Below are 121,223 nucleotides of genomic sequence, written 5' to 3' on the forward strand. Positions count from 1 at the left end.
CTGGAAGAAGCAAAGACTTCAGTCCAGAAGTTGACTAATGAAGGCATTTATATTGAATTCTTAAGTGAAGAAGACAAGAAGTGTTTAAGACAACTGAAAAAGTACACAGACTTGATTCTTTAAAATCTATAACAGCGACTTCTAGATTCTTCTCACCCTCTACGTAGGCTTTACAGATCTCTGTCCTATAAAACACCAACAGTTGAGTGGAGTGAGGCACTACCAGCAATAGGGCTGTGATGTGATTAGGACAGAATAGAGAATTTGAACACAGAGTGGAATATCATACAACGAATGAATGAAGATTTGACTTCAACTTCTTTTTTGTCATCACTAGTGGCTCGACCCGATCTTTGTGTTATGTTTCCTGGGATGAAAGAAGTAAGAATTAATCTCTTGCTACTCCCAGTCACAACAGCTACAGTTGAGCGTTCTTTTTCATCATTGAATAGAATTTTGTCTTCTGAAAGAAGTCGCTTTCTGCCTGATCATGTGAATGAACTCATGAACTAATGAGCATATCAACTGAAAGAATGGAAGTACTGGACACACGAGAAGCCACCAAAGATGAACGCATTGCATTCAAGAAGTTCATTAACAGGGTTGTGCAAAATTATAACAAGAAACCAAGAGGGATGTAGACGTAGTGCTTCATAGAAGGCTTGAGTAGCCAACTTTAATTTGTGTGAGGATTTTAAAACATGAGTTAAATCTAATAAAATGGTCATGAAACATTTTTCAGTTTTTACTATGTGCCATATAGCACACCTTCACCCTCACAGTCTCACCCCTCATCGGCCCTGACACCCCCCCTGTAAATTCGAACACCCCCCCCCCCATTTCAATTCCTGGGGAAGCCACTGGGAGCTGTAGAAAGCTTTCATCACAGACACTGCTATGTGAAAGCTAGGTGTCAGTGAGGAATCCAGGAACACTCATAAACAGACCTAATCTCCTCTCTAAACAGACATGATCTTTTCAATCTCTGAAAGTTTTTATGGGGAGTCTAATCATTTTTGGTCATCTGTCTCTGGACTCTTATTTCTGCTATATGAGAGCAGAACTGTATTCCATATGAGGATGCATCCTTTGTTTATGCAATGCACTATAATATTTTCAGTAGTATTTTCTAGCCTATTTGAACAACCTAAATAATTTTGAGTCATCTTCAAATTGGACACCTGCTCATCCCCTTTTCTAAATAACTCATAAATATATTAAACAATACTAACACTTGCATATTAACCCCATTGGTAACCTTTTTCCATGTTGAAAATTGACCATTTATTCTGTAAAAAGCAGACTAACACGGCTACCCCTCTGATACTTGACGACCATTTATTCTGACTGTTTTCTATCTTAATCAATATATCTTAATTGATTTCTATTGGCTTCAGAGAGGCTGGATGTCCATGTTCGATTCCAGTAATCTCTTGAACCTTGCTTCCTTTTTGTTTTGGGGTATGCATACTGTGACAAAGTTCCTCCTCTGTCTTGGTGGGTTCTGCGCTTTCTGGCAGATCTGCTCACCTCAGAGATTCACAACAGCCCTCAGTTTGGCCACTTTTGCCAGTGGTTCAAACCTGCCGTTCACTCAGTTAACCACATCACTGTCCAGCATGGGGAAAAGGAGGAGAACTGTCCCTGCAGTCTCTGCTGACCCACCTCATGGGTGGGGGGACAGGCCAGAAACCTTCGCCTCTGGTGGGACCCACAGTCCAGGTCAACTCCTCTTGTATCCAATATGGTGTTAGGGGGGGATGAGGGGAATCCAGGCCCGCCCTCTACTCCAGGTTCCAGGCCAGGACCCTGTGGATTGCAGCTGTCTACAGTGTCTCCTGTAACAGCTGCATTACAATTCCCTGGGCTACTTCCCCATGGCTTGCTCCAAACTCCTTCTTTATCCTCACCACAGGACCTTCCTCCTGATGTCTGATAACACTTGTACTTCTCAGTCCTCCAGCAGTACACCTTCTCACACTCAGCTTCTTGCTCCCAGCTCCTCACACACACCTCACTAACTGAAGTGAGGTCCTTTTAAAACCAGGTGCCCTGATTAACCTGCCTGTCCTAATTGATTCTAGCAGCTTCTTAATTGGCTCCAGGTGTCCTAATTAGCCTGCCTGCCATAACTGGTTAAAGCAACTTCCTGATTGTTCTGGAACAGCCCATTATCTTACTCAGGGAAAAGGGACCTGCTTATTCTGGGGCTAATATATCTACCTTCTATGGTTTCCAGGTCCTGTGGATCCTCCCCTTAGGCTGGGGGGAGGTCCTTTAGCAGTGGGCAGGCTTCCGCCCGCCCACTTCCTGGATCCCAATAGGATCACTCTCCTGTAGCCATCTGGCCAGATCCTGTCACAATACCTTTTGTCACTCAGTTATGATTAGAGTTCAGAATGAAATTTTTGAAACTTTTTCACTGGAAAAATGAGATTCAGGTTGACTGAAATGTTTTGCAAATTCATGTTGATTTTAGTGAATTGTTTCAGTTGAAACAAAAAAAGAAAAACAAAAAACTGTGGAACTGTGTGATAAATTCTTTCTCTCTTGAATAGACATTGGACCAGAAAGGAAGAGTGAGAATTACGGTACTAAATAGCCCAGGGTTTGGGGCACTCATCTGGAAGAGGGACACCCAGGTTCCAGTCCCTGGTCCAATGAATATTTATTTATTTATGCAAAATGAAACAGCTTCAACAGGAGAGATCAAAGGTATATCTAGATGGCAGCTGGGAACATGTTTCCCAGCAGGAGTAGAGAGAGAGGGCTTGTCTACACTACCAAGTTTTGTTGACAAAACTTATGTCAACACCCAAAAGTCGACAAAACAAAAATCGCCAAAGGGTGTTCACACTTGTTCCCTCTGTCGACAGATCATGTCCACATTGGGGACACCATCATCGACAGGGTGAGCAATGCACCGTGAGTATGTATCTCACAGTGTAGAGTTGTGGGAAGAAAGAGCTGATTGCTGCACATCTTGGGATTCTCTCCGAATTCTCCCACAGCCCCATCAGCTTCCGAGAGCAGCATCATGAGTAGCTCTGTGAGCAGGGCCGGCTCCAGGCACCAGCACAGCAAGCAGGTGCTTGGAGCGGCCAACGGAAAGGGGCGGCACGTCCGGCTCTTTGGCGGCAATTCGGCAGTGGGTCCCTCAGTCCCTCTCAGAGGGAAGGACCTGCTGCCGAATTGCTGCCGAAGAATGAAGCGGCGACGGTAGAAGTGCCAATCGCGGCTTTTTTTTTTTTTCCCCTGCTGCTTGGGGCGGCAAAAACGCTGGAGCTGGCCCTGTCTGTGAGCTCTCCATGCTGAGGAATAGCAAAGCAGCACAGCAGTCTGTCCTCCACCTGCAGCAGCAGTCTGCTTGCTGTTGTGTTCCTAGTGCGGGGCAGAACAGGAACATTCCAATGATTTGCTCTTTGTTTGTTCCCCACATGGAGAAGCACACAGACACTTCCTGAATCTTTGAAAAGGGAGGAGCGCATGCCTGCAGGGCAGCAGTGATGAAAACACTGAGCAGAGCAATGAGGGCAGGCATTGTGGGATACTGGTGGAAGCCAGTTCTGTGGACAAAACAATCAGCAGTGTCTACACTGGCTCTTTGTCAGCAATAATGGGAGGGGAAAAAACAAAAATCTCTTGTAGGGATGGAAGTTTTTTGTCGCCAAAACTGATTGTTTTTCACGACAAAAATCCCATTATAGAGTGTACGCTCTTGCTGTTTTGTCACCAAAAGTCAGTTTTTGGCGACAAAACTTGCTAGTGTAGACAAGGCCAGAGACATGATAGCTCTGCTCAAGCTAACATGCTAAAAATAGCAGTTTGGCCCTGGCCTCCCAAGGTCAAATGGGTTTGTACTCAGATGAGTAGCTTGAGCCACCATGGCCACAGAGCTACTTTTAGCATGTGTCTGGGAAGCACACTCCCAGTTGCAATGTAGACGTATGCTGAGCAGGGCCGGCTCCAGGTACCAGCTTGGCAAGCTGGTGCTTGGGGCAGCCACTCCGGACAGGGGCGGCAGGTCCAGCTATTCAGCGGCAATTCAGCGGACGGTCCCTCACTCCCACTAGGAGCGAAGGACCTTCCGCCGAATTGCCGCCGCAGATCGTGATCGCGGCTTTTTTTTTTTTTTTTTTGTGGCTGCTTGGGGCGGCCAAATCCCTGGAGCCAGCCCTGATGCTGAGAGACATTGCCCCAGAATAGCCAATAGTCTGGTGCATAGGGCACTCGCCTGGGGGCTGGGAAAGACCTAGATTCAAGTATCTGCTCCACAGCAAGTATTCACACGTGTGTTTTACACATGCCAGATAAGCATCCTAACCACTGGGCTACTGGTTGTAAGGAGCCACAACTTCCTCCTTCAATTTATTAATCTAGCCCTTCATTTCCTTTGCTTTTGTTACTAATGGTTAAAAATGCCCAAAATGAAAACATTTAGTTTCAGGTCAAACAAAACATTTTGTTCAACTCAAACCTTTTTTTTTTTATATTTCAGAACTGCCAGCAAACTGAAAAATCATTTATTTGCACAGCTCTACTTATGTGTGCTTAAATATAGCCTCCAACATGTTAAGTGTAAGGATTTTAGCATGTTTTTGCTTTTGATTTTAGGGCTTTTTTGACTAGCATCCTTTATTCTTCCTTTTTCCCTTTTTATCAAGATCAGCCTTTCTAAATTTTAGTGTCCAGTGCTTATTTTGGTTCTGGTCCTTCTCCCAAGGATGTTGAACTTCATTATACTGAGTCACTATTACTTGGTACCAACACTATAGTTACTTCTTTAGCCGACTCTTGTGTTTTACTTAGCACTAAATCAAGAACCGTCTCCCTCTTTGTGTGATGTAGAACCAGCTGTTCCAAGAAGCCATCATCTAAATTATTGAGAAACTGCCTTTCTAAACTTTGTCTCAAATTGACACTTTGCCAGATTATGCATGCGTAAATGAAGTTACATATTACTACTCTTTTTATTAGACAATAGTTGCTTCTCTGATCTTCCTTGACATTGGGTACTCAGTGTCCCTTTCCCGATCAGGAGGTTAATAGTAAAATTCTTCTAAAATATTTGTACTCATATAACTTGATATGAATCCATTCTGATTATCTCTATAGCCATCTCTCCGCAGACTTTTTATCTCACTAGATTCCATGGAATCCTTTAAGCATAGCACTACTCTCACATCTCTGTGATCTGGTCTGTATAATTTATAAGCCAGGTACCCAACTGATTTTTTCCCCCCATTCCTACGTGTTTCAGAAATGCTTCTTATGTCACGTTTCTCTTCCACTGCTTTCTAGTTTGCCTGGTTTTGCTTTCAGTCTTCTTGCACCGGTTTATCAACATCGACAATTTTGCGGCCAGGTTCTCTTTTTTTCATTCTGATCCCTTTGTGCTGCTGAAGGCACAAAAGTGATGAAATCTGACCTACTGAGAGTTTTGCAGGTACTCAGCGTAGAGGCTGCATCGCTGGCCTAAAGCGGGCATAGCTTCAATGCCACCTTTCTTCCCTGTCCTGGCTCCAGTTTAGGGGAAATGCAAGGACACAAAGGGGCAGGGACAGAGCACTGCTGTGCTCTAGCTATTCTCAGTCGCACAGGCTGTTCTAAACTGTCCTGTGGCATGGGCCAAAGAATCCAGGAGCTGTAAATGACCTCTGTGCCAAGCAGTTCTGAGCCAAGATTCTGGCCCTTTATTTTTGGCTTGCGCTTACTTTTATTTAACTCCTTTTCTTTAACTGTGGCACCGGCACCCTTTTACTCTTCAGGAATGTAGATCTTTGATCTCAATCTGTCCCTCCTCCCATCGTATTCAGTACTGGGTACAGAATTTTGTTACATCACTACATTTCGAGCAGATTTCTTTGCTTGACTTTAAGCAATCCTCAGCAACTCTTGGCTTTCTGCCAGTGAATAGTTTGGAGAATTCTCCAAACTCTTGCCAATTTTCTGTACCAGTAGTCTGTGTTTCCTGTGTGGCTAAAGTGGAGGTCACCCCTTTGATAAAAGCTATCCCTTCTCCAGAAAGTTCTGCAGTGCCTAAAAAATATCTTTCTCTTTACCCCCCATGCTTTGAATCCCTGAAGCTTCTATTTGGCCTTGTATGTGGAACTTCAGAGAAAGCTATCACAGAGGCCCTGGACCTAAAGCTTTTTTTAGTTACCTCAATTTAGCTTTCATGACCAGTGTAGCAGGGTGGTTACCTGCTCCTGCCCTGTGGGGCTTGAAACAGCCGAGGAGAGGGCTGTGGCTGCGGCAAGAAGCCTGGACTGATTGGGGAAAGTAGGCTCAATTGTGGACATGCCCCAATCAGGCCCAGCTGGCCCCTATAAAAGTAGGGTTACCATATTTAGTGCCTCCGAAAGGAGAACACTTTAAAGGGGCCCCAGCCCCGCCCCCAGCCCCGCCCCCGCGCCCGCCCCAACCCCGCCCCCTCCCCAAAGTCTCCGCCCCCTCCCCTGCTTCCCGCGAACATTTGAGTCGCCGGAAGCCTGAAGCAGGTAAGGGGGGTTGTGGGGGGGGGGGGAGGAGGCGCGGCCCACCCCCGGCACCGCAGGTCCCCAGCCCGTCCCCCGAGCCCCCGGCCCGGCCCGGCACCGCCGGCCGAGCCCCCGACCCGGCACCCAGTCCCCGGCCGGGCCCGGCACCGGGCCCCCCCGAGCACCGCCGGCCGAGCACCCGGCCCAGCACCCGGCCCGGCACCCGGCCCGGCACCCGGCCACCCCGAGCACCGCCGGCACCCGACCCGGCACCCGACCCGCCGGCCGAGCCCCCCGGTCCGGCCCGGCACCCGGCCCCCCCCGAGCACCGCCGGCCGAGCCCCCGGCCCAGCACCCGGCCCGGCACCCGAGCCGCCGGCCGAGCCCCCCGGCCCGGCCCCGGGTCCCCCCGAGCACCGCCGGCCGAGCCCCCGGCCCGGCCCGGCACTGCCGGCCAGGCCCCCCGAGCCCCCGGCCCGGCCCCGGGCCCCCCCGAGCACCGCCGGCCGAGCCCCCAGCCCAGCACTGCCAGCCAGGCCCCCCGAGCCCCCGGCCCCGCACCGGGCCCCCCCGAGCACCGCCGGCCGAGCCCCCGGCCCGGCTCGGCACCCGAGCCCCCGGCCCGGCACCCGGCCCCCCCGAGCACCGCCGGCCGAGCCCCCGGCCCAGCACCCGGCCCGGCTCCCGAGCCGCCGGCCGAGCGGCCCGGCCCGGCCCCGGGCCCCCCCGAGCACCGCCGGCCGAGCCCCCGGCCCGGCACTGCCGGCCAGGCCCCCCGAGCCCCCGCCCCGGGCCCCCCCGAGCACCGCTGGCCGAGCCCCCGGTACGGCACTGCCGGCCAGGCCCCCCGAGCCCCCGGCCCGGGACCGGGCCCCCCCCGAGCACTGCCGGCCGAGCTCCCGAGCCCCCGGCCCGGCACCCGCGCCGCCGACCGCATGTCCTATTTTCCCGGACATGTCCGGCTTTTTGGGATTTCCCCCCGGACGGGGATTTGGAGCCCAAAAAGCCGGACATGTCCGGGAAAATCCGGACGTATGGTAACCCTAATAAAAGGCTGGGAGCCAGGGCCTAATAAGTCTGTTTGTAGTCTCCCTCTGCTTGTAGTGGGAGAAGGGCCTGGCTGCAGGGAGCTAAGCAAGACACCTAGATTGGGAGCAGGGCTGGGGAAGGGCCAGGGGAACTGGGAGCTCCGGCCTGGAAAGCCCCAGGCTGCAGGCCTGACTACAGGCCGAATAGGTGCAGGGTTGCAACAGGGCAGCCCATGGGTAGGCAAAGGCAGCAGGTCCAAACCCCTTTGCCTGTGATGAGTGGCTTATGCTGCAGTCTGCCTCAGTGAACAGGGGCTAGATGGAGACTGGGCAGTAGCCAAGACTGAGGTGAAGTGGGGATAGTGGGTGGGGGTTCCCCTGGGTGGGGGAGACCTAGAACTGTGGGGGTACTGCCAGGGGGCAGCACCCAGTTGAAGGGGCACCGGGGTCCTGGGAGGGACATGGGGGGGCCAGCAGTAGCTGCGAGACACCGGCCTGAAGAGGAGGTTCCGGAGGCTGGATGCCAATTCCCGAGGACAACCAGCAGCAGGCAGTACTGGGTGAGTCTGCGCATGCTTATGATCAGTCTTTTGCCTTTCTATATCATTAGTATCGTGGCCACAGGCTCCTCCCACCTCTGACTAGAAGTTTGTCTAGATGTATCATGTGATACCTGTATACCTGAGAGTTAAGTCACTTAATGGTTTTCATGGTCACCACATACATAGCTATCAAGATTCTAATGACTGAATTTCCTGTCACCACAGCTTCTCTACATCTCACAACTATATCCCTTCTGGAATGACCACCTTCATATACAACTGGTCCAAACGCTCTTGTAGGGTTACCATATTTCAGCAAGAAAAAAAGAGGACGGGAGGAGCCCCGCCCTAGCCCCTCCCACTTCCCGCCCCCCCAGAACCCCCAACCCTCCCCCCGTTCCTTGTCCCCTGACTGCCCCCTCCTGGGACCCCTGCCCCTAACTGCCCCCCAGGACTCCACTCCCTATCTAAGCCTCCCTGCCTCTTGTCCCCTGACTGCCCCAACCCTTATCCACACCCCCACCCCCAGACAGACCCCTGGGACTCCCACGCCCCATCCAACCACTCCCCACCCCCTGACAGCCCCCCCCAGAACTCCCAACCCATCTAAACCCCTCTGCTCCCTGTCCCCTGACTGCTCCGATCCCTCTCCCCACTCCTGCCCCCTGACAGCTCCCCCCCAGAACTCCCAGCCCCCTACCCCCCTGCTCCTTGTCCCCTGACTGCCCCCTCCTGGGACCCCTGCTCCTAACTGCCCTCCAGAACCCCACCCCCTACCTAAGACTCCCTGTTCCTTGTCCCCTAACTGCCCCCTCCTAAGACCCCCCCCCAACTGCCCACCAGGACCCTACCCCCTACCTGTACCCTGACTGCCCAAAACTTTCTCCACTCCCCCCAAAAAGCCCCCCCCGTTTCTTGACTGCCCCCTACAGAACCTCCCTGCCCCTTCTCCTGCCCCCCCTTACCCTGCTGCTCAGAACAGGGTGTTGGGCTCTGTGCAGCCGAGCCGGACACGTGGCTGAGCTCCCCAGCACAACAAAACCCGGTCTGGCCCTGCACAACAAAACCCGGTCTGGCCCTGCACAGTGCTGCTGGACTGGGCTGCAAGGGAGCTGTCGGCTCAGAATGCAGGGCGGATCCGGCTCCTCTACAGCTGCTCCTGAGTCCAGCCCGGGACTTCCCTGCAGCCCTCCCAGCCGCTCGCTCTGCTAATCCCGGACATTGTGAGTGCTTTACAAATTCCCCCCGGACGCTATTTTTAGCACACAAAAGGAGGACATGTCCGGGTAAATCCGGACGAATGGTAACCCTAGCTCTTGTGCTTACTCTTAGTGCTTAACTCTGTTTGTCAGGTCTCTGAGCTCTAAAGATTCTATCATTTCTTCATTACTCCACAACTTCTTGTTCTAATGTTGTTCCACTATACCCCCATCTGCTGGTCACACAAAGATAGCAAATAAAGAATAAATACCAACTAGATAAAAGTGGGTTGGTAGGAATTAAAAAAAAAAATGGAATAACTAGCTGTCTGATTATCAGATGTCGTCTTTGATGGATCAAATGATCTGATTAAAAAAACCCTGAAGCTTTAAAAATATCTATTTTTGTACACTCACAGTAACACACAATCTGTACTGCCCTTATCTCTTATAGATAACCTCTCTTACAACTTCTGGGAAAAAATAACTCCAACAGTCAATGATTCTGTTTTATAATAAATAGTTAACTAAAAATCTACCACCTTAGTTTTCCTTATAAGTATTTTTGTTTATTTTATGGGCTAGATTCTCCATGCTCTGCTCCAGCACAGTAGTCAGAACTGTTAACTTTGAATTTTTGACTGGAAAGCACATTTCACAATGTCCAGATCTTGAGTACCAACTAATAGATTTCAGAGTGGTAGCTGTATTAGTCTGTATCAGCAAAAAAAAATGAGGAGTACTTGTGGCACCTTAGAGCCTAACACATTTATTTGAGCATAAGCTTTCATGGGCTAAAACCCACTTCATCGGATGCATGCAGTGGAAAATTCAGTAGGAAGAGAGAGATATATAGATATACACAGAGGACATGGAAAAATGGGTGTTGCTTTTAGCTCAAATAAATTTCTTAGTCTCTAAGGTGCGACAAGTACTCCTCATTCTTTTTGCCAATTAATAGAGTTGTTCTTCTGAGTCTTACCATGGGAAAACCTAAAGCAAGTGCATTTTAGTAATTATTCTTTTGAAATGAAAAATACTGGTTGACACTTCGAGACTTTTAATGGCAACATTAGTCACTGCTTCTACCAGCACTACAAGTCATTATGGGGACCAATTGGAAAGATTCAGGAAATTCATTGGGAATTAAAAAGGATAATAGTTGAAAACCCTAAAGCTAATTGACTACCATGCAGATTGGAATTGAAGATGTCCCTGCACATGAATTCCCACATGCACAACCTTTATTTTCACAAGGAAATAAGAAATGCATTGTTTTCCCTTTTATAAATCAGGCTTGCACATGCAGTTTTCAACTTGTATTTTTCTGCCCTCTAGTGACAAACCAAAAATATTTTTAGAAAAAATCCATAGACACTTTAAAGATGTCACTGTATTTTCTGAGGCCATCTCAAGCCAATAACTTTACTTACTAATATGCTACAGTGTGTATTAGTTGCTATTTTATAATTTGTGATGTAACTAATAACACTGGTCTACAATTTTTGAGAAGTCGTCTGCTTCAGAGATAAAATGTTCTATTTATTATGTATTTTGATGTGCTGAATTCAAATATGACAATTAAAACAATTGATTGGCTACTGTTTCTAAGATATTTAAGTTTTTACATTTTATGTCTATGGATATTGTGTAGATAGTAGAGTTTTAATCATAAATTGTAAACCTAGGTCTTTTCATGTGTTTATGGTTGCTTTACATGATAATATTTCACCTGTCCTGTTTATGTAACACTTTAAAAATCAGCAAAAGGGTTATATAAATAAAATTTATTATGAAATAAAAGGCAAAAACCTATTATGTACATAGTTTAGTCCTATTCACTGTCTACTCGGCGCTTCTTGGCTTGTCTCTTGTATTGTCACTGTCCAGCAACAGTCTGCAAGCATTGATGGGCTCCATTTGCCCTGATAGCGTTTCTCCATTGTTGCAATGTCCTGGTGAAATCGCTCGCCGTGCTCGTCGCTCACTGCTCTGCAGTTCAGTGGAAAAAAATCTAGATGAGTGCAAAAAATGTATCTTTAGTGACATGTTGCAACGAAGGCTTTTGTATACCTTGAGCAGGTTTTCCACCAACAACCTGTAGTTGTCTGCCTTGTTGTTTCCGAGAAAATGTATTGCCACTAACTGGAAGGCTTTCCATGCTGTCTTTTCCTTGCCACGCAGTGCATGGTCAAATGCATCATCTCGAAGAAGTTCACAAATCTGAGGACCAACAAAGACACCTTCCTTTATCTTAGCTTCACTTAACCTTGGAAATGTTCCACGGAGGTCCTTGAAAGCTGCTTGTGTTTTGTCAATGGCCTTGACAAAGGTCTTCATCAGACCCAGCTTGATGTGTAAGGGTGGTAACAAAATCTTCCTTGATTCAACAAGTGGTGGATGCTGAACACTTTTCCTCCCAGGCTCCAATGACTGTCGGAGTGGCCAATCTAGTGGGAATCTCTTGCACGACTATCCCATTCGGAGAGAAAACAGCAGTACTTTGTGTATCCAGTCTGCAGACCAAGCAAGAGAGCAACAAATCGCCACAAAGCTGCCACTGATGTTGGTCCTAGTTTATGCACCTCAAAAGTTGTTTCATGTTGTCATAGGTTTCCTTCATATGGACTGCATGACCAACTGGAATTGATGGCAAAACATTGCCATAAGGCAGTAAAACAGCTTTGAGACTCGTCTTCGATGAATCAATGAACAATCTCCACTCATCTGGATCGTGAACGATGTTGAGGGCTGCCATCACACCATCAATGTTGCAGGCTACAAGATCACCTTCCATGAAGAAGAATGGGACAAGATCCTTTTGATGGTCACGGAACATGGAAACCCTAACATCACCTGCCAGGAGATTCCACTGCTGTAGTCTGGAGCCCAACAGCTCTGCCTTACTCTTGGATAGTTCCAAATCCCTGACAAGGTCATTCAGTTCACCTTGTGTTATGAGGTGTGGTTCAGAGGAGGAGACTGGGAGAAAATGTGGGTCCTGTGACATTGATGGTTCAGGACCAGAAGTTTCATCCTCTTCCTCTTCCTCGTCTGACTCAAGTGAGAATGATTCTGGTGCATCAGGAACTGGCAGCCCTTCTCTGTGGGGTACCGGCTTATAGCTGATGGAATGTTTGGATAATGCACAGTCCACTTTTTTCTTCTTTGAGACACCTTTCCCAACTGGAGGCACCATGCAGAAGTAACAATTGCTGGTATGATCTGTTGGCTCTCTCCAAATCATTGGCACTGCAAAAGGCATAGATTTCCTTTTCCTGCTCAACCACTGGCGAAGATTTGTTGCACAAGTGTCGCAGCATATGTGTGGGGCCCACCTCTTGTCCTGATCTCCAATTTTGCAACCAAAATAAAGGTGATAGGCTTTCTCAACCATAGTGGTTATACTGCGCTTTTGTGATGCAAAAGTCACTTAACTTCTGCTATGTTTGTGGTGATCTGCACTGTTCACACAAGTACGAGGCATCTCTGCTCACTTTGGCTAAACAGAAATGTGTCCCTTTGCAAAATCAAACACTGACAAATAAGAAAGTACGACACTGTATGATTTCTAGAGCTGATGTAGGGCAATTTGTTCAGCAGAGTGATGTAAGCTTCGTTATGCTTGCATCATCCATGACTTCTAGGAATAACATGATGCAATTCATATCCTGTATGATGCAATACCAGCTTCAGATTGCATCATTCATTGTTTTGCCTAAAAAGCAAGTGCTGTCCAAACCCAGTCATAGATTTATTCACAGATCCAGTCAAAGATGTGTTTTAGTCATTTCTGGTTTAAATTGAGAGATCTTCCCTGTATAACTCACTTATCCTCTGCTATTCCCAAGTCAACGGTCATATATACTGACCCAATAGCATATCTTGAAAACTAGAGCCAATCAACAATTTTAAGCATCATTTTCGTTCTCAGTGACCCAGAATTAGTAAAGTTTGACTACATTTATTTCAGAATCATTTTGGCTGTAGAGCAGTGTAAATGGTGACCAGAAATGTGGCTCTATTTTTTTTCTGAATTTCAGCTGGCGTACAATATACTGGGGAAAACTACTGAACTTTAACGGTGACCTTCACATAAAATGTACTAATAAATAAACTGGAGGTATTCTGATGTGGTATAATGCCCCCAACAGCAAGATTAAGGGAGTGATCCACTTTCAACTCTCACTGACCTCCGAGGGAGCTGAGGATGTTCAGCACCTTGCCAGAATGCTTAGCACTTTGAAGAATCAACCTCTTAGCATAAAAGAATGTTAACCTTCTCCCTCCCCCCCCTCCAGTTCAGGCCCTGCAAGTCCAGAGTCCTGTGAGCCATAGGTCAGTTCCATGCTCTAGCTGCCACAGAGCCCTCCTGGAACATGGAGCCTGACAAAGTGGTTTTTGTTTAGTATAATGATGTGTTTTTTATTTTAGATCCTCAAAGGCATAATGAATTTTAAAGCCATACCAGATTTCTAATTTATTTCATTAATGTTTCAGAATCCCTTTGGTCAGGAAAAGAAATAAAGTGCAGTATAAACTGTATGCTTCTAAGAAATGTGTCTCTGGTTTTAAATGTCATCTTATGGCTTTGTGGAGGAGATAAATATCCCACTGAAGTCTCTCTCTCTCTCTCTCTCTCTCCTTCAGTGGGAGCTGCTGGGTGCTTCGCACTTTTAAAAATCAGGCCACGTGGGTGCCTAAATTAAAGGGGGCTCTTAGCTGCCCTATTCAGCGTTTCTCAAATGCAGCCACCAGGGGCTTTTCTTGTGGCCACAGCCTCCTGGGTGGTGATTGGAGGGGGGGGGGAAACAGTGGCCCCTCCCCTGGGATCACCAGCAGGGGTTGGTCCCTGCCCCCTTCTGGAGCCACAAACACTGTAGGAGCAGGTGACCAGTGTGAGTTCCCCACCTTCCTGGTGCTGGAACTAGCGGTGCTGTCGCACCCCTTGGCTTGAAGTGGTTTCCATTATATCCAGGGTTTAAAGTTTGGTTCAATGGCTCTCAGTACCCTCACTATACAAATTGTTCCAGCACCCCTGGGCTTGGGCTATGGGCTTCTGCCCTGGGGTGGTGGGCAGCAGGCTCTAGCCATGAGGCGGCAGGCTCCGTCTCCCAGCCGCTGGGCTTCGGGCTCTGGGCTCACCCCCCCATCCCACATTGTCCCTGGCCCCTGCTGCCTCCCCCAGCCGTGCAGCAGGACTCCAGGCTACAGCCCTAGACTCACCCCACCTGCATCGCCCTGACCCGCGCTGCCTCCTCCACCCCCCCATCCAGTCACCCATTGCCCCTGGCCCTCCCGCTGCCATACCAACCTCCACATCCAGGGTTTGTTCCCCAGCTTGCTGGGGATGAGTGAGTCTGCTGTGAAAAGTGATATTAACAAATATCACTTTTCATACCCTGTTTCCCCGAAAATAAGACAGTGTCTTATATTAATTTTTGCTCCCAAAGATGCGCTAGGTCTTATTTTCAGGGGATGTCTTATTTTTCAGAAATGAAAAATGCCTTATTATCGGTGGATGCCTTATTATTGGGGAGGTCTTATTATCGGGGGGATGCCTTATATTACAACGAGAGGCAAAACTGTAAGTAGGCCTTATTTTCGGAGGATGTCTTATTTTCGGGGAAACAGGGTAGTAGCAGACTTACTAGCTAGCAAGTCTTTAGAAACATAAGGGTTTTTTTTTTTTTATTCTGTTTAGGTCCAGTAAAGAATAGACAATTGTACATTATTTTTACTAGTGAGTCTGCGCAAAAAAACCCTATATAAATAAATTACAATGATTTGGACATGTATATGTGCATATTCATTTGTTTTTCCTAAAGTTAAGTGCTTTAGGAAAGCCTGTCAGAGTGGTAACCTGCAAGAGTTAGTGACCCACCATCTAACTAACAAAAATTTTTTGTGAGACTGCCTACCTCATAAGTAAGACTGCAACAAACTTTCTATTTAAGAGCCACCTTCATAAAACGCTGTGAAATCCACATGCCTGTGAAGATTGCCATGGAAACTGGCATATAATATATGATGTAAAATCAGGGTAATTTGACAAAAGATAGGTCCTCAAAAAACAGACCTGATTTTTAAAATTACTCTTCTGATGCTTTTTTGCCCACAAATTCCAGGAGACTGGGGACTGCAGACTGTGCATGTGAAAATCTGGCCTGAAGCTCCTGTTAAAATTTCAACAAAGGTCAGAGCTTGGTTTAATAAAGCTTATTCTTCAGGAAAGCAAAGCCTCATTCTGAAGGTGGGAATATGAGCAGCTCGCAGTTGTTTAGAAAGAGCTCAGTGAGTGATAGACTGGTGGACTGACCTGCCCACAGAGGGCTTGTCACTAATGCACATGAGCTATTCAAGGGTAAACCATGAAGGCACTTTAGTTTTACCAAGCTATAAACTCCAAGCAAGCAGTGAAGACAAGTCTAGACTCAGTTGCTGCCTTAGGCCTTGGCTACACTTGCAAGTTAGAGCGCATTAAATCAGCCCCAGCCGCCCTAACTCCTGAGGTGTCCACACTGGCAAGGCACTTAGAGTGCCTGGACTCTATAGCTGGAGCACTCCTGGTAATCCACCTCCAGGAGAAGCAAAGATCTTGCTGTGCCCTGGCTGAAATGCCGGGGTGTCAGTGTGGATGACGTGTCGCATTACTGTGCTATGATTGGCCTCTGGAAATGTCCCATAATCCCCTGAAGTCAAGTGGCCACTCTGGTCATTGTTTTGAACTTGGCTGCAGGCACGTGGATATCCCCTTTCAAAGCCCAGTTTCTGACAGCCACCATTCTTATCTGCTCCGAGACAAAGCAAACCATTACTGGGGAATGCTCCTGCTACAGAGGCGTGTGTGTGTGTGTGTGTGTGTGTGGCGGGGGGAGCAAGGCTTCCCCCTGCTGCTGTCTGAACTTACAAGACAGCATGCTGACACTCTGCCCCCCAAAATACACTCTCTCCCCCCACATACACACAACACCCTCTCTTTCACACTCCACTTCCTCCCTCTCCCCATTTGAAAAGCATGCTGCAGCCACTTGCACACTGGGATAGCTACCACAATGCACTGCTCTCTGTGGCCACACCACTGCACTTGCAGCTGACAGTGTGAACACAGGGCAGCGCTTTCCCTGCTGCGGTCTATAAAGGGCTGGTTTAACTCCCAGCGCTCTACATCTGCAAGTGTAGCCATGCCCTTAGAGCAGGGGTTCTCAAACTGGGGGTTGGGACCCCTGAGGGGATCATGAGGTTAGGTGGGGGGTCGCAAGCTGTCAGCCTCAACCTCAAACCCTGCTTTGCCTGCAGCATTTATAATGGTGTTAAATAGATTAAAAAATGTTTTTAATTTAGAAGGGGGGCGGGGTCATACTCAGAGGCTTGCTATGTGAAAGCGGACACCAGTACAAAAGTTTGAGAATCACCACCTTAGAGAGAGAGAGAGATGGTAGTATACAAGCCTCTGAGTTTGACTTCACTTCTTACCTAACTTCACACACACACCCAGCTCTCTCTGATTAAAGGGCCATTTTGCCAAGTGATTTAAAAATCAGTTTGTATTGTGATTACTTTTATGCATATGGTCTCTTTGGACCTACCAGAAAACTATGGGCAGCATCCACTTAAAAAAAAATTATATATATATATGTGGGCTGCCCTTGACCTCATCTAACATCTGCCTTGGTGCTCTGTGTACAGAATCACTAAGGGCCCTGTGAGATTTAAAAGGAAAGATGATGTAGTGATTTTAGGTAGTAAACTGTAACTAGAATCCTGACCCCCACTTTACTCATCTCAGGGCTTCTACACAACCACTTCTGTCACTCAGGGGTGTGAATAAGCCACCCCCCCAAGTGAGGTAAGTTACAGTGACCTAAGTATAGTGTGGACGGTGGGGGAGAGCTTTGCCCGGAAACATAGCTACCCTCCTCTCCTGGAGATGGCTTTATTATGCCAACAGGCGCGCTCCAGGCTGCCTTAGGGCATGCAACCCCTGATCCCCACCCTGGGCTGGGGGAAGCTCCAGTCTGCCTTGGAGCAGCAGGTACCCGGCCGCATGGCACCACGGGCAGACTGCCGGCCCTTGGCCTTAGCCACGACACCGGTGGCGGGTCTACACGTCACGACAACCCGGCCGGGCTGGTGCTGCGGGCCCCACAGGGGCCATCGCTATATCGTCGGAAGCAAAGGCCCCCACCACCTGCCCGGAGACGCCGCTGCACTAGTGCGCCGGGACGGGTCCCTCGCCTCACCACTGGGCTCTCACACTGAATCGGCCCCGCCCCCTGCCTATCTCACGGCCGACTCCGAGTCTCTACGCAGTGCGCGCGCGCAAACAGCAGTACTCATGCACTGTGTTCAGTCTCGTGGCGGCTGTCCTTTCTGCGCACGCTCTATGTGACGCACACCCAGCCCCTCCCCCAAGGCGGACGCACGCGCAGCGTGTCTGGCTCCGGGCGCTGGAGCTGTGGGGGGAGGGAGTCTGGCCAGGGCTGCCCCGTGCTCGCTTCCTCCTGTAGCGAGGCGTGTCGGGAGTCGGGGCTATGGCGGGGGGCGGCCGGTGACAGACACCCGAACCGCCGCTGCTGCTGCTGGGAAGGGGAGCGCCATGGCCGGGCGGCGGGGCGCGGGCGGAGCGGCCCCCTTGGCGGAGGCGCCGGGCTGCGGGCCCGCGGCGGAGCCGGCCCGGGAGCTGTTCGAGGCCTGCAGGAACGGGGACGTGGAGCGGGTTAAGCGGCTGGTGCGGTCCGAGAACGTGAACGGCAGGGACACGGCGGGCAGGAAGTCCAGCCCCCTGCACTTCGCCGCAGGTACCGGGCGCACGTCTGCTCTGGCGGGGCCGGCGCCTCCCGCCCGGGCCTGTGTGGGAGCGAGCCCGCTCCCGGCTGTGCCACGCACCTGGCCCGAGTCCGGCTTGCGCCTGGGTGCCTGGGGACTGCCCAAAGCGCGCACCCCGGAGCCTGGCCCTGTCGGACCCCCGTGATTGCTACTTGTGGCGGGGCTCCACTAGCTGCCAGCGTTGGGGCGCCTGGCTCTGCACAGCGTATCTCCACAAGAGGGGCTGTGTCTGTGCTTCAGTGACGGGCGTGGGGGTTTTGCCCTCCCCCGTTCAATTGTACATACGCCAACTTGGCGATCCGCCCAGCTTGCTGGGCGCCAAACACCCAATTGGTGACGGTGAGAGTTAGTCCCATAGAGGTTGGGACCTGCCCAGTTGAACGGAAGACGGTGGCCGCTGACTGGGTGGTATGGTCTCCTCGCTAAGGTGCTGGATTAGGACTCATGCGATCTGAGTTCAGGTCTTGGCTGCGTTTCCCAAACTTCCTGTTTGACAAGTCCTTTGAATCTGTGTTGGTTCCCCTCATGTAAAACTGGAGTACTAATGCTTTCTGCTCTACAGAAATGTTAGGAGATACTTAATGTACTAAAAAATACAGGAGTACTTGTGGCACCTTAGAGACTAACAAATTTATTTGAGCATAAGCTCAGATGCATAGAATGGAACATATAGTAAGAAGATATATATATATATATATATATATATATACACACACAGAGAACATGAAAAGGTGGAAGTTGCCATACCAACTCTAAGAGGCTAATTAATTAATATGAGCTATTATCAGCAGGAGGAAAAAAAACTTTTGTAGTAATAATCAAGATGGCCCATTCCAGACAGTTTGACAAGAAAGTGTGAGGATACTTAACATGGGGAAATTTGTGGATACTAAAATAGCAGCCGTGTTAGTCTGTATCTAGACTGACAGTTAAGAGAAGAATTAGCTTATCTCCTGTTGATTTTAAAACTGCCCTATATTAGTAGAATTTCTTACATTGTCTGACTGGTCCCTTTTGTAAGTCCCAAACTTTATGCACTTTTTTTGTTTGTTGTCACTTGTAAATGAACATCGCTTGGATTCAGTTCTTTTGGATGCCTAAATAACATGACATTGCACAGTAGGCACTGCAACTGGTCAGGAGATTGTGTTCTATTGCTTCAGGCACAGACCTGGCTGTAGCTGTCCAAACACTTATGTGAATGCTTTAGGCTTGCCTATTGCAACTCTTTTCTAGGGGTAAATGATACAAAATCAGCAGCCCATTATTTGCCAAACATAGGTCATTATGAACATGTAGCCTTGCTGCTCCACTCTGCTCAGGTTCCTCATTGAATAGAGTCCTGCTGAGTGTGTGTCTTCTCATATTAAAAGGCCTTCATGGGTTTGGCCCTGTTTACCTGAAAGCCTCTTGCGGGATAGCTGTGTTCCACTGAAACTGAAATAGTTTACCATTAAAGGTAAACCATTAAACACATGAGACAATTTTAATAGACTACGGAACTCCTAATGCTTTCAAAACCTAAGTACCAAACTCATTTCTTTCAATAAGATCTTTATACACAGCACACCTACAGTTGATTCATAAACTCAAATTCCTTTGTTAGCCAGTCAAGCTATTTCTACTACAGACTTGGGAGATAGAATATAATATATTTTTGATTACTGAAGGGACACTCACCAAATAGTCCATATAAATATCTATATATATATACACACACACACACAGGTTTCTCTTAAGATCGTATAAAAAAAATTAAGTGCCTAGATAAGAATAACCCTGCTTAGTTTTGTCCAGTGGAACTTTCAAGACTCTGAATAACCTTAAAAAAATAAATCACATCCTTATTAAATTCGCAATAGAAACAGATAGGTGGTATATGCCACTAGGTAGCAGAGATATCGGGATGGTTCCATATTCCTCCCTTTGGTTCCTGAAAAGAGGATTACAAGGCAGTTACTGATGTCTTCCCTCCCAAGACCGCAGGATCTCTCTGGTAGAGAGACTACCTGTTAGTCTCTCTTGAGAAGATATACTTATAGCCTTCCATTGGATGGAACTTTTCCACTGTGAACCTAACTGTAGTAAATGAAAAAGAGTGATGTGATTGGTAGCAAAGTCATGTTTTGGGGTTTTTTTGTACCATTATTCAGGGTGTGAATAATAAGGGATGCTCTCTCTGTCTTCTGTCTCTGGAGGATTACCAAATTACTGAAGATAGACGTAACCTACCAGGAAGTGGTAACAAAGGCTCTGCTGTAGTTTCACGCAGTAGAACCTCTGTTAATGAGGCTGGGTGTGCACACCTTTGTATTAATGCATGTGCTAAGCAACCTTTTTTGTTTGGTTTAGTTCAGTTCTGGAGAAGTGTACTTATTCTGTAGGTTTTTGCTTCGCAACAGAGATGCCACAATTCCAGGGAACTTGTGTTCCTTTTTTCTTTGTATTGTCACTCTGACTTAGACTTTAAAAAATGCAGCCTGTTAGACAAGGTCGTCTTCTCTTCCATTCCTTAAATAAAGAATTTCCATTCTTCCTCCTGGTCTAAAAGACTTACTTTAGAGTTGACTTTACTAACTGAAAAGGGTTGAGAGAACAGGCTGTTCTCATGCATGTGCTGCTCTTTGGAAACAATGAATCTGGGGATCTTGGTGAAGATTAATCTTGATGTTTCTTAACTCCATTGCACATGAGATGAACCTACGGCAGTTAAGTTGTATTGAAGCTTAAGTCAAGAGTGTCACTGTCTGCACAACAAAGTAGGCATGTAATCAAGTCCAATTAGCAAAAGTTAGGGGCATGTGTAAGGCTATGTCTGTGCTATAGAAGCACAGTTAAGGCTGTAGTGTAGAGACTCATTAAGTTGATGAAAGGATTTTTCTGTCACTGTAGTTAATCCACTTGTCTAAGAGGAGGTGGTGTGTCTCAGGGGTGTGAATTTTTCTCTCCCCTGAGCGATGTTCCAACGTCAACCTAAGTTCGAGGTGTAGACCGGGCCTAGGACGATCTATACAGGCAGGCAGCCCTTTTTGTCATAGATTCATAGATTCTAGGACTGGAAGGGACCTCGAGAGGTCATTGAGTCCAGTCCCCTGCCCACATGGCAGGACCAAATACTGTCTAGACCATCCCTGATAGACATTTATCTAACCTACTCTTAAATATCTCCAGAGATGGAGCATGACAACCAGAAAATGCCACTGATTCAAGGGATTTGTAGTAGCCAGAATGCCCTTCAAAACATTCAAGTTTTGTTTTTGTTTTTTTAAACAGAAGACATGAGGAACAGATGTATTTAGTTTGTAAACTCTTTGGAGCAGGGATTGTGTCTCTGTGTTTTTACAGCAGCTAGTACAGTGGGGTCCTGGTCTGTGACTACAGCTCCTAGTTATTTGTATTACTTTATTGCCTACCAGGGAAATTAACCCATTGCCAAGAGAGGACACAGGAGCCTCTCCTAGTGATTATACATAATTACTGTTAGAATTGATGAGAGGCAAGAGAATAGGGATATAAATCAGTTTCAAATCCCGAGGAAAGTCCAGGAAGTCAGTCATTTAAAAGTCTAAATAAGACCTATCACAGAAGTAGACAGAGGAAGATCCTCAGCTTTTCAGTAGCTGTACAATTGCTTGAATAAATATATAGCTGTGTACCCCTCCTAGGCAGCAGAAAGATGTACTTAATCTGGTATAAAGGCTCTATTTAGTTGTAAATCAGCATGCTTTAATGCAGTGGTTCTCAAAACTTTATACTGTTGTCCCCTTTCGCATAGCAAGCCCCTGAGTGCAACCCCCACCCCTTATAAATTAAACACTTTAAAATATATTTAACACCATTATAAATGCTGGCGGTAAAGTGGGATTTGGGGTAGAGGCTGACAGCTCGCAACCCCCATCCCCATGTAATTACTTTGTGACCCCTTCAGGGGTCCTGACCCCCAGTTTGAGAACCCCTACTTTAATGGTTATATCAACCAATGAGAATGCACCTCTCTTTAGAAAATAAAGGAAGTACAAATGGGAAAGTTGATTTAATTTGAGGTTTTCCACTTGATTTAAATCCTCATTTAAAAATCAATCTACTCTGCTCATTAGGGTTTTTTGCTTCTGGAGAAACAAAAACTTGCACCTTTTCTTTAGAGATAAAGGTGGTTCTGAAGTGCCCCAAGGACCTTTATAGGCATCAATCACATCCTGTAAGGTTTAGTTCTAAGAGTAGGATATGCATGAGCAAGTGCCCTAAATCATCCTAGCTTCTTGAAAAGAGAGAGCTGTCAAAACTTAATATAAATGGTCAAGATTTGCAGTGCTGGTGCATTTTCAATTAGAGAAATACTTAAGATGTAGCCAGCATTGGACTAACAACATTACAAAACTGCTTTATATAAATTTAGGCTTGTGTTAGTGCAATATGACATTAAACCAGGCTTGCATAATTGTCACTTGCCAGCCTATGCATAATTTGCTTGTCCACTCTATGGTGGACAAATATTGATATTTTACTTTAAAATATTACTTGCTCTACATGAGAAGGCAAGTAGAATTTTGCAGTGCTTTGTTAAAATTGGCTACCTTTTTTGCTTTCCAGTAACTAATTGGAATGTAAAACCTTACCCAAGTGTTTATTTAAAAATCTGTTCACACTTCACTTTTGATCAGATATATATAATTGTATTAGGGGTCACTGAATATAGAAGTGGTGAACTTCCTCAAATTGTAGCTGTGTGAAGTCACTATGATAAATTACTTTATAGGCTATTAGCCCCCAGTGTACAATTTCAGAATTAAACTACACTTATAAGTGGGGGACATTCAGATTGTTTTGAGCCAATGAATGGGGAGACAGTGAAAACTTTAAATTGGTAAGAAATCTACTTGCCTTCAATCAGGATCTTCCTTATGTAATGTTGACCTTTACAGGCTGCTACTCTGAGACTTGAATGTGTCGTCTGTCGTTCTCCTCCCCCTTTCTCTCCCCTCCCCCCCCCCCCAAGATGGTAAGATATAAAAGCTTGTGGTTGGTTCTTTTTCCCTGCTCTTAAAAAGGACTGACTAGAGAAATGAGACATTGGCTCTTCAAGAGACCTATTTTCTATATCTTTAAAAACAAAAACCAACCCAAAACCCAAGTTTTTGCTGCAGCAAAATTTGATCAGTGAATTAGAATACAGAACCCAGTTTGCTTCCAAACCAAGGAAGTGTAAGTACAAGTATATGTTAAAAATAGGCTAAGCGCCAGCATATTCATAACTAATTTTTCTATTTGTTTAATGTTTATACACAATTTAGTTTTCAACATTTTTTCCTATGAAACTTAAATATAGGTACTCTACTATAAAAATCTAGCCTCTATCCAACATACATATTTTTGAGGTCTTAAGTTTCCATATAGAAAATTCATCCTTCCGTTATCACTATTTTTAACATAGTTGCGTATCCCATATTGCAGTGTGGCCATCTGTTTCACCCCCCACACACACACTAGTGGCTGGACTAAAAGGACATTTTTGCTTCACAGCCTTTAAGCTAGCTGGATCTTTTAACTCAGGAAATAGAGGGGCTCATGGTTTTAGATTCAGAGATCCCAGGTTTAAATCCTGCTACTGATGACATGCTCAGAGGCATTGCAGTAACTTGGAAGCTCATAAGAATTTTCATACCAAATCAGAGCAATAGTCCATGTACTCTGGTATCATATTTCTTCCTAATTCCAGGCAGTTAAGTCTTGACTAAACACAAGTTGTATTTTATTAACTACACTGGTATAGTGAAAAGTGGTCCAACATGCTGCCCCCCTGTACAGGAAGAGAAATAAACTACTGTTATAAGATGCTGTTATACTGGAATAACTGCATCCAGGCTGGGAGTTTACCTGATCATAACTATTCAGTTAAAAAAATACCCCTAACCAAAATAGGTTATACCACTATAAAAGCTATGTGTAGAGCCTGCTTTAATGGTTGGCTTATGCTCTTAAGGATTGGCAAGCCAGTCAGCTGACCACCTGTTATTTGACCACAGTCAAACATGGTCAGATATTTCAGCAGGAATGCTCTAATGTAGGCAGCAGCCTGGGCCTATCTTTTTGATTGCATCATAGTGCCATCTGTTAGCAAGCCTACTTAAATATCTTGATCGTTCATTTTATTACATGCTAATTGTTGGGGAATGAGGTGAACTAATGGAAAGATGAGCATCTTGATTATCTGGAATCTTGAAGAAAAACATTGTATGAAGATCTTTATTTGTATACTAAGGCAGTGGAGTACATGGTGGTTTGCAAAGCACATTAAACAAGACAAAAGACATGGTCCCTGCCCCAAATGTCTTACAATCTAAATTTACTAGACAAACATACAGAAGTTAACTCAAAGGAGTGGAGGAGGAATAGGATTGTTCAGTTATTAAACCTCCTCCCCCAACACAAGGAGCAAAAAGGCACAGTCCCCTTGAGCTCAGCAAGTTTCAGCGCTGTGAAGTGCCAGTGTAGATAGTGCGCCAGCTGTGAGAATACTGAATACAGTCCACTTATAAAAGCTCAAATATACAAAATCACACACACACAAAATCAAGTGATCATTCCCACCTATAATGCTGCCTACCTTTTTGAGGCATACTTCCTGGGCCAAGACTTTTCTGATGATTAATTTGATTCATCTCGTGACCTCATCGTGGTGGTTGCAAATTTCAAAGGATATATAAACAGTTTGGCTGGAGGTACCAAATTATAAAGCAAGAAGTATCCAGTTTAGTCCTAAAACAATGTGGAATACAATCGCAGCAGTTGAATCAAATAGCTTATCATCATAGTGGAAAGGGTTGTGTCCTTCTTGCACTCTAGCTACAGTGGCAGAAATTCTTTTAGTACTTGTGTACTACAACATGTGTGGAATAAAATTGATAGGTTTAAGAAGTAATCCTTTTAAAAACCAGAAATAGACTCAAGGCCTCCACTGGGAAGCTAGTGAGCATGTATCACAGTTTAAGATTAGAGAAGAAAATAGCAGATGAAGAGTTCACTTAGTATTTATCAGACAAAGAAGGCAATACTGCTGTGTTTGACATATAGCTGAAGCAGATGATGAAAGCAATCTGATTTTTTTTGAACTTCATTTGATTGTGTTTTTGCATTTTTTCTGAGTTAAAATAACTCAGTAAAGTAACTTTTTTTGTAATTAGGCATAAGTATGCATCTAAGGTGGTCATCAACCCAGAGATAGTGATCGACTGGTCAATCCTGGAGCCTCTACCAGTCGATCGCAATCTCTGGAAACTAAGTCTGGTGGTGCATCAGGTCTAAAAAAGGCTCCCTGCCTGCTCTGGCCCTGTGCCGCTCCTGGAAGTGGACAGCACGCCGCTGACGTCTTGGGGGAGGAGGGGCAGAGGTCTCGGTGCGCTGCTCCTGCCTAAGCACCGCCTCCGCAGCGCCCATTGGCCGGGAGCGGAGAATGCGGCCAATGGGAGCTGCGGAGGCGGTGCTTGCAGAGGGGGGCAGCATGCGCGCCACGTGCCTCGCCTCTCCCCGGGGGCTGCAAGGGCATGCTGGCCGCTTCCAGGAGTGGCGTGGCAGGGAATCTGCCTTAGCCCCGCTGTCCAAGGTAAGTGCTGCCCAGCAGGAGCCTGCACCTAGCACCCCAAACCCCCTCCTGCACCCTAACCCCCTGCCCCAGCCTGGTGAAAGTGAGTGAGGGTGGGGGAGAGCGAGCAACAGCAGGAGGGGGGAATGGAGTGAGCAGGGCAGGGCAGATCCTAGGTTGCACTTAAATTCAGAAAGTGATCTTGTGCATAAAAAGATCTGATACCACTGATCTAAGTCTATGCTTACTGGAGATCATACATTTTTATTCTTTTTTCTTACTGTTGTTACTGTTCCATTAAATTAGTGCTTTCAAATATATGACCATTTTTTTTACATCATTTGGTAGTGTTTGGCTGGTCAATTGACTAGTTGCTTCTTGACCAGTCAAAGGCCCAGCCCTAATGAAGTATATATTCTTTATATATTTCTGATTATCTCTGGGGACTATGAATGTTCTTATTTTTCATTGGCCAAGTGAAGCAAGGTCTAATATGCAGCTCCATAACGTGTGTGTAAATTGAAATACCAGAAAAGCATGAATCACTGGAAAATCAGGGCACCCAGACTGTCTGGTGCTGCACGCAGAGGAAATCATTTTGCTGCCTCCTGATGCTGCTTGCACCTCTCAGAGGTAGCAGCTTAACTAACTTGCTGCATGGAGATCATGGTCTTTAGCCTGGGCTCTATCAAAAATGAGAGCCTTCGAGAGGGTTTTTGGGGGTGGGGGAAGCAGGGACTGGAGTGTGAGAGTCCACACTATGGGGCTTGTAATGATATAGTTGTAGTTGTGTGTGTAGACAAGCTCTTAGTGACTTGCCCAAGCTTGCAGAGGAAGTCTGTAGCAGAGCAGAGAATTGAACCTAGTTTTCCTGAGTGCCATGGGCACCTTAGGCACGCAACCATCTTTCCTCCCTAAGCTTGTCAATGTACTGCACTAATGTTACCTGATATTTTCAGGTTACAACGGTTTATCCTAGCATTTCTAACCAAGACAGCTGTAGTTACACTATATACTTAGGTATAGTATCAGTATACTCTTTAGCATTACATGTAGGGTTTTTAATACATTGGTTTCAATAAAAGTATTGCTGTAGCAGAGAACTCAGTTGTAGTTTCTTCTATAGTAGTTTCCCTCTTTAATTGTCTTGTTTTTCTAATTTTAATCTTGGCCTGATTCTTTTAATGCCTAGTGGTTTATACAGAGTCATCTTTTTGTTTTAGGTTTTGGTCGGAAGGAAGTAGTTGAATATTTGCTTCAGAGTGGTGCCAATGTCCATGCACGAGATGATGGTGGCCTCATTCCTCTTCATAATGCCTGCTCTTTCGGTCACGCTGAAGTTGTCAATCTTCTTTTGCGCCATGGTGCAGATCCTAATGCTCGGGATAATTGGAACTATACTCCTCTTCATGAAGCTGCCATTAAGGGCAAGATTGATGTCTGCATAGGTAACTTTCAGATTTCCCCCTCAACTGACTTCTGTGTGAATTAAAACCATGCGAAGCCCAATTCTTCATTTTTTTTTTTAATCAAGCTCTGCCCATCACTAAATTCTAGTTTGTCAGGTGCACACTCACAAAAATGAAAAATTTACTGTGAGCTGAAACTTGACATATAAAAATCTGTTGACACATACCTATAAGTTACAGAAATGCAAAAATCCCCCTGCTACCTTATATGGTTCTCTCTTAGGTGGAGAGAACTACATGGTGGGGGAGGGGAAAAGTAGTTATGTGAATTCGATTTATTTTATAAGTAGTATTTTGACCACTAAGTGGTCTTTCTCTCTTCCCACATTCTGTCTATCCTGCCCTGCTGCTGCGCCTCATAACACGTGGAAGCAACAGAAACTTCTTTAACATAATGACTTAGTTCTGGTCTTTTGTGCCCTGTACCCCCTCTAAATTAGTCAGAGGCATCAATCAGTCTTCACCCAAACCAACAGATTAAATTGAATTTGTGTTTTAACTAGGCAGTTATGAGAGCTATGAAGAGTATTAAACAGTTAGTAAAGTGGTCAAGTAGTGAAATATGTGTCTGAGCCCTTATCTTCCAGTTGTCTTGTCCAATTTGCCAGAGGCGGTTTTGATAAGTTTACCTTGGCATAAGAGCATGTCTGACACGTCAGGGATATTAGTTATGACATAGGTGGCCTCAACATATGTAAAGTTTGGGCAAGGGAGTCAAGAGAGTCCCCAACTGGGCCATTGTGTTGATGGGTCTTGGTGGGATGACAAGCCATATTTCAAAAGCCTAGTTTCTATCAGTGTTGTTTCACATAAAAGATTTTGCTACTTTATAGTACTGCTGCAGCATGGTGCTGAACCAGCCATCCGTAATACAGATGGACGGACAGCTTTGGATTTAGCAGACCCATCTGCAAAAGCAGTGCTGACTGGTAAGTGGTGTTTTTTTAATCTGTAACTGATAGATTATGGGTACCATTGCTCCTATTCCAAAAGTAATATGCTGTTCTGGATTTTTCTTAAATATTAGTTTAATTTCTGTTTGTGGCCAGACCCCAAGTATAAATGACAGAACCTATCAGAATTTCAAGAGCACAAAGTGCTAATTATTTTAAAGAGGGGAAATAGCTGGAGACTCAGTGTTCTTTAAATACTGAAAGAAGAGAATAAGCAGAAAACTTTAGATTATAAAAACTTTTATCCATGGATTGTATGTTTTTGATAGGTAAGGAAATAATTTTCTTTTCACTTTCAGGTGATTACAAGAAGGATGAACTCTTAGAAAGTGCCAGGTATGTATTAAATGTAGAAAACAATTTGCACATGGTAATATTTTCAAAATAACCCACTTTTTAATAACACATACAAATTAACTTTAAGATTGCTTTCTGAGTACGTACTAGGCCTTGGACAGTCATTTTTGGGTGAAATTAATAAAACAATTATGGCACCCTTACCTCAGGGCCTTGTCCTAATGGAGTCCCAGCAGCTAGCTCAGGGCTCCTTCTCACTCTCCCCAGCTTCTGACAGCACTGCCCTGTCCAGGGTTCTGTCACTCCATCAACCACCACACTCCTACAGCTCCGGAAAGGAACTAAACGCCCTCTGCCCCTAGAGCTGTTTTCATAGTTAGGCTGCTGGGCCCTGATTGGCTGTGTCCCACACAGCCACTCTAGGTAGCTTGGAGGAGCCTCCAGCAGGGGGCCTCAGAGGGTCTGGTATACCCCCTCATAGGTTCTGCTTAAAGTGAAGATCCATAGGGTTCTTTGTTAGGCAGTGTTGATGAAAACAGCCAATTAATGTTAGACAAGATGTGATGCACAGTAACTACTGGCTTGTAATATGTCAATGTTCATATTGTATCATTTGAAATCCTTTGTAGAAGTTGTTTTTAGTAGATTTGAAACATTCCAAATAGCTGTTTTGTTGTTTCTGTTATTTGTGCAGCACTGTAAATACTGAAAGCAACTAAAGTTGTTTTTATATGCAGTATCAGTTGGCCAAAATGTGTTTAAACCATCTTTTTTTCCTAGGGGTGGTAATGAAGAAAAGATGATGGCTCTTCTTACACCATTAAATGTCAACTGTCATGCAAGTGATGGCAGAAAGGTATTTTAGCTCAAAGCCTAGACATTTTGTTTTGAAATGTTAACATTTATATTTAAAACTGCCATTTGAATCAGATTTTTGGTATGTCATATTCAACTTGTACTTAAAAAATTGTATGTGAAGACAGAATGTACCTATGTGGCAACTGTCAGATATGTTTTCTTCGTTGCTTAAAAAGAAATATATCCACTACTTTTTGCATTTATCATCTGCATCAAAGAGTAATGGCAGAACAACTTTCTTATGTTGTCTGACCTTTTTTGCAGCTGTGCTGATGTCATACTTACAACAAAGGCCTTCCTTCTTTGATCCTAATAATTGCCAAGTGAGTTGAAGAGTTGTATCCACGCTCTTCTTTTGCACCACCAAAACTTGGCACTGGCTCTGACATTACCTCTTCTTACAGTAGAGTTAACGCTACATTTACAGGGCCTGGACTTATTTCTGGCAGGGTAAGGGTATCTTGGCTAAAAGTGCCAAAATTCCCATCCAAAATTTTTTGAAATTTCTTCAGTTTGAGCCCATAGCTTTCCTGAAGGTTCAAGTCACTATCTATGGCCCTGTCTTATTAGATATTTGCATGGGCTCATTCCCTTAAGTTTCTAGGTTTTCCCCAAGCCAGTGTCTTACATGTTACATCCTGCAGTTGGATATCTGAAGCTCTCCAAAACTTTTAAGTGTCTGAGCATCAGTGCTACTACTTCTCCCTCCTTGTGGAGTATAAATCTGGTCCAACTGTGCAAACCCCTCAAGTTGATGAACCTATCCACTTCCTGAATGAAGAAGATAAAGATCTCTGTGCAAATCCTGTTGCTTCAGGCCTTTTGCTGGGTACTCCTCTCTAAAAACTCTCATGCCTATTGACTGGACAGCTCATAGAGCAGTCGTCTGCCTTGGGAGTTCAGGTGGAGGATAAGGTGAAGTTTTTCTGTTTGTTCTGCATGTAATCACACTCTTCTCTCCAGCAGTTAGTCGTCACTGTGGCTTATTTCTAAACTTAACTTCTTACTTGGTAAAGAGAACTGTTCATAATCTGGCAATATACTGGTAACAGCCAAGTCACAGTTGGAGCCTCAGGGGGAGGGCTTTGGCATATCTATGGAAGGACTAAACTGGGAGGAAGTGGGAGCTGGCTGCAGAGCCCAAAAATCTGTCACAGTGGTTGTCGTTTGCTTGAATGTATTAGTGGTAAGTAAAACCTTGCAATGTGTATTGATGGTAACTAGATGACAGAAAAAAAAAAGTGAGCAGGTAAGGAAAAAATGTCCTTTGCACAAATACTTATTAAATAACTCTTAAAACATTCTCTCTCTACTGATACAAATATTTTGAGGACTTAGATAACTTTATTAGTTGTATTCCTTTCACATTTCACAATGCTTGATTAGTTAATAATTGAACTTATAATTTTGGTGCATTCTAAATTCATTCTATCTTTCCAGTCAACTCCATTACACTTAGCAGCTGGGTATAACCGGGTTAAGATTGTGCAGCTGTTACTACAGCATGGAGCTGATGTACATGCCAAGGATAAAGGGTGAGTTTTTTTTCACTTGTGTTTAGAATGTATCAATAATGCACTTTTACATGTAATAAAGAATTCTAATGTTAAAAAAAAACTTGACCTGGATCAAATGCCAGAAAACTCAAAGTTGAAGCAGATGTACCATCTCTAACTTTATAACTGTGACCTTCTAATTTTTGGTCACAACCTTATGAGAAACCTGCAAAGCAATAAAACTAATACCAAATCATCCATAAAACATATTCATTCTAAGAGGTGAACTGCCAACTTGTATATCTCCAAAAGACTTTAAAAGGCTTACATTTTAAAAAAATGCTTTCATACTATACCTATCAAAATTCAGTACACATCTGTGGTTGGTTCAGCTTTCATTTTCCTTTGAAGACCCCCTTTCACTTTAAAAATAGTTTTCTGATTGGATTCCCATGATTTCTCATTTTTAAAAGGCTATACTCAAAAGAATAAACATCATTTTTGTTTCCCAGATACTGAATTTGGATAATGTATTACTCCTGAGGGCATTGTGCACCAAAAAATAAAAATTTCTACACACAATATTTTAAAATTCTGCAAGTTTTATTTGTCAATAAATAAATGCAGAGGCTTCAGCATGGCAGTGGGAAGCACAGGCCACTGTGAGGCTGCACCCAATCCTGACAAAGCACAAGGCCTGGGCCTGCCCCAGAAATACCCTAGGGCCATGCCCCTCTGCGCCAGGCGCACCAGGTGTGCGGCAGGTCGGCTCAACCAGGGAGGATTCAAATGTCGGGGAATCCAGGTGTGGGGTCAGAGGATTCTGTGTGGGACAATCTGGGTGCAAGCAGTGTGGGAGGGTCTAGGTCAAGGGTCTCAAACGCAAATAACCATGAGGGCCACATTACTGACTCCCCCCCCCCGCTGCCCTCGGCCCCGCCCCCATTCCAACCCCTTCCCCGAAATCCCCACCCCAACTCTGCCCCCTCCCTGCCCCCAGGGGGTGCAGGAGGGGTGTGGGCTGTGGCGGGGGCCCAGGGCAGGAAGTTGGGATGTGGGGTGCAGGAGGAGTGAGGGGTACAGCAGGGGGTCAGGATGCAGGAGGGGTGCAGAGTACGGCAAGGGGGTCGGGGTGCAGGACGGGTGCGGCATGGGGCTCGGCAGTGGGTTGGGGTGCAGGAGGCGTGTGGGGTGAGGCTGGGGGCTCGGCAGGGGGTCGGGGTACAGGGTGCGGCTGGGGGCTCAGGGCAGGGGGTCGGTGCAGGGTGAGGCAGGGGGTCGGGGTGCAGGAGGGGTGCGGCATGGGGCTCAGGGCAGGGGGTTCGGCTGCAGGAGGGGTTCGGGGGGCAGGATCTGGCCCGGAGCATACCGGGGGCCGGGCAGGTTCCCTCCCTGTCTGCCTGCCTGCCTGGTCTGCCCTGCCCCCACGCCGCTCCAGGAAGAGGCTGGAACGTGGGGAAGGGGGGCAGAGGGGCTGTGTGGTGCTTCAGGCACCGCCCCCAGCAGCTCCCATTGGCTGCGGTTCCCCGTTCCCGGCCAATGGGAGCTGCTGGGGGCGGTGCCTGAAGCAACACACAGCCCCTCTGCTCCCCACGTTCCAGCAGCTTCCCGGAGCGGCGTGGGGGCAGGGCAGGCAGGCAGGGAGCCTGCCCTGCCCCCCGGTGCAGGTCCGGCCGGAGCCGCTCTAGGTAAACACTGGGGGAAGGTGGGGAGGCTGCGAGGGGCTTGCGGGCCGCAGAAAATAGCCCCGCGGGCCACGTGTTTGAGACCCCTGGTCTAGGTGGTGGTGGTGGGGGATCTGGATACACAGGGAGGAGCGGTGGGTTCCAGGTGCAAGGGAAATGGGACTCTGCAGGGGCTTCCAGGTGAAGGTTGTTGGGGTTCAGTGGAGGGGTCTGGATGTGGGAATCTCAGCAACGGGGATCTGGGTGCTGGTAGAGTGGGGCTTGGTGGGGTGGGGGTCTGGGTGCAGCTAGATGTTGGTCAGTAGCGTGGGGGGGTCTGGATGTGGGGGCTTAGCATAGTACAGAGGTTGGGACATCAGGGTGGGAATTTGAGTGCAGAGAGCTCAGTGGGGGGTAGTCTGGGTGCAGGAATGGGGGTCTGGAGGCAGGGGGTCTGGCTGCAGGGGGCTCCAGATGCAGGGGTTGAGGTTCAGTGGGGTTGGGGTTCAGATATGGAGGGCTAGGGGAGTTCATGGATGTACCAGGTAAGGCGTGGCAGGGGTATCTGGGTATGGGAGGTCCGGATGCATAGGAGTTGGGTGGATGGGGGAGCAGCTCCCTGTATAGTGACCCTTCCCTGCACAGCTTCCTGCAGCTGGGGGAGGTTTCTGGGGGTGGGTCTGATACAGACCCAGCCACTCCTTGCAGGGCAAGAGGAAGTCCTGTCCTCTCCTGCCTCCAGCCCAGCCAGGACTAGCAGCTGAACCTCAGCCCTGCAGTGATTTACCTTGCTGCCAGGTGCTCCGGGTGCCTGAAACGTTGTACCTGTGCTGCTAGGGAGTGGTGCGTGACTGCTCTTGCAGCTTCCCCTTGCTTCTCTGTCAGAAAGTCATTTTTCTGCAGGGAAGCAAAGAAATCTGCGGGGACCATGAATTCTGCTCACACGCAGTGGCACAAAATTCCCACGGGAGTAATGTATTTCTAAGCATTCACTTAGCATATAAGGGACTTTTGCTAAGTATAGAATTGCTAATTGAAACATGGTAAGTTCATACAAATTTACAGAAAATATTTAATCTCTAGAAACCTTTTTTTAAAATTGTGACTAAATAGGCTGAAATTATAGAAAATAGAATCTTAAGTCTTTATTCCCAACATATCACTTCAGGGTGCATAGAACAGCTGCCTGATCAAAGGGTTGCAAGGCCCTTGTAAACTTGAAACCTTTGTCAGTCCTCCCTTGCTACCCTTGCAATGAGATTGAGTCTCCCTGGCTGTCTAAATTACACTAGCCAGCCACCAGAACAGCTCAGGATCAGGAGGGAGCAGAGGTGGTTTAAACACCTTAGTTTTCCCTCCCTGTGGAGGTGAGGTCTGTGCTGTGTTCTTAGGTGTATAGTACAGGATCTTGCTCAGTGATATTAACACTAAACCAATCAGACTTCTTTAGAATGCTAAAGAGATTGTGCAACAAAACTTTTTAGGGATAAAGGAAAGATTACTGTCTTCTTTGAAATAACTTCTCCCAATACAGTGCTTTCCACTTAGTGTAAGTACTGTTTAATTTAATAAAATCTCTGGAACCAAGTCACTTACAACAAATACAATGCAATTTCCATGTGATTATGGAATTCATTGTGCAATTTATTGTGATTATGTTAAGTAGACATTGATTTCAATAACTTTGGAGGTTATTTTCTCATATCTGTTTTCCCCATCTCTTTTCAGTGGGATAGCTGTTTTTTTTTAATTTTTAGAATTGTTTGAATGCTACATATTTTTATTTGTAATTTACTGAGTTTATATACTTCTAATCCAAGCATATATAATCATGTTCTTCCCCCCCCCCCCCACCTGCTTAGAGATTTGGTGCCACTTCACAATGCCTGTTCCTATGGTCATTATGAAGTAACAGAACTTCTAGTAAAGGTTGGTATTTAATTTCATTCCTCTTTCAAACTGGGTGAGATTCTTCTATTGTGAATTTTTCCTGGTTTTTGAGTGTCACTTATCTTTTTGTATTTAAAATCGTTTTTAAAAAAAAGACAGTAAGGTTTGATATGTCAATTTGATATATGTACACTAACTTCACTCTCCCGCCCAGAATAAGTTAGAAGCATGACCTGTAAAGCAGCTTATAAAAATGCACTGTCACTTTAAAACGAACTGTTCGTGTCAAGATGAAGTTGCAGTGGAAGTCAGCAATTAGCTAGGTAAATACCTTTCACTTTCAAGTTACGGAGGTGTCATGATGGTTTGTAAGATTAGTGTAGGGCTAGGATTATTAGGGTTTTAAAATATTGTAGAAATACCAACCCAGTAGTTCTAGCACTCTAGATGTAAACAGAGATTTAGCAAAGCTTTTTAAAAAATTGTCATCTAAAGAGATGATTTGTAAGCCTTGTTCCAGCCCTGTACAAATTAAGGCACCAATCCTGCAACTGTTTGCATGCAGGCACAACAGTGCATATCTGTGGAGTCCCATTAAAGCCGCTGGGGCTCTGCATTGACACAGTGTGCATACAAAAATTTGCAGAATTGGGTCTTGAAAAGAGTGAAGTTCATCCGTCTCAGACACAAGTATTACTAATAAATTAAATGACACTGTCAGTTCACTTGCAAAAATATTTAACTTAATGTAAATATTTATTTTTTATAATAGTCTCTGAGTCTTGAAAATATTCCCTCGGAGCCTAAAACTAGATTTGTTAAAGTAACTATCAATCAGACAGACATAAAGGGAAGAAAAAAGAAAAATTGCGTAGGAAAAAAGATTAACCGTAACTACTTGTGTATATATATTCTGTATATACTCCAGACATAACGTTTAAACAATTAGCAATCTTTACAAATTTTATTGTATCTAGAGAATATAAAAATTTAGTGAACTGAAATGTTGAGAGATGGCTCTATATCTGCAACAGTTCTGACATTTTGAACTTTTTTCCTAACTTCAGCCACTGATTAGTTTGCAGGGTTATTAAAAACATCCTTTTGGTCTCCATTTCAGTGGTGCAGAGTTGGGGCCTAACTACAGAATCCTTACTACCCCTTGTGTATTATCTGCTTGCATGGAAATTTTATTCTTACAAACACTCTTTCCCTCCCTGCCGTCCTCTTTTGTACCCCATATTGAATGTTTGTTGGCACTTCCAGTTTCTTCAGTAAAATGAGAGAAGAATGTCCTAGAAGTGCTGGCAAGACACTTCTGCACGTGCATACACAAACCCTCTCTCTTCCAGGAGAAAGCAGAGCATGAAGGGTCCATGAAAAAATTCAAGTTGTAGTTGAAATTGCAAATATTTAATTAATGTTGAATCCCTGAAAAAGTCATCAGTCTCATGTGGAAATGAACAGTAGCACCTTCACTCTGACCCTGTGTCATTGCACACAAACCACTCCCCCCCACCTCCCTCAAACTAGGAGATAAATGTATTTACTTTCATTGCATCAGTGACTCAAAATATCAGGGGTGGCATGGTAGTTACCAGAGGTGTTTTTTACCAGTAAAATTGTGGTTGTATCCAGCCTAGGAAAAACTAATTAATTCCAATTTAAGGCATTTTCTGTTTTAAAAACTGCTTCATAATTGCACTTAGATTTAGCTATATATTCAAGTTGTGGTTAATAAGGTAGGGTTGTACAAATGAAAAGTAAAATTGCAGTAGGTGTAATGTAATTATAATACTGAACATCGGAATGCCTGCATTTTAGTTTGGTATTTTCTCAAGGAAGCTATACATGTCATGATTCATATTTCAGTTTTCAGTGTTATATAAACATTAAAAACATTTGATTATATGAAACGACAGTAATGCAGAGTTGTAGGCTTGAAGCATTAAGCAATCAGAAACATGCAGAATTGCAGACTACCAATCCAGGTCCATTTGACCATGCTGCATTGTGTATCAGAAGACCAACTTTGATGTAGTGGATAGATGGAGCCTATTCCTCAATTTTGAATGGATGTATCCAAAGTTTGAAAAGATTTGTTCTGTGCTTGCTGAAACTTGCTGGACACTGATGCAAGTATTTTTCTCAGTTTAAGATAGTATTTACCAGTGCCCTGTCCTACACCATAGGAAATAGTCAGCGTTGCCAAAACTTGAAGTGGTTTAACTGAATTATCTTACTCTTGTTGTTAGGCTTATTGTCTGCTGCTAAATTGTAAACTGAAACATTGAAACTGCATTCAGTAGTTTAAAATACACTTAAGCAGGTGTGCACTGTGTTTACATTATAGAAAACCGTTCTTGCCTTCTTTAAGAACGTAACTAGACCACTAGGAAAAGATAGGTTTCCACACCTTTTCCGGAATACACCATTTTGTATATCAAATGTGGTGTTGTATTGTGAGACTTAACATGGATGCTCATATCTGGGTGTACAAACCTTTTAAGAACCAAACCAATACTTAGGGTCATACCAGATGGTGGTAATAATGCTTACATAATACAATAGAACCTCAAAGTTACAAGCACCAGAGTTATGAACTGACCAGTCAACCACATACCTCATTTGGAACTGAAACTACGCAGTCAGGCAGCAGCAGAGACTAAAAAAAAAAGCAAATACTTTTTGCTGCAGTACTGTGTTAAATGTAAACTAAAAATAATAAAGGGAAAGCAGCATTTTTCTTCAGAGTAAAGTTTCAAAGCTGTATGAAGTCAATGTTCAATTGTAAACTTTTGAAAGAACAACCATAACGTTTTATTCAAAGTTACAAACATTTCAGAGTTACAAACAACCTCCATTCTCAAGGCGTTCGTAACTGAGGTTCTACTGTATGTACATGTAAAAAACCAGAAATTTCAAAAATTCCTTGACTTCACAGGCAAGCAATATAAAGAGGATTTTTGAAGTGTTTTTTATGAAAAATTACATTGAAATGTCTCTATCTTAGACACAGATGTTATGGTTCTGTGCAGGGCCGGCTTTAGCAAGAGCGGGGCCCGATTCCTGGGGGCGGGGCTTGCTGCAAGCCCTGCCCCCAGGAGCCGAGCCGCGCCGCAGGGGGGCCGGGGGGGAGCCGCCGGGGGGGCCCCGAGCCGCGCCGCCGGGGGGGCCCCGAGCCGCGGGGACCGGGCCGGAGCCGGGCCACGGGGGCCGTGCTGGGGCCTGCGGGAACGGGCCGCGCCTCCCCGGAGCCCTTCTTCCGCCCCCACCCCAGCTTACCTTGTGCTGCCGGCCGGCCCGCCCCTGCTGCTTAGTCTCAGACTTCCCGCGAATCTCTGATTCGCGGGAAGCAGGGGAGGGGGCGGGTCATGCAGGGCAGGGGAGGAGGGGGAAGTGGGCGGGGTGAACAGCTGCAGCGCGGGGCCCTCTTGGCGCAGGGCCCAATTCAGCCAAATCGGCTGAATCGGCCTAAAGCCGGCCCTGGTTCTGTGGAAGGCACAGGTCTGGCATCAGACTTAAGGCTTAGTGGATGACTAAAAATGCATTTGCATGTTTAAGATTTTTAGGTTTAACCTTAACTTAGGTTTAACCTTAACTTGGCATTACAGGATTTTTTAATACAATATTTTAAATATTTTTCCCCTTAAATAACTGATAACTATTTAAAACCTTAATTTAGCTTAGATTTTTAACTGGAGATGTTTTTTATAGTTTAAAATTGCAGGTAAGTATAAAAGTATGTACAGAATTACTTTAAATTTTTAGAAGAAAAATATGTAACTCAAGTAGATACAAAATACAGACTATTTTGTCCTGGGCATACAGACACAACTGTGTTTCTAATCCCAAACTACTACATTTTGATGATTTGTAGGGGAAAGAATCTGCAACTCATTTTGAAATATATGTATTTTAAAACTAGTTAAAAGTTTAAACTATTAAATAAGAATTTTCTTGCTGCGTTAGCAGATTTATGTTGGTTGACAATTTGTGACAAAAAGTGCTTCTCAGCATTTGAAGGCAAGTGACAGGATGAGGATTAGTGTTGCAATAAACTTTTTGTTAGTATTTTGTTATGTAACAAAAAATGTTAATTTTTAAAAAATGTGACTCTTAGAGTAAATAGAAGTTGCCTTGAAGCAACTGAGTTTATAAACATTTTTTTGTGTTCACAGACTGATTTATCATTTTGTCAAAAACTGTCAACTTCCTCTTGGGAAATGGTAGCTCTTACTTAGGCTAAAGAACCATTCAGTTATGTAGAGACTAATGATGGAAGGATGATAATATAGTTGTGATAATAGTGAGAGGAAGGATGATCCAGTGGTTAGAGAGCTAGCCTAGAGTTTGGGAGACTTAGGCGCAATTCCCTGCTCCGACACTGGCTTTCTTTGTGACCTTGGGCACATCACTTAGGGCTTGTCTACACTTAAAATGCTACAGCAGCACAGTTGCGCCGCTGCAGCACTTCAGTGTAGACCAGGGGTCAGCAGCCTTCGGCATGCGGCCCATCAGGGTAATCTACTGGCAGGCCACGAAATGTGTTTAGGTTGACCATCTGCAGGCACGGCCCCCACAGCTCCTAGTGGCCACGGTTTGCCATTCCCAGCCACTGGGAGCTGCAGGGGGCCATGCCTGCTGTCAGTCAACCTAAACACATCTCGCAGCCCGCCAGCGAATTATTCTAATGGGGCGCGTGCCGAAGTTTGCCGACACCTGGTATAGATGCTAACTGGAGAGGTTCTGTTGTCATAGGTAATTCACCTCCCCAAGAGTTGAAATTCTTCAGTCGACTGGGACTTAGGTCATCCTAACTGTGCCACTCAGGTTTGGATTTTTCACACCTCTGAGTGATGTCATTGTGCTGACTTAATTTTCTAGAGTAGACTAGGCCTTTAGTTTCTTTGTATCTCACTTCCCTATCTATAAAATGGGGATTGTAATAGTGCCCTACCTCACAGGTGTGTTGTAAGGATAAATTCATTACAGATTATGAGGCACTCTGATGGTATGGTAATGGGGGCTGTATAAGGATTTACAATCGATATTTCTGGAAAAATATCTTGGAAACTGCATGCATATATATACTTATATATTTATCTTGCTGTTTGCTTTGTTGCAATTAATAATTGCAATTTTTCTCTAATAGTCTGCTTTGTTTTTGTAACTTTCCCAGCATGGAGCATGTGTGAATGCTATGGATCTGTGGCAGTTCACTCCTCTGCATGAAGCAGCTTCTAAGAACAGGGTGGAAGTGTGTTCTCTCTTGTTAAGTTATGGTGCTGATCCAACGCTGTTGAACTGTCACAATAAAAGCACCATTGATTTAGCCCCAACACCTCAATTAAAAGAACGATTGGCATGTGAGTATAAAGTGAATGTGAAACTGAATAGGATAGTTGGCATTTCATAGCTCATCTCCAGTTGATCAGTTGTTTTTCTTTGTAATATGTGCCTTAAGTTTCATAAACAGTATCACACTGATATCAAGTTTGGGAGAAAGTGTTTACATTTTGCAAACAATTGTGTAATGCCTACCTGAAAATATTATCCTAAAACATGAAAATAGTTTCAAATATATACAACTAACAGGCCCTTTTGAACCTAGATTTAAAAACAGATTTTAGTTACTCTTCAACAGTCTTGTGGCTGTAATGGCTTGTGTAGATTTTTCTTTCCTGGAATCCTGTTTTCTTCCTGCTGCTTCCCCACTTCTCCCTATGATCTTTCCAAAAACTTATTCACAGTAACACCATTTTTCTCTTCAGCAAAGATCATTTGAACAAAAACAACAACAACAACAAAACAGCATAATTACTTAGAACTCTGAATACGTTTGTTCTGAAGATGAAATGCTACCGCTTTCTCTCAACTTCTAAAGTGGAGAATTGAGACATGAGTTCTGTCTGGCATAGCTAAGGAATCCTCATGCTCAGCCTATTCATGGACAAAGTAGTAATTTTCTGGAGTATATAGAGTGCTGGGTTACATCCATATAATGAGCCCGTTTACAGTAAATTACTAGAAATGGCTTTCTAAGGTCTCTCCCATGCACTGAAAGGAGCATTTCCCTACTAGAAGCAAACAATCCCTTTAATACTTTCCAGACCTATAAAGAATATAATCTTTCTTTTCCAGATGAATTCAAAGGTCACTCCCTGCTACAGGCGGCACGAGAATCAGATGTAGCTCGCCTCAAAAAATATCTTTCTTTGGAAACAGTGAATTTCAAGCATCCTCAAACTCATGAAACAGCATTGGTAATATTTCAGATGTATTAGTGATTTAAGATGTGTGGTGGCTAAACTAAATATGTTCGGCAATGCTTTAAAACAAATTCCAATTTCTGAGAGCCTGACTTTGATAAAGACTGGCAAGTCAACTCTAGTGTATAAGAAATTATTAAGTTAACACATCTAGAGTATCCTTTGTAATTTAAACTTTTCACATTCCTGTCAAGTCTTGCAGGATAGTTCGCTGCTACCATATCAGCGAAAGGTTGTACCCAATTTGTCTATTTTCTCTAGGTCGTGTCTACCACTGTTTGTCATCTTTCTCAATCCACTGAATACTTGAGTTTCTAAGTTTTCTTCTACATATATTAGCTTACATTTTTTTCAGGTTGAACCACACTTACTGTCTGCTCCTATTTCTAATCTCTTCTAATGGCTTTTGTCGTTCTATCCTTGTAGGTGGTTTTTCACTTTTCAATGTAATTTCATATGCATGTTTCATCAGTGAATTGAAAGAATAAAGATAAGCTCAGTCTAATGCCAACTGCTGCAGCACTGCAGTAGGCAGCTTTCTCTCTGCCTCTATTCCTGACACAGCCATTTATCCTAATTTTTTTTTTTTTTTTTTTTGGCTTAGAATCCAGCCAGTTTTCAATCCATATGAAAAGTGTTTGGCGCCTTCATCTAGAAATTTTAGTAATTGTTAAAATAAGTCAGACTTGTGTGGCTTGATCATTACAAACTCATGCTTGATTCCCACTCTCTTGCTTTTGATTACTTTATTCTGATAGTTATTATATGTTGAGGAAGAGAGAGGGGAAATGGCAAACAAAGTAAAAGGAAAGAGAGATGAGGAAAGAGAACAGAAAATGCTATTGTGTAATATCCTTTATGTGGCCCATGGTAAAAAATTCACGGCCATGAAAAATGCATCATGGACCATGAAATCTAGCCTTTTGTGTGCTTTTACCCTATACTATACAGATTTCACGGGGAAGACGAACGTTTCTCAAAGGGGTCCTGACCTAAAAAGGGGTTGTGGGGGGCGTGTCACAAGGTTATTTTGGGGAGGTCGTGGTATTGCCACCCTTACTTCTGCACTGCCTTTAGAGCTGGGTGGCCAGAGGGCGGCGGCTGTTGGCTTGGCACCCAGCTCTGAAGGTAGCGCCCCGCCAGCAGCAGCGCAGAAGTAAGGCTGGCAATACCATACGATGCCACCTTACTTCTGCACTGCTGCTTTCAGAGATGGGCAGCCAGAGAGTGTGGCTGCTGACCGAGGGCCTAGCTCTGCAGGCAGCAGCTTAGACGTAAGGGTTGCAATATGGTACCATGCCATCCTTACTTCTGCACTGCTGCTGGCAATGGCTCCCGGCCAGCAGTCATCGCTCTCTGGCCACCCAGCTCTGAAGGCAGCACTGCTGCCAGCAGAAGTAAGGGTAGCAGTAACTCAAACCCCCTACAATAACCTTGTGACCCACCTCACAACTCCTTTTTGGGCCAGGACCCTTACAAGTACAACATCATGAAATTTCAGATATAAATATCTGAAATCAAGAAATTCACGATTTTTAAAATCATATGACCATGAAATTTGAAATTTAGTAGGGCCCCAAGCATGACCTAGTTACAGTTCCTGAAAAGCGTTTTTGCCAGAAATACTGGATTACATGGTCCAGATGCAATCAATGTAACTCCCTTGCCTTTTTCTTGTTCAAGGGATGAATTTAGTCTAGTAAAACCATTCGAATATTAAGAGCCTGAAACTAGATTTTCTAATATATTTATATAAATAATAATTAAATAAATTTTGTTGCTAGCTATTTGAGTGATTTTATAAGTTCAACCTCCAAACCTAAAACTGCTGTTACTATACTGATTCTCAAGTCAAAGAAATAAAATGGGTAAAATCCTGGCTCGATTGAAGTCAATGGCAAAACTCTCATTGACTTCACTGGGGCCAGGATTTCATCCAATATGTACAAATTATTGATCCATCTCTGTAATTAACATAGACTTCAAGATTCTCAAAGTCCTAGGTACTGTTATACCAAATTTTGTCCGCCTCAGTTAAGTGGGCTATACTAAGAATCTTCTCTCATACACTAATATTAGAGTTTTTAGTTTGTTTTTCTTTGGCTTGGTATCAACCTTGGTATCCTTTTTATGGGTTATCAATCAAACATAGAAACATAGCTCTTCGATAGTTATAGACCCCATACCTCAACCCTGGTTGGTAGTTGTAATTTTCTATTCTGGAACTGTTAAGATGGAGACAGACCAGCTTGTGGTTAATTGTTGGGGTGTAGAAGTACAGGGGGTCTAAAGGTAAGATGTAAGGTGAGAAGTCCAGAAATCTTTTTTGTATTCCCTCTGGTCCAGATGCCCATGTGACATTAAGCAAGTCACTTAATCACTGTCTGCCTATTTCCTCATCTGTAAAATGGAGATATTTGTTTTACCATGAATATTGAGACTAAGGCCCAGATATTTAGACATTGCTGCACTCAGCATTGCAGCACCTAAGTCTCATGTTCAAAAGGGATTTAGTCACTTAGGAGCTAAAATCTCTTTGGCCGTCAATGGGTTTTTGGCTCCTAAATCTCTTTTGAAGATGAGACCTAGGCTCCTAGATCAGTTAGGTGTGGCAACTCTGAGCACAGCAACACCTGAATACCTTTAAAAATCTGGGCCAGATTCCTTGTTTTAAAGCACTTCGAGATCAGTTTCATTTAAGTGCTCATATACCTTTCATGTATTTATGTGCCATTTCTAGAAGCTATGCCTCTAGTTATTAATATATTAATTATTAAATCCCTCAGGAGTAGGATACTATGTAAGCTTAAAAGTACTGAAGTCTGCTCTCTGGTTGAAGTAATCAGTAGGACTGTTTTCCAAGCTAATCTAAGCATAAAAGGACAATCGTATAATAATAATTGTTCTATTATTGCAGCAACATCCCCAATGGACAGTGACAGTCTTCTTCAGCTATTTAGTTGGACAGAACTCATTTCATTGTAATAGGATATTGTTACAGGATAATGTCTTCCACTTTAAAAGTGTTTCTCCCGAACTCATGTATCAACAACAGTAGATTTGCAGTATCACATGTTTTCCACTGGTGAGAGAGGACTCTACCCTTAAGACATTTTCTCCTCTCAAATGTATCTTCTTGTTACCAGTTTGTCTAACTGCAGTTGTATTAAGCTAACAGAGGAATATAGAACATGTTATCTACCTGTTTTTTAATTTACTGGTTCTGTGTTCATTAATTTCCCCAACATTATTATATTATACTGGAAGTCAGAATAGATAGCCCCTTCTGGCCTTAGAATCTACAACTTAGTGTTAGAAATTTAGTTAAATGCTGTGTTGGAAAATCATGGTACAAACCCACATGTAGGTCGCATTGAAATTAATAGTACTCTGCATGGGTCTGTTCTAGCAGTTCCTGACACAGGATCTTGCTTTAGTTTGCTGTTCATTAGCAACTAATAAAATGCTGTATATAACAAGAGCATTATTAATGCTGCAATTTTGAAATATTTAGCACTGTGCTGCTGCATCTCCTTATCCCAAGAGAAAGCAAGTCTGTGAATTACTTCTGAGAAAAGGAGCCAACATCAATGAAAAGACAAAAGAGTGAGTGCTACTGATGGATGCTATTGATTGTTCAGGATAATTTTATAGCATACAACTTAATTGTAATATTTATTTTTTAATAAAGCTTCTTGACACCTCTCCATGTGGCATCAGAAAAAGCGCATAATGATGTCGTTGAAGTTGTTGTGAAGCATGAAGCTAAGGTATGACTTACTTCCTGTATTTCTTTGGCTAGAATTATCTATAAGATGTAACATTGTAGCACAAAGTTGACAGACTGCAGTTGTAAATTCAGTATTGTGCATAGAATTAGTTTTTGTAAGTATACATGTTTACATATGCAAGACAGAGATGATACACACACTTGTATAGAATTATGTATATAGACTTCATACATTTGTAAAGTTTTAAGACACAAAACCCTGTAGTTTGACTAATTACTACTACTTTCACTAAGTATGGAAAAAAGATGTATTTGGTGCTTAATTATAAGCAATAGAATTGTGAAGGTGTTTTACAAAAACACAAAGAGAGGAGGTGGCAAATAAACTAGTTAGAAGAATAGTATGTAAGAGATCTGGGGCTTAAATTCAGAAAGATAAAATGGAGAAAAATTTAAATGGTGTCACTGGCAATAAAATTAAGATCATGTCAAGATGTTGCACAGCTGCACTGCATTTTGGTCAAGTTTTCACATAGAAAGTATGGAAATAGGGTGTGCCACTTACTGTAATCACATTGAACAAGACAGCTAAAATAAAGACTTAGGATTCTGATTTTTGGAACTTGATTACAGGCTGACTGCTGTAGGACTTCTGACATGGCTATTGAGAGAAGCAGAGAAGAATAGAAAGCTACTTGTTATAGGATTGAGTTACTGAATTTCTTAATTAGTTATTAGAAAAATTCAGAGATTCTCAAATCAGAATAGCCAATATTAGCTGATGTAGACAAAGTTGTTCTGTACATCTTATTTAGTAGTTAAACAGTGACAGAATCGTAGAAGATTAGAGTTGGAAGAGATCTCAGGAGGTCATCCAGTCCAACCCCCTGCTCAAAGCAGGACCAACCCAACTAAATCATCTCACCTAGGGTTTTGTCAAGCTAGGCCTTAAAAATCTCTTAAGGATGGAGATTCCACCACCTCCCTTGGTAAGCCATTCCAGTGCTTCACCACCCTCCTAGTGAAATAGTTTTTCCTAATATCCAACCTAGATCTCCCCCACTGCAACTTGAGACCATTGCTCCTTGTTCCATTATCTCCCACCACTGAGAACAGCCTAGGTCCATCCTCTTTGGAATCCCCCTTCAGGTAGTTGAAGGCTGCTATTAAATTCCCCCCCCCCCCTTCTCTTCTGCAGACTAAATAAGTCCAGTTCTTCTTCGAGAGATGTCCCTGTGGGTGCTCCACTACAGGTGTTGGTGCATCCCTGCGCCTTCGCCCGGAGATTTTTGCAGCAGTACTCATAGCGGCCACGCATGCTCAGAATCTGCCCCCCCGCTGTGACTCTAGGGTAATAGAACGCATGCGTGGCCGGTCTCCTCAGTTCCTTCTCAACCGTCCCCGGCCTGAGACGGAGCTTAGCAGACTCATTAGAGAATCCTTCACTATTGCCTTAATTATCCTTTAGAAACCACTTTTTTCTGTCAGTTTTCTCTGTTAAAATAGTTACTTACCCAGTTTATCTTAAAAAAAAAAAAAAAAAAAAAAAAAAAAAAAAATTTCCTGTCAGCCGCGGCTATGCCGGGCTCCACCGGTTTCAAGCGCTGTGCTATTTGTAAGGAAGCTATCCCGTCATCGGACGGGCACTCAAAGTGTATAAAATATTTGGGGGAAGCTCACATTCCCCAAAAATGTGCCCACTGCTGTAAACTCAGCTCCAGGGCACGGAAAGACAGGGAGCTTAAACTCAAACTGCTCCTGCTTCAAAAATCTATCGGGTCAGTTTCAGACCCAGGCATTGAAGCCGGCTCCGCTACCCGACACAGCCCCCCCCCCCCCTCAAAAAAGCTCAAGAAGTCTACGAAAAAGGGGCACCTTTCCTCACCGAGCAAGACTATGAGGCATAAAGTTTCTCCAGGCAGATCAACGATCTCTCTGCCTGTGATTCCTCGCCTCAGCAATTTTCACGATCCAGGCTCCTCTGGCACAGCGCAAAAGCCGCCTGAGGCTTCAGCGCCGCCGAGAAGCTCCGGTGCCGAGGCATCAGGCTTCCAGTTGCCTGCCTCAGGGACGGCACCGTTCGGCACCGTTCGGCACCGCGAATGAGACGGTGCCGACATTCTACAGCACGCCTCACCTGAGGCAGCCCGACATTTCTCGCCCGGCACCGACCGCGGCACCGACGCCTGCGGGGCATTCTGACACACAGATCACAGCCAGAAGCCCCGATCGCAGGAATGCTCTTGTGCAGCAGCCTCTGTCGGCTCAGCTTTCATCTCCCGCAGGAGCTGCTTTCACTCATTTTACCCAGACAGCTGATCTGCTAGTATCACCTACCTTGCAGTCTCCGCTCATGAATGCATATTCTGTTTCGATGCCTGAGTCAGGATCTGAGCAGTTTTCCTCCAGTGAGGAGGAAGCAGATCCACAGGGAGTTTTTTCCCCATATCATGACTCCCAGCCCCGGACCCAGAGCAATAAGGGCTATGGAAATATTACCTCATCCCACTCTCAGGACCCTGCCCCTTGGGGGATGAACCCCTGGATGGCACCACCTATGCCCTACCCGCAACCATGGCAATACTGGACACCATGGACATCATACCCTCGGGAACACATGCCCCGTGGCCATTCGACCAGGCGCAACACTGATCCAGTGCCGTCTCCTAATGCATATGCTAGTGACACGAGACGCCTGGCAACACAGCCACGTTCCCAGGATAAACCTAGCCCTTCTCCTGGTCCAACAGATCCGGAGTTAGCACCGGAGGAAGCATTACTTCCCCTTCCTCCCACTCCCTCTGATGAATATACAAAATTCCAGGACCTCTTTAAGAGAGTTGCTAGTGACCTGAACATTAACTTGGAAGTGGTTCCCGAACAACAGCATGAGCTAACGAACATCCTACAGCCCCCTTCTTCCTCCAGAGTGGCACTTCCAATTAACGCAGCCCTTTTAGAACCCGCTAAGTCCATCTGGCAGACTCCAGCGACAAGCCTACCTACCTGCAAGCAAGCGGACAAGAAGTATTTTATTTCTCCAAAGGACTCTGAATTCCTTTTTACCCACCCAGCACCAAACTCATTGGTAGTGGACGCTGCGAACCAGAGGGCCAGACAACAGTATTCTCGTTCTGCCCCACCTAACAAGGATAGCAAACGACTGGACCTGTTTGGTCGCAAGGTCTATGCATCCTCCACCCTCCAATTTCGCATAGCTAATTATACTGCAGTCCTGGCAAAATACGACCATAAAAACTATAATAAGTTAATGGACTTTATTGATGACATTCCAGAACAAAGAAAACAACAGTTCAGAGCTATAGTTTCTGAGGGCCAAGCCATTTCACGCACCGCTCTCCAAGCAGCCCTCGATGTAGCCAACACAGCGGCAAGATCTACCGCTACAGCGATAGTCATGCGACGGGGCTCATGGCTCTCCTCTTCCTTTTTTCCTCGCGAAGTTCAGAACACAATTGAAGATCTTCCCTTTGACGGTGACAAACTCTTTGCTGCTAACACGAATGAAGTGCTTCATTCAATGAAAGACTCCAGAACAACCCTCCGGTCTTTAGGTCTCCAGACACCTACGGCAAGAAGACTACAATATCGATACCAACCATACCACCGGCCACGTTATCCCGCATTTACACAACCTTCCCATAGACCGCAGGAACAGCAACAGCCGCAACGTCCACGACCAAGATTCCAGCGACGTCGCCCAAACTCTACAGGGGCGCCTCAACCCCCACCAGCTAATAGGCAGATTTGAAAACTTGGTCGAGGGTTTAGAAAGCAATGCCCTCACTTCAGCCGGCACACCAATCTTTGGACACCGCCTACGACCTTTTTTCCAACAATGGAGGAAGATTACCTCCGACAAGTGGGTCTTAGAGGTAGTTACAATTGGATACGTCATCCCCTTCCTCTCCTTACCTCCCACCCACCCACCCTCCCCGTCCCTCTTCAGGGACCCTTCTCACGAGCAGCTACTCCTCCAAGAGGTGCAACATCTCCTTCATCTGGGAGCAGTAGAAATCGTGCCAGAGCGACACAGAGGGAAGGGTTTTTACTCCCATTATTTCTTAACGGAGAAGAAAAATGGGGGATGGCGACCAATCCTCGATCTCAGGCGGCTCAACAGATTCATCAAAAAGCAAAAGTTCAAGATGGTGACCCTCAATACCATAATCCCAGCGCTGGAGCAGGGCGACTGGTTTTCTGCCCTCGACCTACAAGATGCCTATTTCCACGTCACTATACATCCGGCCCACAGACGTTTCCTCCGATTTACCCTTGGTTCCACACATTTCCAATACAGGGTACTCCCCTTCGGACTATCTACAGCCCCCCGTGCTTTTTCCAAACTTCTAGCTGTAGTCACTGCTCACCTCAGGAGACAAGGGGTAATAATATTTCCGTACCTCGACGATTGCCTCCTCAAAGCTTCAACATTCGACGAGGCGCTCCGGTTCACACGACTCACAGTCGAGTGCTTTTTTTCTCTCGGCCTACAAATAAACAAAGACAAATCCACATTACGCCCCACCCAGCACCTTCAGTTCATAGGCGCAGACCTCGACTCTCAGACCGGGCTAGCATCGCTCCCACCCGATCGCTACAATTCCATAAAACAACTGACCACAACTATTCGCAACAGCCCTCAGGTAACTGCCCGAGACTGCCTGCAACTACTAGGTCACATGGCCTCGTGCACTTTTGTCGTCCAGAATGCACGCCTACACATGAGGTGCTTCCAAGCGTGGCTGGCAACGGTTTACAAACCGAATATGCATTCTTTAAACAAGACTCTCTCCCTGCCTACTCCAGTCAAAGACTCGCTACGTTGGTGGACTGTCCACTCCAACCTTTGTTCTGGAGTCCCGTTTCTTCAACAGGCTCCATCACGCATTCTGACCACCGATGCATCTATGACAGGGTGGGGTGCACATATGTCTCATCACACAGTACAGGGACTATGGTCACCAACCGAGACCTCCCTGCACATAAATGTACTAGAACTTCGAGCCATTCGCAACGCGTGCCGTCACTTCCTGCCACTAATCAAACATCATCACGTACGCATAATGACGGACAACATTGCTTGCATGTTTTACGTAAACAGGCAGGGCGGAGCTCGTTCCCATTCGCTGTGCACAGAGGCTATGAAGCTCTGGAATTGGTGCATTGTGAACAACATCCGGGTATCAGCTGCTTATCTTCCCGGAATCATGAACACCACAGCGGACGAACTGAGCAGACGCTTCCCATGGGACCACGAGTGGGAGATAGACGAGAAAACCATTCACAACGTATTCAGCATATGGGGTTACCCAACAATAGACCTCTTTGCAACTGCAAAGAACAAGAAATGTCTCAATTTCTGCTCCAGAGCAGGACTGGGCAAACATTCCCTGGGGGACGCATTCATGATCTCATGGCACCGAAACCTATTCTATGCGTTTCCCCCGATACCAGTTCTCAACAGGGTTCTGATAAAAATACGAACGGATCGAGCCAAGGTGATCCTCATTGCCCCATCGTGGCCCAGACAACCATGGTTTCCCTTCCTCACCAGAATGTCAATCCAACCACCAATCTCCCTGCCGCTTATTCCGAACCTTCTATCTCAGCAGCACGGTCGTTTTCTCCACCCCAACCTGTCCATGCTTCACCTCAAGGCCTGGTTCCTACGTGGTTCTCCCAACGCGAATTAGATTGCTCCGAACAAGTTCAGGAGGTGCTCCTACATAGCAGAACGCAAGCTACTCGCAAGACCTATCTTCAAAAGTGGAAACGATTCACACATTGGTGTTCTGCCAAACATCTTTCTCCTACCTCGGTACCTCTTCCGTTTATATTGGACTATCTCTTAGGCCGGATCGCTTAAGGCCCTTCTTTCAGCTCCATCAGGGTCCATTTAGCTGCTATTACGACTTTCCACGACAAAATTGATGATACGTCTGTCTTTGCTCACGCTACTACGAAGCGTTTCCTCAAGGGCCTACAAACCTTATATCCAGACATTAAACAACCGGCCACCCCCTGGGACCTTCATCTGGTACTGTCTGCCCTAACTCAGCAACCCTTCGAACCCCTAGCCACGTGATCCCTTTTACACCTCTCCATGAAAACGGCGTTTCTAGTGGCAATTACTTCTGCCAGACGGGCAGGAGAAATAGCAGCTCTCATAGCTCATCCACCATATACGATATTTTTTAAAGACAAGGTTACCCTCAGATTGCATCCCAAATTTCTTCCAAAGGCTCACTCATCATTCCATATTAATGAACCCATACACCTCCCGACTTTTTTCCCGAAACCACATGCAAACTCCTTTGAAGCCTCAATGCATACACTAGATGTTCGCAGAGCCTTGTCATTCTATTTGGATAGAACCAAACCCTTTAGAACCTCCTCTAGACTTTTTGTCTCTGTTGCAGAGCGCTCCAAGGGCATGCCTATTTCTACCCAGAGACTCTCGAACTGGATCTCCCAGTGTATCCGACTGTGCTATCAGATGAAAGGGGTTGCACCTCCAGATGGCATTAGAACACACTCCACTAGATCTCTGGCTGCCTCCATCGCGTTCTTACGCAAAGTCCCCTTGGCTGACATTTGTAAAGCAGCCACCTGGTCATCTGACCATACTTTTGTTAAACACTATGCCCTTATTCAAGGCCCTTTATCTGACATACGCTTGGGCAGGGCGGTACTCTCGACGGCGTTCCTACCAGATCCGAAGTCCCTACCTCCTTAAGATACACTGCTTTTAAGTCACCTGTAGTGGAGCACCCACAGGGACATCTCTCGAAGAAGAAGAGGAGGTTACTCACCCTGTGCAGTAACTGACGTTCTTCGAGATGAGTGTCCCTGTGGGTGCTCCACTACCCACCCTCCTCCCCTCTACTTCGGAGTTGGGGGGCCTCCGTGGTAGAGAAGGAACTGAGGAGACCGGCCACGCATGCGTTCTATTACCCTAGAGTCACAGCGGGGGGGCAGATTCTGAGCATGCGTGGCCGCTATGAGTACTGCTGCAAAAATCTCCGGGCGAAGGCGCAGGGACGCACCAACACCTGTAGTGGAGCACCCACAGGGACACTCATCTCGAAGAACGTCAGTTACTGCACAGGGTGAGTAACCTCCTCTTCCCTCAGCGTCTCCTCATAAGTCATGTGCTCCAGCCCCCTAATAATTTTCGTTGCCCTCCGGTGGACTCTCTCTCCAATTTATCCACATCCTTTCTGTAGTGGGGGGGCCAAAATATGGCCTCCCCAGTGCCGAATAGAGGGGAATAATCACTTCCCTCGATCTGCTGGCAGTGCTCCTACTAATGCAGCCCAATATGCCGTTTAAATTCCTTAAACTTCAGTAACATACTGAATATTTGCTTATCTGCAGCGTAGTAGGAATGTATTACTGCAGTTGAGAATTTTTACAATTTCCTTTTTCAAGTCATTTCTAATGCATTCTAGGCCACATTTTAGTGGTCTAACATACCTTCAGCCTTACTGAACTTGTATTAATAAAGCAGTAAGATTTTCCTTTTGAAGCTGTGGTACTTGCCAAGAGCTGTTGTTAAATGCTGAACTTCAAAGAAAAATGCATCCTCTTTTAGCCTAGATGCTGTGTTCAAGAGCAGACTAAATATTTTGTGTTCCTTTTTTAAGTCTTAGCATTACCATTGTCAATTAAATGAACTATTTGCCATGTGGAGTGAGAATTGCTACTCTAAGCCATCTTCCCTAATAACTCTCAACCCACCATGTTTATTCCTCCCTAGCACTTCACAGAGCACTCTCTGGGTGGCTCCCCTACCCGGCAGAGGTGTGTCATATTGAGGCTTCCAGCTATAGGGCAAACGGGTGAAGAGTGGGTCCCCCTTTATGGTGGACAGGGTAGTCATTCAGGGAATGTGCCCCTTTTGTATCTTGAGGCTTTCTGGTCTACTTTGGCTGATATGAAAGGGAAGGAAAACAGGCTTCCCTTGCATGATGTTGGTTGAAGCAGAGCTCCAGACTCCTCCCTGGTATTGGCTCTTTAAACTCCATGTTGAAGCTAAAGGTATGTCTACACAGCAACGTAAGCCTAGGGTTAGTGGGACTAGAGTCAGTTGACCCATGTCAGAGAACCCTGGCTTGAATGTTAACACTGTATTTTAACCCTAGGCTTAGAATTTTCTGACCTGTGCTCGAACCTAGGGCTCTGGCATCCACACTGCAGTGCACAGATCTCAGTCAAAGTTACCCTATCCCAGAGTGGGTAGACAACCCGCTCCCCATTGTCAACACTCTAGCCCTACGAATGTGTTGCACTGTGGGAAAACACTACTGCCCACCTTGTTTCCTAACTGTAGTGGTGCCATTGATGGGACTCAGGTGCCCATAAGGAGTCCACGAGTACATAAACTTCATAACTAGCTCCTTTGGTGGCTGTCTCAGGAGAATGACTGCAGTTTGAGGAGGCTTTATACTGAACTACCATCTAATCTGAGAATTGGGCTCTCTACCTCTAGGCTGAGTCACATTGTCAGGAAAATGCCCATTTGCACCTGTTCTCAGGATAATTAGGATATCAGTGCCCACGACTTTCAAACTATCAAAATTAAACTTTGAAATTCTTCATTTTTAAAATGGGATGTTTAGCGAGGGTGTTTTTGTTTGGTTGGTTTTTTATTTATTTTTGTCTGTTTTGATATTTGACGTAAAAAGTAGGTTTCAGAGGAAAATTGTGCACACATCCCAGCCTGGCTGCTGCCAACTGCAGAGCAGTGAAGTGCATTCCCCAGGGCTTGGGTTGCAGTGTACTCCAGCACCCTCCTGAGATCCCTTATCCCTGCCCCTGCTGCACCCTGGGGGGCAGGGATAAAGGATCCCTGGGTAGATGTGGAAGAGTTTTGAGGCTGGCTTCCACTCTCTGCCCTCACAGCGCACATTTCCCAGGCACCCCTGCCCAGGATGGCTGTGGGGGGCCAGGAGCAAGGGCCAGAGAGTGGAGCAGGAACTGCCCTACAGGGAGGCAGATCGGCAGATCTGGTTTAGCATGGCCACAGGCCAGGGGAGGGATGACCCTCAACAGCCAGGAGCTGCCTCCCACCTGTCAGCTTTGCTTCCTGCTCCGAGCATGTTCCACGCAGCAGCAAGGAGGAACTGGAGCAGGAAGTGGGAGTGCAGTTGGCCAGGCAGTAATGGCTCTTCTGCTACTGGGAACTCTGGGATACATCTGGAGGACTTCTAGGACCAGAGTTAAGCGAGGGTGGCATGCACACAGGAAAGCAATAGGGCTCAGACCCTCCATCCCTGCAAGGTCCTGGGACCCTAGATCTGAATCCTAGATTAGCACAATTGGTGTGTGGACACCAGCGTAGTTAAGCTTGAGCCCAGGCTCAAGCCTGGGTTTACATTGCTATGTAGACATACCCTGAGAGGACTGGCAGGTTGGAGTGGCTGATGGGGGGGAAACATATGGAGACTGAGTAGTGTGTTCTCCTCTAGTGCTAGTGTAAGATGCAGTAGTGGAGTTCCTCTTACAGCAGCTTCTGTGGCAATGGCAGGCACACCCTTTGCAGAGCAGCTGTCTGGGTTAGCAGCAGGCTCAGTACCAACTTAAGTGAGGGCTAAAATTGTTAAGCATAGCTGCCCTTAAGATTTGGTGAAGGAAGGGTCAGCAAAATAGCTTGCGCCAACACCTCTAGCTACCAATTATTCCTGTCCATCATTCTCTGACTGCTTTGCACAGGCATTGCCTAAGGATTTTGGAGAGGGTTAGTGAAATAATTTTCTGGGTAAAACCCCAACTTTACTGATTCATTTTAAATAAATGTACTGGAAGTTAAGGGTTGCGGGATCCTTAGGTCTCTGCTACCCTTTTGCTGTAAAATAAAAGCCCAGCTGCTTGTTGTATTCAACATTCCCGACTGGCTTACATTTTTCATATTTGCTAGGTTACCTTTGCAGGGCTGGCCCACAACACTTTGGCACCTGAGGCGGGGAGCTCAAACAACGCCCTCATGCCTCCTTGCTTGGGCCAAAACTTTGAAAGGTCTCAATTCTGCCTTCTTCCTGTTCTTCTCCTCTGATGGTACTGCTCTGCTACCTACCCCAATAAAGGAGAACTAACAACTTTAAAATGCCTTGTTCAAAAATTTTAATTAAAACTTAACTTTCAAATGCCTGAACAGCAAATGTAACTTTTCTTGTCTGCATAGTAAACACTGGCAGTTTTGTCTGTTTGAATAATCAAAGTGGTGCTTTCCGTGTCGTCTTGGTTGCAAAGATTTGAACTGCTTCCTGAAGGTCCACAGTCTGGGCCAGCTCATGCTCTATTGAGATGGTTGCAAGGCCGACCAGACTCTCCTGTGTCATTGTGGAGTGTAAATGTGTTTTTATTAACTTCAGCTTGAAGAAGCTGCGTTCTCCATTGGCAGCTGTTACAGGAAGTGTTAGAAGTATGCGCAGAGCAACAAAAGCATTTGGAAAGAGGGTGGTCATCTTATTTGTGCACATATATTCCAGAACAGCCTTTGGAATTGATCCTGCTGAAATGTATCTTGAAAGGGCTTTCAGTTCATCACCTAAATCACTCACATCAATATCGCGCAGGTCATGATGTGTCAACACTGTTTCTAGTGTCCTGCATTGCTGGTGTAGGTCTTCTTCAGGTATAGTGAGGAGTTTTGGAATATCATGCAACATCCCAAATATACTGCTGTGTTCCTGGAGCTGCATGAAACATTCTTTAAGTGACTGTATTGCACAATCTAGCACCTGGTTAAAGGATTCAACTTTGAATTGTTGTTTAGGATCTCATGGGATTATCCCATACCTCGTAATCAAAATGTCTTATTCGGTGACTCTTGTATTCTTGAATGGGTGGGAAAATAGTTTGTGTGAAATTCCTCTGCCAACTTCTGTGCACTCTTCAGAACATTTTGAAATCCCTCATCTGACCAGTAAGACTGTAGTTATGACTTTGCTTTGTCCAGTTGCTCCATTGCTCCAGATATATCAAGGTCAAAACCTTGGAGTCTCTTGCTTACAACATTTATTTCAAACAGTATGTCATGTCACCACACTAAGCCACACAGAAATTTTGAAGTGATGTATGTTTCTGGTGATTCCATTTCCCTCTGCCACTGTTCTCCCATGAAGAGTTCCTGTCATAGCAGCATCCTCCATAATGGCAACTATGGCATCATCTATCTTCCCAGTTTGGTGTTTGATAGGCTTTATCGCCTCCACTCAACTTTCTCATCATGTGGCACTCAGTGGTTTCAGTGTCAGAGAGGATGTTCCCAGATGTTGCTTCAAAATTTGCCATCAATGAGTTGATGCAGAGAAAAATACATAGATGCTTTGAATTACATTAAAAATTCAACAGCCTCACTAGAAACTGATGCTGCATCACTGACCACCAAGCTCAATGAATGAGAACTGCATGGGACAAAAAAAGCTCAAGGGTTTAACTCACATCCATGTCTGCGTTCCTCTGCTCTTTCCTCTCTTGTTTGCACCATTATCGCTATCGCAATTCTTGTATCTTCCAGCTTTTTAAGAAGCACATTTGTCATACCAGCTCCTATAGTATGAATGTCAATACATTCTAGAAAATGCTCTCTGACAGTCACCCTTGCAGGGATATTTTCACTAGGTTCTGTTGTGCGTTTTGTAACAACAACCATTAAAGTCATTTGTTCCGTATGGCTGATGTCAGGTGTGCAGTCCAGAATAACACAGTAATATCTTGCTGACTTCAGATCTGCCACAAATTGTCTTTTGTTGCCAGTAACTGTATGATCTCATTTTGAATTGTTTTTTTCAATTGTAGTGGGGTGTGTACGTTTCTTGGGTGGTGACTCTTCTTGGATGCTCCTGAAGTACAGCATCAAACTCAGCCATCAGCTTCACAATTTTAAGGAAGTTTCCATTGTTTGGCACATACAGCTGATCTGAAGTGCCACGCAGTGCTAGGTTTTGGGCAGCAAGCATTCTCACAATGGCAACGAGCCTTGTCAGAACATTTTGTCAGTAAAGAGACTCTGATGCAATCTTCTCTTGATGCTGATCAACTCTGGTTGCCTTTAACCTTAGTCTCATCTCAAGCTCTTTCCACCTATGGAATGCTCTCTGGTGATTTGCTGCCTTCTCATGGCATGCCAGATTTTTCCAGTCCTTTGTTCCTGTAGAACCCATTGTGGCTGGAACATTAGACTGGAAGAGTTTGCAACAAAAACAGTATGCAGCATTCTGGGTTTTTGAGTATATAAGCCACGGCCTCTCCGCTTTGTCACCTTTGGGGATTTCACGCCAGTAATGTGTTGGATTGTCTTTGGGGAACATGAAGTTCTTCTTCGAGTGCTTGCTCATATCCATTCCATTAGGTGTGTGCGCACCGCGTGCACGATCGTCGGAAGATTTTCTACCCTAGCAACACCGGCGGGTCGGCTGTGGAGCCCCCTAGAGTGGCGCCTTCATGGCGCTGAATATATACCCCAGCCGACCCGGCGCCCCCTCAGTTCCTTCTTACCGCCCCTGACGGTCGTTGGAACTGTGGAGCGCGGCATAGCTGTTCTCCACTCTCCCTAGCTTAGTTAGTTATTCGCAGTTGTAGTTATAGTTATAGTTCTAGTGTTTGTAGTTTAATAGTTAAATAGTTTTTAAAGTTGTTAGATTTGTTATAATAGTCCAGGGGACTAAGGGGGTCGTCGCCCCCTTTCTCCCCCGGCCGCGGGCCCGGGCTCATGCCCAGAGCTCCCGGCTTCAAGCAGTGCGCCTCCTGCGCTAAACCTATGCCCACGAGCGACCCGCACGACTCCTGTCTGAAGTGCCTGGGAGAGTCCCACCAAACAGATAAGTGCAAGATCTGTAAGGCCTTCAGACCAAGGACCAAGAAAGAGCGGGACTTTCGGCTCCGGCAACTCCTGATGGAGGCGGCACTTAGCCCGGACACTCCTTCTACGAGCCAGGCCCAGGCACCTAGCGCCTCGGTGCGCAGTGCCCCAGCAGCACCGGCAATGCCGACAACGCGGGCGGTGTCGGACAAACCTCCCCGGCACCGGACCTCGTCGGCACCGCAGCAGGCACCTCGGCGCCGGTCATTATCCCCGGGGCATAAAAAAGCCCATAAGACGGGGACCTCTGTACCGAAGACGCCGGCTCCCCCAGTGCCGGGGGTAGAGCCGAGTGCGCCGGTGGAGCACCGGAAACAGGTGCCTCCAGCACTGTCGACTCTGGCACCGAGGCCGTTGAGTCCGGTGCAGATAGCGTCTCCACCGAGACCGGCAGTAATACAACTCCCGTCGACTCCGGAGACCTTCGTGGCGGCGAGAGACTTGATAGCTCTCACGGAGCCGGCACCGCCTCAACCACTGGCACCGACGGCACCGTTGACCCGCCCGGTCCAGTCAAGGGGGAAACCTGCCTTGATGCGCCCTCCATCACAAGGGCTGGAACCTCGGCACCGGTCCAGGTCCAGAAGCAGGTCCCCACGCCGCTCGCAGTCCCGGCACCGAATATCACCTCGGCACCGGTCGTACTCGCGGCCAAGATCTTCTTCGCGGCACCGCTCTACGTCTCGGCACCGCTATGATCGTCGGCACCGATCAACGTCGAGACGTAGTTCTCGGCACCGCTCCGGTCGACGCTCGACGTCGAGAGGCCGCTCCCGGCACCGGACATACTCCAGGTCCTCGTCGAGGTCCAGATCCGGCTCCCGGCACCGACGAGGTCATCGGCACCGATCGCGGTCCCGGCACCGTTCGCCCGCACCGCGCAGAGATAGATCATCTCCGGACCGGTACCGTGCGGCACCGCAGCCCACGGGGGTCGTTTCATCTCTCTCGGCACCGCCATGGCCGTCAAGATCGGTGTCTCGCTCCTCGGAGGACCTGTCGAGATCGGCATACCCCCCTCAAGGGCAAGCCGAGGAACGGAACTTGGGCCATTGGCAGGAGATGGCAGAGGACCACTCTCATGGACCATCTCACTGGTCATTTTGGACCCCGTGGGCGTACCACCAGGAGCAAAGGGCTCCAATACCATCGACCTCTCGCTCGGGTCACTCGGTTAGAAGGGCCCCAGAATCCACCATCTCTCGGCCTCCGCCAGGGGGCATGGAGGCTTCCGTGTCCACGCCACCTGACACCATAGACCCGAGTACAGGTGATGCTCCGGCCCAAGAGCAGGGGGATCAGGACCCCCCCTTGGATCCAGTACCACCGGAGGCGTCTTCCTCCTCCTCTCCGGATGAGGCAGTGGCGGGCACTTCATGTACGGGTCCCCCTCCGATAGATCTTCGGGCTCACCAGGATCTCCTGCGTAGGATGGCCCGTAATATGGACCTGCAGGCGGAGGAGATAGTGGAAGTACAGGACCCTATCGTGAACATCCTCGGAGCGGATGCCCCATCGAGGGTGGCGCTACCCCTGATCCGCACGATACAAACCCATGCGGATACGATATGGCAAACTCCTGCCTCTATCCCACCCACAGCGAGAGGGGTGGAAAGGAAGTACTTTGTCCCGTCTAAGGACTACGGGTACTTGTATACCCACGCCCAACCGTGTTCACTGGTGGTGGAATCAGTGAACGCACGAGAGCGCCACGGCCAGCAGGCTGCAGCGCCTAAATCAAAAGAGGCTAAGCGGCTCGATTTGTTTGGCCGTAAGGTTTACTCAGCCGGAGGGCTGCAACTTAGAGCGGCGAACCAACAAGCGCTATTGAGCCGTTACAATTTTAACTCCTGGAACTCTATGGGGAAGTTCAAGGAGTTGATTCCCCAAGAGTCCAGGGAAGAGTTTGGAGCCATGGTAGAGGAGGGTAAGAAGGTGGCTCGGACCTCCTTGCAGGCCTCCTTGGACATAGCAGACTCAGCTGCGAGGACCCTGGCTTCGGGTATCGCTATGCGGAGGATCTCCTGGCTTCAAGTTTCGGGTTTGCCTCCGGAGCTACAGCAAACCCTACAGGATCTGCCCTTTGAGGGACATGGATTGTTCTCGGACAAGACGGACTCTCGCCTGCAGAGCCTCAAGGACTCGAGAACAATCATGCGCTCCCTGGGGATGCATGTTGTGGGCCCTCAGCGCAGACCATTTAGGCCGCAGCCTCAGCGCTTCTACCCCCCCCCCCCCCGCCTCGTCAGAGACAGGACTCGACCCGGAGGCGAGGGCGAGGTGGTAGAAGAAGGTGGGCCGGCCCTCAACCCGGCCAGAACCAAGGGCCACCTAGACCACCTTCAGGCCCCAGGCAGAACTTTTGAAGGTGCGGTCGAGGACGGCGCCCCAGTCATCCCCCAGGATCCAGCCCCCTCCTTTCGGGATCGTCTCTCCCACTTCCACCGTGCTTGGTCCCTTATAACTTCGGACCGTTGGGTCCTCCGCACAGTGGAGAGGGGATACACTATCCAGTTTTCTTCTATCCCCCCCTCCCACCCCCCTTCCCCGTCCCTCTTCAGGGACCCTTCTCACGAGCAACTTCTTATACAGGAGGTTTCCACGCTCCTTGCTATGGGGGCCATAGAGGAGGTTCCAGTAGAGTTAAGGGGCAGGGGATTTTATTCCCGTTACTTCCTGATCCCCAAGTCCAAAGGAGGTCTGCGGCCCATCTTGGACTTGCGCGGACTCAACAAATTCGTAGTAAAGTTGAAGTTCCGCATGGTCTCTTTGGGGGCCATTATCCCCTCCCTCGATCCTGGAGACTGGTTCGCCGCCCTCGACATGAAAGACGCATACTTTCACATTTCAATTTACCCACCTCACAGACGCTTCCTGCGATTCGTGGTAAACATGGTGCATTACCAATTTGCAGTCCTTCCCTTCGGCCTATCCTCGGCCCCAAGAGTGTTCACGAAATGTATGGCTGTCGTGGCAGCGTACCTTCGTCAGCAAGGGATACAGGTGTTCCCGTACCTAGACGACTGGCTGGTACGCGGTCGCACCAAGGAGCAAGTTCAAGCTCACGTCCACATAATAGTGCACACATTCAACGAGTTGGGCATCCTACTCAACAAGGACAAATCCACTCTAGAACCTACCCAGAGAATAGAATTCATAGGCGCAGTTCTAGACTCCAGACGTGCACAAGCCATCCTGCCAGACAACCGATTTGGCACCATCACGAGCCTCATTCAAGGGCTCCAGGCGTTCCCAACTACCACGGTGAGGTCTTGCCTTACCCTGCTGGGTCACATGGCCTCCTGCACGTACGTAACCAGGCATGCCAGACTTCGGCTTCGCCCACTCCAGACCTGGGTGTCGTCAATATATCGACCAAATCGGGACAGCCTGAACATGGTGGTCACGGTCCCGATCTCGGTCCTGACCTCCCTCACCTGGTGGCTAGATCACAATGTGGTCTGCGAGGGGATGCCATTTCACGCCCCACAACCCTCTCTGCACCTGGTCACAGACGCTTCATCTCTGGGTTGGGGCGCCCATCTCAACGAACACCATACCCAGGGCCTGTGGACTGCACCCCAGTTAGCCCTGCACATCAATGTTCGGGAGCTGATGGCGGTGCGCCTGGCGTGCCAGGCATTTCTCAATCAACTACGTGGCCGTTGTGTGTTAGTTCTCATCGACAACACCACGACCATGTTTTACATCAACAAGCAAGGAGGAGCACGTTCGTCAGTTCTATGCCAAGAGGCCATTCGCCTGTGGGACTTCTGCATCGCCCACTCAATCCATCTCACGGCATCGTTCCTCCCTGGAGTCCAGAACACTCTAGCGGACCGACTCAGCAGGTCCTTCCAGACGCACGAGTGGTCTATCCGTCCGGACATCATACATTCCATCTTCCGGAGGTGGGGGTTTCCCCAGATAGACCTGTTTGCATCTCGAGACAACAGGAAGTGCCACGTGTTCTGCTCCCTACAAGGTCGAGCTCCGGGCTCCCTCTCGGATGCGTTTCTCCTTCCCTGGAAAGACCACCTGTTTTATGCCTTCCTTCCGTTTCCTCTGGTCCACAAGGTACTGTTAAAATTGCGCAGAGACCAGGCACAGGTAATTCTGGTCGCTCCAGCGTGGCCGAGACAACATTGGTACACCACACTGTTGGAACTCTCGGTTCAGACACCGATCCCGCTTCCGTTGTGTCCGGATCTCATCTCTCAGGACCACGGCCGGCTGCGTCACCCCGACCTGCAATCACTCCACCTCACGGCGTGGCTGCTCCATGGTTCACCCAGGCAGAGCAGCAATGCTCACACTCTGTCCAACAGATTCTGCTGAGCAGTAGGAAGCCCTCAACACGCACCACGTACCTGGCCAAGTGGAAGCGGTTCTCCTGTTGGTGCGAACAACGAGCCACGCTCCCGTTGCAGGCACCTATTCCTCTCATATTGGAATATCTCCTCTCCCTAAAACAGCAGGGGTTGGCGATATCTTCAATTAGAGTTCACCTGGCCGCTATATCGGCCTTTCACCCAGGGGAACTCGCGTCCTCGGTATTCTCTAACCCGATGGTCGTTAGATTCCTCAAGGGCTTAGACCGGATGTACCCACAACAACGTCAGCCCGTTCAGACGTGGGACCTCAACCTGGTTCTCTCCAAGCTCACAGGTCCTCCATTCGAGCCACTGGCCACCTGTTCACTTTTGTACCTATCCTGGAAGACAGCCTTCCTTGTAGCCATCACCTCAGCAAGGCGCGTTTCTGAACTCAGGGCGCTTACATCCGAGCCCCCTTATACAGTTTTCCATAAGGATAAAGTGCAGCTTCGTCCACATCCTGCCTTTCTCCCTAAGGTGGTTTCTCCTTTTCATATCAACCAGGACATCTTTCTCCCGGTCTTTCATCCCAAACCACATGCCACTCGCCAGGATCAACGTTTGCATTCCCTGGACGTACGAAGGGCCCTGGCCTTCTATATTGACCGCACAAAGCACTTTAGAAAGACGACGCAACTCTTCGTTGCAGTGGCCGACCGAATGAAAGGCTCACCGGTCTCCTCACAACGCCTATCCTCCTGGATTACGTCTTGCATCCGGACTTGCTATGACCTGGCAGGTGTCTCAGCACCGCACCTCACCGCTCACTCCACGAGGGCCCAGGCTTCCTCGACGGCTTTCCTGGCACAAGTTCCGATCCAGGACATTTGTAGAGCAGCGGTTTGGTCATCAGTCCACACATTTACAGCTCACTATGCACTAGTGCAGCAGTCCAGAGACGATGCTGCTTTCGGATCAGCGGTTTTGCACACAGCAATGTCTCACTCCGACCCCACCACCTAAGTTGGGCTTGGGAGTCACCTAATGGAATGGATATGAGCAAGCACTCGAAGAAGAAAAGACGGTTACTCACCGTTGTAACTGTTGTTCTTCGAGATGTGTTGCTCATATCCATTCCAAACCCGCCCCCCGTCCCCACTGTCGGAGTAGCCGGCAAGAAGGAACTGAGGGGGCGCCGGGTCGGCTGGGGTATATATTCAGCGCCATGAAGGCGCCACTCTAGGGGGCTCCACAGCCGACCCGCCGGTGTTGCTAGGGTAGAAAATCTTCCGACGATCGTGCACGCGGCGCGCACACACCTAATGGAATGGATATGAGCAACACATCTCGAAGAACAACAGTTACAACGGTGAGTAACCGTCTTTTTTTCACTTGCTGTGGCCCATGCAGTACAAGGAAGTCCCTCAGGCTACTGCTCAAGTGGGTCCACGGTCCTGGATCATCTAGATTTAAGGAACTAAACTCAGCAGCAGCTGTTTCTTGCACTTCCACCACACGCTTCGCTGATCTACACTTTTCTTCAGGCGTGTGCATGGTTACATCCATTGGAGATGGAGATATGGATGCTGCAGTAGCTGCAAGGTCACCTGCACTCTGACTAACTGGAAGATCAGGCATCTCCTCACACTCACATCCTCACTGGGGCCGGAAGGCTCACTATGAACTGTGTCTATGTATCTCAGGAGAGCTCCTTCCTGCTTAGATAGAAAAGCTTCCTTTGCTTTCTTTCTTTTTCCAGAGGAGTGTTTTCTTCTTTCACTCATGACTGTTGTTCTGTGCCAGCTATAGTGGCTCTCAACACTCAATTGAAGGGGACAAATAAGCAGGCTGGTGGTAGGGCCTGAGTGAGGGAAGCTATCAGTGTCTTAAGGGCCTCACTGGCTCCTACTACTTCAGTTGACTGCTTGTTCTCCTCAAGTGGGTTCAGGGAAACAGCAGGAAAGAGGAAGCTCCCTGAGAAGCTGGTGTTAATCAGTTCAGGCTCCTGAGGGTGCTAGAGAGATACATAAGAGGTTCCTCCTCTCTCTCTCTCTCCCTGCAACTCCTGCTGCTTTCTGTTATTCCCTCTCACCTTTTCTCCTGCCTGCCTGTTATGTCTCTTGTGCCCTCCTTCCTCCAGCACAGCACTCCACCATCTCTGTGCATCTAGAGCAGAAAGAATACATATGCACCAGCAGCAGACACAATTTTCTACACTCTGGGTCCTAGTGGCCCCCCTCCCCACAATCTGGCACCTGAGGCGGTCACCTCAGTTCGCCACATGGTAAGGCAAGCCCTGTACCTTTGCATGGAAATGAGTTACAAACTTTTTTTTTTATTAAGTGAAAATCAAGATTCTCCTTCACGGGTCCAGAAGTCAGTTCTGTTGACATAAGTGCTCATTGTGAATTTCTACCTGGTCATTTGTGAAAATAAGGTCCTTGATGTTTTTAAATCCTGTAAAACTACATTCTTAAGATTCTATGTTCTCTTTAGGTTAATGCATTGGACTGTCTTGGTCAGACTTCTCTGCATAGAGCTGCACATTGTGGCCATCTGCAGACATGCAGATTGTTGTTGAGCTCTGGATGTGATCCCTCAATTGTGTCACTGCAGGGTTTCACAGCTTTACAAATGGGGACTGAAAGTGTGCAACAATTACTACAAGGTACTATGTTTGTTTTAGGAAATAAGTCCATTTAAAAAATGGTGTCATGTTTTGTTTGATTTGCTACATCATCAGCCATTAAGAAATAGCAATATTTTATATGCTTGTGTCATCTGCTAACTGCTTCTCGGTATATTTAGTAGACCTGCCACTTCCAATCAGTTTGGAGAAACACTGAAAAGAAATCTCTTAGGCTAAAAGTGAGGATCAATTTTAACTATTTTTGTTTTGCTTTTGTGACCAGAGATAGATAGATATATACATAGCTTGGAGATTTTTTAGGTGGAAAAAAAACATGAATAATAAATTTATAAGCGAAACATATAAGCTTTTTAGGAATAATTGAAATTCAAAGACTGAATAAGGAAGTTTGACTGGTTCTGCAATATTCCAAAGTACAATGCAAGGGCCAAATTAACACAATTTTGGAAACCTATGAATTAGAGGGTATAACCACAAGTTAAATTTTGGGGATTATATGAAAAGCCATACATTGACTAGAATTTCCTGATTTACTTAAGAGCAGCCCTTGAAATACTATATAGTAGTCTGATCTTAAATGTTCCTTTAGTTAAATAAACTCTAAAAATACAAACAATTACTTTCTTTATAGCCCTATTTTCTTTTGTAGAAGGCATCCCATTAGGTAATTCAGATGCAGATCGACAGTTGCTGGAAGCTGCAAAGGCAGGAGATGTGGATACTGTAAAAGTAAGAATATGCAGTTTTAATATTTACTATCATGCATATTTTGTCAAACTACATTTATGTTGCTTAAAAAGAGGGAGAGCCTTTCTCAGTCTGAATGCTGTAGACTTATGATCCTGGTCCTGATTCCTTTCGTACTGCACAAAAATCCCCTGGTCAGATTTAAAGAGTAATATTGGCCATTTTTCTGGAGTCTCATTCAGTTCTTCATTGAAACGAAATAGTACTGACAATAGTTACAGGTTTAAAGAGAGGGAAACAGGTGATTCTCTTTGCTCTGTCGGAGATACAGGATCTCTGAAAAGTAAAGCCTTTATGTAAAAACTCATTGGCAAATTAAATGTCATGTACAGATTATAATGAATATTATTAAATCTTCTGGTTTTGGTAAACACAAGTAATTTTTCAAATCAGATATGCAGAACAGTATTTTATGACCAGTGTCTACATGCTTGTTTTTTGTTATATGTATAGTAATGTATGTTTTCGTCTGTTTCACAGAAGTTATGTACAATTCAGAGTGTGAACTGCAGAGATATTGAAGGGCGTCAGTCCACACCACTTCACTTTGCAGCAGGATATAACAGAGTGTCTGTGGTTGAGTATCTTCTTCAGCATGGAGCTGATGTTCATGCAAAAGATAAAGGGTGAGTACTCTTCCCAGTACTTATTATACAAGTACTTGAAAGCTGTTGTCTGTGTTTTGTGGTAGTTATGAGTCCTTGAATTTTGCTAACTGATTCGTGTTCTGTCTTACTTCAGATACTTTGTATTTCTTTGGAAAATCCTTCCTATATAATGCTATAAGAAATTCTCACTCACGCTAGTGCTATAGGACTTTAAAATATACCCACTATATAGTCTACAAGACCTGAATCATGTACTTTAGGCCAGTCAAAACACACAAGTGAGAAATAGTGATGTGTATATATAGTACAGAATATGCATTTTAAACATCAGCATAAATATCACACTATAGTAAAGCTATAGTAAAGAACAGAATTATCAGACATGTAGATGAACATGATTTGTTGGGGAAGACTCAACATGGTTTTTGTAAAGGGAAATCATGCCTCACCAATCTACTAGAATTCTTTGAGGGCGGTCAACAAGCATGTGGACAAGGGTGAGCCAGTGACTTAAATTTTCAGAAAGCCTTTGACAAGGCCCTCACCTAAGGCTCTTAAGCAAAGTAAACTGTTATGGGATAAAAGAGAAGGTCCTCTCCTGGGTCAGTAACTGGTTAAAAGGTAGGAAACAAAGGGTAGGATTAAATGGTCAGTTTTCAGAATGGAGAGAGGTAAATAGTGCTGTCCCCTAAGGATCAGTACTGGGACCAGTACTGTTCAACCTATTCATAAATGATCTGGAAAAAGATGTAAACAGTGAGGTGGCAAAATTTGTAGATGATACAAAACTACTCAAGATAGTTAAGTCCCAGGTAGTCTGCAAAGACTTACAAATGAACTCACAATATTGGGTGACTGGGCAACAAAATGGCAGATGAAATTCATTGTTGATGCAAAGGAAAACATCATCCCAACTATACATATAAAATGATGAGGTCTAAATTAGTTGTTACCACTCAAGAAAGAGATCTTGGAGTCATTGTGGATAGTTGTCTGAAAACATTCACTCAATGTGCTACGGCAGTCAAAAAAGCTATCCCTTTCCTAATGATTCCCAACATTGTTAGATAATAAGACAGAAAATATAATATTTCCTCTATAGAAATCCATGGTACGCCCACATCTTGGATACTGCGTGCTGATCTGGTCGCTCTATCTTTAAAAAAAAAAAAAAAAAAAAAAAAAAAATTGGAATCAGAAAAGGTGCAGTAAAGGGCAACAAAAATCATTAGGGGTATTGAACAGCTTCCATATGAGACAGAATAATAAGATGGGGACTTTTCAGCTTGGAAAAGAGACGACTGCGGGGTGATATGCTAGAGGCCTATAAAATCATGACGGGTATGGAGAAAGTAAATAAGAAAGTGTTATTTACTCTTCTTGTAACAAAAGAACTAGGGGTCAGCAAATGAAATTAATAGGCAGCAGGTTTAAAACAAACAAAAGGAAGTATTTCTCTACACAACGCACAATTCAACCTGTGGAACTCTTTGCCAGAGGATGTTGTGAAGGCCAAGACTATAACAAGGTTCAAAAAAGAACTAGAGAAGTTCATGGAGGATAGATACATCAATGGCTATTAGCCAGGGTGGGCAGGGATGCAAAATCATGCTCTGAAGTGTCCCTAGCCTCTATTTGCCAGAAGCTGGGAATGGGCAACAGGGGATGGATCACTTGATGATTATCTGTTCTGTTCATTCCCTCTGAAGCACCTGGCATTGGCCACTGTCGGAAGACTGGATGCTGAGCTAGATGGACCATTGGTCTGACATAGTATGGCCTTTCTTAGGTTCATATGTTCACAGTTATCCTCACTGATAAAATTAAGGCCACTTTAGTTGTCAAAAGAAGTAATGAGCATTTTTTAGCATTGGATTTTTAAAGACTTAAAGCCATTGAAAGGCAAACATGCATTCACAAGGGATACCTGTACACAATGGCGAAATTAAATATTAGTCTTATAGCGTCTCTAAATATATAGGTAACTACCTATTTTTCATATTTTAATGGCTTGATTTCTCTTCAAAGGTTCAAAAAATCTGATTGTTTTCAGAAAAGTTGTAGCATATTCATGGTGTAATAAAATTAGAGCTGTTTTTGACAGAATGATGTAAACCTAAAATGTAGCATATATTAAGAGAAGTTTGCTTAATCTTGTTTTCAGAGGTCTTGTCCCTTTGCACAATGCTTGTTCCTATGGTCACTATGAAGTAGCAGAACTGCTTGTTAAACATGGTGCAGTTGTAAATGTTGCTGATTTGTGGAAGTTCACTCCCTTACATGAAGCTGCAGCGAAAGGAAAATATGAGATCTGCAAACTTCTATTACAGGTACTCTACAGATTGATAGGAGGTTAATTGATGGAAATAAGTATGTTTGTTTAATCCGAAGTGTGGGGCAGGGCTTCTGTAAGAAATTAGATTTTATTCAGGTCGGGTTTCCAATCAATGGTTATTAAACATCTGAATTTTTAAATTAAGAAATATGTTTTAAGGGTACACTGTCCTTCCTCTCACAATGTGTGGACTTTTATTCTTTTGAATACATGATAGCTTTTCTCTACACAAGTTGAATGTGAATGGAAATAAATTACCAATGGGGTATATAAGCTATCTAAGAGCTAGAAATACTTACTCTGATTATTTCAATTTTTGACAATTGCTAAAGTGAGATGAGTACTTAATTTCTTCTGGGCTTTTTATATGCTACAGCATGGTGCTGACTCCACAAAGAAGAACAGAGATGGAAATACTGCTTTGGATCTTGTTAAAGATGGTGATACTGATATTCAAGACCTACTTAGAGGAGATGCAGCTTTGCTAGATGCTGCCAAGAAGGGTTGTTTGGCCCGAGTAAAGAAGCTTTGTTCACCGGACAATGTAAATTGTCGTGACACACAAGGAAGACATTCAACACCACTACATTTAGCAGGTTAGTGCTGTTAAATACTAAACAATTAGCCCTAGTCCATACTTAAGTCGACATATGGCAGCTTAGGTCAGCCTAATTATGTCAGTGTACGTACTACAACATTGCTGCCACCGATGTAAGTGTCCCACTACACCGACATAATAACTCCACCTCCATGAGAGGTGATGGGCTTATGTCGGTGTAGTTAGGGTGATGCAGTGTCCATGTAGACAGTGTGGGTTACTTACATCGCTGTGGGCAATTCCATGGCTCCATGCTGGAGCCATGAAATTAACAGGAAAGCTGCTCACAGCTCGGGCTGTCACTCTGGGGCGGGTGGGAGGGGGCTCCAGCTAGAGCCCAGCTGACCTCAGGGTCCTGGCTTCCTGCTGGGAGCCTGGCTGCACCGAGCACAGCAGCCTCCCGAGCTCTGGGTGCAGAGCTCCCCAGCTAGGAGCCCGAGGTAACTGCCTTGCTCCCAGTGGGGTTTGGGGGCAGCCAGGCTCACAGCAGGGAGCTGAGAGCCTTGGGGTGGGAAGCAGCTGGGCTCCCAGACTCTCAGCCCCCCACACTGCCCCTCTTCCATTGGTGGAAGCGTTATTGGTGAGGTGTAGTGTGGACCTGAGCCACCATAATTAATGTGGTGGCCATAAATTGACCTAACATAGGTTGACTTAAGTTTTTAGTGTATACATGCCCTTAGTTGACTACACTACCAAGTTTTGTCACCAAAAACTGACTTTGTACGCTCTTGCTGTTTTACCACCAACACTACAATGGGATTTTTGTTGTGAAAAACGCCCAGTTTTGGCAACAAGAAACTTCCATCCACATGAGAGACTGTCTTTTCCCCTCCCTTTATTGTTGACAAAGAGCCAGTGTAGATGTTGCTGGCTGTTTTGTTCACAGAACTGGCTTCCGCCAGTATCCCACAATGCCTGCCCTGATTGCTCTGCTCAGTGTTTTGATCTCTTGCTGCCCTGCAGGCATGCGTCCCTCCCTTTTCAAAGCTCCGGGAAGTATCTGTGTGCTGCTCCATTTGGTGAACAAACAGAGCAAGTAACTGGAATGCTCCTGTTCTGCTGATGCAGGGCAAGGGGGACAGACTGCTGTGCTGCTTTGCCATTTCTCAACATGGAGAGCTCACAGAGCTACTCATGATGCTGCTCTCGGCAGCTAAGGGGGCTGTGGGAGAATTCAGAGAGAATCCCAAGATATGCAGCGATCAGCTCTTCCTTCCCACAACACTGCACTGTGGGATGTATACCCACGGTGCATTGCTCACCCTGTTGATGATGGTGTCCCCAATGTGGATATGATCTGTCGACAAAGGGAGCAAGCGTGAACACTCTTTGGCGATTTTTTGTTATGTCTACACCCAAAAGTAGACAAAAGTTTTGTCAACAAAACTTGGTAGTGTAGACAAGCCCTTGGTTAGATTCATTAGAGTGGAAATGTACTTCTGTGGCAGGATAATCCTGAAAGCGTAGGAGACTCTGAGAGGTGTGAAGAGGCCTATTCATCTCAATGTGGTGATCTCGACTGAATGAGAACACCTTATGGAGATGAATAAAGTGTACCAATAGCTTTGAGATGTATGAACTGCCCCATTAATGTCCTTGGATGTTCCCGTTTCCCCCTTCCCTGACCCCCAGTGTTGGAGAGTCTTTGATATGCAGTGTGTTCTTGATGCATGCTCCTGGCATGCCTGTTCTCCGCTTCTCACCCAGATGCTTGCAGGGAGAAGTCTTTGACACCTCCCGCTCCCCCGTACTCCCCATCCCGACGAGGTCCCTCAGATCCCAGCTTACATGAGGCAGGTAAAGAGAAATTCTGACACCCAAGGGGGGCTGGTGCCCCCAGATCACATGAAGGGTGGTAGGCAAAGGGACTCACACTCCCAGAAAGATAAGCCCCACCCCCTTATCCCAGCTCACATGAGGGGAGGCCAGACCCCCACGTATGGGCAGTGGCCTCCCCATTTCTGGCACACATGCGCAGGCAAGGAGAGAGACCCAGACCTCCAAGGAGAAATAGCTCTTCCAGATTATGGTGCACACATTGGGAAGCGAGAATGTGGGGCTGGCAGGTACCCTTGCTCCTCTTCACCAGTCTCCTTACCACTCATCTCCATGTCCCCCTTCCCAGTGTCCGTCCCCTCCCATCTCATGTAACTCCCAACCCTTCACCTGAGTCCCCCAGCCCCTCTCTCCTCCCTGCCACTCATCCCTATTTATCTCTTTCCTCATAATTCCTCCTCTACTCATGGCAGCAACATGCCTTGAAACCTTTTCCACATTTCTGCCCTAGGGTGGGACTGGAATTAACACTGGCTGGGTAGGTGTTTTGCATTATTTTCAGTGGAATTGAGCCTATAGGTTGCCATCAGTTAAGATAATCACCATTTCTATACAGCCTAATCATGAGGAAATTTACGCTGCTCTTTGCAAAGATAGTGAAAACTAGCTGCCCTCAGTGAAGATGGTGGCACTCTGTTCTGCCAAAGAAGCAGAGGAGAGCACTGTGAGGAGCAGGTGACTATGGGAGGGAAGACAGAGAAGACAAGAAGGGTGAGATGGGAGAAGTATAAGGAAATAGAGGCAAGAAGGAGAATGTGAGGAACAGTAAACTGAGGAGATAGGGAGAGCAAATATTAAGGGAGCAGATGGAAGACATGAGATGTAGGTAGCATGGGGGAAGAATATGAGTGGGACAGGGAAGACCAGGAGGGAGAAGCAGGATAGTGATGGGGAGAAGGACAGAGTGGCAGCTGGATAAGTGGTGTCTTCTCCAAGCAGGCAAAGGAGAGGTTGGCACTTTGGTCCCTTTAAAATTGACCTTTGAATCCGAAATGTTCATACCCAATTTAGGGGTGGGTGACTTGCATAAAGGCTCAAAAATCAGTAGGCAAACAAAAATGCAATTTGTTTCTAAATTGTATTATATTTAAGCCAGTCTCATTATTTTTGAATGCTTGTATTTGACAGTATTGTTTCTGTCACCCTTCCTTAAACCCCGACACCGCAATCTCCATTTGTCCTCTTCTCAGTGTTGCAGCCCCTAAACTCTACAGGATGAGGCAGAACTGGCAGGCAAACTCCTCCAAGCTTTCTTACTGGGCCAGCCTCTGCATTCTATAAACTTCTCATGGCTTACCTCAGGAGGGTCTCCTATGACAAGTTCATTGGCCCAAGACTGTTACAGGCTGCCATTCCAAGGGGCTAAGGGGTGAAGAGAAAAGCAGGGCTTGTGTGGATTTGCATGGGGATGTTACAGCTAATGCTTAAACATTCCCATTTTTAAAAAACTAGGAAGTTAATGCACAAATTTTATTAGATGTTTGCTATATGCAACACAAAAGCAAGGTGTAAAAAAGTATGCTGCTTAACCGTCTGGTGGTAAAGGAATAGAGGGTATATTCTGTTGGTGGCTTAACTTTTCTTTATCTTGCTTTTTTGGTTTGGTGTCAGGTATGTTATCTGTAGTAACCTGAACTGTTAATCTGATCTTGTGAAATCTAGTGAGTTTTTAGTGAGACACCAAATCAGGATTCTCACCTGTAATGAGGAATTTCTATGTCCTTATTGACAAGTACCCTTCCTGCTTGCCTTGCCGCCCCAATTTCTCCTTAAAACCAGGCACCGGCAAGGGGAGACAACATGTAGCTGATACCCCGCCAGGACAGTGACTTTGCTAATGTGGGGCCAGCAGAGCTGGCAGATTGCAAGGGGTTGACAGCTCGGTGGGATTCAGTAGAAAAGGTGAAGGAAGGTGGAAGAAAACATGCTGGAGAACAGAGACAGAGATGGGTGGGATGAAAGTGGGCTGTTTTTGTCAGAGGAATGGAAGCAGAATTCCATCAGAATGAAGATGCTTACCTGAAGTTTTCTATTTAATTGCTCACTCCATTAGAAATATAACTCTTGGTAAATGGAGAATTTAGATTTTCCAACATCAGTGCTGATTTGAAATCCTTTTTTTTTTTTTTTTTTAAATCTAAATACTCAACGCCAAATGTCTAGGTGCAGACAGTTAACACCTTTATTTTCAAGTAAAGATGTTGAATTGGAGTATGTGCTTGCTTAAACATTTGAAATATTAAAAAAACATATAGCACTGGAGTACTCTTTGCAAATTGATTAAGTGACATTTATTGTGGAATTGAATACACGGGATTAATTTGTTCAATAGCTGTAGTAAATGGTTTCACACAGTAGCACAATTTGGCTATTTATTTTCAGACTTTTTCCCCTCAGAGGTGATTTAAAAATAAAAAAAATTGTATTTAATCATAATAATTATTCTGGTGACAGTTTTTCTCTTCCTTCCTTCCTTAACTGCCTGTTAGCTGGTTACAACAATTTGGAGGTTGCAGAGTACCTGTTACAGTATGGAGCGGATGTGAATGCACAGGATAAAGGAGGGTTGATTCCTCTACATAATGCTGCATCTTATGGGGTAAGAATCTCTAACTTACTATCTTTTGGAACAAATTGAAACTTCTGTAAAAAGTTGTGCTATGATGCTTTTATTTATTTATTTATTTATTTATTATTTATTGGCATTAATTGTGTAGCCTGACAATCTCTAAAAAGCTTTTGTCATTGTGTTATAATATCACCTCATTTGGAATTACTTAAAAATTATAACTGCAGATCAAATTCAACTGACTATTGCAGAAGTGAAGTTTTTAAATTTGTAAAATTACTGTTGGAAATTATGTTGAGAGAGGTCATTCAAAAACTATCGTAAAAACAAGCAGCCTAAAAGATGTCCTGTAAAACTGCTTTTCACATGTGCATACTAGTAGAATTTCAATAGTAAAGGTTTCACTTACAGTTCTGTGGGTGATCTTGTGAGATTTCAGACATCTGTGAACCCAGAGCAGGAAATAAGGCCCTTCTGCGTTTGGATGCAGTCTGGGCTGCTTTCGGATTCAGGGATGTGAATTCAAGCGCTCCTTAAATTCAAAGGAGTTTTGTATTTGGGATTCTGGTTTGGTCTATTTCTGTTTTACGGAAGAAAATAACTTAATTATACACAGGTACATTATAGTTCAGAATAGTCTCTTCTGATATGTTAGTGTTTATTTTTGATCTTATTGTAATTTAGATCAATTCTAGGAAAATCCAGAATGAAGTTACAAAAAGGGTTGATTAATAATTCTGAGAGTTTTGGTATATTAAACTACCATCTCGGAATGTAACAGGATATTTTATTTTCCAGCACGTAGATGTAGCAGCTTTACTTATAAAGTATAATGCGTGTGTGAATGCTACGGACAAATGGGCTTTCACACCTTTGCATGAAGCAGCCCAGAAAGGAAGGACACAGCTTTGTGCCTTGTTATTGGCACATGGAGCTGATCCTACTCTGAAAAACCAGGAAGGACAAACACCATTAGACCTGGTCACCGTAAGTGATGGGATCTTTTGAGAAATTTGTGCTTAGCTGCAGCTAGTGGTTGCTCGCCTGGTTTATTTAAGATGCTTTTAGACACTTTTATTCAAAGTACAAATTTGGAGTTAGTGCATAATTTATGAACTCTGGTTTCTTGGTTGTCTAAGCATTTTTGGTTATGCAAGCCGGTACACCCGAATACATCTTTTCTCTGTTCTCTTGCACAACATTACTGCAAAGTACTTCTGACTGCCTGATGGAGAAAGAAAACAAACATTGATTTGTTCCAGAATTGACATTTATCTATTTTTAATTTTATTTTGGGTACTTGATCTACCTATTTTACTGGCTAATGTATTTGACCTCAAAAAACTGCGTTAGAGGTGAAATTTAGTCTAACTTTATTAAAACCTTCTCATTTTATAAAACTTAATCAGGCTATTTAAGGTTTTGTTTTAGAGTATTATAATACAATCAAAAGCTTCATATTTTCAGAGTAATACTGAATGGATCATCTTGCTTCAAATTGGGATTTCTTGTTTCTAAAGTAAATTAGTAATGAGTTTTGTTTGACCTTGTGTTTATCTGGAAAAAAGTTACAAATATCAAAACATTCATGTATTGCACTTTTAATTTAGAACATGGTTTTTTTTAAATGTTATTTAAGTTATGTTTTGTTTAAATCTTGTTTAAATGAAAGATTGCTTTTTAATTGGTTGAAATGTTTGCATTATACTTACACATTTGTTCACTATGGCTTTGGGCTTAATTTTCTCAAGTATTTAATTCCAGAAAATAACTTTGCATGGAAGGCTTCCTCCATTTTAATAAACTGTCTTTTGATATTTAGGCAGATGATGTTAACGCGCTGTTGACAGCTGCTATGCCTCCTGCTGCGTTGCCATCTTGTTATAAACCTCAGGTTATAAATGTATCTCAAACCACCGGACCTACGGCTGATTCCCTGTCTTCCGTTCCATCCAGCCCATCCAGTCTGTCTGCTGCCAGTAGCCTTGACAACTTATCTGGTAGCTTTTCTGAACTCCCTTCAGTTGTTGGTACAAATGGTGCAGAGGGAGCAACTGTTTTAGAGAAAAAGGAAGGTGAGGCTTTCTTTTGTTCTAATTGTAGATGTGAATTAATGACTCTTGAGCAGTTTATATAAATAAAGTTAAATCATGATTTTGTTGAAAAATAATTTTCTTTTTCAGTATTTTTATCTAATTTAGTGAGTTTTGTGGGTACTCTTCAGCTCTTAATAGAATTTTCAATTTATGCATTAAGCACCTTCACCTTCTGTTATTATCTCTGTTTCCAACTGTGGCTTGATAAGGAGCAGATAACCAAAAGAACAAAAATTTTAACTCTTGGGCAGGGGTCTTCAAGCATTTTTTCCAAATAGACTCTTACTGATAAATCAGGTTTTAAATAGAAATCAAATAAATACTTATTGGAATGGTCTTATACACAATGAAATGTATCATAGGTTCTAAAAGATTTGCAAGACTGATGATTTATGAACAAGGTTGCTTTAATAACTTCTGTTCATTGCTTAAATATGCAGTAGTAGTAGCTCAACACTTACTTTTTTTGGAGGCCAGGACCATGTATTTCTATTTTTATAAAGAACCTAGTGCAGGGATAGGCAACCTTTCAGAAGTGGTGTGCCGAGTCTTCATTTATTCACTTTAATTTAAGGTTTCACATGCCGGTAATACATTTTAACGTTTTTTAGAAGGTGTCTCTCTATAAGTCTATATTATATAACTAAACTATTGTTGTATGTAAAGTAAACAAGGTTTTCAAAATGTTTAAGAAGTTTCATTTAAAATTAAATTAAAATGCTGATCTTATGCCGCCAGCCTGCTCAGCCCGCTGCCAGCCTGGGGTTCTGTTCACCTAGGCCGGCAGTGGGCTGAGCGGGGCCTGCGGCCGGGACGCCAGCTGGCAAGGGGCCGGCAGCCGGGACCCCAGACCTGGGCGGGGCTCAGGGGTCACAGTAGAGAGCTGGGTGTGTGTGTGTGTGTGTGTGGGGGGAGGATGCAGGGCAGAAGGCTGGTGTGGGGGGGGGTTTCAGGGGTGAGGGCAGAGGGCTGGGGGTGTGGGGGTGCAGGGCAGAGGGCTGGGGATGGGGAGGGATCAGGAGGGTGTGGGGGTACAGGGCAGAAGGCTGGGGGGGGGAGTTCATGGGTCAGGGCAGAGGGCTGGGATGTGTGTGGAGCTGCAGGGCAGAAGGCTGTGTGGGGAGGGGGGATCAGGGCAGAGGGCTGGGGTGCTTGGCTTGTGGGGGTGCTCCCAGCCCCCTGCCCTGACTGGCTCATGGCAGGGGGCTGGAAGGGATATGCCTTGTTCCATCCCCTTCCCCAAGGTCCCATCCCTACCTCTTCTCTGCCTCCTCTACGGAGCAGCAAGCATGCCGCTGCTCGGCTCTGCTCCGCTCCTCCTCCCCTTCCCCCTCTCAAGGGCCATCAGCTGATCGGCGCAGGGAGAGGGAGGGGGGGAGGAGGGGCAGGAAAGCACCATGCTGGGGGAAGAAGCGGGGGAGGGGGGAAGCTTGGCTGCTGCAGGACCAAGCTTCTGCCTCCTGCCCCCGCAAGGGAAAGCAGTGGGCGGGGGGCTGAGTGGGGCTGGGACCAAGGTAGGCAGCAGCGTGCCAATCAAAATCGGCTTGCGTGCCGTGTTTGGAACGCGTGCCTTAGGTTGCCGACCCCTGACCTAGTGTGTTCTAGGTGCCACCAGAAACAGTAATATGTAATTGTGTCTTCTTAGAAACTTAAATATTTTTCTTAATGTTACCAATCTCTTAAAAATTCTTGTATTTCCCCTTATTGCAGAAGTGTAAGTATGGAATATACTGTGTTTTAGATAATATGAGTGTGAAAGTATCTTATATATTTTTTATATTCAGTTTCAGGTGTAGATTTTAGCATAAATCAGTTTGTGAGGAATCTTGGACTTGAACATCTGATTGACGTATTTGAGAGAGAGCAAGTGAGTAGCTGTGTACAAATATTGGGTTAGAAAACTCTACCAGTGGGTTTCTTTTTCAAGTGGGAGGAGGAATAGTACTTGTAATTTAAGACCAACAGGTTAAGTTCCTGTTTCTGTTATCTTAGCACAGGTGATGAAGTCAGTAGGAAGTGAATATCATGAAATTATGTGTAGTAATTATGAAGGTGTAGTCTATTCTGTTAGCTTGGTAATATATCCTGAAAGTGAAATTCCCCAGTCAGGGAAGTGACTCTTGCAGTACCACTGGCCTATTTTTTAGGTAGGGTCATGCAAAGTGATGAACAAAAAAATGGGGAAGGTGACAGCAATTCTACTATGACTTGTAGCATGTTTTATGTTATTCAAAAGCAAAATTTCATGGTAGGGAAGACAGTAGACACAAAGCCAAGGATGAACTGTTACATTAAAACATTCAGAATGTGACTCTTGTTACCATTAATCTAATTTTAATTTAATATACTTATAAAATATCTTCACTTGTTTTATGGCTTGCTTTATAACTATGGCTTGCTTTAAAACTTCCCTAATTTTTCTTCTGCTGCACAATATACAGGTCTCCAGGGGTTGCATAGCTGTACACCACTCTGTTTTATAACCTAACTAAATTGTCATAAATTTTATTTCTGAGGTTATTGATCCTTTCCAATGAAATATTTGTCATGACATTTTTATTACAATGTATACAGCAATCTAAACAAATTATATTGTGCTTTGCTCTAGATAACACTGGATGTATTGGTTGAAATGGGCCACAAAGAGTTAAAGGAAATTGGGATCAATGCTTATGGACATAGGCATAAAATCATTAAAGGAGTTGAGAGACTGATCTCTGGACAGCAAGGTATATTTTTATTGAATTACTGAAGTGGCACTGCTTTAATATAGAGTTCATTTTTATAAACTTTACCAGTTTTGTTCCAAATCATCTCTTCTTAGAAAGAGCTGATAATGCAGTTCTTTATACAACAACATGTAAAATTGTGCTTACTGGCAATATACACGGTCTTTCAACTTGAAGCTCGTGTGAGAAGCTTTCACTAGTGGTATAAATTATCGTGAACACCAGTATTCAGTTGCCTTTAATATTTGACTGCTTCATCATGGTCATTGTCCACGTTTACTTTCATTAGTTGGATTGTAGATTTAGAGAACTTTGATTGTAAGTGTTTTGGGACAGGGACTATTTCTTTGTTCTGTTTGTACCTACACAATGGGGTTCTGGTCAGTGACTGGGGTTCTTATGTGCTACCACAATACAGATTGAAAAGTGAATTATTATTTACTGAGTGACACGGGCTGTGTCCTTTTTCCCAAAAGGATAATTGAAGTGTTTAAATATTTTCTTTAAAAAAATAGTTGGTATCTTTCCAGTGGAGCTTCAACTTGCGTTGAGTTTTATGATAAAACTTCTTTATTTTGCAGCATTGTTGATGACAGCACAATCATAGGAATAACATGTTTTGTTGGACTACAGCTGGAGAAAAAAATAAAGAGCACACTGTATTGATTCTGTCATATTGAAACATTGGTTACTATTGTCTCACTACATTTCATAGAAATGGAATATTATTAGTTAGAATTGGTTGGATTTTTTTTCTCTAGACACCATCTGTGGATTCTCACTCCCAAATCTGGACTCTAGTATAAAACAGGCAGAACTCCCCATACTCTAAAGGTTTTTTTGGCCCTAAAGGGCAGCAGTAGTAATCAGGGCCACAAGACAACCACTTCATCATGTTCAGGTATCTCCCTGGAGCTTCAGTAGCTGTCCCTTGAACAATCAGTTGCTTCTTAATTGCCGTCAGTGAAGGTGTTCTGGGTGGGAGCTATCTCTTCAGCTGCCAATCTGTTCCTGTTTCCAGTGTAGTTTTACACTGCTGTAAGTATCATTTTATACAGTGTCCTTGCTTTCCAATTGGGTCTCATCTATTATCTTTGAATTTGCAGTCAAACACTCTAGCCAAAGAACATCAAGTGGTCCCTGGAGTCCTGGTCTTGCAGTGTGCGCCGGTTCTTTAGAGATTTTCAGCATTTTTGCCTTAAAAGGCCTTAGCATTGTCATCTCTAGATGTTCAACTCCTTACCTGAATATTTCAGAGCTTTACCTCGAAGCCTCATTTGACTTAATACTCAAGCTGTGAAGCTTTCCTCAGGTCTCTGTGCTTTGCCTCAGTGTTCTGGTGCTTTAGCACATTTGCATCAGTGTTTTAGCACCCTTCCCTGGATACAGTGTACCCATTGTTTCAGGATTAACTAGAACTTTCTTTTGGAGCTTCATTTTGATGCTTTTCTTGTTAAGTCAAAGTGTCTTGCCTCCAGACACTTTTATATAATTTGCTAAGTTCCAGCCACAGACCAATGAGCATAGGCTCCCAGCAGAGAGTTCCAGAGGGAAACCCCAGTCAAGTGTTTGCTGACTGTTCAAACATCATGGGCTCCTGGCAGAAAGCATTGCTGGGATGCCCAGTGTTGAGCTGCAGTCAGTTGTTGATGCACATGCAGCTAACTGCCCAGAGCAGTGATGGGGAACCCAGTATCTCGCTGCAGCAACCTGCTCATGTATCCTGGGCAGGCCATTGCATAAGGACTTCTGATGTAGAGCACCTCTCTGGGTTCTTAAAGCCAATAACTGATTGCCAGTTATTTGCCATCTCATTCAGAATTCTTGGCATTATCAGAATTGGTGTTGGCCTCCATATCACGCTGCAGTTGTTTGTTGGTGTATTTGGAGCTTTCAACAGAGAGGGTCCTGAGAATAGCCAGCATCAGACTTTGGCTTCCTGGGTTTGGAGACTGCCTTAAAGTTCTCTTACTGCTCTGCAGCATGATCTGAGCTAGAAACACTTGCAGACGAAGGTAGTAAATACTGTAAAAAAAACCCGAAGTAGAACTCAGCACAGTCAAAGAGTTCTTGTGTAGAGGTGAGAGCTTATGCTTCAAGAGTCGGCTCTCTTCTGTGTGTGAAGCCCTGATCTCATCACCAGCAGTTTTTGGTGCCTTCTGCACATAGTCTGGTTGCAACCATTGTTTCAGTCCTTAGATTTCATGCTGAACTACTTTGTCTCACCCTGACCCCATAGATAACTGGATTCTGTGGCAGCTCCACCAGAAATACATCAGCCTTATGGCTCAGGATGTTTGTGGGCCACAAGGATATGCTAGACCCAGAAGATGGTCTCATGCCCACATCTGTATTTGTAGTTTCCAAAGCATATGAATTGGGCACATGCAATTCAGAAGAGACCATTGGGTCAGTATGTTCTAAACCTTTCTGCATACTTTCTTCCTAGAGAATGATGGATCAGGTCCCCTTCTCAAAGGAGAAATGGGAGGTCTGAGGAAGAAGGAACTGCTTGTGACAGCCAGAATAGGCCACATTAGCAAGGATGTCTTATCTACTTCAGAGGTGCTCTGATATGTCTAGATACTAATTCTTATAGTAATAAGGGCCCTGACAAAGGTACACCTCATTCTATCCCATTTTAAGGACCCTCTCTGTTATGGTATGACTTCTGAGAGAGAGGAGTGATACTTGCCTGATGTATTTGAGCAGGTGCTCTAATGCTCAATGTGAGAAATCTTATTGGTAGATGGGAAAAGAAGTCTTGCAGAAGTCACGCATACTTGCGGCCCCCGCCCCCTTCTCCCCTTAGAGTTTAGATGGGCTTCTGTTTAGGTCACAGATACCTGTACTTTAAGTCTTTCTGCTTCTGAAGCATGATTTTTCTGTAAAATGTTAGGTGACAGACCTATTACTTTAGGGATCCTTTACTCGGTACTCAGCTATAACTGACTGACTGGAATGTTTCAGGGTTGGCAGAGGTTTCAGGTGGTGCACAATCACTTGTGGGGATGAGGGAAGTTGCCTTATGGCCGTGGCCACCACTGCTACCATTAAGGACCTTTAGATTCTGTCTGCGTTTAGCTAGGAAGCTGAGGCCAAGAAATGAGTATCCTGCATGATATCTTCAGAGGAGCAGAATTACAAAGGCAAATTAAAATATGTTTTAAAAAACTAAAACTTTAAACTACTTAAGATCCCAAAATCATGGCAGAAGTGAGGCTTAAACTGAAAGTTAATTTAACTTTAAAATCACAAATGTTCCCCTTTTCTTGACCTTTGTCTCTGTATGGCATCTTCTATCTTTTCATTCCTGGGAAATTGAGCTATACCTGGTTTCAGAGTAGCACCCGTGTTAGTCTGTATCCGCAAAAAGAAGAACAGGAGTACTTGTGGCACCTTAGAGACTAACAAATTAGCATTTTTGCTCTAATAAATTTGTTAGTCTCTAAGGTGCCACAAGTACTCCTGTTCTTCTTTTTTCTTTGAGCTATGCCTGTGTTTTTAATCTTTGTTCTCTGCGTCTGAAATATGTGCGTTCATTGTATTTATAGGTCTTAACCCATACCTGACTTTGAATACTTCTGGTAGTGGAACAATTCTTATAGATCTCTCTCCCGATGATAAGGAATTTCAGTCAGTGGAAGAGGAGGTATGTTTTGCTGCCTAGCATCTCAAATTCTTTTTGGCATTGTCACTTATGGGTAGACGCATGAGTTCCAGTAGACTATTAATATAAGACTCAAATACCGCTAAACATAATGGATTAAAGCTTGCATCAAGACACTTATTCCATTTTCCTTTGTCAGTGCTGTCCCACTGTTATAATCCATGCTTGACATGTCCACAGTTTAGCATACAATAGAACCTCAGTTATGGACACCGGGAATGGAGATTGTCCGTAACTCTGAAATGTTCATAACTGTGAACAAAATGCAGTTCCGACTCCAGCAGTTCACACTCCAGGCCAGGTTCCCCCTGCGTGTGGGGGTGAAGTTAGGAGTGGGGACAGGCAGCCCAAGTGTGTCTACCTTTAAGATGCAATACAGGCACACTACAGTATTTGCTTTTATTTTTAATCTTTTTGGTCTCTGCTGCTGCCTGATTGGTTACTTCCGGTTTCACATGGTGTTCGGTTGACTGGTCAGTCCGTAACTCTGGTGCTCATATCTTTGAGGTTGTACTGTGTGTCTACACTGCAAACTGGAGGTATAATTTCCAGCTTTAGGAGGCATACCAGCACTATCTCTAATTGAACTGGTATATTAAAAATGTAAGTGTAGCCGCTGCAGCTGGTTGTGTATCAATCCAAGGCACTAGGTACGTACTCAGGCAGCTAGCCCCTTCCGTTGCTCTTATTGCTGTGGTTGCATGTCTGTTTTTAGTGCATTCACTCAGAGCTACCACATTTGTGTCTTCTTGAGCTAGAAATTACTACTCCAGCCCAAAGTGTTAAGTGATGAGACCCTTTGTTTCTCTTAATGTCACTCCTTCTAGTAACATACTTGAGAGGTCTCCATCTGAAGTGAAATTATTTCTGCAGCATGGAAATCTTCACTACAGTCATTTCCCTACATACCAGACCCAGTTTCTAATCAATTCTCTCTTTCTGCCCAGTATTTTAATAATTGCACAGCATGTGATTCTAAGTAGATGTGATCAGTTAAAGAGTGTAAATTAATAACTATCACCGCATGTTCCACAAAGTATTCAGAATCTCTGAAGTTTTGTAGAAAAATCTGTGCTAATTTTTAGCTAATAGGTGTCTTGTTTTTAAGAATAGAATCAACTCTTTTGATTATTACAAAGAATATTGGAATGTTTGTCCAAAATATACAGCCTTAAAACTCTTATTCTTCAGATGCAAAGTACAGTCCGAGAGCACAGAGATGGTGGGCATGCTGGTGGAGTGTTCAACAAATACAATTTTCTGAAGGTACCATTCACATTTTTATAGTTCTTAAATGATAGCTATGCGCTCAACCCTTTGGTTCATTTTCATTGGTTGGTATGACTATTAAAATATGTAGATTTGCTGCTAAATATAGACTTTACATTAATTTTGATGCTTCTTTTTGCTAACCAGGAGGATACACTATGTCTACACGTTTATTTAAGCAATGATATAGCTCAATGTACGTTTGTTTTGATTCTTAATTTTCATATTTTATTATGTTAGAAAATGATCATTTATTTACTAGAAGATAATTTTATATTTGAGACATCTGTCAAGCTGCATTTGGATGGAAATTGGAAATATATTAAAATGCATAAAAACGCCATTTATTTATTAGTTAAATAAAGCTGCCTTTCAATGTGCTGGATACATAAGAGAAAAAAGTAAGCTTATTAAAACATGTTTTGCTTCTAAAAATAAAGTTTTTAACCAAAGGAAGTATTAACTGTAGTTAGTGAATTGACAGATTATTTCTGGTCACCATGCATCAGATTTTCAAAAGGATTTTGGCAGTTAAAAGATGCAAATAGGCACCTTATGGAATTTTTAGAAGTGACTATGAAGGTTAGGTGCCTGACTCCTATTGAAATCATTGGAGTGGAAATCCGTGGGTATTAGGTGCCTATCTGCATTTTTAGGTGTTTAAAATCTGATCTCTTGTCCTGCAGGATTTTAGAATTAGTAGATCTTCTCCTCTCCCGCTTGCTTTTTATGCATAGATTGGAAGAGGAAAACATGCTTTCTGCAGTCTAGCATCTCTCATATATGGGATAGTCATTTCCTGTCTGCAGTTTCTGGGGGCAATTCAGCCCTTGTAATGACTGAAAATAATATAGCTATGTAATGCAGAACATGGGCATTGTGATATATTTAGAAAACTTCAGTTGAACTCAAAAATTAAAGATGTTTTCCCCCTGATTCTATATATAATTTAAAAAGCATCATCCGTTAACTCATTAAGATTTGAGGAAGGCTCACTGATACATCATATTACTTTATTTATTTAAATAGTTGTAATTGTTTATAGCAAGGTAGGGCCTTAATATAGGTTGTAATTATTTAAAATTTAATTTTAAATCTGTTTATTTTTAAAAAAATAAATATATTTAAATTAAATTTTTAAAAAAATCAAATTTGTTTTGGAAAAAATCATCAGTTTTTGTCCACAAGGACTGGAGGGACAGGATTTAGAATGAGACTGAGAACAGAGATGGAGTGGTGGTGCAGGGTCTTAAAGGTGGTGATAAACAGCTTGAATTAATAGGGAAAGTGAGGAAGCTAGTAAAGAAATCTAAAGGGGGTTAGCAGTACTTTGAATGGAGGGAGAGAATTATTTTATCAAAGTTTGGATAGATTGGGGGTTGCAATCTAAAAAATCCCTTTGATCTAGTTCGTTTAAACTTTCCAAAAAATTCTTAAGTTGTGACTAAGCCTGATAAATGTCAGTCTAAAAACTTTAGAGAGATCACTGAACAATGGTTTAGAACAGAATGGCTTGGTTAACTTAGGTTTATGGTGATGATTTTACTCACTATATCATGCTAGGAGAAGAATTGAATTGAATTCCTTAGAATCTGAGAGAGAATCTCTTTTCTTTAAAAATTTGACTACATGTTCCCAGTTTTGGAGTGGATCTGTTGTGATATACCCATTGTGCATCAAAATGTCTGTCAAATGATAAAGCAAAAAACTTGAAAGGTCTTGTCTTCAAAATAGAATTTGAATTCTGATTTAATTATTTCAGATTCAAAAAGTTTGTAACAAAAAACTCTGGGAAAGATACACTCACAGGAGGAAAGAAGTTTCTGAAGAAAACCATAACCATGCTAATGAAAGGATGCTGTTTCATGGTAAGAACTTTGAAATTTAAATTTTCTTCCATGCTGTTAATCTTGGTGGGAATATTTTTGTTGGTGCCAAAAATTTAGACAAATATGCTCTATAATGAGCAACTGGAAATAAAAATGTAGATCAGAGTGAAGTTTTTCATAATTTTGATAAAGCCTGTTACCAGTATTGCATGTTATCACAGAGGTGACAAATATAGCTATATCTATTCTAATTCCCATTTTCAGTTGCCTTATAATTTTGAACCCTTTGCTTTTTTTGCTTTAAATTTTCCTGCCTTGTCTTTGCCCAAAGAAAAGTATGGATTTTTTGGGGTTTTAGTTTAGTTTGATCAAAAATAGAAAAACAAGTCAGCAGATTCAGTTTGAAGGGGGTAGGAGTGAGGAAACTTTCTTACAATTTGTTTTACCAACTCTGACCAAGATGGATTTTACATTTGGCATGTTAGCTCTTGTTCAAAAGTGTCTTCTTGAGCTCCAGTGAAGTTAAGTTTTGATTTGACAGTTATAACCTATTGAAAATTGTTCCCTGCATATGCACAGTGACTCACTAAATGGCTAAGTTAGCTGCATAGTAAGAAACTCAGCTGCACATTCACTGAAGTAAAATCTGCACAACTCCCTACTGCAGAGCTTATAATTTGGTGGGATAAGGTGGTCCAGTGGTGTCAGTTGTAAGCATCTTGGATTTTTTTATTTAAAAAATAAAAAAAAAAATAGTTCAGACTAATCAAAATTCAGAATGTGAATTAAGATTGTATGTCCAACCTTAATTCTGCCCCTTGTGGATATGCATTACGATAGTTACATGATTGCAAACTTTCTCTAATACAATTTAACATTTTCTTCTATAACCACAGATATACATGTTTGTATGGTATCTTAGATATTTTAATTCTTGTAAACTTACACTATTTCATAATGGTCTTCCATATTTTTGACAGATTTTTTTTTACATAAATTCCTCAGAGAAGATAAGTGTGTAGCCATGCAGTTTGCAATTTTTTCCCAACTAGTAGCACAGTCTGCCTTAGCTATAACTTAGGATCAGAAAGAAACTACAACACTACCTTGGTGACAGACTTATGATTTATATATGCCAACAAACCTTTGCTATCACTCCTGTTATACTTCATCTGTAGTGTGTTGTGTAAGAACAGTTTGTGTGTTTGTCATATAAAATCTTTTAATGAATTCTGGCTGTCATAAACAGATAGTTACGGGTTAATGCCTCTTTTACCTGTAAAGGGTTAAGAAGTTCACCTAGCCTAGCTAACACCTGACCAGAGGAACCAATGTGGGGATAAGATGCCTCAAAAGGAAGGAGGGAAGTTTCCTTTGTTTAGAGTCAGTTTCAGTTTTGACCGTGGGAAAGCCCCAGAAATCAGCCTCTTATCAAGTAGTGAGTATTAGTGAAGGGAATAAATAGGTTTGTTTATTTTCTTTGTAACTTGTCTTGGGCATTAGGGAATAATCAAATTGGGTATTTTTTGTGTAACTAAGTTTTTTCCCAGGGGAACATCCTCTGTGTTTTAAATCTATTGTCTGTGAGATCAGCTGGTATGCTATCTCCCAGAGGGTTTTCTTTTACCTTTCTTTTCTTTAATTAAAAGTCTTATTTTTAAGAACCTGATTAATTTTTCCTTGTGTTAAGATCCAAGGGGATAGGATCTGGACTCACCAGGAATTGGTGGGGGAAAGGAGGGGGGGATGGTTAAATTATCCTTGTGTTAAGATCCAAGGGTTTGGATTGGTGTTCACCAGGAAATTGGTAAGAAGTCTCTCAAGGCTACCCAGGGAAGGGAGTTAGTACTTGGGAGTGGAGGCAGCAAAACCAGATCTAAGATGGTAATTCAGCTTAGGGGTTCACATGCAGGTCCCCATATCTGTACTCTAAAGTCCAGAGTGGGGGTGAAACCTATATAAGACACCAACAGTGTATATCTAAAGCTGTAGAAAAATGTGACATAGCTCACAAATAGTATGTGATCTTGTAATTAAAGATCATGGTCTTGTTCACATACAAAGGGGTCAGCTGCTGATGATGCAACTTTGTCATTTCCCAGCTGAGTGCGTAACAGTGTAACTTTAGTGTTTCTTTCATACAGGCTTTGGATGGGCATAATAATAACATAGAAATTATCATACTAGATCAGACCAGTGATTTGGTATTCTGTCTCTGAAAATGGCCTGTATCAGCCCAGAGGAAGGTGCAAGCAACCCTTTAATGGTATAACCCATCTGTAAGGGAAGTTCTTCCTAACCTGGTCACATAGTGGTTGGATTATGTCTTGCAGCGTGAGCACTTATATCCCTTACAATTCTGTATCTATTTAACGTGATAATGGATGTTTACATATATGTTCCCCTTTTTTAATCCTGCTAACTTCTTAACGTCAGTGATATCTTGTGATGGTTCCACAAGTTAATAATGAGTTTGTATATTTAAAAAAAAGCTATTATTTTTCATTTTCTATTTCTATTTCACGTCTCCTTGTTCTTGTATTACACAGCAGGTAAATAAGAGTTTTTGATTTACTTTCAGTATAACATTTCTTATTTTACATAAGTCTCAATTCTGTCATGTCCTCTCTTGTTCATCTCCTCTCTGAACAAAACAGTCCTAATAATCCTAGAACTACCTTTATATTTACATGTAATTTTAAAAACCTTTTTAGTAAAAAGGTGCATCTTTGTGAAACTGAATACGTCGGGTGTCTCTAGAGATAAGTGCTGCAATGCAGAGCACCTTCCAATTTGAATAGGTAACTTAAGATTAAATTTCATGATCAATACTCAACTTAAATAATTAAACATTGCTTTGCAGAGGCAGAAGTGGTTAAAAAATATTTACATAAATCAGATCATAGGTACTGGAACACTGCCGCAGTCCCTGACTTGAAGTGGTTTCCATCATATACAGGGTTTACAGTTTAGTTCAAATTGTTCCTGAACCTCTGAATTAGATGTATTCAAGTCAGCAGGGCCTGATAAAATTCATCCTAGGGTACTTAAGGAACTAGCTGAAGCAGTCTTGGAATGATTAGCAATTATCTTTGAGAATTCATGGAGAACTCCAGAGGACTGGAGAAGGGCATATGTACTAGTACCTATCTTTAAAAAAGTGGGCAAAGAGGACTTGGGGAATCAAAGTAATCAGCCTAACCTCAATATTTGGGAAGGTACTAGAACAAATTATTAAACAGTCAGTTTGTAAGCACTAGAGGATAATAGGTTGGTAAGGAATAACGAGCATGAACTTGTCAAGAAAAAAGCATGCCAAACCAGTCTAATTTCTTTTCTTGACAGAGTTAGGATAGGAGAGAAGCAGTAAACATGATGTATCTTGATTTTTAGTAAGGCTTTTGACACAGTTCCACGTGACATTCTCATAAGCAAACTAAGGAAATATGGGCTAGATGAAATTACAAGTAGGTGGGTGCACAACTGGCTGAAAGACAGTACTCAGAGTAGTTATCGATGGTTCGTTGCCAAACTGGGAAGCCGTATCTAGTGGCGTTCCACAAGGGTCAGTCCTGTGTCCAGTACTGTTCAGTATTTTCAATAATGACTTGGATAACAGAGTGGAGGGTATGCTTGTAAAATTTGAGGATTATACCAAGTGAGGAGGGGTTGCAAGCACTTTGGAGGATAGGATTAGAATTCAAAACTACCTTGACAAATTAGAGAATTAGTCTGAAATCAGCAAATGAAATTAAATAAAGACAAGTGGAAAATACTTCACTTATCAAGGAAAAGTCAAATGGGAATGACTGGCTAGGTGGTGGTGGTGCTGAAAAGCATCAGGAGGTTATAATGAATCACAAAATGAAATAAGAATCAACGATATGATACAGTCGCAAAAAGGGCTAATATCAGTCTGGGATGTATTAAAAGGTGTGTTATATGTAAGGCATGAAACGTAATTGTCCCACTCTACTTGACACTAGTGAGGCCTCAAATGGAGTACTGGGTGCCACACTTTAGGAAAGTTGTGGCCAAATAAGTCCAGAGGATAACAGAAATGATAAAAGGTTTAGAAAACCTGACCTGTGAGGAAAGGTTAAAAAACTTTGGTATGTTTAGTCTTGAGAAAAGAAGTCTGAGAAGGGACCTGAGATGTCTTCAAATAGGTTAAGGGCTGTTACAAAGAGTATCGTGATCAGTTCTCCATGTCCACTAAAGGTAGGACGAGGTATTGGGCTTAATCTGCAGCAAGGGAGATTTAGTTTAGAGGTTAGGAAAAGGTTTCTAACTATAAGGGCAGATAAGTTCTGGAATAAGCTTCCAAGAGAGGTTGAGGAATCCCTATTATTGGTGTTTTTTAAGAACAAGTTGGACAAACACCTATCAGGGACGGTCAAGGTTAATTTGTTCCTGCCTCAGCACAAGGGGCTAGACTGGATGACTTCTCAAGGTCCCTTCCAGCCCTACATTTCTATACTTTTAAGAATCCTTCTCCTTACCCTCAGTTGTTGAATGCGATCAGAGCTGCTGTGCAGATACTACAGCCTTAGGGTTGAAGGAAGCTCTGCAGCTCTAGTGCATCCACAGTGTTGGAAAGAAACAGAATCTGTGAGCTTCTCTACGTTGCCATGGAGGCTGGACTACAGGGGTGTGAATAGCAGTGCACACCGAAGTGCTGCACTGTAAGTCCCCCGAGTAGTTACATTAATGTGAACTAGGATCCTTTTAGTTTGTGCCCACAGTATCCATACGGTAGCATTATGGTGCAGCACTTCGGTGCACACTGCTAGTGTGAATAGCAGTGTGCACCAAAGTGCTGCACACTTGGGTTGCCAATCCTCCAGGATTGTCCTGGAGTCTCCAGGAATTTAAGATTAATGTTTAAAGATTGTCATGTGATGAAGTCTCCAGGAATATGTCCAACCAAAATCCGCATAGACCAAACTATCCAGGGACACTTGTAGGCCTAAGCTCTACCGAAAGGGTGTCCAGTGTCTATGCAGCTTTCCCTGTAAAGACAGGTCAGGAATTGTCCCTAGATATCCAATATTTTGTGAATGTAACAATGTACACTGCTGTAATACAGTGGATATTAAGTGTTTGCTGTGGCAGACTGATACTGCATCACATAGTTGCTCTGACTTGTTAAAAATGTATCGATTTCAACAAAAGGTAACTTTGCTGGTAAATCTTAGGGTTTTTTGGCAGGGGAGGATATAACGCTCAATAGGCTCTTGAAATGATTTAATAATTAATGATTACGTAAAAACTGTAGGTGATTAATTTAAATGTTTTTCCTTACTAAAAAGCAACAGAGGGTCCTGTGGCACCTTTGAGACTAACAGAAGTATTGGGAGCATAAGCTTTCGTGGGTAAGAACCTCACTTCTTCAGATGCAAGACTGCATCTGAAGAAGTGAGGTTCTTACCCACGAAAGCTTATGCTCCCAATACTTCTGTTAGTCTCAAAGGTGCCACAGGACCCTCTGTTGCTTTTTACAGATTCAGACTAACACGGCTACCCCTCTGATACTTTCCTTACTAATTTACTTCTAGGTTCCCCGTTTGTGAATGCAATCATTCATAAAGGTTTTGATGAGAGACATGCATACATAGGTGGAATGTTTGGAGCTGGGATATATTTTGCTGAAAACTCTTCCAAAAGCAATCAGTATGTATATGGAATTGGAGGTGGCACTGGATGTCCAGTTCACAAAGATCGATCTTGTTATGTTTGTCACAGGTAAGTTACAATACTTTATACCTGAATCATTCATACCAAGAAATCTGATTTTTCAAGTGCAGCCTGTGTTAGAGGCAGTCAAGTCCCCAGCAGAATCTTTGAAGAAAGACTATAGCTCAGTAGAGATGTCTGCCTATGCACTAACAGTTAAAACAGATAGTACTGCTATATGAGTTTTGGTTGCCACCTTTTAAAGCTGTAGTGCAAACTTAAAAGAGGGGCAGGGGAAATGGAGATAGTTAAAGACATTGTAAGACTTACCTCCTTTCAGATCCCAAAACCCAGAATTGTGTAGCCTGGAAATGAAGAGAGAGGATTTGCTAGAGATTTTTAAAAGTATGAAAGATACAGTAAAAATTTATCAATAATTATTTTTCTGCCAGTCAGTGCATAAACAAGGAGACTTCTAGAAGAGCACAGTACTTGCATATTATGTGGTTCACGGCGGGGGAGGTGTCCACTAGATGAGTCGAGATTATGATCATCCTGTATTTCTTTCAAGATGTTGACCCCACGTTGTAGGTTCAGATCTTGATCCTTAGTGCTCTGAGGAAGCACAAGGTAGATTTGTAGAACGTCCCTTCCCACGAGTTTCTGGGTTTCTAAAAGCATTCTTCTTGTGTCTCTCTGGTTTCCCCTTGGAACCTAAATGTCATGCTTTAGAAACTTAGCACCTCCTTGTGAGCTGAGAGGTTTCAAAGATTTAAGCTTTCTCACTGTTCAGTGTTCCCGTTGGCAGTCACTTCAACCAGAAACGGTGATGAAATTGCAGCCTTGTCCTACCATTGTCCCACTGGCTTCCAAAGTGGTAGTTGGGACTTGCTTTAGTTTCCTTCCTAAGACTTGTGCCCCTTTTCATTTGAAGCAAGGTAAAACTCTCCAAACTTCTTTGATAGCCTCAGCCGAGGAAGAGAAAGATATGACACTCGAGATTTGAGGAGGACTCAGGATTCCCTTCAACGGATCAGACAAGAGGGACTCACTTCTTGCTCTATGTGAAAGGTTTGAAAAGGGGCAAGAAGTGTCTTGAATGAGCACAGCCCAACAAATGGGCTCCAGTATTTAGTTGACCTACAAAGCTGCTGAGACTCCTTTCCTGGACTTACTCCACTTAGGCAGTTGCTGCTTCCTGGACAGAACAAAGAGAAATGTCATTCGAGCTATATGAGCTACCACCTTGACCGGCCCATTTGTCATCTGGTCAGCAAATGCATTTTTGTTTACAGTGTATTAAGAGCTGTGCTGCCATAGGAGCCACCTTCCTTTGGGGAGGAAACAGGAAATTCAGTCTTCCTATTCTTTGGTCCTCTCTGTTGCCCCCACCCTCTTCCCAAGTTAGCTGTAGGTCTCCTGACCATCCCTTCCAAGAGTGGGAACACTGGTGGTTCCTCTTTTATAGTCTGTACTGTTGCTGGTTGTGCCACGGAAAGCAAATGACCAAGGAAGTTGAAATCAAGCATATGAACTTCAGTGATGTGTGAAACATAATTACATTTCTTATCCAAGTATTTAGATAACAATTGGAGATACATAAGGAAATGTGTCTTTGTATCCCTTTTTATAAAACAAAAAAAGCAACCACATCTAATATACTGACAGATTCCGATACGTGGTGGGTTTAATTTGAGCTAGGGTTTGTAGTAGACCTGTTTGTAGTTGGCCCTGGTAATAGTTTGAATATTGCGTCCTTCTCTGAGACAGATACACAAATTTTAGTGTTAGGAACTACTACATACTTTTATGTAGACTTCATCTGTTTGTCTGAGTGACATATACTTTCCCAAAAAATAAAGAACTGAGGTTACAGTCTTTGAGTTCACTATTAAACATTCTATTTCCACAAACGATTAATATAACATGCATTGTGTGTAGTCAGAAAAATCTCTGGAGGTTGGGGAAAGGAACCAGGACTGAAAAAGGGGAAAATAACGTTATGGATAAAACTTCAGAATTTGTGGAATATGAAAAATGACTAAAGAGGTTTAAAGTTACTGTTCTCTCTCTCTGAATAGAGCTTTTGAATGACCAAGAAATGTTTTTCCTACTTTCCAAACATTTTTGGTTGTAAAAGTTTTTCTTTACTATAGGCAGTTGCTGTTTTGCCGTGTAACATTGGGCAAGTCTTTCCTGCAGTTCAGTGCAATGAAAATGGCTCATTCTCCTCCAGGACATCATTCAGTTACTGGTCGACCTAGTGTAAATGGACTGGCTTTAGCAGAGTACGTCATTTACAGAGGAGAACAGGTAATGGGTGTTTTTTTTGTTTTCTTGTCAAGATATACTTAATTTTAAGAAGCCCAAATGCCATTTTTCACTGGTATGCCATTGACACTGAGCCTCTTTTCTAGATTTATTGGGGTTTATCTTTCAGTGCATATAAATAAAACCTACGCTTTTAAAGTTGAGAATCACAGGTCCTTATTTACTGAAAACTTCTGGCAGATATTTTGCTCTCCCTTCTCCATGACATAGATGTTACACCTTTTGCTCAGATGGCAAGAAATCCTGTAAAATGTGTGTTCTGAATTTGCTAAGAAAATTAACCTTACTGAATCATTTGCCTTTCAGGCTTATCCAGAATATTTGATTACTTACCAGATTATGAAACCTGAAGCCACCATGGAAGCTTGAGGCAAATTGCTTTTGGAAATCAACAGATCTGAACATGAAGAGACCAATACCTAACATCTTCTAAATTACACTGAATTGATGAAAAATTTTTATCCACAGGCATTGTGGTAGAAAATGTGAAAAAAATCTAACATTTTGACTTGATAAAGCTTTAATAATGTACAGTGTGTTTTCTAAAAGTTCAAAAACTTCCTCTTTTTCAGCACTTTAACAGATACCATTCCAGGTAAACTGGGTTTGTCTGTACTAAATTATAAGCATAAATTAACTTGAACTATGCTTTTTATATAATACTACATTGAAATCCAGCAGAAACTATAATATTCCACACAGGAATTCATTTTACTTATACTGTGTTCTTTAAAACACTGCATTTACACTGAATACAATTTCATTTGTAAAACTGTAAATAAGAGCTTTTGTACTAGCCTGGTATTTATTTACATTGCTTTGTAATATATGTGTTTTAGAAGTGCAACCTTGTACAAAGTATTTTTTTTCCAAACATTACATTGTTCATCTATGTTTCATCATACACGATAAATAGGAGAAGACTTTGATTCCAGGGTTTGTCTTTTGGGAAGGGGGAGAATACATTTGATTTTAATTAACCAGTTTAGAATTATACAATGCTTGAACAATTATTCAAAAGATACTCCTGTGGTTTTATTTACAAAATATGCATTCCAGAGATTCATGACCTATGAAAGTAGTAGGACACTCCGTTTGATTATTGAAGTATTTTGCCACTTGTTTACCAGAATTTCACATTTCATGATCATTCAATTGTCTTCTAGAATTTGTATTGGACTAGATCTGTAGTTAATCAGTAGTCTTATTTCAGGGCTATTAGATCCTGTGAATTATGGCTAATAAATGATTTTCCTTGAATGTAGGTGGAAACTTTACTTCAAGGAGGTCTTTCTAGACAGGTCCCTAACACTTTAACCTAAGGAAGTTGAATACATAATGTCTAGTGAGAGTGAATAAATTGATTTATTTTCTGGCACATCATGGTTAGTCCATATAAGTTGTGGGTGCACACAGAATATAAACATTATGGGGTGGACATCTTTAGGCCATTTCTGTCTTTCTGTTTATGCTTCCTCCTTGTTTATGCTCAGGCTGGTAGCTTCAGCAGTAATAGAAGTTTGCTGCTGCAGTGCTTTGTGCTGAATGAAATTGATAGGCTTGTAGGATCGTAGTCTGTTGCATTCAGCTTGATAGATAAAACACTTGTGCATGAGCAGAAAGAGCTAGGCAGCTATTGGCTACAGTTGTCTCATGACTATTTCTTGGGGGAGAAGAGAGCAAAGGAGATAAACCACCTGATCAAGGCACATTAGATAAATGAATGCACTGCCCTTTTGTTCATCCCATCGTAGTTCATCTGCATTCTGTTTTTAATCCATCTGCAATTTTTACCTACATATTTAAAAATGGAGATAAAATGCAGACATATTATAGTTGATACCATGGGTTTAATTTTAAACTGAATAAGAGCATATTTTAATTGGTTATATTTCTACATCTAGACTCTGTCCCATAAGTTAATTTGTTTGCAGGTCGTATGACCATAACATGGTTTTACATGTAATAATTAGTCAAGACTACTAAATTGTTTTGCTGATATGGTGATAATGTAATTATTCTGTACATGAGTAAGTGCACTGAAAAGTACAAAATTATATGAGGAGTCTGAGAAATAATATCATAAAATCTAACTCTAGCAGAAAGCAATATTGACAGTGAATAAAAGGTGCTTTAATTTAAGGTATTTTTTCCCAGGATGTTGCCCACTCCTTGGTTTACTGTAATGCTGGAACTGGTGGTCAGGCAAAATCTGGTAAATATGATTAAAACATTGATATTTTAGTTTCATTGAGAAAATGAATGATTACTTAATGTCTTGTAAAATACTGTGGTAAGATAGCATTTAAGTGGCACCACAATGTTTTTGTCGGTTTTAGTTTTTGCATGATATACCTTGCATTCTGAAGGTGGAAATTATAATTGATAGTCTTGACTTTTGAGGTGAAACTTTTATCTTTTGTGCAATTAGGTCTGCTTTACTCATCTTGAAGTGTCTTACATGTACTGTACCACATTCCATACCCATTTAACACTAAATAAATTTAAATTCACTGGTTTTCTGGTAGCATCGTAGTAATTACAGGCATAATGTAAGTAAATTGATCAACCTTTCTGAGTACAAGAATGCATATTATCATTACAATAAACTGATTACAGTAGAACATAATTTAGTTCTGAATATGGAAAAGTTCTTAACAGAGATGAAAAGAGTGGAGTATTGGAGTAATTTGCAGCGTGGTATTGAAGAAAAAAATCTAATCAATATCCTTTGGTACGAGAGAAGAATTAAACTAAGATTTTCTTTTTAGAATTCTGCACTTAAACACTATCAGCTGGTCAGAAAAATGGTCCAGGTTGAAAAGGAATAATCTGCCTGATAGTTTGAGGCAGTTTTGTAAAACCTATAATAAACTTCAAATCCAGAAATTCAAAACAATTGCCTATCCTTTACTGTACAGGTGTTTCAGAGCACATTTTATCTAAATGAATAAAGACGGAGCATTGCTTGGATCAGTTAGTGTAACACTGAAAATATATTTTTATTCCAGTAGCAGACACGAATGTGATTGGTGTTTGGAAAGCACCTAGAAGGCCTATTCTTATCAGGTGGTGGTGAGCAGTTATGGCCACTAGAGGGCAGGAATGTAAATCTTTACTAAGACTGTAATGTGGAATTTTCAAAAGTGACTTAGACACGAGTTCCATTGACTTTCATTGGGACTTGTGCTCTTGAAAAACTTAGGTGGGATTTTCAAAAGCACCTATCACGTCTAGGTTTTTAATAAATATATAAAAACAACTCTAGTTTTATAACTCCTCATTTAGTGGTCCCGGTTAATGTTGTTACGTTGCTGATCCATTAGGGAACATGCTCATTTAAAGTTGTGCAATGCTCCCTTCTAACGTCGTTTGGCAGCCGCCTGCTTTGTCCACTGCTTGCAGGAAGAGCAGCCTGTTACAGTTAACTGGTGGGGGCTTGTAACCAGGGTGGACCGGCAGCCCCCTATCAGCTCCCCATGCCCCTAAGTTCCCTGTGCTGCAACCGCCCAGCAGGCTAGCAATCGGCAGTTCTGCTGTCCCTCCCCCCACTGCCATGTGCTCTTCCTGCCCTCTGCCTTGGAGCTGCTCCCAGAGACTCCTGCTTGCTGTGGAAGGGGGGGGTGCTAATGTCAGGGTGTCCCCCCTGCTCCTGCACCCCACTTATTCCTCCATATAGAGCAGGGAGGGGACATAGACGGAGAGAGACAGAGAGCTTGGGGCAGCAGCTGCTGTCTCAACTTCCTGATCCACTTAAAAAGACAATGCACTTAAGAGTAGGTCAGCTTACTGAAAGGGGCAGTGTGCATCTCTCACACACACACACACACACACACACACACACACACACACACACACGGTGTGTGTCTGTCTCTGTCGGCTATGCTGTTTCCCCTCCCTTCTGTTCGTGCTGCCTTGATGAGAGGCTATATTAACAACAATGTGTTAACCTTTGAGGGCTCAGCCGAGTGCTAGTTCATCATTTAGCAGCAAGGCATTCCCTGGGAAATATCCCTCCCTCTTCCACCCTCTAACTTCACCACCTCAACCAAGCTTCACAATCATCATAGCTGTGAACAGTATTAAATTGTTTGTTTAAAACGTATACTGTCTGTACGTCTATATAATATATAGTTTTTTGTCTGGTGAAAAAAAATTTCCCCGGAACCTAACCCCCCCACACCCCTTTACATTAATTCTTATGGGGAAATTGGATTCGCTTAACATCGTTTTGCTTAAAGTTGCATTTTTCAGGAACATAACTACAATGTTAAGCGAGGAGTTACTGTAGTTGTACAACAACCTACCTGCAGTTAATGAAATAATATAGCAAATTTTTCTGAAAGCTTTACAAATAATTTCAAGTTTAATTCTTAGTTTAAATTAGAACAATTCAGGAAAATGTTCTTTGCGGTATATAGCCCTGACTTAGATTAACCATACAAACCATCATTAATATTAGAACATTAATATTAGGTACATTAGAGCTAATTTCAGATAGGGTTAGTGTTGCCTGCCCAGAAAAATGAAAAAACAGTGGTTTAAAGTAAATCAAAGTAGGAAGAGGACCCTCACCATTTCTGTCAGGGAAGCTTGGGGACAAGCACCAGCCCATCCTGCTGCTCTCGCGTCAAATTCTCCAGAATTTTCATTTCTGTAGATCATGAAGAGGCAGAAAGAGCAAGGAATGATCTCTGTAACAGGAGGGGAGCTTCCATAGAGTTCTTAGTTTGATTCCTTGCTCAGGAGCTCCAGATTGTTGTGCTGATGTCAAGTCACGGGCCTCTGTAGTTACTAACTCAACAACTTTATATTGCTGCCTGATGGAAACACCCTTCATGAGGTTACTAGCTAAGTACCTTTCTGTGATAATGCCAAGACATGGACCTCTTTGAAGTTCCTGGCTCAGCACCTAAAGCTTGCTGAGCAAATGTCAAGGTTTCAAGACCCACTGGTTACTGGCTCAGCGTCTCTGTTGGGCTGATTTCAAGGCACAAGTTTCTTTGAAGTCTCTCGTTCAGAATCTTGAGCTGGGGCTGATGTCAAGGCACAGGTTTCTGAAGATTACTGACACAACAGCAGTTGCTTGCTGGTTTGATATCAAGGATAAGTCCTCTGTGAGGTCACTAGCTCTAACTTGCCTGGATATTCTCACTGTCCCTCTGCAAGCTAGAGATGTTGAGCCAATGTCAGACATAGGCCCTTGTGAGGTTACGTTTATAGTTCCAGTAGCTGCTGGGGCTGATGTCAGTCCTCTTCCTTGACACTATTAACGCAGTGGCTCTAGCTTGCTTGTATGACTGTCAAGACAAGAGTATTGATTGCAGAGTCCGTGGCTCAATATGTCTAACTCACTAGTCTCATTTCATGGTGAGAGTTTTGTGAAGTTCAGCACTTCCAGCTTACTGAGTTTTGGTCAAGGCAGTGGGATGCCTGGCGCTCACTTGCTCATCAGCTTTAGCATGGTGGTCCTGTATTTTTTAACCCAAGCTTGTTTGGCTCTTGATGTTGCTATATACAGAAAACTAAATTAAAAAGGGGAATTGGAATCCTTCATTTAAGTGTTCTAGTATTGTAAAATTAGGGTATTTTTAAGCAGTTAATTGGAACAGTCCAGTAGATTCTCAACCAAGTGCACTGTCTCATTCTATGGGGAAAACTCCCAACTACTAATGCTGAAATACTGTTCTCCAACAGCTGCAGGTTCATCTCTTCAGACAATGCGTTGTCTCTACTTTTATCAGCTATGAGTAGGGCCCTCCCAAATTCACCGCCATGAAAAACGTGTCATGGACTGTGAAATCTGGTCTCCCTCTGTGAAATCTGATCTTGTGTATTACTATACTACACAGATTTCATTAGGAGACCAGAGTTTCTCAAATTGCGGGTCCTGACCCAAAAGGGAGTTGCAGGGGAGTCGCACTACTGCCACCTGTACTTCGGCATTGCCTTCAGAGCTGGGTAGCCAGAGAGCGGCGACTATTGGCCAGGTGCCCAGGTCTGAAGGCAGTGCCCCACCAGCAGCAGCACAGAAGTTAGGGTGGCAATACTATACTATGCCATCCTTCCTTCTGCGCTGCTGCTAGCAGTGCATCTGACTTCAGCGCTGGGCTCCTGGCCAGCAGGCACTGCTCTCCAGCTGCCCGGCTCTGAAGGCAGCACTGCTCCCTGCTGCAGTAAGAGTAGCAGTGCCACAACCCCTCCACCCCCAAACTCCTTTTTAGGTCAGGATCCCTACAATTACAACACTGAAATTTCACATGTAAATAGCTGAAATCATGAAATTTACTATTTAAAATCATATGACTGTGAAATTGACCGAAATGGACCATGAATTTGGTAGGGCTCTAGCTATGAGACAGGACCAGACCTGTTAGTCGAGGAAAGGCCCTGCCTCAGGCAAATTCACAGATCATATGCTCTAGTTTGTAAACCTGTTTTGTTGTTTTTCTTCCCCACCCTTGATGTTTGCTTGATGTAAGTGGAGTGTTTAGTTTCAGTGTTACCTAACAGGTTTGGTCTGCAGCTGTCAGCTGTCCCTCACTCAGGGTCAAGATGACACTTTAAAATGAAGTAGTACACTAAATGCCTTTCACCGGTAGTTTCTTGCCCGAGTGTGTGTTTTGTTTTTTGTTCCTCCTGAAGGAGGTGGTGGTGACTAATTTAGGAGAGTGCTCCAATAGGGCAGCTGATCCTGTTCCTCTCACCTCTGGTTGCTCTCTTCCCCCTCAAGAACTGTGTTGGCCCCAGACAGCAGTTTCTCCACCATTGTTGTAGCTATCTCCAGGGAACCTGACTGAGTTAAACAGCAGTGATCCTACAGTAGTAGTAGTGCCTGGATCCACTTCAGGGGCAGACATCTCCCTCATCTTTCTCTCTTTGGCCCTTCCACCACAATTAGTGACCTCAGAGAGCCTGTTATAACCACCAGTGTTTGGACCAGTTCCTTGGTCTTTTTGCTTTCCTATTCATTCTAACAAAATGGTACCTTCTGAGATCCCATCCCTTGAGTACGTTAGCCGTAGGAGACATTCTTATCCTTACAGTGCTGCATCCTCCCCTTCTACTCCCTGCTGAGAAAGAGATTGAACTCTATTCCAGGAGGAGATGAACTTCACTCCCCATCTCTCTGGAATTATTCCCTTCAAAAGAGTAACGCCCTCCTTGAACTCAGTCCATCCCTCCTACCATGACATGTGAGTCCCTCCAAAGGATTGTTAATCCTCTCAGAAAGGATCCCCAGAATTGAGTGTCCTGGGCAAAGGTTCTAGGTTCTCCACTGCTTTGTCCAGGACCAAACAGAAGAGGAAGTGGGAGAGCGCCCACTTTCTTCACACCCTTTGGCGTCTAGATCTCTCCTTCGTAAGAAGGAAAGACCAAAGACAGCAGATCAAAACTACAAAAGCAAGAAAATAGTTACTTAAAAATACCTGTTTGCCTCCCTTACCAGAGGTGATTTCTGAAAATCTAATATGGATTTAATCTTTCTCTTCTGAGGATGAAGAGCTCTTGGATCCTGAATTGAGACCATGGAAGAAACAAGTATCTAAGCAGATAGCTTTGAATTGGTAATGCTACTCAGAATGATTGATTTCTCTTGATATCAAATCTGATGAGGTTTCACCAGTGCAGGATAGTCATGATGTGAAAGAAAGTGAAACTACCAAAAATATCTCCTCAAATAAGAGTGGAAATAGCCTAATAAATATGGAAGCCTTTCTAGTCAGGTGCAGAAGTTTTACACAATTCCTAGCACTAAAGCAGATTCTGCCAATTTGCCTCCCTGAATAATGGCTCAAGGAAGCAGCAATACTGCATCCACCTTAGGCACAGCCATCTTACCTTGGGGATGGCACTTTTCCTGAGTGAACCAAGATGAAAGGACAGCCTGTGGGAGAAAGTAGAGCTTCTTCCACTGCACTTCATACTTCAGCTGTATCCAACTGTTTACAAAGAAAAAGTTCAAAGAACCACTGAATGGGAACTGCTTGCTAGAACAAGGGGAGAGTTCCAGCACAGTTACTGGCAGTAAGAAGGAACTGAGGGAGGGAGAAAGGAGGCTGGCAGCGCCCCTTATACCAGCGCATATGTGGGCCATTCTAGAGGTCGCCAGAGCTAGTCCCCTACGGAAACCACTGAAGAAAAACTTCTGGCATCATTGCATATGATGAGCACACACAGCTAGAATGGAATAGACATGAGCAAGCACTCTAAGAAGAATTTCCGTGACACAGCTGGAGACAGGCTTCCCTGACATCTGTAGATAATAAGACCCTCTTGGAAATTACTGCTAACATAGATGGCAGAATCTCTACTGGGAATTTTATTCTCTTGCCAGATTTGTTCCAATATTTTAGATCCAGAATTTCCAGTTGAGCATTTGGAGATTGGGAAGAATGTAAAATAGATTTACCATTGCTCCACTTTAGGTATACATTCTATGGTTCTAATTGCTAGTAAGTAGGAAATAACTTGTTTAAAAGAATTGGAAGAAATTGTGTTGGAAAAATATCTAGGATGAGAGCTTCTCTAGAATTTGATACCATAGCCTGACAAAATCACTTCCATTACCTTTTGGGCAGAGGAAGAGACTATCTATCACAAAGAAAATTGTATCATTCTTCTCCTATTCACCATGAGGAGACCTACCTTTGGATTATCTTGGAATCATTCATTTATCTTGTATTCTTGGCTTGATTCCATCGCCCCTTCTCTTCTTCAAAATCAGTTTGTAGAGGAAAAGGTGAAATGCTTGCTCTTTTAAGATTGTCTGAAGTCCCTCACTTGGTGGCTCAAGAAAAGGAAGGACTAATTTTCCTTAACCTCAGTCACAGTTTAAGTAATTCTTAATTTTCCTCTAGCATAGCTGGATGATGCCGTAGAGACAAAGAAGAAATTTTTCACATGGTAGATTTAAAAACCTTGTTAGTAAGATTTTCAAACATGGTTTAGGCCCAAGTTAGGGCTGCCTGTGCAAAGCAGTTGGATACAGCTGAAGTATGAAGTGCAATGGAAGAAGCTCTATATTTTCTCCCACGGGCTGTCCTTTCATCTTAGATACCAGCCAAAAGACATAAAAACACGTGAGAAGGGGGCACTCCCCCGACACCCATAAGGACAAGGCTCAGGTGGAGTCCAGACCAACTCAGGCTATCTCGCCGTCCCTGGAACCTAGCCAGGTGACAGCCTCACTGATGGGACCTACTCCACCGCACAAGCTGTCTCCCACTCCTGAGAGTGCTAGAGGCACGCGGTACCTCATGGTGCTATCCATCCCGGAAGCCTTGCAAGTGGCAAGAGATATTTTCTCCCTCCTGGTGTCACCTACTCCGGAAGAGCGGCCCATGGACCCCTCCCTCCCACCCGTTTCAAGAGGAAAGCCTTCAATGGTACCCCTGCACACGTAATCCCTGAGGCAACATACCCTGGCCCCATCCCACTCCCCAGAGCCATGCCAACAACTCTGGAGCCACATCCTGGAGCATACGCCCGCAAGCATGCGGCAAGTTCCCAACACGGATTGCTGAAGTCCAGGCACCTATCCTTGGGAATCCCGTCACCAGTCACCAGACCCACAGTACTGAGCCACAGAAGCACACCATCGGTCCTCTGAGCCCCGGAGATCACTCCTTAGTGCCCAAGTGCTGCTCACCAGAGCCCCCTTGGTGCTCAGGAGTCCTGGTACCGCACCTTGGAGCCTCGCCGGACCTGTGACACTAGTCACCGGAACCTCGTCATCGGAGCCCCGTCGCCAGTCACCACAGCATGATGGATGGTCCCCACGCTCCCAGTCATCGGAACTGGCACACTATGCTCAAAGCAGGTCGCATTACTCCCCAGATTATTAGCAGGTCTATGCACATCACCACTGATCGCCGGATACGCAGCATGGTTCAGTGGGTTCCCAGTACCGCTCCCCGAATGGCAGGTGCGAGGCCGCCAGATACAGTGGGGAAGCCTACCCTGTGGTGGCTCTGATATGGTCACCAGAGGAAGATTATTCCTCCGAGAGCGAGGAGTTGCCGGCCCCCACAGACCTACCACCACCTGCGCAGCCAGCAGGCCAGTCTGCAAGTGGGTGGCCACAAGGTCAATGGCCATGGACCTGGTAAGGGTATAACCCATGGGCACGTTCCCAAGCTGGAGGACCTCAGACTCTAAGATTAGTCTTGGGGGTGTAGAAAGGACCTTCAGCATTAGTGTCTTGCCCTACCCTGAGCTCGAAGGTTGGGTCGGGCCAACGTGCCCAGGAACCACCCCCTCCAGGACATGTGGCTACCCAAGCAGGGGGGACACACAACCCACCCTTCCCCCTGGGCTGGCCGCCTCCTCCTCATCGCCTGATGAGGCAGTAGCAGGCCCCTCGCAAGCGGTGCCCCAGGATGATGTCAAAGCCCAGGAGCTGCATAGTTGGGTCGCAGCAAACCTGGGATTAAAGGCCGAGGAAATGTCCAAACCAGAGGACTTCCTGTTTGACGTGCTGGCTGCAGCAGTGCCAGCAAAGGTGGCCCTACCAGTCCACGATGAGGTGGTCAGAATCGTAAAGGCCCTGTGGTAGACCCCGTTATCCTTGCCAACTATGTCCCAAAGGGCAGCGCGTAAGTACTACGTCCCTGCAAAAGGGTTTGAGTACCTGTATATGCACTCCTCCTTCAGGTCGGTAGTAGTCACAGCAGCCAATAAGCATGACAGGCACGGTCAACCCAGCTCGACCCCCAAGAATAAAGACGTCAAGCAACTCAATCTGTACAGCAGGAACATTTATTCTACAGCCAGCCTATAGCTTTGCATAGCAAACCACCAGGCCTTGCTCGGCAGTTGTCATTTTAACGTATGACAATCCACAGCCAAGTTTGCTGACTTGCTCCCCCAGGACGTTAAGCAGTTCAGTGCCATGCTGGATGAGGGTAAGGCGATTGCAAGGGTCTCCCTCCAGGCTGCCTCAGACGTGGCAGTTTCCACAGCCAGAGCCATGGCATCGGTGGTGTCAATGAGATGGGTGTCGTGGCTGCAGTCATCTGGCCTCTCGGCAGAAGACCAACAATTCATCCAGGACCTCCCATTCGACGGCTCGGCCCTGTTTGCTGAACAAATGGACAGCAGATTACACAGCCTGAAAGACTCTAGGGCCACTCTTTGCTCGCTGAACCTGTACACCTTGGCCCACGCTAGGAAGCAATTTAAGCCTCAACACACTCAGAGGTTCATGAGCCAGGCCAGAGCAGAACCATACCGCAAAACGAACAGGGGTTATAGGCACTGTCAAGATCAGCCGTCAGCAGCAGGGGATTATTCGGGCTAGAGCTGCGCCCCTCCTAAAAAGACAGTCATTTTGAAGGGACGCTTGAGGGCAACCTGCAACCAGGATCTGTCTCACCTCTTATTTTCCCACTATTTGTTACCTTACCTTCCCACTTGGACCACCATAACTATGGACTGCTGGGTCCTCAATACGATGGCAGCAGGGTATACCCTACAATTTTGTTCTATCCCCTCCTTCCCACCCCTCTTCCCCGTCCCTCTTCAGGAACCCTTCTCACGAGCAATTGCTCGCCAGGAGGTACAAGCCCTCCTGCAGCTGGGGGCCGTGGAGGAAGTTCCTGTAGAACCAAGAGGGAAAGATTTTTACTCACAGTACTTTCTTATTCCAAAGGGAACCTATGCCCCATCCTGGACATGCGAGATCTCAACAAAGATCTCCAGAAGTTGAAGTTCCATATGGTCTCCCTGGCCTCCATCATCCCCTTCCTGGAGACTGGTATGCAGCCCTCAACCTAAAAGACGCTTACTTTCGCATCTTAATATTTCTCGGCCACAAGAGATTTGTATGGTTTTTGGTCAGTCAGACACATTATTAGTTTGCAGTGCTTCCATTCGGCCTAGCGACAGCGCCAAGAGTATTTACAAAGTGCATGGCAGTAGTCGCAGCTTACCTCAGGCGTCGGGGGAGGGGGGTCCAGATCTCTCCCTATCTGGATGACTGGCTCATCAAGGGCTCCAAAGGGCAGGTGCAGCGCAGTATCAAGGTGTCATGCCTTGGGCCTGTTGATAAATGAACATTGGTCACTGTTCAGAGGACAGAGTTCATCGGAGCAGTTCTCGACTCTACCCAAGCCAGAGCATTCTTACCACAAGCCAGATTCAGAGCAATGTCAGATCTGATTGCCCAAGTCACCACATATCCACTCGCCTAGCTCGGGTCTGTCTGACTCCTAGGGCACATAGCTGCATGCACCTATGTAGTCCAGCACACAAGGCTGCGGCTGAGGCCCCTTCAAATATGGTTATCGGTCTATTCCCCAGAAAGGAACGCATTGGACAGGCTCCTCACGGTCCCACTCCGGGTACTCCTCTCCCTCCAATGGTAGTACAATCCAAATCCAGTGATGGAAAGGGTTCCGTTCGCAGTTCCATGGCCCACAGTGTCCCTGATATCAGATGCGTCCAACCTCAGCTGGGGAGCGCACTTTTAGTGCCCTCAAGGACTATGGTCGCAGGAGGAGCTGTCGCATCACATAAACGTCAGAGAGCTCAGGGCCATCTGCCTGGCATGCAAGGTGTTCCTTCCCCATCTATCTGGTTGAGTGGTGCATGTACTGACAGACAACATGGCCTCCATGTTCTATGTCAACAGACAAGGGGGAACCCGGTTGTCAGTCCCGTGTCAGGAAGCTCTTTTCATCTGGGACTTCTGCATCCAGTATACTATCCACCTAGAAGTCTTCCACCTCCCAAGGGTTCGGAATGTGCTGGTGGATTGCCTCAGCAGGTGGTCCTCCTATCACCACAAGTGGTCCCTCCATTTGGAGGTTGCCTGGATGTTCTTCGAAAGGTGGGGAGCTCCCCAAGTGGACCAGTTCGCCAGCAGACAGAACAGAAAATGCCATCAATTCTGCTCGCTACAAGACCTCGACAGCAGCTCACTGTCAGATACCTTTTGTCATGGTCAGAGGATCTCATGTATATCTTTCGGCCAATCCTGCTGATCAGCAGGATCCTTTTCAAGACCAAGAAGGACAAGGCACGAGTCATTATGATTGCCCCAGCCTGGCCTCACCAGCATTGGTTTGGCACTCTCATGGACTTGGCGGTGGCAGCCCCATGGACTCTTCCCAGCCATCTGGACTTGCTGTCTCAGGATCATGGATGGTTTCTAAACCTGAACCTTGCCTCTCTCTCCACCTCACGGGGTGGATGCTGCGTGGCTGAGCCCCGAGGAGCAGGCCTGCTCCACTGAGGTCCAGCAGGTTCTTCTGGAAAGTAGAAATTCCTCCACTAGAGCTACCTACCTCACAAAGTGGAAGTGCTGCTTCTGCTCAGCTTGGCGAGGTGCGTCTCCAAGATTAAAGCTCTTACATCGGAGCCCCCATACAGGGTGTTATACAAGGATAAGGTCCAGCTGCATCCCCATCCTGCCTAAGGAGGCGTTGCAGTTCCATGTCAACCAGGACATCTTCCTCCCAGTGTTCTGTCTAAAGCCGCACGTGTCTAACGAAGATAGACATCTGCACACCCTAGACGTCAGGCATGCCCTTGCTTTCTACCTGAAGCATACTAAGCCTTTCCACAGATCGACTCAACTTTTCATTGTGGTGGCTGACAGAATGAAGGGCCTCCCAGTATCATCCCAAAGGATCTCGTCCTGGATCACTACCTGCATCAGTACTTGCTACAAATTGGTGCAGGTGACGCCTCCACCAATAGTAACTGCTCACTCCACAAGAGCTCAGGCGGCGTCGGCCGCTTTCCTGGCTCATGTCCCCATCCAGGACATCTGCAGAGCCACGACGTGGTCATCGATCCACACCTTCACAACACATTAAGCCATACCCAGCAAACCAGGGATGATGCTGGATTTGGCAGAGCTGTGTTGCAATTGACACGTCCATGAACTCCGACCCGCCTCCAGAGGTACTGCTTGGGAGTCACCTACAATGGAATGGACATGAGCAAGCACTCGAAGAAGAAAAAACGATTACTCACCTTTTGTAACTGTTTTTCTTCAAGATGTGTTGCTCATGTCCAGTCCATGACCCACCTTTCCCCTCAGAAGGAGTTCCGGCAAGCAGAAACTGAGGGAGGGAGGGGGTTGGCGGCACCCCTTACACCGGTGCATATGCGCACCTCTCCAGAGGGTGCCAGAGCCAGCACCAGTGCATGTGGCAAGAGCACACACCTACAATGGAATGGACGTGAGCAACACATCTCGAAGAACAACAATTATGAAAGGTGAGTAACCATTTTTTCCTCTGATTCTTCTAGGGACAGGTCTATTTCAATATCAAACACTGCCCTTTGGCTTGGTTTCTTCCCTTGGTTTCTTCCTTCTTCTTCTTACTTTGGTGGTAGTTCTGTGTGGTGGTTTTGTGGTGTGAATAAATGTCCAATGGGAACTGTTGAAAAACTCCTTTCACTGTAGATCAAAGTCAGATTTGAACCCCGTTATGCAAAGGTGAAAGCCTGGTGTGAACAATCTTTGTGTCACTTCACCCTCTTTAATTGGGTTCTTTAAAAGCCACTCTGTAAAAGCATGCTTTAAAGGCGCAGATCTCAAGAATGGAGGTTTTTTGGTTCAAACTCAAAAGCTTAGACTGCTAGACATAAAGTTTAAAATGACACTGTGAATGGTAGAAGTGATTCATGTTTCAGAGGAAAATGTAAATTACTCTGCTTTAAAACAGGATAATTTCCAGTCTAAACACTGAATGAAATAAAATAATTTAGTCACACCATAACAGAAACAGTTTGGTATATATTTGAGTTTTAAATATAAAAGGATTGTCTGCTTAACATAAAAAGAACTATGCTAAATTTGTATTTATAGTTGAGGATTAAATAAACTAATTCTCCAGTAGTTTATACTATTAATTGTTAGGATGCAAGATAAATCCATCTACATATTAACAGTTTGAAATCTATAGCTCAGTATGACGAAGACAGCACAAGAGAGACCACCAGTTCTGACAATCAGTCATTCACATTTCCCACTGTTTTGCTCTATTGTAGCAAAATGTGAGAAGCTGCTCTCAAGTCCACACGTACAAAGCTCTTTATTAGTCTTTACTGAGGCATGATCCAGGCATCTATGCTGAAACCGCTAGCCTGAAAGAAGTGCTACTTGATGGCATCTGGCAGCTTGGCTTTGCAGTGGATAGATTTATGAGCTGTGAAAGATGGTCAAATTAACATCCTAGGCATTCTTGATAGGATTAGAGTTTCTGGGACATGCAGTTATTTGCATATTGCCCTGACTTATCACATAAGTATTGTGTTTTCATGGCTCATTTTAATACATGATTTCTGTATCTCCCCCCCCCCCCTCCCTATACATCTGATCGTTTTCAGTTACTCCTTGCATTCTTAGAGATCCCAGCTCCCCAGTATTCCAAGTAGAAATATTGATTTTTAGCCTGACATTTTCTAATTAAAATATTAATGTAAATAGAGAGCACTAGTTATATTTAGTAAACTCTATCCTTATGCAGGGATGGATGCTCTTCAATAGCTGCATGCTCCAGAAAGGTTCAATCTAAAACTGCATTAACCATGCTTACTAGAGTTGGGAAGGGACAGCTGCTGACAGTTTGAATTAACTTTTTCCCCCAAGAATGGGGGGCAGATTAAATGCAAAGTATCTTTCTACATCACATAAACATGATATTTCAAGTAATTACCAGTTTTCAAAAAGTTTAATTTAACCACTTAAAGAAGTCTAAAGAAAAATGCTCCCCACTCTCAAAAAGTACACAGCACTTCCCCAAAAGCTAGCTTGGGTATGACTGCACAAGCTATAGTCACACCTTGTGCTTGCAGTGCAGACATACCCTGTGATGTACTTTAATGTTGATAGTCTAATGATTTTGCAATACCTAAATATAGAACAGAACCAGCCTGTAGTAATAGTGATGTTCCACCACGAGTGAAAAGGAAAGTGTTAAACAACAAACTTTAAAACCTACCGATAAAGATATATACAACATTTTCTTAGGCCTGGTCTACACTACGGGGTTTAGGACAAATTTAGTAGCGTTGAATCGAATTAAGCCTGGACACGTCCACACGATGAAGCCCTTTTTTTCGACTTAAAGAGCCCTTTAAACCGGTTTCTTTACTTCACCTCTGACGAGGGGATTAGCACTAAAATCGGCCTTTGCGGGTCGGATTTGGGGTAGTGTGGACGGAATTTGACGTTATTGGCCTCCGGGAGCTATCCCACAGTGCTTCATTGTGACCACTCTGGACAGCACTCTCAACTCAGATGCACTGACCAGGTAGACAGGAAAAGCCCTGCAAACTTTTGAATTTCATTTCCTGTTTGCCCAGCGTGGAGAGCACAGGTGAACACGCAAAGCTCATCAGCACAGGTAACCATGATGGAGTCCCAGGATCACAAAAGAGCTCCAGCATGGACCGAACGGGAGTTACAGGATCTGCTCGCCATATGGGGAGACGAATCAGTGCTAGCTGAACTCTGTAGCAGTAAACGAAATGGCAAAATATTAGAAAAAGTCTCAAAGGCCATGAAGGACGGAGGCCTAACAGGGACACACAGCAGTGCCGCGTGAAAATTAAGGAGCTAAGGCAAGCCTACCACAAAGCCAGAGAGGCAAACGGAAGGTTCGGGGCAGAGATGCAAACATGCCGCTTCTACGCAGAGCTGCATGCCATGCTAGGGGGTGCAGCCACCACTACCCCAACCGTGTGCTTTGACTCCATCAATGGAGAATCACGCAACAGGGAAGAGGGTTCGGGGTATGAGGAAGATAGCTCACAGCAAGGAAGCAGAAAAACCGGTTTCCCCAACAGCCAGGATATGTTTATCACCCTGGACCTGGAACCAGTAACCCCCGAACTCACCCAAGGCATGCTCCCAGACCCTGAGGACACACAAGGGACCTCTGGTGAGTGTACCTTTGTAAATATTACACATGGTTTAAGAGCAAGCGTGTTTAATGATTAATTTGCCCTGGCAATCGCGGCCAGTACAGCTACTGGAAAAGCTGTTAACGTGTATGGGGATGGAGCGGAAATCCTCCAGGGACATCTCCAGAAAGCTCTCCTTCATGTACTCCCAAAGCCTTTGCAAAAGGTTTCTGGGGAGGGCTGCCTTATCACGTCCGCCATGGTAGGACAATTTACCACGCCAGGCCAGTAGCACGTAGTCTGGAATCCAAGCATAACAAAGCATGGCAGCGTATGGTCCTGGTGTTTGCTGGCATGCAGACAACATCCATTCCTTATCTCTCTTTGTTATCCTCAGGAGAGTGATATCATTCACAGTCACCTAGTTGAAATGGGGTGATTTTATTAAGGGGATATTCAGAGGTGCCCGTTCCTGCTCGGCTGAACAGAAATGTTCCCCACTGTTCACCCCTCCCCCCCCACCGCATGGCTAAGTGATCATCCCAGAGAATTGTGTGGGGACGGGGGGTAGTTGGGTTTCTGCTGCATGTTAACCCGGAAACCGCAGCCCCTCCTTTTACATTGCAAACCCACTTTAAATGGCCAACCCAACAGGTGCTTGGTATGGGAAATGAGGGTGCTACTGTTTGAAACCATTCCCACATGTTAAGAAGGTTAAAAAAGCCAAAAGATTGTGGCTTACCATGGCTGCCTGCAAGCCGAATTCTGTTGCCTGGCACTGCGTGAGTGATCTCTCACACCAAACCGGCGGGGGGAAGGGTGGTTAGTTTACAGGGAAGTAGAGTGAACGGGGGGGTGGGGGGAGCAGAGGGTTCATCAAGGAGAAACAAACAGAAGTTTCACACCGTAGCCTGGCCAGTCACAAAACTGGTTTTCAAAGCTTCTCTGATGCGCACCGCACCCTGCTGTACTCTTCTAACCGCCCTAGTGTCTGGCTGCGCATAATCAGCAACTAGGCGATTTGCCTCAACCTCCCACCCCGCCATAAATGTCTCACCCTTACTCTCACAGATATTGTGGCGCGCACAGCAAGCAGCAATAACAATTGGAATATTGGCTTCGCTGAGGTCTATCCAAGTCAGTAAACTGCGCCAGCGCACTTTTAAACGACAAATGCACATTCCACCACCATTCGGCACTTGCTCAGCCTGTAGTTGAACAGGTCCTGACTACTGTCCAGGCTGCCTGTGTATGGCTTCATGAGCCATGGCATTAAGGGGTAGGCTGGGTCCCCAAGGATAATGATAGGCATTTCAACATCCCCAACGGTTATTTTCTGGTCCGGGAAAAAAGTCCCTTCCTCCAGCTTTTGAAACAGACCAGAGTTCCTGAAGACGCGAGCATCATGTACCTTTCCTGGCCATCCCACGTTGATGTTAGTGAAACATCCCTTGTGATCCACCAGGGCTTGCAGCAACATTGAAAAGTACCCCATGCGGTTTATGTACTCGGCGACTTGGTGCTCCGGTGACAAGATAGGGATATGGGTTCCATCTATCGCCCCATCACAGTTTGGGAATCCCATTGCAGCAAAGCCATCCACTATGACCTGCACGTTTCCCAGAGTCACTACCCTTGATATCAGCAGGTCTTTGATTGCGTTGGCTACTTGGATCACAGCAGCCCCCACAGTAGATTTGCCCACTCCAAATTGATTCCCGACTGACCGGTAGCTGTCTGGCGTTGCAAGCTTCCACAGGGCTATTGCCACTTGCTTCTCAACTGTGAGGCCTGCTCTCATCCTGGTATTCTGGCACTTCAGGGCAGGGGAAAGCAGGTCACAAAGTTCCATGAAAGTGCCCTTACGCATGCGAAAGTTTCGCAGCCACTAGGAATCATCCCACACCTGCAACACGATGCGGTCCCACCAGTCTGTGCTTGTTTCCCGGGCCCAGAATCGGCGTTCCACGGCATGAACCTGCTCTAGTAACACCATGATTTGCACATTGCTGGGGCCTGTACTTTGTGAGAGGTCTATGTCCATGTCAATTTCCTCATCAATCTCATCGCCGCGCTGCAGTCACTGCAATCACCTCCTCGCCTGGTTTTGCTTTGGCATGTTCTGGCTCTGCATATACTCCAGGACAATGCACGTGGTGTTCATAGTGCTCATAATTGCCGCGGTGATCTGAGCGGGCTCCCTGATCCCAGTGCTATGGCGTCTGGGCTGAAAAAAGGCGCGAAACTATTGTCTGATGCAGGGAGGGAGGGGCAAGTGACGACATGGCTTACAGAGAATTAAAATCAACAAAGGTGGCTGTGCATCAGGGAGAAACACAAACAACTGTCACACAGAATGGCCCCCCCAAAGATTGAACTCAAAACCCTGGGTTTAGCAGGCCGTTGATTTCACGGAAGGAGGGGGAAGCAAATGAATACAGAACAAATCTGGTCCATCTATTTTTTACATCTTAAGCTGGCAGCAGACGGAGCAGCGTGACTGATAGCCATCGGCATCTTCTGGGTGCTTGGCAGAAAATGCTGTATTACGACTGCTAGCCATCATCGTCAAGACGGTTCAATAGGACTGCTGACAGGACTGAGTCTCCAGGAGACAAAGCATGTCTGCCCAGGTGCCTCTGACCGAAGTCACTGAGGAGTACGATGACAACGGATACCAGTTGTAATACAACATCCACTGCCAAAAGGCAAGGAGCTGCTGCTGTGTAGCAATGCAGTACCACGTCTGCCGGCACCCAGATGACATATGGTGACGGTGAGCTGAGCTGAACGGGCTCCATGTTTGCCGTGCTATGTTGTCTGCATGAGGTAACCCAGGTAAAAAGGTGCGAATCGATTGTCTGCCATTGCTCTGACGGAGGCGGAGGGGCCTGACGACATACCCAGAACCCCCCACGACACTGTTTTTGCATCATTCAGGCATTGGGATCTCAACCCAGAATTCCAATGGGCGGCGGAGACTGCGGGAACTGTGGGATAGCTACCCACAGTGCAACGCTCTGGAAGTCGACGCTAGCCTTGGTACTGTGGACGCGGTCCACCGACTTAATGCACTTAGAGCATTTTATGTGGGGACACACACAATCGACTGTATAAAACCGATATCTATAAACTTGGCTTCTATAAATTCGACCTAATTTCGTAGTGTAGACATACCCTTAGAGTTAAGTACCTTAGAACTGAAAAACATTGATTAGATATTCTCCCCTAGTAATCCATACATGGCAAGTTTGCCCACACTCTCCTTCCAGTCCCTTCTGGCCATTTTTGTAGCCTCACCTCCATTAGGAGTGGAACTTAGGTGGAGCCTTCCCTCTCTTTTCAGCCAATCTCTTTTCAGTTCCAATATAAAAGCAAAGGAAACCTCCTCAACAGAAGTCCGAGGTCTATGGCTGCAGCAACAAGGTTATCTCTCCATGTTCCCAATGAATGCTTGATATCGTAGCTAGAAGAAACTTTACTGCAGGTAAGAGATCCGTAATAAGTTGTTTAGGCGTGGTTACTTCTCAAAGGGTGTTTGCTACAATAGTGTTTTAAAAATACATAAGTTGTATCCATCTGATAGGGTAGAAGCAGTTTTCCAAAAAAACAAAACAAAAAACACAAGTTCCTTATCAAATGAGTTAAGCTTTGCATGACTAGTCTCCCCAAAGGCCTACCTGTTCATAGCCTCATCATAGCCAAGAGGAGGCTGCATTCCAAATAAGCAGGTGATCCAGGCAGCGCAAAGTGAGTGGTGGTCCCATGACACTTATTGTGACACATCTCACTCAAATCACTTAATGCACAATTACAAGCTCATAGGGAGAAAGATGTATCATGAAGAGTGTGTGGCTGAAGCAGAGAAAGGGGCTTGCCAAGGTTTCAGGCTTTCAATTTATGGAGTTATTGGGGGGAAATCAATGGGGAATATTGGAAAGGAAGCACGCATTAATCCACTAGAAAGAATAGCAATCTATACACACAAGTTACTATTTGTAACTGTTTTTAAAATAACCGTGTCAGTGTTTCGGGCTTTTCGATTTGAGGTTTTCATTACACAGAGGAGTTGGGGTTTTCATTCTACTGAGATGCCTTAATTGAAAAACTAATGTCTGGGTTTGGGCCACAATTTCAGAAATTAGATGTTGTGGTGAGGGGTGTGTTAGAAATGTCTGAAGTAGAAGAGATTTTGAACATCTTCAGAGTTCAGAGGTGTTAGGATTTCTAATAGTTGTTTGGCTCGTTATATGGAGAGGCCCCTCGGCCTGGGGCAGCCAGGCGGCTCCGTGCGCTGCCCATGTCTGCAGGCACCACCCCCCGCAGCTCCCATTGGCCGTGGTTCCCGGCCAATGGGAGTTGCGGAGCCAACACTTGGGGGGGGGGGAGCGGGGGCAGTGCACAGAGACCCCCTGGCCGCCCCTCTGCCTAGGAGCCGGATATGCCAGCCACTTCCAGGAGCCGCATGGAGCCAGGGCAGGTAGGGAGCCTGCCTTAGCCCTGCTGCGTCGCCGACCGGATTGTTTTTAATAGTCACTGGGAGATTGAATCCGATTCTGGTGGACTCCTGGCCAATCTGGAAGGGTTGGCAACCCTAGCAGTGCTTGAACCTGCAAACAAATTCCAAATCAATATTTATGAGGAGGATGACCACCTGACTGCTTTTATGTAATGGATATATTTTATAGCCATAACTCTCATGTGTTAGTATTTTAGGTGTTATGCCAATATTCTTCAAGAAGAAGCAGCTAGAACAATCTTTAGCCCAGATCCTCCCCTGCTTTAGGGCTGCTTTGTATTGAACCGGTGGCGCAAAGCAGGGATGGGGGGATCCCCTGGTGGTGAAGAGCTGATGTAACACTCTTTTAAAAAAAAAAAAAAAAAAAAAAAAAAACCTCTTTAGCTCCCTAAGCCCAGCTCAAGGTTGGCATAGAGGCATGGGTTTCTCTGTGCCCTAGTGATTTTTGGCTGTCTTAACCTCTAAAGCAGTGGTCCCCAAACTTTCTACCTCATGCCCCCCTTTTTACCTCACGCCCACCAAGTGCAGGGACGCGGACAGGCATAGGGGGGGCCAAGGCTGGGGCCAGCTGGATATGGGTATGGGGCCGGCAGCCAGAGCCAATAGCTGGGGCCAAGGCTAGAGCGGAGCTGGGTGGCACTCCCTCCCCGCCCCCCATATGGGCTTACCTGGGCCCCAGTCACCCCCTGAATGTTTCTCTGCACCCCCCTGGGGGAGCACGCCCCACACTTTGGGGACCTCTGCCCTAAAAGTATGTCTACACTGCAGTTAAACCCACGGCTGGCCTGTGTCACCTGACTCAGGCTTATAGGGCTGGGGTGTAAAATTGCAGTGGGTTCAGGCCAGCCATGGGTGTTTAACTGCAGTGTAGACATACCTGTAGAGTGTTGGCAGCCAGCGCAAGTGCGATCAGCCTTGGACTGCTCTTACAGACCAGTGTGGCATATAGAGCTGGCCTAGGCCTGAGAGCTCCCTTCACAACCAGGCCCTCCTGAGTTGCACTGTCCACTCCAAAGACAGACACAAGGATTTGGGCTTTCATCTTATATTGATAGGAACCAAACAAACTTCTGAAGTGCAAACATATCTCTTTGCACGATATTTAATGTTACTGTGACTCCTGCACCATGAAGACTTAGCAAAGATAAATTTAAAAAATAACAAAAAACCAATGAAATAAAGCCCTTAAGGTTCCCTTACTATTTACAGTGAACTCACAGAGGTTTACAATGCTCCTAGAAGCTGTTAAAATACAGTCAATATGTACATTTCTCCTTGTGATGGTCCAAAGGAGACTCCTCATTGGCCCCTCTATGGGTGGTATGACATCGTGCCCTATATTCAATAGGTTCTTCAGATTGCCTAACTATCTGCTGAGGGCTGCTGGAGAATAGAACCGAAAAGGAAAAAAATGTTCACGCTATGTGGTCTCAGATCCAATGAAAATGCAGATTGCTTCAGCTGGGGATAAAAGAACTTTAAAAAAAAAAAGTGCTTGTAGTCTTGGAGCTACTATTAAAAGGGGAGATGAATCGCGAGAGACCATTTCATGCCAAGGTACATTAGAGAGTAGAATCTCAAAGAGCTATTAACCCTCAGTAAGAGTTGTGTGGAAGTCCTTTGCTGTCAGGACAGAAGCATGCATATAAATTTAATACTGTTTGTCCTTGGGTAGAGACAAAAGATTACTTCTATATCCTTAACATCTTGTCTCTACTAACATGAAATGATATTCCACTGTGTTGCCTTCTTTTTAATCCTTTCCTGTCAACAGAATAGTAATGATAAATGTATAATTTTGAAAGGTTTTGCTCTGAAAAGAAACATATAAAATATGCACACTGATTGCAGACTATGTACATTTCTTTTAGATCTTGCCTGCTTCATTGCAAATCATTATGCTGTTCAAGGTGGGTCTTTCGAGAAGTGTATTATAGTTTTATAATTCTTTAAAAAAAAAAAAAAAAAAAAAGCTTTGAAAAAGTCCTGCATTGGATCTCCCTTTCCAAAGTTTCTCTAGATTAGCTGAGGTTTGATTTTGATGCATTTAATATAATTGTAGTTCCAAAGCTGAATGTCATACACAGTAAATGCTACTAGAAAAGCATAACTGTGCAAGATTATATGATCTCTTTAACTCAGACCTCATATTCTACAGACACTTTGGTGGCCCAATCCTTACTCATGTAAGTAAACCTATTGAGTTAACTGTGACTACTCGTATGAATAAGGAATATTTATTTGAGTATGATTTGCAGGATCAAACCCTTTAAGAGTTTTCTAGTAAATTAACAACTATTCTGCATACATCTTAAGTAAAACGTTGCACTTTAAGATTTGGATCTTTTTTTATAGACCCAAATCTTCTTTTACTTGTTTCCTTTGATAAATTCAGTATAATCTCTGTGTGTGTATGTGTGTTTATATTTATATATTACAAAAAGTTATTTAATTATATGTTCATAAAAATTATTTAATTAAGTGTCTTCTGATTTGAGAAATCTTAAATAGAAAATATTTAAATATCAAATCAAAATAGAAATCTGAAATTAAGATCAGGTTTAAAAGGTTTATTTTATTTTAAAAGGTTCTCGATTTCATATGACATTTAATCATAGAACATATATCGGTGATCTAACAAAATTCTAAAAGTAACATTTAAATGTTCATTATGGTTTGTGTATAATAAAAATATTATGTACATGAATTATGCCCCTCAAAAAGGCACATTGTATGAATGCAATATCCTTACTGTGTTGCATATGTTTTTCACTACAGCCAATTGAAATATACTTCTGCTAAAGTGAAGCCAATACTGTCTTTCTAACAGCAAGACAAGTACAGCAAGCCAGCATCAGGCAAAGTCCCCTTCATGAGGTACACACTAATATCAAGCATAAACTATATACAATTTCAGATTATAAGGGTTAATAAAGAACACTTCCAGATTACAAGGTGTAACCTTTTCCTTGTTATGAAGCTGAAGTTATTTTTGCTGTATTTGTGCATTTTCTTAATTTTCTAAGACCATGAGAATTTTCAGTGTTTCTCTTTTTATAATCATTCAAGACTGTGTTTGAGTCAAGTGGAATGTAATGTGACTGCGAGGCAGTGGTGTTCCAGGAGGAGGAGGGAGGGACTTGTTCTGTGGGAAGGCTGCATTTTGATGAGTAAAAATCACACCATAGCGATCAGGCCATTTCTTCTATTCAGAAAGCTGGAATGTGGGCTGAGTTAAGGATGGTGCAGCCTTCCCTCTCACGCCCTTTTCCCCCCTCCAAGGCACATGCATCATTAACCTTCTGAATGCTTGAAATAAATAGAACAAAATATTTTCCTTACACTGAGGGTAACAGAGACTGTACAAATCTAACAAAGCAAGGCACATACCAAACCATGTTAAGCCCTACAAGCCTGAATTATTTCTAAAGCTGTATAATATTTTCTACATGATTGTACTTGATAGATCCCCTCCCTTAATGAAACACTGTGGTGACTGGGAGAATTAATCTAAACTCTATAATACCTTCTGTTTAAAAGCTTCCTGAATGTAATTATGTTTATAGATTGAGCATGAAATCCTTAAATCCAAATTATTAGTGGAGTAACTTGTTCAAGGTGGTAGTGAAAATTGGAAAGTCTGCTGCTGAAATGTCTGTTGTATTGTTTGATTTTCTGAGAGTTTCAGTAAAAGGATCACGGTGCAAGGTAGGGCACTATTATATTAGGGTTAATTAATGAGAAGTCACTAAAGACTTAAGGTTCAGTTATCCAACTTGCTTTCATTTAAATTGTTGCTGTCCTGTTTCCCTGTCTTATTGTTCTGTTTGTTAAGGGCTTGATTCTGGCACTCTGCTCCACAATGCAGATATATGAAAAAAGGTTAATTTTTGAGGATACCCACTCAAACAGTTGGATCTTGGACCCATGCAGAAAACATTAATTACAACTAATCAGATGTGAAATAATGTACGTATGTAGTATTGTATAGGGATATAGCCAATAGGGATCTATCTGAATAGGGATCATTTGACAAGACTCTGGCTGCTCACTTGTCCCAAGGAGTAAGTGTACAAATGGATTTGTAAAGGTAATGATGAGACTGAAATTCAAAACAAGCTCTCATCTCCCCCCGTGCTGCTGGAAAACAATTTAAACCACAGTTTATATCTGTTTTCAAAATCCTGACAACTAACCTCTGTTCTCCACAGCTTTCCTTAGTCTCTCAGTATCCCACATGCAGACACACTTTCCAAGCTGTAGAATGATGTTCAGCTTGGATGTGCATAACAAGAAGACACTGACCACCAGTTGAACCATATTACTGTAGAATCTTCTCCCTAGGTAAGTACTGGTAAGAAGTTTATGCACTGAGCTATGTTAGGTCTGATGAGGAAATTACTAAGGATTCCATCAGGACAAATGGAGTCATATTGCGGGGGGGGGGGGGGGGACTTATTCAAGCCAATACAAGCTGAACATAGATCTGTTAATGAGAAATATGGATCTGATTTCCCTTTCCTCAAACTAGTTTCTCACACAGAGATCTGTGAAAATTAAAGAACTTTGCTGTCCCCATTAAGGCCGCAGTTCAACCAAGTATTTAAATGCATACTTACTTTTAACTTTAAGCCAATGGGACTTAAACACATGCTTAAGTGTTTTGCTGAATGGGAGCCCAAATGCTAGAACTTTAAGGTTATACATAAGGATTTTCACAATGATGGAACTGAGACCTAAAGGCAGAGGTCAGAAACTGAGCACAACTCTGGATGTTAAGTACAGGTTAACCCTGTGCACAAACAGATAGAGTGAACAGTTGAAATGTTTCAGTGGGAGTTGCAGAAAAGGGTCCTGGAAAGAGCTTGTTTGTATAGATACCAGTATTTTCTATTTTATATAAAAGTCATGAGTAGTTCACATATTGGGCAGGACCCGTAATGTATTGAAGCAATCTACACGTAACAGTGAGCACATACTGTATAAGATGTATTGATTGAAATTGCTGCAATTTCAAATGGAGGAGATTTGGCTGATCTATGGCTTTTGCTCTTTCATAATAATACATCTAACAGAATAGTAGAGCTATGCAATTGACAATTAACGACTCAGTGACATTATTTTAATGTGAGTTTCTCACTCAAACTCTTCAATGTAGGTTGAAGGGAGTATTCAGGCTTAATGCTTCGGTGACCCTCTCAGGCAGAGCATTTCCAAGCAGACTAGGGATTGCTCACTAGACTTCATTACACCATTTCTTTGCCCCACGAATGGATCCACAACATTTTAGTGCCAGTGAATATGAACAATGTGGTAGATGAAGTCAGAATTTGGTCTCTTCTGGCAACCTTAAACAAATCTCTCAGGCAGACTTGACAGTGAACAGAATGAAGAAGACACACAGGAAGCATCATGGCAATTACAGTAAACATTTAGTTTCTGAAACACTGAATAGGAACTACATTTTTAGATTGTTCAACAAATAAAGAGTGGCATCTTGCCCAGGCGTCCCTCCCCAACACTACCCTCCCCCTTTTTCTGATGTTAGGCAATTTAAATGCCTAAGTACCCAGCGCAGGATCTAGGAAAGAATAATTCCCATTGTGGTCATTGTGCACAAAAACAAAAGAACCTACTGATCAAAGATTTGGGGTCTGCAGCCCAAACTTTGTCATGTGACCAACCAGCTCTATTTCCAACTGTCAAACTACAAGCTGGTCTGGAACTGCTTCACCATTTATGTGTGGAGCACTAGTTGCCTAGCAACAGCTTCCAGCAGTCATTTACATTGTTTTACATTTCATGGCCACTGAAGTTTCTTGTGGAAACTTTCTGTAGTTTAGCCATATCAAGTTGTTGTTTTTTTCCCAGTTGACTTCCACAGAATCTTGTCCCTAGCAATATAATCTTGAACTGACTCAGTTCTAATTTCTTAAAGCATCATCTTTTGTCCTTCCCTATTAAAATATCAAAACATGATTCCCTTTCAATGCTTTGTTGCCATCCAGATATATATCTTGAAATGTATTGGAATGAAGTGAGCCTAGTTTAAGCAAAAGACAATGTTAGATATGAAGCTTTGGGCAAGTTTCTCAAATGGGAGATGGGGAAAGTCCAATGAAACAAATTTTGCCAAGTTATTGTTAACATATAGTGGCCTTAGGAATGTGAGTTTCTTTTGTATGTTACACTGCAATAAACTTTGTAGCGCCCGAGAACATTCAGGGTGCCAGTGTCCAGAGAATTACTCATAAATTTAGCTAGTAAATTATTTAAAATATTTGTATGCTCACAACAATGTAATAAAATTCTGTATCTGATAAAATGATGGTAACTGTGGCTTCTTAAATTGTGTAGCAAAAATAACCCACTGCCTGCCCACAATTAAATAAATAATTTAATTTCTGCAGTTCATTTTTGTAGGGTTAGCGGGTTCTTCAAGAGAAGAAATGAGCCTTCATACACTGGATGTAAGAAGAACTCTTGCCTTTTACCTAGACAGGACTAGGTCCTTTAGGGCTTCACCCAGACTTTTTATCTCAATTGCAGAATGAATTAAAGGACAGGCAATTTCCATTCAAAGATTGTCCAAATGGGTTGCCAGATGCATCTTAACCTGTTACAAAGCCTCCGGGATTTTCCCTCTCTGAGAGTTATTGCTTACTCCACCAGGGGTCAAGCTACCTCTGTTGCCCTGCTGAGAAACATACCTCTCCCAGACATCTGCAGAGTAGCCACCAGGTCTTCATTACACTCATTCTTCCAGCACTATACTCTTGTGACTGCTTCCAGAGCTGATGAGGCTGTTCTATAATTTGTACTGAATTCACCTCATCAGCACCCTCCTCCATCATGGAGGTACTGCTCAGGAGTCTCCTGTTGGGGAGCACCCTAGCAACACTACTCAAAGAAGGAGGAGCAGTTACTCACCTTGTACGGTAACTGGAGTTCTTCGAGCTGTGTTTCCCTGTAGGTGATCCACAACCTAACCTCCTTCCCCTCTGCCTTGGAGTCTCTTATTGGACTTCCATAGTTGAAAAGGAACTGGAGTGTTGGTGGTGGGTCCGCCCCGCCCTGTATGCCCTTGTAGCAGAGCTTGAGGGTGCCTAGGGCACAGTTGCAGACCCACAGTCACTGCTGATGAAAAATCTCTGATCCGGAGTGCACAGGTGTGCACACACTGACAGGGAGCAGCCACAGGGGGACACATCTCAAAGAACCATTGCTATTCAAGGTAAGTAACTTCTACTTTTCAGAAGCATTTGAATCTTTTAGAATCTGTTCTGTTTCTATTTCAAATCTTTTTTTATCCTGCGACAAAAGGAATGTTAAGGAAATCCTGCAATCCCTCCTCATGTCCTTATCTAGAGTGATTTACACACTTTCATTTCTGGAAAATTTTCAAAGT

General features: G+C 44.3%; 1 protein-coding gene and 1 long non-coding RNA gene across 3 annotated transcripts; one reads left to right on the top strand and one right to left on the bottom strand.

The window, feature by feature from the left end:
• Positions 1-17,694: 17,694 nt before the first annotated feature.
• TNKS2 (tankyrase 2) lies at positions 17,695-94,951 on the top strand. 2 transcript variants are annotated; one of them, XM_054033739.1, is made up of 27 exons: positions 17,695-18,049; positions 26,880-27,104; positions 27,959-28,054; positions 28,378-28,414; positions 29,156-29,231; positions 30,674-30,768; positions 34,256-34,322; positions 39,466-39,652; positions 40,428-40,549; positions 44,070-44,161; positions 44,247-44,325; positions 63,987-64,158; positions 64,790-64,869; positions 65,368-65,513; positions 67,660-67,825; positions 68,207-68,426; positions 72,754-72,863; positions 73,632-73,820; positions 74,656-74,908; positions 76,714-76,796; positions 77,538-77,658; positions 81,213-81,310; positions 82,520-82,594; positions 84,360-84,465; positions 89,985-90,171; positions 92,259-92,415; positions 92,740-94,951. In XM_054033739.1, the coding sequence occupies exons 1-27, from the start codon at positions 17,848-17,850 to the stop codon at positions 92,800-92,802; spliced, it is 3,504 nt and encodes a 1,167-aa protein (XP_053889714.1). In that variant the 5' UTR covers positions 17,695-17,847; the 3' UTR covers positions 92,803-94,951. The 2 variants fall into 2 exon arrangements, with proteins under 2 accessions (XP_053889714.1, XP_053889715.1); XM_054033740.1 differs by lacking the exon at positions 73,632-73,820.
• Positions 47,550-48,791, bottom strand: LOC128840132 (uncharacterized). Its single transcript, XR_008445606.1, has 2 exons — positions 48,710-48,791; positions 47,550-47,872 (listed from the first exon to the last, which is right to left on the bottom strand). It is a non-coding gene; the product is annotated as an uncharacterized LOC128840132 (long non-coding RNA).
• Positions 94,952-121,223: the final 26,272 nt, after the last annotated feature.

The sequence above is a fragment of the Malaclemys terrapin genome, chromosome 7 (assembly GCF_027887155.1).
Source record: "Malaclemys terrapin pileata isolate rMalTer1 chromosome 7, rMalTer1.hap1, whole genome shotgun sequence".
NCBI lineage: Eukaryota > Metazoa > Chordata > Testudines > Emydidae > Malaclemys > Malaclemys terrapin.

What these genes read in the sequence shown, in the direction of transcription:
- TNKS2 (XM_054033739.1), top strand. Translation starts at nt 17,848, where the DNA reads ATGGCCGGGCGGCGGGGCGCGGGCGGAGCGGCCCCCTTGGCGGAGGCG. An exon ending in AAACTCATGAAACAGCATTG is followed by an intron (nt 40,550 to 44,069) that starts GTAATATTTCAG and finishes TGAAATATTTAG; the next exon opens with CACTGTGCTGCTGCATCTCC. An exon ending in TTCAGTCAGTGGAAGAGGAG is followed by an intron (nt 81,311 to 82,519) that starts GTATGTTTTGCT and finishes CTTATTCTTCAG; the next exon opens with ATGCAAAGTACAGTCCGAGA.